The sequence below is a fragment of the Fringilla coelebs genome, assembly GCF_963513975.1.
Source record: "Fringilla coelebs genome assembly, chromosome: 8".
Taxonomy (NCBI): domain Eukaryota; kingdom Metazoa; phylum Chordata; class Aves; order Passeriformes; family Fringillidae; genus Fringilla; species Fringilla coelebs.
In genome coordinates this window covers 2,940,077-3,081,140 of record NC_140066.1, presented here as the reverse complement: position 1 = coordinate 3,081,140, position 141,064 = coordinate 2,940,077, and the positions used below count along the sequence as shown (strand labels likewise).

The 141,064-nt window shown below is 50.3% G+C and overlaps 2 protein-coding genes across 2 annotated transcripts; both read left to right on the top strand.

Annotated features, from left to right (window-relative positions):
• Positions 1-70,771: 70,771 nt before the first annotated feature.
• Positions 70,772-128,015, top strand: UNC5B (unc-5 netrin receptor B; the record flags this gene model as incomplete). The annotated part of the gene is made up of 17 exons (XM_084210468.1): positions 70,772-70,865; positions 112,178-112,399; positions 117,542-117,685; positions 119,117-119,220; positions 119,781-119,961; positions 120,471-120,638; positions 121,301-121,465; positions 122,144-122,176; positions 122,679-122,873; positions 123,195-123,590; positions 124,167-124,254; positions 124,339-124,507; positions 124,696-124,929; positions 125,750-125,899; positions 126,719-126,883; positions 126,967-127,163; positions 127,850-128,015. 17 exons carry the CDS (start codon positions 70,772-70,774, stop codon positions 128,013-128,015), a joined length of 2,871 nt encoding a protein of 956 aa, XP_084066594.1.
• Positions 128,016-132,184: 4,169 nt separating this feature from the next.
• Positions 132,185-140,043, top strand: SLC29A3 (solute carrier family 29 member 3). The gene is made up of 6 exons (XM_084210557.1): positions 132,185-132,222; positions 133,183-133,443; positions 136,179-136,261; positions 136,695-136,921; positions 137,800-137,962; positions 138,848-140,043. Exons 2-6 carry the CDS (start codon positions 133,195-133,197, stop codon positions 139,515-139,517), a joined length of 1,392 nt encoding a protein of 463 aa, XP_084066683.1. The 5' UTR covers positions 132,185-132,222; positions 133,183-133,194; the 3' UTR covers positions 139,518-140,043.
• The last annotated feature ends 1,021 nt before the right edge of the window (positions 140,044-141,064 follow it).

The window sequence follows — 141,064 nt, the reverse complement described above, 5'->3', positions numbered from 1 at the left end:
ACAGGGTGCCCAGAGAAGCTGTGGATCCCTGGAAGTGTCCAAGACCAGGCTGGACAGGGCTTGGCGCCAGCTGGGCTAGTGGAAGGTGTCCCTGCCCATGGGACACCTCCACTCCATGGGACACTCCAGGAGGAGTGGAACTGGGTGACCTTTAAGGTCTTTCCAACCCAAACCACTCCGTGGTGGTTTTATCCCAGGATTCCCTCTGGAGTCTCTCCCGTGTCCCCATCAGGCACTTGGGATGTGCAATCCCTGCCATAACCCCCCCATCCCTGCCAGCTGCTGTGCCCAGCTGTGCTGCAGCTCAGACCTCTGGAGGGGCTGTTGGACAAGGAAGCTCCCCACGTGCTGGAGCCAAGAGATGACATTGCAGGGACAGCCTAGGTCAAAATAAATTGCTTTCTGGCACTCTGAGATTATCTGAACCCTTCTTTCTCCCAGGATGGAAGGGAACAAAGGCTCCTGCCTGCTCAGGAAAGAGCCTGGAATGCCGTTTTCCCTCAGCCACCAGAGCTTATTAGGAGTGAGGGTAAACAAAGAGATTTGGGGTTCATTTACTCAGGATGGGGAGGAGGGAAGCAGAAGCTGCTCGGTTTTGAGGGCTGCCACTCTGGTGCTGCTGGTGTGGCTGTCAGGGGCTGCAGTGCCTTTCCAGGCTATGGGCTGGCAGCCCTGGGTGTTCTCTAATTTGGGGCATTTTTGGGGTCCCTAGACAGAGGAGGAAAGAATGAGTCCGACTCCATGTTTATAGAAGGCTAATTTATTATTCTATTCTATTATAAATTTATTATTTTATCATGTTATACCATATTATATATTTATTATGATATTATATTATGTTATAAATATATTATACTATATTATATTATGTTATAAATGTATTATTCTATTCTATTCTCTTTTCTCTTTTCTCTTTTCTCTTTTCTATTCTATTCTATTCTATTCTATTCTATTCTATTCTATTCTATTCTATTCTATTCTATTCTCTATTCTGTTCTATTCTATTCTATTCTATTCTATTCTATTCTCTTCTCTATTCTGTTCTATTCTATCCTATATTATATTAGAATGTTATGCTAAAACTATACTAAAGAATAGAGAAAGCATACAAGCAGAAGGTTTAACAAGATATTAATGAAAAACTCTTGACTCTCCAGAGTCCTGACACAGCTGGAGTGTGATTGGTCATGAAGTCAAAACAATTTACATGAAACTAACCAAACAACTAGGTGTTGGATAAACAATCTCCAAACCCCGTTCTGAAGCAGCAAAACACAAGAAAAGCAAATGAGATTATGTTGGTTTCCTTTTTCTCAAAGGCTTTTTAGTTTCCCAGAAAGTTTTAAAAATGAATAATTTAATATTAAATAATTTTATTAATTTTTTTAATGAAATAATTTAAAAAAATAAATAATTTAAAATTTTTAAGGGAGTGACTCCTCTGGGACAAGTCTTTTCCAGAGCAGTGTGCTGAGCTTCCAACAGGTGGGGGTTTTCTCTGAGGTTTCATAAAATCCTAATTTTTTTCATGGAGTCACTTAGTTTCCTTTCATTTCATGGAATGGTTTGGGTTGGGAAGGGACCCTAAGGACCATCTCATCCCACGTGCAGGGGTTCATCACTCTGGCTGCTGAAGCCAGGTGACAGAGAAGATTGCCAGGCCTTGGTGTGGCACAGAGAAGTTTGCCCTGCTGGGTTTGGGAACTGGAGGGAGATGTGGAGGAAAAACCAGAATTTAAAAAAAATCCTTAAGGGTTTGGAATGCTGACAATTAGCCATAATGGAAGCCTTTTTTATTTTATTTTTTTTTTTTTTTTCCTGAGTTCACTTCTGCAAGTGCTTTTCCCCTCCTTGGGAATTGAAGGAGGAGGGGCTGGTAGCTCAAAGACAAATCTTTTGGTCCCCACAATTCCTGCTGAAGGGTGTTTGTATCCACTGGAGCAGGGCTGACCTGCCTTTCCCCCTTGGAAGGAAACCTTTGACGTCCAGAGGAAATTTGCTGCAAAATTGAGGGCACTTGGATTTATCTGTGGAAATACCTTGTTTTAGCCAAGAAAAAAACAAACAAACAAAAAACACTCTTTTATTTTCTACCCTCTACCCTCAGTTTGAAAGGATGCCTCAGGGTTTAGGTTTTATATATTTCAGATTCTGTGCTGCTTTAGTGGGTGGGCTTCATATTAGGGGATGGTGAGCTCTCTGCACAGAGCAGGGAGACAAAAAAATTCCTGCTCCAGCTGGGCACCAAGGACAAATGATCCAAATCTCAGCCCAGGAGCACAAACCCCGTGGGCTGGAGAGAGAAAAACAAGGATGGGACTGCAGGGGCTGGAGCTGGAATGGGACAGTGAACTGCAAGATGCAAATGGAGCAGAACTGATCCCAGTGACAGACCCCGTGACTGGGTGTGCATTTTGGGACCATTTTGGTCCATCTTGGGTTCATTTTGTGCCCATTTTGGTTCATCCTGGGTGCAGCCCTGGCTGGATTCTTGTGCTGCCCAAGGTGGATCCACTGAGGAGATCCTTTTAATAAATCCCTGCTTTATTCTTTAACTCTGTCCAGCCTCTGTTCTAGCTCAGCCTTCACAGGGCATCAGTGACAGCCCAGCAGCTTTGCCTGCTGCTCCAGCTTCTCCCAGCCGCCTGTGGGATTCCTGAGGAGCAGAGGCCACCCTTCCCACCTCTTGTGTGGAGCTGGGAACACCTGTGTGTGCTGGTCCAGCCCCAAACATCTGCAGTGCATCCCGTGTGACAGGAGCAGGAGGATGGATGGGCTGCCTGGTCCCTTGCCAGGTGAGTTGGCAGCAACCTGCACATCACTCCTTGAAATCCTCCACGGGCTTTGATGGATGCTCAGGCTCAGAAGGTTTTGGGTCTGTTTAACTGGCAGGTTTTGATGAGAGGCTCTCACCCATCCCCAGGGAATTCCCAGGGCTGGCAGAAGCCGTGGGGGAGCAATCCCTCGGGTTCTTTTGTTTCTGAGTTTTGCATTTGGAGCAAACATTTCTTTGTGGGCTGAATTTTAAAAGGGTCTTTTACCACCTGGTTATGCTCAGGCAATGGTAAAAGTTAAAACTTGGCTTTTCCCACCTCCACCTCGGGGCAGATGAAGCTGTGTTAGAAATGACCCCTAAATTCCATCCCTCAGCGTGTGAAGACAAAAACCTGCTGGGGGACTGAAGCTGAAAGTCACCTTTTTGGGTGGACTCAGAGAGAATCCCAGCTCTCATCCAAAACTAATAGAGAGAAAATTTCCCCAGGAAATAGCGACATGGACCTGAGAGCATTAAACTGGAACTTTACACCAATTAATAGCCAGATAATTACAACCCATCCCCTCCTTCTTGCTGCTGACTTCCCCATGTAATTTTCTTTTAATTTTTGCTTAATAGGCACGCAGGAAAGATGAGTTACTCAGTGTGCTGCTTGCATTTGATATGTGGTAGGCTCAGCAGAAGGGAAGACTGATGCCCTCCATCCATCCTGGACCAACCTCTGAGTGTGTTGGGGGGGGCTGATGGTGCTTCTCAGCTTGTCCCTGGATCCCTGGAAGTGTCCCAGGACAGGCTGGATGGGGCTTGGAGCAGCCTGGGACAGTGGAAGGTGGTGGAGCAGGGTGGTCTTTAAAAGTCCCTTCCCACCCAAAGCATTCTGTTATTCTGTGCTTCCACGAAAGGCAGAGGCACCTCCAGCAGCCAGGCTCTGCCACGCCAATCCCAAGGAGGGGAAGAAGGAAAGGAAGAAAGCAGAATTGCAGACAATTTCACGAGCATTAAATTAAAGCAGTGCACAGGCTCTGTTTTGGTTCCCAGGCACAAACACAAAGTCTCAACTCTCCCCCTGCCTGCTCTCTGATAACAGTGCTACCCAGAGGCTAAGCTCAGCCTGGGGGTGAGATGCAAAAAAGAGGGAAAGAAATAAAAAAGCGCCAGCCTTGTGTAGCCTGGTAAGTGTAATTTCACGTGTCTTGGCCTCTCTGGTTACTCCTGCTCCCTGGCTTCCAGGAAATTGATTCTGCAGAAGGAAAACCCCAAATGCCTGAGTCCATTACCCTGGAAGTGGTGGGAGCTGGGAGCAGGCTCAGCTGTGCTGGACAGCGGCTCCTGCCCAAAGAACAGGGATTTCAGGGAGCCATGGACTGGTCTGGCTGGAATCTTTAGAGCTCATGGTGTTCCACACCTCCTGCCAGGGGCAGGGGCACCTCCCAGGCTGCCCTGTCCAGCCTGGACACTTCCAGGGATGAAGCAGCCACAGCTGCTCTGGACAAGCTGTGCCAGGGCTCCCCACCTCCCAGGGAACAATTCCTTCCCAGTATCCCAGCCAACCCTGCCCTCTGGCAGTGGGAAGCCATTCCCTGTGTCCTATCACTCCACACCCTTGTCCAAAGCCCCTCTCAACATCTCTTGGAGCCCTTCAGGCACTGGAAGGGGCTCTGAGTTCTCCCTGAAGCTCCTCTTCTCCAGGATCCCACTTCTCTCAGCCTTTTCCTATGGGATACGAGTTCCTTCCCTCTAATCACCTTCACGGCTCGCCCCTGGACTCGCTCCAAAATCCTGTCCTGCCCCTGAGCCCAGGGCAGCTCCTGTTCCTGCTGCTCCACGGGCTCTGATGCCTCTCCCTGCTGCACTTGTTAAGGTAATGAGATAACTGCTGCCAAGACACTCGTTCATTTAATCAGTATGCTAATTGGTATTGACCAACCTGTGGCAGGCACTTTGTCACGTGCCAATTAGCAGGGCCTGGGAGCTGCTCCAGAGCCTGGTGGTCACATCTTCAGGTGGTTCCCATTGCAACACCATGAGTCTTCTCCCGTGCTGAATATTCTAATTCTCGCTAACCAATCTAGCACAATGCACAAATCCTATAGCATTTACATACAGCTCATAAGAATCATTACGTTACCTTGCTGTGTTACATTCTGAACCCTAAAAACTCCTCTCTGGGCCCCTCCTGCCAAGCTAGCAGGGTCTGCTCTGCCCCTTGGAGCTGCCTGCAAGCAGAGGGTATTGTTTTATCAAAAGGAGATTACTTTCAGCCAGCCATACCATTATTTTCCAGTTGTTCAGTAACTAAAGTATCTCAAAGCTTGCTTTCATTTCAATCTCACTTACAGTTTCCATATGCTCAAAATCTTTTGCCAGGCCATCATATTTATAAAGCTTTCTTGTTTCACCTTCCCCAACACAGAGCCTGGTGGTGAGACCTCCAGGTGGGAATCCAAGGAAATTGGGGTGGGGTGAGCGCAGGGCACCTGAGATTGCACAGCCCTGGAATCATTCAGGGCTGCCTCGAGGTGGATCCAGGTGATCAGTATCGACCACGGTGTTTTTACTTCTGCCACCAGGGGAGTGGGAGGTGGGATCAAACAGCGGGATGGAGCAGGGCAGGCCAGACAGGATGATGGTTGGGGAGGAGTATAGCTGCAGCTGGGGCGCAGAGCTCATGCTGAGCACAGGAAAGGGACAAACCCTCAGCCACAGCTGCTGTTGTCCCCCTGGGGTGCTCTGTGCTGGCCCATCCTCCTCCTGCAGCCCCATTTCACCCAAAAAAAGTGAGTGCTAGCCCTTCCCCAGAAACGTTCTGCAAAACGTTCTCCTTCCCCTCCCTTCCCCTCTGCCGCGCCGGGACGCTCTCGTTTGTCTGGGGTGGTTAATTTATTGCCACCATTAATTAATTTCCCTTGGCTAGGAAGGACACATCCTCTGGGACTGTCTGTGTGCTGGAGACCATGACTGCATCGGTGTCACTGAAGTCCCTGGCTGCTCCTGGCCCGGCACAATCAATCAAGTGGCGCCGCTCAGCCCCGTGGCTAACGAGGCTGGCCCCGGGATCTCTTCCCAAAAAGGAGCCCAGGCATTGCATGGAAAAGGCCACTCACTTCTCCAGGTGGTGCTCTGGGCTTCCCACCTCCCTCCCACCCCAAAATGGGAGCTCCTGCCTTCAGCTGAAAGGCCAAAGCAGAAGTTTGTGCTGGTCCCTCTTGGCTTGGCCCAAATTCAGCCTTTTTTTTGCAAGAGAACAGCCCTCGCCTTCTCCAGGCTGTGCCTCTGCCTTGGCACACATAGCTGGTCCTGGAGCAGCACAGGAAGCGTGAAGGAGCAGGAGCTGGTTGGCTTTATGAGCTATCAGGAGCCCATTTCTCAGAAATACACTGACCTGATCTCACTCCTATTGATTTTGAGCTATATTTGTGCACACACATGGGGACAGACGAGCGCTGCCGAAAATACAAAATCCTGTACTCCTGGAAGGGCAAAAATTGTTTCCTCCAGCTTTGTTTTCAAGCCTAAGGAAGCAAAGGAGCAGGCAGAGAGCCTGACCCAGTTTCTGGTGGGTCTGTGAGATGAGTCCCCATTCCCAGCCCAGGAGTATGGTCCGGGTTGGATTTTAAGGAGGTGCTCCTTCCCAATCCCCAAGGCATCCAGCTGCCCAACAGCATCACTTCCTGCTGTTACTGCCTCCCTCGCTGGAATATGCAAAGTGGGAAGAGAAAAAGGCCCAGAAAATGAGGCAGAGCAGTTTATCTGACAGGCCAGAGCTCTCCCAGATAAAGGAACAAACAGCGTTTGTCTCCTGGTCAGGGTGACACTTTGCCACAAAAGAGGAGCAGGGAGAAGTTAATTAAACCCTGAAGAAGCCATTTATTAGGAAAGGGAAGTAAGACATGGCTTTTCTTCAGTACTGCAGGAAGGTTCATTACAGAGGAAAGGCATCCTTTAGCAGTTAATAAACTATTTTCTCCCACCTGGCTTTGAGGGATGGCTAACAGAGGGCCCATGGCTCATTTTAATGGGCACTTCTCCAAGGTGTCCATGGCCCATTGGCCAAAAGGGTTTGGAAAACAGCTGTTTCTGAAAGCCAGGGAGCCAGAGAGCTTGGCAGGGCTGTAAACACGGGCAGAGCCTTTCCTGGAGCATTTTCCATTTGCTGTTTCCATTTCCAGTGCTTCCATGCTCTGTTCTGTCACTGGGAAGAAAGGGTTTTCCTCTGCTCATCCCTCCAGTGAGACCACAGGAGCCTTCATCAGGGACAGCCTTTTCCTGCTGAGGCATGGCACTTCAAAGAATCCATTGCCACTGGATAGAGATTTCAAAACAAACAAAAAAACCTCACCCAAACCTGAGATCACCCATTTTCACAGAGCTGCTGGAAAACACTGCAGTTGGAATTCCAGAGGAGAATTTACAAAGAATTTGGAAAGACTACTGGTGTCACTGTCATATTTTCTGAAAAATCCCTTCACCAGGATTTCTTCTCCCAGGAAGCTGAGAAGCCTCAGAGAAAAAGGAAAGCAATAATGATCTGATTTGCTTCTCCTGTGTTTTGCTGCTTTGGAATGTGGTTTGGAGATTGTTTATCCAACAGGTGAGTTGCTTTCACTTAATGACAAATCACTGTCCAGCTGTGTCACAACTCTGGAAGCAGCCACGAGTTTTTAATTAGGATCTTGTTAAGCCTTCTGATGTATCCTTTCTGTATTCCTTAGTAGAGTTCAGTATAGCATTCTTTAATATAATATAATAAAATAAAATAAAATAATAAATTAGCCTTCTGAGAACACAGAGTCAGATTCTCAATTCCTCCTTGGTCCTGGGGACCCTGAAAATAGCACAACAACTTGTTTTAGAGAGTCTTTTTCTCATTTCAGCTGGTGTTAGCTATGCTAAAATTCAGCAACCTTGTTGTCTGTAAAACCACTGTGCCTGGTGGTGGATGTGACTTTGTCACCCGAATCCTCTGCCCTGTGGAGCCTTGAGAAGATGCTTTTGCACTTAGTGACAATTTAATAATAATTTAATATTAATATTTTTCTTGTGCATCGCTCCCCTGAATTTGGGGAGTCCAGGTGAGCCTGGGAGAAAATAAAAATAGAAGTAAGAACACGTGATGGCAATGCTTAGTTAATACCAAAAAGATGAAAACACAGCCAACCTCCAAGAGTGGGAAGAGGACCTTGTGGTATTTAGTGAGCAGATAATAAAACAGCAGATGAAATTCAAGGCTGCTAAATGAAAAACAGTGCACAGGGGGGAAATCACTGGGCTCTGAACTGGCTGTTACTGCTTGGGAAGGAGATCTGAGAGTTATGCTGGAAATATCTGTCAAAATGACACTGCTGGTCCATGGCAGCCCAAAAAAACCAGGGAGGAAAGAGAGGCCAAAATGGGGAATGTTATTGTGCTGCTTAATGAATGTCTGGTACCTCCTGCCTTGAGCAATTTGTGAGCAGCCCACAAAAATGGATGGGAAGAAGCCTAGAAAATTATCCACAGAAGGCAAGGATTGATAAAGGGAAGGCCAGGCATGAAATTGTGTGAGTTGTAAAGCTGAAGAATTAATCAGCAGTGATGGCTCAGCTCAAGAAACACCCGGAATCGGGAGAACCACTGAATCCCAGGATGGTTTGGGATGGAAGGGATCTCAGGAATTATCCAGTTCCAGCCCCCTGCCATGGGCAGAGACACCTTCCACTGTCTCAGGTTGCTCCAAGCCCTGTCCAGCCTGGCCTGGGACACTTCACTTGTTGAAGTCCATGAGGTTCACACAGTGCCAGCTCCCCACCTGTCCCTCTGGGTGCCATCCCTTTTGTTCTGGATACAGGGAAGAGCTCGAGAAGCTTCAAGAAACGAAGGCAAACTCTTCACCTAGTAACCTGTTAAAAAGTAGGACTCATTACCCTAATTTCCTAAAAGGAAATTTTAGGTATTGGAGGCTTTACATAAACTTGGAAAGTGGCTAGATATTTTCACATGGGGACAAAAAATAAAAAGGGGGCGAAGTGGTTGTTTCTCCCCATCCCGTTGCACAGCAGTTGGTGTGAGAAGACAGAGGCTCACTAGGACCTGCCTTGTCTTGGACTCCCTGCCTTTTCCACCTCCATCCAGACCTGCTGAGCTGCTTCCTGGTGATTCTGAGAGGGCAGAAACAGCTTCTGCAACAGCTCTGTTAGCCAAGCATGGAATTCTACTCATTCTTTTTCCTGTGAGTATTTAAACCATGTGCTGAAGGTGCTCGGGGTGTTTTCCCTCTTGCAAATCCATTGGGAACATCCCCTCATCCCGCTTGGCATCCTCTCCCCAGAGGATCTGTGGGACCTGCTTCCCCAGGCAGGGATTTGCAGGCACAGCATCCTGGGAGCCTGGAGGTGATGCTCCATTCCTCAGCAGAGCCTGGCTGCTGGATATCATCTGCCCAATGGTCCCCTTTACGGCCGGGCAGACAGGCTGAAATTCACAGCCAGCACTTACCAAAGAATAATGAAACATTTCCTGAGGTGGCAGTAAATATCCCCTGCCATGACAGCACTCGCCAGAGCCTCTTCGATCCAGGGAAATGCTTTAAAACTCAGCAAAGCAGGATTTTTTTTTTAAATTTTTATTTTAATGCCTCTCTACTTGCTGATTTCCACACGGCCAGCTTGGCTCCTTTGCCCCAGGACACTTTTCCAGCAGAGGGGGTGCTCAGCCTGGCCTCTTGGTTGTTGGGATGATGCAGATTGCAAAGAAAAGCCATTAAAATTTTTTTTTTTTTTTTTTAGAGGACAAAAATCCTATCTGAGGGTCTCTGGGCCCCATCAAATGTGGTCAAGTCCTCTTTAGGCAGCAGCAGGTCTGACTGTACTGGATGCAAACCATTTTGTGCTGGTTTCCCCAGAGGGCTGGGCTTCCCTCACTCCACAAATAAACCAGAATTGTCACAACCAGGAGAGTGCCAGGGACTCATCCTGCCTCTCCTGCCCTGAGGAAAACCAGCCTGGAGCCCAGGCATGGGGGCTGGACCCAATGCAGGGGCTGAATCCAGGAGGAGATGGGGATGAGGCAGCACCAGGAGGAGATGGGGATGAGGCAGCACCAGTCTGGGGGGGCTTGCTGCCTCTGATCTGGGTGAGAGCCTGGGGACAGGCACCCCAGGAAAAAATGCTCCTAGCAGCCCTGGCCACAGAGGGAAGAGGAGGTGTTTGGTGGCAGAAGAAAAGCTGGTGGTGGGGAAGCAATGGATTTTTCAAACCCAGCCCCTGAATCGGCCTCCTGGTTGTGGTGAGTTGAGAATGGATCAGCAGAAATAAATAAAGTGGGTTGAGGTCTGCAGGGGGAACAGGCAGCACGGACGAAGGGGAGGCAGGAGACATCAGATGGCAGCAACCAGCAGAGGAGATTGACTTAATGGGATCAGCCCTCATTTTGTTCTTATTATCAGCACCTTGGGAGTGCAGCTCCTCTTAATTAATTCCTTTGGTCTCTCAGACATGCAGCTGAGGCCTGTGTCCCATCCTGCGGGCCAGGACAGGCAGGGAAACACCGAGGGCCCTGTGCAGTCAGTCAGTGCCAGAATCCCAAAATTTGGGTTTGGGTTGGAAGGGACCTTGCAGCTCACCTCATCCCAACCCCCTGCCATGGCCAGGGACACCTCCCACTGGACCAGGTTGTTCAGAAGAGATCTTCTTAATCCTGGCTGGGAAAGAGGGGCTTTTCCCCACAAGACACTTGTGGAAGATCCCAAAATCAGCATCTGTTTCAAATGCTGATTACAAATTCAGTTGTAATGTAGAATTCTCCGGCTGGCAGCACAACTGGGCTGAAACACAGCCAGACCTGGCTCTCCCTTCTCCTGCCATGGTGTGGCCACCAATTCAGTGGCTGGTGGGGGAAAGTGCTTCCCTCAGTCTCCCTTCAATGGTTCACCAGGTTTTTAATGTGGAGCAGGAAAAAAGAAAGAAAGAAAGAGCTCAATTTATGCTCTTGGTATCACTCAGCATTTTCTACGCCCGTGGTTAAGTTGTGATTGCTATCAAGGCAGTGGAAATCTCCAGAGGCTGAAAATCAAGGTGAAAGCTTGCTTTCATGGATTATTTCCAGTCACTTTTCTTCTGGCTCTGCTAAAAATAACTCAGGAATAGCTTTCTTCGAGCATTCCTATTCCCTCCTGGCTGGAACAGAGAAGGTCAGGAGGATGAAAGTGAGCAGCAGTGGGGGGAAGGCGCCACAGCACATTCCTTGCTTCTATGGGTTTGGATGAGATTTGTTTGCTGGTTTGTTTGGGTTTCTCACTTTGATCTCAACCTGATTAACTTTCTCTCTGCATTTCTTCCCCTCAGCCCATAGCTGGGTGTTTTGGTCCTACTGAAGCAAAAGAACTCGCTGTTTTTACCCATTTCTGTTTAAAAATCCGTGAGAAACATCCCCAAATCTAGATGGGGATGACAATATTTCAAGATCTTTATCCAAGAGCTCGAGATGATGTTGTGCTGTGTCTCTTGTGTCAGGATAGCTTTCCCTTGCAATGGTTATGGATTTTCTTAATTGCTGGTTGGGTCCCTGAATTTGCTGCAGGTTTTTAGCCTGGATTGGTTCATGGGATCCAACAGGAGATAATGGCACCCCAGGAGACAGACAAGGAGTTTTCTTGGGGTGGTATCCTGGATTGTAAGGTGAATGTGCATTCTATTCCCTTCTGTCAGAGCTGGGGCAGTTCTCTGCTGTTCTTGGGGCAGTATTCCTTATCTCTCCCACAGCCCATCCTCCCTCCGGGAGATCTCTGCTGTTCATGGCCATTAATTATTAATTATCTTCTGTCCATGGCCACTGAGTGTCCCTGCATGGCTGATCAAATTCCATCCTGCCACGGGGAGATGCTCCACCCAGGGGAGGAGCCAAGCATTCCTGCCTGGATACAATCTGAGGGTTGGGACACCCCAGCAGCCTTTGCCCACTGCATTCCCGCGGAGCAGCTTTCTCCTGCCCTGCATTCCCAGAGGGAGAGCAGGCCCATCTCCAGCAGCCCTGGAGCTGCAGAGGAAAACTCCCCCCTTGTGCAGGATCCTGCTGCAGCAGAGCCACAGCTGGCACTGCAGGAGGGCTGAGCCCCCGTGGGATGGGGCTGTGCCACCCCCATGGGATGGGGCTGTGCCACCACCATGGGATGGGACTGTGCCACCCCGCTGGGATGGGACTGTGCCACCACCCTGGGATGGGACTGTGCCACCACCCTGGGATGGGACTGTGCCACCCCATGGGATGGGACTGTGCCACCACCCTGGGATGGGACTGTGCCACCCCATGTGATGGGACTGTGCCACCCCCTGGGATGGGACTGTGCCACCACCCTGGGATGGGACTGTGCCACCCCATGGGATGGGAATGTGCCACCCCCTGGGATGGGACTGTGCCACCCCCTGGGATGGGACTGTGCCACCCCCTGGGATGGGACTGTGCCACCACCCTGGGATGGGACTGTGCCACCACCATGGGATGGGACTGTGCCACCCCTGGGATGGGACTATGCCACCACCCTGGGATGGGGCTGTGCCACCCCTGGGACTGTGCCACCACCCTGGGATGGGACTGTGCCCCCACCATGGGATGGGACTGTGCCACACCATGGGATGGGACTGTGCCACCCCTGGGATGGGACTGTGCCACCACCCTGGGATGGGGCTGTGCCACCCCTGGGATGGGACTGTGCCACCACCCTGGGATGGGACTGTGCCACCACCCCGGGATGGGACTGTGCCACCACCCTGGGATGGGACTGTGCCACCACCCTGGGATGGGACTGTGCCACCCCATGGGATGGGACTGTGCCACCATCCTGACACACAGAAAGCAGACAAGCAAGCATTGTGTGAAGCAGGTGTACATGTGCTTTTAGTAATTGGCTAGAACAATTGTCTGTGAGCTTTAGCTATTATTAGCTATTGGCTAGAAAGTTTTTAAAATGCTCTGTAACAAAGAAATCTTTGGCTGCTGCTGGCTGTACATGAGCTTTTGCCATCTTTCTATTGTCTCAGCCATGTAATGAGGGTGATGCTGCAATAAAAGCTCAAGGACTGTACCCCAGCAGTCCTGTCCTGTTTGTGGAAACAAACTCCAAACACAAGTGAGCACTGGGCCAGCAGCAGCCCCTGGATCACCTGGAGTGGTCACTCCAGCTGTTTGTTGTACCTGTTGGAGCCTGTGACTGATCACTGGCATTACCCACTCTGGCTTCTACACTCTGATTAGATTCCTGCAGTTTTGGGAGAAGTGGGATAGTAAACAACAAATAACAGTGAATTACAAGTACCAAGGGGTCCTTCTTTGCATGCCAAAACAAGGAGTTATCTGCTCTTGCTCTCCTCTCTTTTTGTTGGTGTGATGGCTTTGGGGGTGTCGTCCCTCTGGAGATGTTTGGATTTCATTAGCCAGGAGAGCTGGCAGCATTTTGGACAGAGAGGTTGTGGGGGACCCATCCTGGAAATGTTCAAAGATGGAGCCTCCAGCAGTAGAAGGTGGAACAAAATGATCTTTAAAGTCCCTTCCAACCCAAACCATTCCAGGACTCATCCAGCTCAGAATCCACTGCGGAGCCTTCAGGCAAAGGAAAACAATATACAATAAATCCTGGAGGAGGGGAGGAACCTGACCCTAAAACTTTTTGTTCTACCAGTTAAATAAAGAACCAAATATGATCAGCCAGGTAGCAAAATGAAATTAAGATCAGGGTTTGCTGGGGTTTTTTTGGCAGGGCTTTTCTCCCCGTGCACACAGAATGCCACTGCTGACATAGCTCTGGCCGTGTCAGCAAAGGCTGGGAGGGTGCTGGGTTGTTTTTTCCTCTGCCTGCTGCTTTCAGCTGCTGGGATGGAGTCACCTCCTGCGTCACCCCTGCTCTGATGTCCTTTGGAACAGTGTCACCTTTTCAAAAGCGAGTGCAAAGCTGGAACTCTTCTACAGCTTTGCTGAAATGCTGGGGGAAAGGTGCAGGAAGGATATGGGAGATAAATTGTCTTTTCCTGCCCATCAAAAAAAAAAAGGAAAAAAAGAGAAAAAATCTGGTCCCCACGATGCCAGCTGGCTGTGTCAGGGATGTGATGCCACGCTGGAGTTTTGGGGTGGCTGCAACCAGGTTTGCCTTTTCTTTTTAAGGCTGTTCTGCATTTGCAAGGGCAGTGCTGGAGGTACCAGTGATGCTTGTGAGGCAGCCCAAACCCCTCCCAGCCTCTTCCCTACCAGAAAGGAGTTACAAGCCCATGCAAACCCCAGTGTGCCACCGTCACATTTTCTGAAAAATCCTCTTTGCCCAGGATTCTTCTCTCCTGGGAAGCTGAGAAGCCTCAGAGAAAAAGGAAAACAATAATTATCTCATTTGCTTCTCCTGTGTTTTGCTGCTTTGGAATGTGGTTGGACAATGTTTATCCAACCTGTCAATTGTTTTAACTTAATGACCAGTCACTGTCAAGCTGTGTCAGGACTCTGGAAGAGAGAGTCACAAGTTTTTAATTAGTATCTTGTTTAGCCTTCTGTCTGTATCCTTTCTCTATCCTTTAGTATAGTTTAGTACAGCATTCTTTAATATAATTTAGTATCATAAAATAATAAATTAGCCTTCTAAGAGCATGGAGTCAGATTCTCAATTCCTCCTCCATCTGGGGAACCCAGAAAATACCACACCAGTGTCTTGCTCTGTGCATGGTAACAGCATTGCCAGCTCCTTCTCCCTCCTATTTGATTCCTATTTGATTCCTCCCCCCCACTTTCTTATTTTCCCTAAGGACTTCTGAAATATTCTGTTGATTTTTTTTTTTGATCCCCCCTACTTTAGAAAAGGCCACCAGGAAGGTCTTGTCAGCAATTTAATGGGGAGATGAAAGAAGATGGGAAAGGGGGATTGTGAGCAGAGGGAGAGCGCCTGACATCTGGACGGGGCTAATGTGTGATAAGACAGGAGGGCTGGAGGAAATCTGCTCTGCTTGATCTCTGGCCAAGGCAGGGCTTGGACCTGATGGCTTTAAAGCCAGGTCCATGTGGATGGAGCCTGGCTTGCCCAAATCCCTGCCAGTGCCTGGGGATCAGCTAGGTGGAGGCCCGGGGTCCCGCTCGCTGGAGTTAAAAGTCTTTTCTGGCTGACTTCAAAGGGCTGTAAACCCAGATTATCTGCGCTGCCCGCCTTGACTGGGGGAGATAAAGGATGAAATAAATAAAAAGGGAGCTGCTGCTTCCAACCTGAGTGCCCAGAAGATGGAAAATGCTTGTAGGACCAGCCAGGGGCTCCAGAGAGCCCCGTGATCCACCCAAACACAAACATGGAGCAGGAACGAGGAAGAGCAGTTTTAGGTTTTGAGCTTGTTAATGATTTGGCTTGTCTCAGTGTTTTAACATTCCTCCAAGGACTTGGGGCTGGGGCAGCTGGTTTTCAGTAAGAACCAGGCAAGCAAACAGGGATGTGCTTGGATGTTGCTTTGGGGCTTCAGACACCCTTTGGCTCCTGTGGAATTGAGTGCTCCAATTTATGGGGTTTGTAGCAGGTCCCTCACCTCGTCCCCAGCCCAGCACGGATCTGGGGGACAGCTCCAAATCCAGGCTCAGTTTTGTCACTTATGCCCCACTTTGGGTCTCCTGCAAAGTTTTGCTCTGTGCCAGAGAAAACCCCGATGACAAAAGCTCAGCTTTTGGGAAAGGAGTTTTCTCAGGAGTGCAGAAGTTCGTGCGCAAGGAGAGCAAAGAAGTTGTCATCAAATGCACAAAATCCCCCTTTTTTTTGGTCCAAGACAGCATTTTTAAATTTTTTAAATTTTTATTTTAAGGACAAAGAAGGCAATGATTAGGCAGAGGAATAATTTGGGTTGCTGCCTGTGTTGGAGGCAACTCTCCATGAGAGATGCTGGCTCAGATGTTTCTTTCTCTCTATCCACAGGTGAGAATAACTTCAAAACTTAAATCCCACACAGAAAGGCAGAAAGGGAAAGGTTTAATTGTCCCGACTCTGCTGCAGGCTGATAAGCTCCCATTGATTTTCTGTAGCCAAGTCTCCAGAGTGAACGTGGGTGATGTTCCTGCAGGTGAGTGCATGAAAGTTTCTCGCTCCTTGGGGATTCCTAATTCTCTATTTCCTGTTTCTCATGGAGAGAGCTTGATGCTTCCTCCAGTTAATGACCCTTTGCAGCACTAATTTTTTAGGGTTTGGGGTTATTTTTTACACCTCCTTTTCACCTTTTCTATTGGCTTCCTATGAACTTTCCTCAAATGTCCCTTCCCCAAGGTGTATCCCTCAGCCTGCAGCAGCTTCATTTTCACCCTCTCCTTTAAAACCATCTGTTCCAGTGGTCTAAATCCCTGCCTGTTTCTGCCCTGCAAACTCAGACAGAGGGAATAACACAAACAAAGGCAGTACCCAGCCAGGGATTTCCCAATAACTTGAACTATTTCGTCCTGGAGAACACAAAAATATCCAGTTGAACTCTTTATCTATTTATTTTGAGGGTTTCTTGGAAAGAAAAAAATAAATGAACACAGGAAGAAGGGATAGTCCAGCAAGTTTTTGTGCGCTTCAGAAACCTACAAGCTCCAAAAATTTTGGATGTCTGGCTGGAACCTGTCTGCTTATCTCACCTGAGCCTCCAAACCCACTGAGCCTCTTTTTTTTTAAATTTCATCAGTGCTAATGATAAAAGATGAGTTTGTAGTGATGGAGAAATGTCCAAAGGAGCCAAAAAGGAGCCAAGCAGCCATTCAGATGGGGGGGGGGGAATAGGAAGAAGAGAAAGCCCCAACCTCCCTGGAGATGTAATAGGCTTAGTGGTCCTGCTTGACACATGTCGGATAAAATAAAAAAAAAACCCACAACAATGTTTATAAGAAGATTAGCTTGAACATGGTGTAATTTCTCCAGGGACTGGCCATGTTTGAAGCTCAAACCACCAAGCCCCTGAGCCTTATCAGAGCAATGAATTTCCACCACTTTGGGCCATTAAAAACCCTCACAGCAGCCCTTTTCCCCCACCTGGAACATCTCGGATTTGGGGCACATCTGTGGGGCTGGGTGGATTTGTGCTGTCCCCTCTTGCTGGGCAGGAGGGGCAGCCTTGGGAGTTAACTTGCTGGAAATAACTGGATGTGACTGTCTAATTTGTGGCTGCCATCCCTGCAGGGAAAAATCCCTGTCTCTGGGCAGCAGATTATCCTCAGGCTCATTACAGCATTGTTCCCAAACAAATCCCCCAGGCTTCTGCCTGTAATCACTTTTGCATACGTGTGGGCAAATATCCCTCCAGGTGGGGATGGAGAAGGAGCCATGTGAGAAATGGGAGCAGGGATGTGGCCACAACCCCAAATGGAAACCACCAGCGCTGACCACTGGCCAAATTTCAACCAAAACCGGGTTGGAATCAGGTTTGGTTTCCCTGAAAACCGGCGGGCATTGGGCTTGTTGGCCTTTTTCTTGGTTTGCTGAGTTTGGTTTGTTGTTTTGTTTTTTTTAAGAAAAGCTGGTTAGCTTTTTAAAATTCAGCTGAAATTCTCAGCAGGTTACAGGTTAGGCTGTACTTCCTGTGGAGCTGTTGCAGTGGAGCTGCTCCAGTGCTTGGTCCCTGCAAGCTTTGCCTGGGGCTATGTTCCTTCAGCCCACTTTTTCCAGGAGTGGTAAAATCCATCATTCTCGTGGTTTTAACCCATATATTTTGTATTTTGGTGTATCAGAACCAAGAGGAAACAGCCAAGTGGCTTCTTTGATATCTGCTTGTTACCACTGGGGGTGTGCTGGAGGTGGTGCCAACCCCAAGAGCAGGATGGTCACTTGTAGCCAGTCCTTGGAGCCTGTTTGGAGACCTCTTTGGTGACATTTTGGGGACAGCCTCTGGGACAACATATCAGGGGACTGGTGGGGTTGAAGGATTTGGAAGATGCTTAGTGATGGTGGTGATTTTTGTGGGCTTTGGGGTGGAGTGGTCAGTGAGATTGGGGATGTTTGTGGGGTATGGGGGGGCAGGCTCATGGTGCTTGGGGGATTTGGATGGGATTTGTGAAGTTTTGGAAGGTCTGAAGGGGCTTGTGGCATTTTGATCCACACTGGAGCAGCTGGTGGGGGAAGATCCTTGTGCCCATCCCTGGCATGGGACTTTTATGATCCTCCTCCTGTCACTCCTCTGCTCCACACAGCGAGGAAATTATTTATTTAGCAAGGGAGGGGCTGTTCAGAGAGATGGATTATGCATCTGTGGTTTAAACACAGGGAAAAGGGAGAAAACACTCTTCTTCCTTCTTCCCCCTCCTCCTCCATCTCCCTCGGTGGGCTTGGGCCTGCATCCCCTATTTTTCATCCAAATGGAAGGGTTTATTTTTATCTCTCTAGGAAAATAAGCCTTAAGAGTTCCAAGATGGATCACCCACGTGCAGCTCCTCCAGGGCTGCAGGGGAAGGAGGCTGGGGGGAATTCTGTGGCCAAGAGGAACAGGAAGGAATAAGTCAGGAATATGTGTGGAGCTGAAAGGTGCCTGGACCATTCATTCCCATTAGGCAGAGGTGCAGCACCATTAATAATCATTTTACCAGGAGCTGGCCTGAGCCAGCAGGGCCAGGCTGCATTTCTGGAGAGGGAATTTGGGTTTAATAAAAGAAATAACGCCGTGCATGCAAATGAGAAGGGGTGGCAGGGCTCTCTTCTCCTCCCTGATATTTATTATTGCTCCACCTGCCCTGAAACAGGAACATTTATTTGGTTAACAGGCATTCAGGGGGCTGTGCCTGCTCTATTTCATTTCCTACCCCAGGATCCTTGGGCTTGAAGCTCCAGAGATGCTGGATTCTGAGCAGCTGTAACCCTTCAAGGAGGACAGGACCATCTCACCTGGCTGAAAGCACCCAGCCAGCAGAAATCCCATTTTTTCAGGGGGTTTGACACATCTCAGGAGCCTGCACAGTGAGGCTGGAGTTGGCCAAAACTTGTCTTTTTTTTAGAAGCTCCTTTTTTTCTGTTTTTTTTTTTTTTTCTTTCTTCTTTTTATTGCTCTCCTGGCACCTGATTCCCTGGATCTTCTCAAAGACAGACCCCCAGCTCCACCAAGCAGCTTGGATTTGGGTACAGCTTGCCTGGTGCTGCTGGCACTTTGATTCCAAAGGGAATTTAACCAGTTTGTCCTCAGGAGACTGTGGGCTTTTAATTAACACAGAGGAAAAAATAGAAAAAAATGAGAGTGAGAACACAGCATCAGCTGGGCTCCTGCTATGTCTGACACCTTCATCCTCCCCTCCTGGGGAAGCTCTTGTCTGGGGAATGTGTTTGATGTTTCCTTCTCTGGATGGGCAGGGACAAGGGGTGATGAGCACAGGGAACCACCCCTGAGGTGTGGGACAAACCCCCTCTTCCAGGTGAAAACTGGATCCAAGGAGATATCTTCTCATTTAGCTGAGCCACTTCCATCTTCTTTCCAGGAATTCCTCTTCCAATCCTGCCCTCTGGACCTCTTTTTGTTTTGCAGGGACACTCACAGGAGCAGCCCCTCACAGCCTTTGCCCCCAAATTCAGAGGATCAGAACCATGGAATAGTTTGGCTTGGAGGGGACATGGAAAATCATCTTGTTCCACAAGAAATCCTCTTGTTCTACAAGAAATCCTCTTGTTCCATAAGAAATCCTCTTGTTCCAACCCCCTGAAAGGACAGGGACACCCCCAGGTTGCTCAGGGCTCCATCCAGCCTGGCCTCCAGCATTTCCAGGGATGAGGCATCCACACTTTCTCTGCAATTCCTGAGATTTAGGTTTCCTCTCTGGTGATCCACAGCCTGCTGCCTCACCCAGCATCCCCAGCTCTTATCTCTTATCTCTCATCTCATACCTGCTCTTTCCATCTCCCAGAGTTTGGGAATTGGGCTCCATCTGGTTCTTGCTGATGCAGAGATAGTGTATCACGGGCAAGGCAGGCAGGGCTCCCTAATTAATGGTAATTAATCCCTTAATCCCGGGGAGGTGGGAGGGACTGAGCTGCCCACTGAGAGCACAGAGGTGTCAGACCAGAGCAGGGAAACTGCCCACCCAACACAGCACCAGAGAGGTTCTCTCCCCTCTGATTAGCTATATTTCTAATTTCTATTCTTCACTAATTAATTCTTAGCACAAGATTTTTTTTCCCCCACAGCTGATTGTCATAATCTGGCAGAACCACTTTTGCCACTGGAAAAAAAAGGGAATTTTTAATTTTTTAAAATTTTTTTTTTAAAAATTTATTTTTCAGTTTTAAGGGGAATTAGAGGTGAAGTTTGCTAGGACAGCTTTGCTTCCCTTCTGCCTCTCCTCCTGGCATCAACATTCTGATTTAGAGGTGCCAAAAAGCGCCGTCTCACTTGGACAATTTACCACGTTTAATGTGGAACATTCCTCTGTGCTTTCATCCAGTCAATCAAAACTGTTCATCTCTCAGCTTGGCAACATAAAAATACCCCTAAAGTAAAAAAAGTGTGTGTCAGTTCTTCAGCACCACCAACGAGCAAGAGCAGAAAACATCCAGACTGTGTAGTTCCCTTGGAAAACTGCATTTGAATGGAGAAAAATTTCTCCTTAGAATGTTAGTTTTAATTTAAAAATTTAAAGATACGTGTATTTATATTTATATATTTGTCTATATATAAAAATATGTAAATATATATTAATGTATTTGACTTACTGCATATAAATATATAAATATATAAAATATACAATAAATAGATTTAATAGATAAAATATGTATAATATATTTATAGAATTATATTTATATTTTTATATACTTACATAACATATAATGTATTAATATTATTTTTCTATATATAAATATATATAAATTATATAAATACAAAAATATGCATAAAATTATATAATATTATAATATAGAATAAAATATGTATTTATATATTACATGTTTGTATATTTATCTTATTTTATATATGTCTTATATGGATATAATTTTTATATATCTTATTTAGATATATACAAACAAGATATGTATCTTATTTATATTTATTTTTAGATATATATTGTATTATATATTATATATTATACATTATATATTATATATTATATATTATATATTATATATTATATATTATACATTATACATTATACATTATACATTATACATTATATATTATATATTATATATTATACATATTATGCATATTATATTATATTATATTATATTATATTATATTATATTATATTATATTATATTGTATTGTATTGTATTGTATTGTATTGTATTGTATTGTATTGCATTGCATTGCATTGCATTGCATTGTATTATATTGTATTATATATGTTTATGCTTCTGTTTATGTGCATCTTATATATATAAGATAATTATATTTCTCTTACAGATATTAGATATAATTTTAACCATTTGTTTATGTATTTTTATATATGCATAAATTTTATATATATCTATAAAGTGCAAGCCAGGAGGCACAATTGGCCAGTCGGATTAAGGCCACGGTGACACATCCTCCATCCTCTACCTCTCCTCCTTCCCCCTGGCACCCTTGGAGCTCTCAAAGCCGCTCTCAGGCCCAGCAGCAAACAGCAGGGCCCTGTTCTGGTGGCCTGAATTTCTCCTGAGCCCCCTTAGCAGCGCCTTTCTCCTCTTTAATTGGCTCTGGGTTTGTGGAGTTCCCTGTTTCTGTGTGTCTCCCGTCGTCCCTCAGATGTGTGCTGAGCACCGAGGAGTTGGTGGGGTCTGGAACAGGGTGGGGGTGGGATTGTGCCCAGCTGGGATTTAAAAGGCTGGGAGGTTCCTCTGGGAAAAGGTCGAGTCAGGCAGAGCATGGAAAGGAGGGGCATGTTCTGCTAAACTGTGTTACCAACAACAGATTTGGAATTTGTTGAAATTCCTGTTGCCCGTTCCTGCGTCTCCCGTTGTGCCTCAGCCTTGGGTGAGGATTGAGGAGTTTGTTGGGTCTGGCATGGGGATGGGACGGGATGGGATAATGGGATGGGATGGGATGGGATGGGATGGGATGGGATGGGATGGGATGGGATGGGTTGGGATGGGATGGGATCAATGGGATGGGATGGGTGGACGGGGTGGGATGGATGGGATAATGGGGTGGGATGGGATGGGATGGGATGGGATGGGATGAGATGGATGAGGTTGGATGGGATGGGATCAATGGGATGGGATGGGTGGATGGCATGGGATGTATGGGATGGGATGTATGGGATGATGGGATGGGATGGGATCAATGGGATGGGATTAATGGGGTGGGATGGGATGGGATGGGATGGGATGGGATGGGATGGGATGGGATGGGATGGGATGGGTTGGGATGGGATGGGATGGGATGGGATGGGATGGGATGGATGGGATGGGATTGTGCTGACCTGGGATTTAAAAGGCTGGGAGAGCTCTGTGGGATGGGATGGGATGAGGTCAGGCAAGGCAGAGCATGAAAAGGAGGGGGATGTTTTTGCTAAACTTTGTTACCACTGACACAAATTTGTTGAAATTTGTGATGTGATGTGGAGCTCCTGGGAGTGGCTCACAGCCTCTCCAGGGGTTCTTGAGGGACCTTCTCCACCAGGGTGGTCTGTGCCCTGTGCCAGCATTCCCTGCCCCTCCCTGTGCTCCTCAGCCGAGGAGGAGCTCTGCATTCTGTTTCTTTCTTTGTTTTTTTTTTTTTTTTTTTTTTTTGTGTTATTAATTCTTTTTTATGTTACAGTCGCACAAACTGTGAGTTCTGCAGTACTTCGTTTTAATAAGGAGAAAATGAATCTGCATCTCTCTTTTTATAAGGTTTTTTAAGGATAAATAGTCTCATCAAGAAATTATATTTAAGTTATTTTTGTTTTGAACTCAATAACTACTTGTGACTCGCAGTGTGGATTTCATTATTTAATTACACAATATTACTTAAACTCATGAAAAGAAGGTAAAAAAGGAATAGTTTCTATCTTAAAACTTCTAAATACAGGTTTATATATACATTTGTTCTGTAGAATAGTACATTGATAATATATTTGTATAATAGGAATTATGTGTATACATAATATAGATGTATATAATCAAATATGTACATAATATATATATAAAAACAAATATGTACATAATATATGTATATAAACAAATATTATGGGCTTTTTACTAGAATAAAACATTAGTAATATATTTCTGTAATAGAACTAAAAAGGGATGGGATGGGATGGGATGGGATGGGATGGGATGGGATGGGATGGGATGGGATGGGATGGGATGGGGAAGTAGAGCTCATCTTCTCATCAGTTGTTCAGAGAGTTAAAAGCACCAGCTTTTCCTTCTCCGTGGTGCCTGAATTCCCCTATCTCGTGGCACTTGGAGCAGCCTTTGGGTTTTTTGGTTTGTTTGGTTGGTTTTGGGATTTTTTTGTTTTGTTTTGTTTTTTTTTGTTTTTAATTTGGTGAAAGCTGCACGTGAGAATGGCTGGGAAGCCATGAAAAGAGCCTGATGGGAAGCCAGGAACGATGCCTGCTGAAAAGCATCTTGGAACACCAGCAACTCTTGAAATGGGAAGGAAAAAATAGCCCTGGTGCTGTGCTGTGTGTGTGCAATGTGGATGAAACCCCAGCTGTGTTTAGCTTCGGTTTTATGTTGCTTTGGATGGCTGAACCGGAAAAGGAAAGAAATGAAAAAAGAGCTGTACATGCATAAAAAAATAGAGCTGGGTAAGACCTAGGTCATCTCCTCAATACTTTTCCTGCCACCAGATGATTGTTCCTGGACTCAAATCTCTGCTCTGAGTTGTGGCTGGGAATACATTAACCTTTAAAACAACAGTATTAGATTTTTATATATTTTCTTTAACCACAAGGCTGGAAACCTGGTAAATGTGAAGGGCAGGTCACGTTGAGCGAGTGGTCCCCAGGAAATTGGATTTTGGGGGGTTTATTCATGAAGGAGCACTCAGCATGTTGGAATTCCCTTGGAGGTGGTGCTGACCTGGGGCCCAACTGGCCAGGCTGACCTGGGGGACTGGGCTCTGTCCTTCCAGGAGTTTGTGGCCACCAGGGAAGCCCAGGCCAAGCCAGTGGGGTCCCTGTGACAGCAGTGCTGTTCTTGCATGGCTCTGCTGCCTGGTGTGTCCCTGGGAATCCCAGCTGGAGCTGTGGGAGCCCCTCATGGCAGTACAGGGAGTGGAGAAAGTGTTGCCTCGAGGCACCTGGTGGTTCCTTAACTTCTCATGTAGAGTAATTAAAGGGCTCCTGTGGGATTTCCACTCCTGTTTCTGTAGCTGTTTCCTGGGATTGGATGGCAGGGAAATCATGGGATGGTTTGGGTTGGAAGGGACCTGGAAGGGGACTAATTCCACACCCCTGCCATGTTCCCAGCCCCAGTGTCCAGCCTGGCCTTGGGCACTGCCAGGGATCCAGGGGCAGCCCCAGCTGCTCTGGGCACCCTGTGCCAGGGCCTGCCCACCCTGCCAGGGAGGAATTCCTAATTCCCAATATCCCATCCAGCCCTGCCCTCTGGCAGTGGGAGCCATTCCCTGGGTCCTGCCCCTCCATCCCTTATCACCAAGTCCCTCTCCAGCTCTCCTGGAGCCCCTTCAGGCCCTGGAAAGGGCTCCAGGTTCTCCCCCAGATCCTTCTCTTCTCCAGGTGAGCACCCCCAGCTCTCCCAGCCCTTGGACCATCTCCATGGCCTCCTCTGGACTCACTCCAGCAGCTCCAGGTCCTTTCTTCCTGCAGCATGGAATGTGTCTCCCTGAGCTTGTGGCTTTCAAAGTGGTGCCCTTAAATTTCCATCTTTGCATTCCCATTTTTTTTTTGGCCTGTGTTTCACAGACAAGACAAGCAGGACACCAGATCAGAGGAGCTCTGTCTGGTGCCTCATCCTCTGAGCATTTCTTCCCACCCTGAGCCTCTGCTGCCGAATTCTTGTGTGCTGAGGTGGTGCTGCAGCTCTAAGTGGCTGGAAACTTTTTCCAAAGGAAGAGCAGGTCCAGTTTGGAAACAACATCTTTTTTAATCTTCTCCCTTGACTGTTGTCTGCTGCTTTTCTGAGTTATTCAGCAAGTTGCAACACAAAGACACAAAGAGAGATGTACCGTTATTATTGGTGGTTGTTGTTCCTAAGTCTTTATTGATTTTCATGAAAGAAATAATAACAATGTGCATGAGGTATCCAGCTAACAAAAGAAGTCCTGCAGTACTCATCTCGAATTAAGTACAGAGAAGCAGAATCCAACTGGGATATTGACAGGAAAATACAAAGCTTTGTGTTTCAGGGTAGGGCTGGAGTGAAAGCAGGACTCTGCCTCGCTCTTCCCACCTTGACGAGGAGACAGCCAGCATTGTTCTTCCCTGCAGCTGCCCAGCAAACTCCTCCTGAGGCCAGCAAGGAGGATGTGCTCCAGGCAAGGGAGCTGCTCTCCAGGCTGGGCTTTGCCTGGGGGAAACTGGGGTGTCCCCAGGGCAGCAGGAGGGGGGTGTGAGCCCATCCCTGCCAGGCAGGGGGGTCAGAGCGCCGAGCTCCAGCTCACAGATGCCTTTCTGCAGGGTTTTCTGCTTCCTCTGGATTTCTGGTGCATCCAAGGCAGGCTTGGAGAAACCTGGGGGAGCAGGAGGTGATCTTAAAGCTCCTTTCCAACCCAAGCCGTTCCGTGGCTCCCTGATGAGCTCAGGGCCTCCTCCCAGCAAGGAGAAGGTGGTGAGGAGGGAAAGCAAAGAGGAAATCTGTCCCTCGTGGTTGGTCTGACCTCCCTCCTGCTGGATCAGCCAGTTCTGACTCAAGGGCTGGCGCATCCCGGGTAGGGAAGGGTGGGAGGGACCAGCTCTGGCTCTGCTGCTGCTGCTCTGAGCTTTTTATCCAGCCCCAAGAGAGGCCTTGGAAAAGCTCTCCCTCCTCCTCTTCTCTCCTTCCCTTCCTGCTGCATGTCCTCACATGTGTCAGGACATCGCTTACACGAGAGAGGCGGCGTTGGTGCCGTACTCCACCTGAGAACAAGAGCTACCAGGCACCACATAAAAAAGTGTCACCGTCTTTGTGGCTGGGTTCCCCCTCCAAAAATTCTCTGATAAGCTCAACAAGGCTCAGGTAATGTCAGGATTTGTCTCCCCCTTGACTTTACAAGGAATTCCTGAGCACGATATTGAATCACAACCGTACTGAATCACAGCCCTACCTCTGCTCTTAAATCATTTCCTCCAGCAAAACATCACCCCACAGAGGAAGTCCTTTCAGCCAAGACAAAAATGAAAGTGTTTATTGGTTTGAAAAGATCCCTCTGCGTGCCAGAATGGGTGAGAGAGAGGATGGGAGTGTGAGTGCCTCTGGCAATGCCTTCTCAGGGCACTTTGTCATCCAGGCACGAGAAGGAGCTGAGCAAACACAAATATCCAACTAAACTAATATTTTTGGCACCGGGTGAATTTTGATTGTCAGCTTGAGGTGCCTGAGGCAGCAAACAGGAATGAGATGCAGCATCCTTAAGCTTTGTATTCATGGCTGAATTGATGCTCCTTTTCTATTTATTTACAAGTGTGTGGCTCTGGGTATTGCTATTTATCTGTTGTGTGAGGGAGAGATGCTAATGAGGACCTGGCTGTAGTAAAACAGCAAAACAAACGGGGTTTGGTCCTCAGGATACCTAAATCCACCCCAAACTGATGGTGTGGCAGCTTTCTGTGCTCATATTTCCACATTTTCCTTCGTCCTACCGAGATGTGGGGCAAAACAAAAGAAGGAGGGCTGAGGACTGGTAGATCACCAGAAGGTCAAGGCTAATTCTGAGGCATTTGCACAGCTGTGGGATGGAAACCTGTCCCCTTCCTCCAGCTGTGCCCCAAATTGGTGCTGCCAGGCTCGACCTGGAGGAGCTGGGCTGGTGGTTTTTGGTTGGTTTGTGTTTTTTGGTTGGTTTGTGTTTTTTGGTTGGTTTGTGTTTTTATTCTTGGATAGACACTGAGGAAAACAAACAAGGTTGTCAGCCCTGGAAAGGGTCGTGTTCCACATGACTGGAACAGGCTCCACATTTTCCAGGTCTCTGTGCTTCAGGGTCAGAATCCTTCATCCTACCAAGATGAGGGGCCAAAAAAAAAAGGGAAAGCACTGGTAGATCACCAGATGGTCAAGGCTAATTCTGAGGCTTTTGCACAGCTGTGGGATGGAAACCTGTCCCCTTCCTCCAGCTGTGCCCCAAATTGGTGCTGCCAGGCTCGACCAGGAGGAGCTGGGCTGGTGGATTTTGGTTGGTTTGTGTTTTTATTCTTGGCTAGACACTGAAGAAAACAAAGAAGGTTGTCAGCCCATGACCCTTCTGAAAGGACAGGGCCACCTTTGGAGCTCCAAATGGTCCTGCTGCCGGTTGAGAGGCACTCTGTGGGGGCTGCACCAATTACGTGGGATTTTTCAGAGTCTGGGAGCTGTTATTTTCTGGAGTGAGCAAGGAAGAGGCTGAGAGGTGACAGACAGCTTTGCAAGGGAGCTGCAGTTAACCCAGAGTCAAACTGAACTCCCTGGGAGCACCACAGGCTCTGTGTGCCGAGCACTTCCCAGCTCACTGCAGGCGGCTTCACAGGGGGAGCTCGTCCAGCACCAGGTTTGTTCATCTCCCAGGTTGTCCTCATGGGAAAATGCAAGAACCAAGCTCCTTCTTATAAAAAGAAAATTCCCCTCTTGTGCTCCTTACTCACAGCTGGGTAAAAAAAAAGAAAAAAAAGAGCTGAGAGACGGAGAGGAAAAGGACAAGAGGTTGTCTCTCTGTTTCTCTTCTCAGCTATCTTTGAGGGTGATTCACCCTCCCCAAATTCCTGGCAATTTCTCTCGGTGACCAGCAGCTCTATCTTGTGTTTCTGACTCATAAACTGCTGGAAGCTTCTTTGGCTGAGTGCAGACTAGCAAAAAATGTAAGCGCTGGGTTTGATCCTGCATGAAGTTGTCCTGTAGAGGGTGAGGGGCAAACCAAGAGGGGAAAAGCAGAAGATGTAGTGAGCAAGAGGCAAAGATGAAGGAACAAGAGGTAAAACCCGAAACAAGAGGTAAAACCCCAAAAAGGAACCCTGCATGTGGATTTTGAGTGATGGAGGGGAAAAAAAAAAAAATCACCTGTTCCGAGGGCAAAAAAATGAACAAAATGATGAAGGATGCAAAACTCTGAGCTGTGGTTGATTTCCAGTTGTGGCAGTGAAATTAGTGATAAAATCAATACCAATATTAACTGGGCCTAATAACTACACAGATCAGATTGGATTAGATGGATATTACTTCTCCTGATAACCTGCTTTTGTTGCCATCGCACTCCAGGCAGGCAGAGGCGTCTTGTCTTTTAATTAAAGCACTTTGATTCACTTGTAGCCAGAACTGGAAACGGCTGGTCCATGCCCCAGCAGTCCTGAAGGCTCTAATAAATGAAAATAAAGGCAGATTCCATGGAGAATCCTTTGCCTGGCAGCCTCAGAGCTGTGCGTGGCACGTGGAGCAAGGCATGGAGGACCAAGGTAGCTAAAACCAGGCTTGGCCTGGGCTTTGGACCACTAAAACCCTCCCAAAATGGGCTTTGCAATGATTTTTGGAAGTTCTGGCGTCAGCTGCCAGGGGTCCATTTGATGTCAGAGCAGCAAAGCCCTCTGGAGGTTTGTTGGCAAATAAAACCCTCCCAAAATGGGCTTTGCAGTGCATTTTGGAGAGTCTGACTTTTTTCTTTTTCATTATTCTCTTTTTAGCAGTCAGTGAGTATCCTTTCTGTATTCTTTAGCATAGTATAGTATTCTTTAATATAATATAGTAAAATAAAGTAATAAATTTGTCTTCTGAGAACATGGAGCCAGGTGCATCATTCCTGCCTTCACTGGGGCATTCCCTGCAAATACAACAACTGGGATCTCAGGGAAGCACTGGCCAGAGTGGCAGATGGAGGGCACAGCACACCCCAAGCCCAAAGCTCTGGCTGTGCTGGTGCTCTCCTTTCAATTCCAGCTGGGCCATTAACCAGCTCTGCCTTTCCCCTGGCTCCTAATTCCTCTCTCCTCTCCTCACCATCAGGCAGCTTTACCTGCTCCAGAAGGCAGCATGGCACTCCCTCAATCTGTCCCAGTGGCAGCCCTGAGCCAGCAGCCAGACATGCTCACCCTTTCCTTGGGTGACCCAAGATCCACCTCTGGCAGCCAGCATTCCCTGCAGGAGCGTGGCTGTCCCTGAGGGCCTGGAACTGGAGCAGGTTTACAGCAAATTCCTCCATCCCTGCTCAGCAAGGGGATCTCTGCTTCCTCTCCACCTCTTGCCAACCTGCTCTCCGGCCTCCAGTTTTTCTCCAAGCACTCTAGCCCAAATTGTGAAAAATGCCAATCCCTTGTTTTTAAAATGTTAAAAGTGGAATAGTAATAAAATGGTTATAAAAATAGCAATAGAATTAGAGTGATAATAATTTGGACAATTTGGATTAGGACAATATGAGACAATAAAAACAAGGAGTTACAGACAGTCCAGGTACCTTTTCTGGGCAAAATAAGCCCAAAAAAGGCCCCATGTTAACAGAGGATTAACCCTTAAAAGCAGCAGCCTGTTGCACATTGATACAGCTCATCCATGATGCATCAATTCCATTCACACACAGGATTCTGGCTGGGCAGTGTCAGCTTCTTCCTCTGAGTCCTGACTGAGTCTTCAGGGCTGAGTGAGGTGGGAAGGAGTTCATTTCTTCTGATAATGGAGCAATAAATTCTCTTTCTCTGAAAGATTTGGGTGTCCTGTGGCTGCTTGCTCACTGCAAGTCCTTTCTTTAGATAAAAAGTACCTTACGCAGCACAGTTTCTATTTTAACATTTTGTTATAACCTAAAACTATATTTAACACACTACCTAAGAGAATTAACACAGCACAACTTTCTAACACAACCCATATAATATTCATTTGAATATTTGCGAAAAGCCAATCATAAACCACACATTTTTCACACAAATCTTTGCTCACTGCCAGGGCAAAATCTTCCAGAAAACCCAGCTGGACGGGCACTCTTCCCTGCTTGCCTCTGCATGGAAGCATCTCCTCAAACAGCACAGGAACAGGGACTGGAATGACTGAAAACTGACTCCTTTTTTGCTGGGTGCTTGGTTGGCTTTCTCTGGAGCTGGGGGAAATTTTTAATAGCGCTGACTATTGATGATCTGTCGCTGGGAATTTGCTCAGCGCTCCGCGGCCAGGTCCTGCTCCCCAGAGTGCCTGGAAACATCCAGGGAAAGCAAATCTGGGGAAGTGGAGGGATGAGGAGCTCCAAGGGCACAGCCAGCTGGGAAGGCTGCTGGGGACAGGACCAAGCAGGGCTCATGGGGGACTTGGAGGGGAAAAGGGGGAGAAACGTGGGGCTGGGGGAGGCTCACCGGAGGAGCACCACGGTTTGGGGGCCACCACGGGACCTTGAGACACATAATTTGCTTTTCCCTGCTCCCTGAAGATAGGGAGACAGGGCTCTGGGAGATCCATGGGTAGAACCACATAGTTATCAGGAGGAAGGCTACAGGAAGATACAGGAAAGAAGAACCCCAGACAGGAGATGGAGAAGGGCAAGCACAGCTCTGCGACCTGTTTGTATCAGAAGGCAAGGACAGAAATAGCCTTTAAAACAACCTTGCTGCAAACTCAAAGTGCATTTAACTCTGCTTTAGTGTCACTTTTACTCCTGATGACCTCTGATCCAGCAGCCAAGCCTTCATTTTCTCCTCTGGCTGGGCTGGGCTCCCGGGTTTGTTTTCCCCCCTTCCCGTGTTGCTCCCTGATAATGTCACGCTGAGCTGCTGAAGCCAGCTGCAGTTTTGACAGATGATGTACCAGCTCCCTCTGCTTCAGATTTGACATTTCCACGAGCACTGAACACACATGCTTACAAATTTTGAAGGGGAAAAGGAGCCCCACCACCGCTCTCCCCTGGTTTGGTTCGTGTGAGCGTGTCACTTTGGAGCTGTTGAAAAAACGCTGCAAGAACGGATCTGGAAGTTGAAACCCTGGTGGCAGTGCCATCCTTGGCACCTTCATGCCATGGCTTTCCCCCTATCATTACTCCCTGGTGATGGATTTAGCTCTCAAAGCTCTGGATATTCCAGGGCTGTGCTGTGAGACACAGCAGTTCCTTCCTCCTTGTGGAACACAATGGTTTGGGAAAGATGATCCTCTGGAAGATGGGAGGGAGGGCTAACCCCAGAGGGGAGCCTGTGCCTGAAACTTGGTCTCCTGGCAGAGAAAGAGCAGGGCAAAAAGGTGGGAAGAGCTTTAAAACCATCAGCTGGTATTCTCTGAGCTTTCAGCAGAAGAAGCCGAGGGGAATTTTTCCTTCCGTGTGGAGGAAAAGCAGGATCAGGCTATTTATCTTTGATGAAATGCCAAGAAATGGTTGATTGTGTTTAGAAGCAGCAAAAAGATGTAATAAATAGTGCTTCCTGCTCTGAGAAATGAGTGAGGAGCCCAGATCTGATAACTGCCTGCACACATCCTCTCCTTTGGGCAGTGAGTGATGGGGCTCCAGCGCCCACAGGGGCTCTTGGGTGGCAGAACACACCGAGGTCTGACACTTCTGCCACCTCAAGAGCTGACTAAACCTGCCTTGGGATGTCCCAAAAGGGGGGCTGGGAGTTGTAGAGATGTCCCATTTCCACAGGGCAGCTCTGGGCAGTGCAGAGGAGGAGTGAACACCACCTGAACGATTTGCTTTGAAAATTGGAAGCGCCACGCCGATCCAAAACCCCATTATTGGCTTTATTACAGAAAAGAGGAACAAAAATTTGATCTTTGCCCCAGCAGTGGCATTCACCTCCACATCCTGGACTTCTGGCAGCTGGGCATCACCTCCCTGTCTCTTTCCTTGCCTGTGTTCCAACATCAGCCCTGGGGATGCCAGGGAAAGCAGAGGGACAGGGAGGTGCCAGCTGCTCAGGTGACACCTCAATGCACCGTGTGATACAACCACAAAAATCACTGTTATGCTTTCAGGAGGGGAACAGAGGGGAGAAAAACTGCAGGCAGCAGAGATAAACCCAGGCAGAGCTATGGGAAGGCAATATTTAATTTCCAAGGTGTGTTACCCCTGGAGTATCAATCAAGTATTGATCCTTTTTTTGGGGGGTTTGTTTAAAAAAATAAAAAGGCACAAACCCAAGCATCTCCCACCCCCAAAAATTTCTCTCTCTCACACCTGAATGAGTGCATCCCCTCCCTTTTTAGGCTGCCTGGGTCAGTTCTTGTTTGGCAGCCCCTTCCCAATGGCTCTGCCCAGGCTTTGCTGACTCCACTGCTTCCTGGGGCTGTGCTCGGAGCCCAGCAATTGGGAAACTGGGAATTTTTTTCTGGGATGGTTGTGTTTTACCATTCACACCTGAATTTTTTACTGGCACAACTGCAAATCTAGAGAAAGTCATGCAACTGAGGGAGGGTGGGGAGGGGCAGGAGGTCAAGGGCAGTTCTGGAAGGTTCTTGTGGCAACTTCACCTCTAAAAGCTGTAACGGGGCCTTTTGACGCTGCATTAATGCCACAAATAAAAATAATCATCCCTGGGTGGCCCAGCTCTTTTCAGGAGGTATCTGCTTGGATAATTTTTAAATTTGTCTAAGGCAGCTTGGAATTACCTCCAAAGTGCTCCTTATAAAGCCAGATTGTGCTGCATTTAAAACATGTGCTTTTAGCCCTTTCTTCCCTGATTTTTTTTTTTTTTGGACTTTGATTGATGTTTCTGTGGAGGACTTTATTTTTTATTCTCTTTTTAAGTGCCTGTGCTGGCTCACAAGTGACTCAGTACTTGATCAATACTGCTGGTGGCTGTTGGTGCAGCCACTGACAGGAAGCTGGAGGAGAATTTTTCCAGTGAAAGCCTCGGGAAAAATCAGTCAGGGAAAGCTGGTGAATTTGCTTGGCTTAAATCTTCAGTGTTTTTAGAAATGGGGAGGGGAAACAGCCAGCAAACAGCTTTTGGAGAAGGCCAGAGGTACCTAAACACTCAGTGAAGGGAGTTTATAGTGACAAATCACATTACCAGCCACCCCCTAAAAAGCAGATTCCCAGTGCCTGTGCACTTGGCAGCAGGGAAGAGCCTGTCAGGAGACAAGAAAGGCTTTTCTGGTTCAGCTGAAAGGTTTTTCTGGTTCTGTGCTCACCACAAAGGCTGTCCTGACCTCCAACTGTTTTCCTCTCCAGGGAATCCCGGAGTCTGATGTGATTTCTCTGCCTAGTAACACCCAGCAGATTTTTCCTGCCTGCATCCCTCTGTGAGCCCACACAAATCCCTTCTTCCCCAAGATGTGAAATGGGCAGAGCAACGCTGTTGAAATTTGTCTGGGGGAAGGGAGTCAAAACCTCCTCCAAGGGTCAAATTTCCTTGTACAGAATCAGACTGGCTTGGGTTGGAAAGGACCTTAAAGAGTATCTGGCTCCATCCTGCTGGGATATTCACCTTCCACTATCCCAGGTTGCCCCAAGCCCTGTCCAGCCTGGCCTTGGGTGCCACCATGACATTTTCTGAAAAATCCTCTTTGCCCAGGATTTCCTCCTGGGAAGCTGAGAAGCCTCAGAGAGAAATGAAAACCATAATTATCTGATTGCTGCTCCTGTGTTTGCTGCTTTGGAAGGTGGCTTGGACATTGTTTGCCAACAGGTGAACGTTTGATTGGTTTCATGTGAATTGTTTTTAATTAATGGCCAATCAAAGCCAGCTGTGAGTGACTCTCAGCGGAGTCATGGGTTTTTATTATTAATTATTTTCTAGCCTTCTGTCTGTATCCTTTCTCTATTCTTTAGTATAGTTTAGTATAGCATTCTCTAATATATTAGAGTATCATAGAATAATAAATTAGCCTTCTGAGAACATGGAGTCAGATCCATCAATTCCTCCTTTGTCCAGCAAATACCACACTCTCACACTACTGCTGAGCACACTCTAGCAAACCATATCTACAAACAGTGGTTACAGAAAGAGAGATAATAATAATTTGAATTCTTTTCCTCTAAGTTTCCCACAGCGTCACTGTCATCTTTTCTGAAAAATCCCTTTGCCCAGGATTTTTCTCCTGGAAAGCTGAGAAGCCTCAGAGAAAAGGGAAAACAGTTCTTATCTCATTTGCTTCTCCTGTGTTGTGCTCATATGGAATGTGTTTGGAGATTGTTTATCCACAGGTGATTGTTTGATTGGTTTCATGTGAATTGTTTTCACTCTTTGGCCAATCAGTGCCAAGCTGTGTTGGGATACTGGAAAAAGTCAGGAGTTTTCATTATTATCTTTTTAGCCTTCTGTAAGTATCCTTTCTGTATTCTATAGTATAGTATTCTTTAATATAATACATATCATAAAGTAATTAATTAGCCTTCTAAAAACATAAAGTCAGATTCATCATTCCCTCCCTTTGTCCTTGGGACCCTGAAAACGCTACAAGCAGGGGTTCTTTGCTAAATGGAAACTGTTTTAGTGGGAAAACAGCAGCCTGTGCCCCTCAGTGGGCACTTACAGGTGATGTTTGTGCATTGAAGGGGGGAGGAAAAGGTGTGGGGCCGAATTTTGGGGAGGCCCTGGCTGAAGCCTTGCAGGGCACGTGGCTGCAGTGACCTGTGAGGATGTGCCAGCCCTGAGAGAGCTGCCAGCCCAGGTGAAACCAGCCAGAAGTGACTTCTCCCGTCCTCCTCAGAGGGAAGATAAATGTCATCAGTCATCAGCTGTCACAGCTTGTGCAAGGCACATTTTTCTCTCCCTGGTGCTGAGCTGGAAGGGCTCAGCAGGGAGAAGGGGAAGCAGGGGGAGGGTGAAGGGGAGCTGAGAATCCTGAACTCCTCCTGTCCCTTGGGTGGCTCTGTCAGTGCTGGTAGAAAAATGTGAGCAAAGCTGGGGGAAACGAGGCGTGGGACCACCCCAGGCAGCCAAAGCAGGGAGATGAATGGGTGCAAAATAAAATAAAATTTAAAAAAAACTCTCCAAAAGTTATCCCAGCTGCTGCCAAGCAAGGTGGGGAGGAAGGAGAGTGCTGGAAAGGGTCAGGGCAAGGGGAGGGGATGTGGAGCTGCTTCTCAGCCAGCTCCCAGGTGGATTAAAGCTAATGGTGAGGAACAATTCCTGCAAATCAGTTAATTCCAGTCCCCAAAGGCAAGGAAATCATTTCAGTGCCGGGCTGGGCAGGGGCAGGCAGGGATGGGGATGTTCATCCCAAGGGACAGGTGTGTGTCCTGGGAGCCCAATTCTGATTTGAGTGAGCCTCCCTTGCCCTGATGGGAGATAAAATTATGGGTCTCCTCTTCCCTGACACCCTGGTTCTTGCTGCTCTGCGTGCCTTGGCAGGGCGAGGGAAGGTGATTCTCTGCTCAGCTCATTCAGGCATTTCCTTGGGGGTACCTGGCACCAAAACCTTTTCTGTGTATTTAACAGCCTTGCCCACGACCTTGTCCAGTCTCTCCTGGAGTCCAGGCCACCTCTTGGCATCCTGCAGGAAGGGATTTCTCACTCCAGACTCCTCTGTGCCATGGGAAGGGATGGAGTCACCATCCCTGGAAGAATTTAAAAGCTGAATGGATGTGGCTCTCAGAGAGACAGGTCGGTGCTGGATTGGGCAGTGGTGGGGAATGGTTGGACTTGATCTTGGAGGGCTTTTCCAACCTCAGCTACTCTGTGAAGAACCATTTATCCCTTTCCAACAGCATTCCCAAGCCATGATCTCTGCCAAAACACCCCCTGGGCAAGGCCTGTCCTGGTATTTCTGCTCTCCCCTCACCCCAGGGAGCAAAGCACAAATCCTGCTGAATCCAGGAGGGCTTTGGGTCATGCAGGTAAAACTCCACCACCAAACCCTGCTGGGAACACATGATTCCATGCAAATCACTTGCTAAGTGAGCTGAGCTCCCCTCACCTCTGGAAAAGAGCTCCTCAACTTGCTGTGACCCACGATGTCCTGGGGCAAACCAGATTTTGGGAATCCTTCCCTGTCTCAGAGCTCGTTCTGCTCAATAGCTGAACTGTGCAGTGTCAGTCACACTTTCTGGAAAAAATCCCTTCACCCAGGATTCTTTCCTGGGAAGCTAAAAAGCCTCAGAGAAAAAGGAAAACAACAATTACCTGATTTGCTTCTCCTGTGTTTTGCTGCTTTGGAATGTGGTTGGAGATTGTTTACCCACAGGGGGTTGTTTCATTGGTTTCATGAGAATTGTTTTGACTTAATGACCAATTTGTGTCAAGACTCTGGAGAGAGTCACGAGTTTTCATTATTATCTTTTTAGCCTTCTGTAAGTATCTTTTCTGTATTCCTTAGTATAGTTTAGTATAGCATTCTTTAATATACTATAGTATCATAAAATAATAAATCAGCCTTCTGAGAGCATGGAGTCAGATTCATCATTCCTTCCTGCCATGGGGCACACCACAAATACAATATCTGGGCTTGACCAAACCTGGGCATCTTCCACTGTCCCAGGTTGCTCCAAGCCCTGTCCAGCCCAGCCTTGGTCACTTCCAGGGATCCAGGAACAGCCACAGCTTCTCTGGGCAGCCCACCATCATCCCCCTTGTTCATTTTTCCAATGCCTCGAGCAGAGAACAGGATTTCAGTCAGAATTTGTTGGTACAGCTCTGCATGAGCAGTTGGTAACACCCTGCATGAGCAGGGGGGTTTATTTAAGGAAAGAAAACAAGTGCAAAGGTATGAAATTACCTGAGGATTTGGTCTGAGCGTGACGGGATGGGGCTCTGGTGGCACTGAAGAAAACAGATAACAAGAGAAAACTTTGACTCTTCAGAGATTAATCTTTGCAGAGATTAAATTGAAGCCTTCAGCTCCGAGCCATCGATCGCATTTCGCTCCCCTGACAGTTTTGTGGAAGTACAAATTGCAGAGCTTGTGGACAGTACATTTTTTTTTTTTTTTAGCCATCCAGCAATTGGTTCATTTATGGGCGAGGATCTCCCTAGGGCCAGGCAGAAGGCTTGGATCTGTTGGGATGCCAATGGAACTGGAGGTTCCTTAGGGTTCCTTCCATCCCAACCATGTGGTGATCCTATGAATTCCAGGCAAGGGAAAGGCCAGCAGTGGCACCTACCCCACCCTTTCCCCCTCCAGGGGACAGGTTTGGGTGCCTGAGCACTCTTCCTCTCACAGGAGCCTGCTGGTGTTATTCCCATTGTATCAGCAGCAATGATCCTTTTCACCCTTCCCTGGGGGCAGGAGACAATATCAAATGGGATCAACTCAGATTTAATAAACAAACAAACAAAAAAAATTTTTTAACAGCTTAAAGCACCCGTTAGGCACAATCCACCCACTTCTGCCTGTTCCCTGGAGGCCAAAAATTGGTACAGGGCAGTGGGGAAGCATGAGCTGTGCAAGAAGCTCTGTAGCTGGTGGTACCCAAGCTGAAGGAACATTTGGGAGGAGCAGGCTGGAAGGGATGTCTCTCCCTGGCTCAGGCCCAGGGGGAGGGGGTTTCAGAGATCAGCTTTCTTTTTTCATTTCCATCATATTTGTCCAGAAGGGCTGGGCAGGCCGAGGAGATGGACAAGATAAGGGAGCATTCAGTTAATTCCACTTTAAACCCAATTCCATTTCCTTTCTAATTAGGGCAGCAGGCATGTTTTAAAAGCTGATTATCTCTCCTGGGCAGTTGTGTGTATTCTTCTTGGCTACTTTCTCAGTTTTTCCAAGCAAAGCCCTGCTGTGATTGTAATGTAAATAAAAGGGGAGCAAGGCAGAGCACCAGCACTTTGGAGAATGCTCTGCCAAGAATCAGGAGCAAGGTTTCCTTCTTCATTCCTAAGGGTGAAACATGGGAAACCATAGGAAAACATAAACCCTTGGAAGCAGAGAGACCTCAGCAAATTGTTATTACTAAGGACAATCTGTAAAAAAACCCAAACAACCTCTCTGTGACAGACACTCAACCCTCACAGACATTCCAGAATGGCTGGATCTCCAACCTATGCATCCCACAGGGCCCAGAAGAGGCTCTGAGCTCCAGCAGCCCCCACCAGCCTCCTCTGGAGCTGAGAGCAGGACACAGGTGAAGGAATCCCAGCCCTGGTGTGGCTGAAGCCTCTGCAGGTGAATGGAGCATCACAGGATCCTCTGGGAAGACTCTCCTGCTTCCCAGAGTCTCACTACAAGTCATGATTTTTTTTTTCCAAAGCCTTTCATTGTACTATTATTATTATTATTACTACTACTACTATTACTATTACTAATATTACTATTATTATTATTATTAACTTGTTTGGGAAAAAAAACCCCAGTGCAGAGCTGAGTTTCCCTCAGCTCTGGAATCCCCTCCCCATCCTTGGGCTGCCTCCACCACCAGCAATAGGCTGGGAAGCCCCAAAGTCCCTTTTTCCACCCTTCTTCCATGCTGGCAGCCAATTCCCAGATGTGAGACTGAGCTGGTTTTCCCTTTTCCATGACCTCACCCTCGTTTCTCTTGGCACTGCCTCTCCCCCTGCCCAAGGGCACACCCCCAGGGGGTGTATTTTTTAAGGAAAAGGATTTTTGGAAAAAAAATTTAAAAAGGGGGATGTGCCTATGTTGCAGACACTTCACGTTGGCAGGGTGGCACTTAAAATATTCCCATCCTCTTCATCATGTCACAGTCACTTTAAATATTCCCATCCTCTTCTTCATGTTACAGTCACTGATTCCAGGTGAAATTCTGGGATACCCATCCCACAATAAACACCAGGTCACGTGGAGGGAAGAGCAGGAATACCAAAAGCAGTGTAAACGCCAGCACTCCTGACACATTTTTTTTTTTTTATATTTTGACTCCCTGAAGTCCTGGGCTGGTGCTTAAATTTCCTGTGCCCCATAAAAGCTCATTAAACAGTTTCAGGGGTCATCTGGATGGCATTTTCCTGGCTCCAAATGGGATGAGACAGCTCAGAGTTAATAAGTCCGAAAGGACCGCTTATAAAATAAGATGTTGTCACAAGGTGTTGTTAAAATAGCAGGTGAGCTGGCCCGTTTGGAGAGCTTAATGGCCCCAGGTTTTAAAAATATCTGTGCTCCATTTCCCCCGACAGATCATAAGTCTGAGGCAGGTATGGATTTTCCTGCGCCGAGTTCCAGCTCTGACTTTTCCTCCCTGTCTGCTCAAAGGCCTCCCACCGCCCTTTGCTGCTGTGGTTTTGGGGATGGGACTTCAGGGATGGGCTGGAATCATCCCCATCCCCATCTGCTGGAATAAATCAGCCAAGGTTCCATTTTCCTCATGCAGGAATTCTTTATTCACGAGGCTCGTGCTTGTGGGAAATATCAGAAGGCGCTGTGTTAAACCTAACTGGTCAGCAATGCAGTGAGACTCAGTTCATTCATTTTGTCCATGGCCATCAAATTTTCTCTCTCTAGAAATGTTTACATCTTTTTCCTTTTTGAGTTCTCATGGGACAAACTTCATTGGTTACGCAGGTATGTTTGTTTTCCACCCCCACAACAGATTGTTGTGTTAAACGAACTTCTCGTTCTCAGAACAGCTTCACATGGGAACCTGCAAATTGAAGAAATAGAAGAAATGACAGGCCAGCTCGGGCAATTTCAGCAGAGCAAGGCCTGATTTCATAAGGCCTTTCTTTTATAAAATTCTTTTATAAAATTCTTCCTCCTGAAGTGCTGCCCTGCTCCTTTTTTCCAAGCCACTCTTCCTTCCCAAGGCTCAAACTCCTGGTGGGGGGGGGGGGGGATAGCAAAGCTGCTCCCACCCAGGTCAATATCCTATTTCTTTTTACCTCGTGCTATTTGCAAGAACTTCACGCCCAGCGCGGAATTTTCCGACTGCCAAGTGAAATTAAGTCAGCAGAGCTTCCGTTATTCCCAATTTATTCCTCCACCAGAGAGTTGTGCAGGATGAGGGGCTGGAGAAAGGAAAACACGGCCCAGCAGCAGCCAGCAAGCCAAACCCAAGCAGAATTATGATCCACAATTCATCGACCATTACGTGCAGGGTATTTCAAGTGTATTTATTGCGATCTGACTGCGAGCAGCTCAGAAATCAATTTGGTAAATGCGGAGGGAAGGGGTGGAGTGATGGTTTTTGTTATCCTTTCCCTGGTGAATAACCACAAACCCTCAGCTTCTGAAGGGTTTGCCATCAGGGATAGCATCCAGCCCAGGGTGGATAAAACAATGGGATGAACAAGAGGGGAGGGATGCACAGAGGAGGAAGGAAAAGCCTTGGGATGGGCACGGGGACACGAGGGTGGGACTTGTTGAGGTGGGGATGGATGGCTGGGAACGAAGCAGAGAGTATGTGTGGACACAGCCATGAAAGTGGAGGGGTTTGAGTTGAAGGATGTGGCAGAAAGTCTCCATAAATCCCAGCTCCAAACTGATGCCTCACACTGCTGAGCCACCTCAAACCCTCAGGAAGGACCCTGAGGGGCTGGAGCATATCCAGACAAGGGAATTGATTTGGGGAAGGGTCTGGAGCTCCAGGAACAGCTGAGGGGGCTCAACCTGGAGAAAAGGAGGCTCAGGTGGGACCTTCTTGCTCTCCACAACTCCCTGACAGGAGGGTGCAGCCAGGTGAGAAGCTCTGCTCTTTCCCAACCTAAACAATTCCAGAATTCCACGACCCTAAGCGAGTGGATAAAGGAAAATGTGGTGAGCATGGCCCCCAGCACACTGGACCAAATCTGAACTGCTTCAACACCTGAGTGGCTTTAATCCTACCTTAGTCCCTGTCTGGGGCTGACTTGGAAAAAGCTTGGCTTTCTCCAGCCTGCCCAAGAGCAGCTCAGTGCCAGACTGTGGGGGTCCCAGCTGTGGGTTTCTCTGGGTCTGGGCTGAAGGCACTGGAGACAGCAGTTCATGTTCGGACTCAGGTGTTTGTTATTTCTTATCAAACAGTCTCACTGCTGTGAGTTGGGCAGCTTTTCATTAGAAGGCACAAAATGGCCAAAAACCTCTGTTAAAAGGTCTTGTAAAGCTAAACTCTCCAATTAAGAGCTGACACCTGGATTATTTCCCTTTTAACCCAATAACTGATCCCCAAAAGCCCACAGTGGGGACTTTTCCACCCAATTATAAAATGCCACCCAAACCCATGGAGAAGGAAGAAGAAGAAGCAGGATGACACTCTGTGCCCTCCACCTTGCTTTCATCCACAACATCCTAAAAATCCCAAACCCTCAATTTCTCACCAAGGGATACACCCACACTGCTCTCTATAATCTATTGCACACTTTTGTGAGTTCCAGTCTATCTTGAAGTCCAGGAAACTTTCTCCATGGATGAGGGTCAGAGTCAGTGCTCCCCTGGGGCTCAGGGCACCCCAGAGCAGACAGGGAAATATTCCCAGTGCCCTGGGTTTGCACACCAGACTGCTGGGTGGGAAGGGGGAAAATTCCATTTATATCCAGGGAAGGGATGGGTGGAGACATCCTCCCCAGTCCTCACTCCTCACTTCCAGCTTTGGGAGCCCAACTTTGCCAGGAAAGCTCTCCAGGGACACAGGAGAGGTGGTGGCTGCCATGCCTGTGTGGAAAATCAGGGCATCTGCTCCCAAAGGTTGGATGATGCCAGCTTTTCCATTTTGGTGATATGCAACCATCTGGTGCACTTCAAGAGACAGGGTTTCTTCTCCTCCAATTTAAGAAAAAGCAGAGGGGTGTTTTGCATCTCTTTAATAATGACCTTTTTCCATTTTTTTTTCCCTGTTGCAATGGGAAGAAAACTTCTATTTTAAAAGAGAAACTGGGTTTCTCATATGTTCCCATGATTCCTGATGCTGGCACTTTCAATTAATCACTGCAAAGAAGCCACCATGAAAATAGCGATACCAGAACTGAATATCCTCTGGGCAAATGCTGCAAATGCTGCCTGATGAGTTTAAAAAATGATAAATAAAATCCTTCTTTTCCTTGGCACCTCTCCTCTGGCTCATCTTATGCAAATCACCTGAGTGAGGAGAATTTCCCAGGCTGTGGCTGAGGTTGGTCAGTGGGGCAGATCGAAGCAGCAAACTCCCAGGTAATTATTTATGTGTGAACTCAGTACCAGGAGATTAAATCTGAGCCACGTTCTCTGCCTGGGTCCCTTCTCCCACAGAGCCACAAAGTTTAATCTTGGATTTGTTGGGAATGTCCTGATGAAGGCAGGAATGATGAATTTGACTCTGTTTTTTTAGAAGGTTAATTTCTTACTTAATAATACTATATTGTATTAAAAAATACTATACTAAAGAATACAGAAAGGATACTTACTTAATGCTAAAAAGATAAAAATGAAAAACTCTTTCCAGAGCCTCGACACAGCTTGGCCAAAGCGTTCAAACAATTCACACTAGAATCTAATAAAACAGTCACTTGTGAATAAACAATTTTTAAACACATTCTACATGAGCAAAATAAAAGAATTGTGGTGGTTTTCTTCTGAAGCTTCTCAGCTTCCCAGGGAAAAAAAAATCCTGGGCAAAGGGATTTTTTCAGAAAATATGACTGCCACACTGTGGGAAATTTAGAGGAAAATAATTCAAACAATAATTATCTTTCTTTCTGTAACCATTGTTTGTAGATATGGTTTGCTAGAGTGTGCTCAGCAATACTGTGAGAGTGTGGTATTTGCTGGATGAAGGAGGAATTGATGGATCTGACCCCATGTTCTCAGAAGGCTTCTATTCTATTCTATTCTATTCTATTCTATTCTATTCTATTCTATTCTATTCTATTCTATTCTATTCTATTCTATTCTATTCTATTCTATTCTATTGTTATGCTAAAACTATACTAAAGAATAGAGAAAGGATACAGACAGAAGGTTTAACAGGATACTAATTAAAAACTCCTGACTCCTTCCTGACCCTGATTGGCCAACGAGTCAAAACAATTCACCTGAAACCAATCAAACAATCACCTGTGGGTAAACAATCTGCAAACACATTCCAAAGCAGCAAAACACAGGAGAAGCAAATGAGATAATGATTGTTTTCCTTCTTCTCTGTGGCTTCTCAGCTTCCCAGGAGAAGAAATCCTGGGCAAAGGGATTTTTCAGAAAATGTGACGGCGACGCCCAGACGTGGCCCAGCCCGTGGATGCAGCGTTGTGAAAGGAAATCCCATCCTCCAGGAGGCTTCTCTGCCCTCTCCAAGCTGCTCAGCTGCCAGGAGCCCACCTGCAGCAGCTGGGGGTGGCTGATCTGCAGCATTTTGTGGGTTTTTAACTCGTTTCTGGGTATTTTAGTCCCGTGCAATCGGCTCTCAGGCGTCGCTTCCCCTTTCTGACCATTTGCTGTGCTGATTATTTGCCATGAAAATTTGGGCCTGTGCCAGGGAGGGAGGCAGTCTGTGAGCCAGCTGGTACCTGGAGCTGGGCAGAGCCCTGGGCTGATGCACAGATTATTTTGGGATGACTTGTTTTGATCCAGAGCCATGAAGAGGTAAAGGCTGGCCTTTACCAGACTCCCCTTAAAAAAAAAAAAAACCCACAACATCAAATCCACAAACTCCACCAGAAAAACCAAGCTCTGCCACTGACTCAAATGTTTGGCTCCTTCTTCAGGTCCTGTTCATGCTGAAAAAGTAGGGAATAACTGTTCAGGATGAGTTGAGGCTTTATAGTGGATGGTGGGGTCCACGAGGATTTTGGCAGGACATCAGGACAGGAGGAAGCATCACTGACAACTCCTGCTTTCATGACCTGACTGCTGCCAGCTCAGAAAACACTTGTGGTGTCAAAGAAAACTTGCTCTCAGAAAAATTGGGAGGCAAAAAAAAAAAAAAAAAAAAACAAACCAAAAACCAACGGGGATGAAAAAGGGATGATGGGAATGGGGAGCAGCTTTTGGGTCTCAGGGTGCTCCTGCCTCCCCCAGGTGCAGCTCTGGCAGGGGGATGAGCTTCCCCCATGACTCCCAGGTATTTGGGGTGCCCCTCTGGGAACTTGGACAGCTCAGGAGTCTCTGTGTGCAGGACATGGCACAGAGTCAGCCTGAGATCACTGCTGGCTTAGAAAGAAGTAATAATTCATGTCTCTGTTCCTGGGTCACACTTGAAATTAATGAATGGCTTTGCAAAAATTGGCCACTTTTCCTTTGATTAATATGGTTTGGACTCTTTCTTTGCCCACAGGTGTCTGAGCACAATCAGGTCATGCTTTCAAGCTCTCTCCCAGCCTGGAAAAGACAAGGTTTTATTTTGTAATGAGGTGTTCTGCTCATCCCATGGCTTCTGAAGCAGGGGGAGAAAGCAAATGCAGTGAGCAACCTGTGATGAGACTGGTGTGAGTGGGACATGGATCTCTATCTCTAAGAGGCATGAGACTCCCCACCAGCATCCACAGGGGTGTAGTGAAGTCATCCCAAAGCCTTTGCTGCCTGATGCAGGTCTTAAAGGGCCAGGAAGTGGGAGGCTGTCCCAGGGAGGCTGAAGCAAGGCCCTGATGGGGAGGCAGAGAGTGAAACTGGCTCAGAACCCTGAGTTTTGTGTTGCAGGTGGATGAGAGGAGCAGGGGAAGTGGCATTTCTGTGAGACCCCACTGAAGAGGAGTGTTTGGCAGGCACTGGATCAGGGAGGATTTCTTTGTGGGCAGAGGAATGTTAAGGGCAGTTTGGGGCTTTTCCTTCCTTAGGGGACCTTGAGGGATGTAAAAAGGAAAAGCCCCTCAAAAGCTGCTGGGGCTGGAGCATCACAACCTTCTTGCCACCCTTCAGAAACCTCAGGCCACTCTTCCCTCTCCAGCATCACCCAAATCTCAGTTTGGGATAGGTGCCTCTCCCTTGGCTGGAATTCATAGGATCACCAAACAGTTTGGGATGGAAGGAACCCTAAAGATCCTCCAGTTCCATTAGGATTCCAACAGATCCCAGCCTTCTGCCTGGCTCTGAGGAGATCCTTGCCCATAAATGAGCCAATTGCTGAATGGCCAAAAAAAATCTGGGGGGATTTGGATGCTGTGCTGACCCCCCTGCTCCTTCACCCGTGGGGGCTGCATGCCTGGGTGATGGTGACAGCAAAACAAGAGGGGAAAAAAAAAACCCACCTGCACAGGAGGGGAAAATAATCAAGCCAAGGGGAAGGAAAAAAAACGACCCAACTTGTCCTCTTATAGCACCAAAGCCCTCCTCCCCTGGAAAGGAATAAAAGCCAGTCTGAAATGAAGGTAAATGCCAGAGGTTTAAGTACTGAGTGTGTTTTAAAGGTTACCTTTCAGGGGGTTGGAGAGAGAGCAACAGAAGGGGAAGGAGCTGGAGCACTTCCCATTGCGAGGGCCACTCCAGCTCTTAATGGATTTTTATATCCCTGTCTGGTTTTGTGACATTATTAAAATTGCTTATTTTTCTTTTTTTTTTTTTCCCTCCCCTTTCTTCATCTGGGGGAAGGGGTCAGGGAGGGGAGCAGGAGGACAAACTCTGTTGCCATGGCAGTATCCAGCTGCACATCTGCATGGCTGATTTGGAGCAAAACCAAAGTTTTGGGCAGTTTTTGAAGAGGAGAGAGAGTTACTGTGTCTAGGTGTGTGTGCATGCTGGGAACAAAAGGCACAGGGTTTAATTACAGGCGTGGGGAGGTGACATTTCCAGGGCTTACCTGGTGAGGACAGAGAAATGAGGAGCCTGGAGGAAGGTAAACACCTGTGTATAATGGGAATGCTGTATGGCAGAGCCCCTCTTTGAGGCCCACCTGGTAAATATCATCCCATTTCCTACTCAAAAACAAGCCAGAGCTCCTCTGGAAGAGCAATTCCAAGGACAGCAGTGGAGAAAGCAAAGTTCTGCTCTGCTTTCTTGGGAGCAGGATTCCTCCCATCCCAAATCAAGGAAGGGGGAAACCCCATACACTGAAGGAGGCTGCTGTGCTTGGGAATCCTGCTTCCTCCTTCCAGTTCCTCAGCCCTTGGGCTGGGATTGCTGCCTTCAATTCCATTTCCCTGCCAGAAGCCCTGTGCCCAGTGGTGTTGGGAATCCCTGGTGGCCACATGAGCTCCTGATCTCTCAGAAGGAGATCTCTGCCCCTAAAGTCCTGTTTTCCCCTCCTGTGCAGCCCTTGGGGAGAATCCTGTATCAACAAAGCTTTGTTATCTGCCTGGGTGAGCTCCTTCCCTCATCCTCATCATCAGCTGAGATGGGAAAGGGTCTTGGGGTGAGGGAGATGTCCCCATCCACTGCCACCATCCTGGAGCTCATGGAGAGGAGGCAGGAGGCCAGGGCTGATCTGCTGGGGGGGCCTTTGATGTGGCATTCACATTCTCTGAAAAACCCCTTCGCCCAGGATTCTTCTCCTGGGAAGCTGAGAGGCCTCAGAGAAAAAGGAAAACAACTCTTACCTCATTTGCTTCTCCTGTGTTGTGCTCATGTGGAATGTGTTTGGAGATTGTTCACCCACAGTGATTGTTCCATGGGATTCTGCTGTGAGTTGTTTAGATTCATTCTCTGGAAAGAGTCATGAGTTTTCATTATTTTTTTAGCCTTCTGTAAGTATCCTTTCTGTTTTCTTCATTATAGTGTAGTATTCTTTACTGTAATATAGTATAATAAAGTAATAAATTAGCATTCTGAGAGCATGGAGTCAGATGAAACAATCCAATGAAACAATCACCTGTGGGTAAACCATTTCCAAACCCATTCCAAAGCAGCAAAATGCAGGAGAAGCAAATGAGGTAAGCATTATTTTCCTTTTTCTCTGAGGCCTCTCAGCTTCCCAGGAAAAGAATCCTGGGCCAAGGGATTTTTCAGAAAATGTGGATGCCACAGCTCTCCTCAATTTTAGCTGCCCTCACAGCTCCTGCAGTGAGGGGTTTGTGTGAATCACAGCTGCAGACAGAGAGAGGGGAGGGAATCCCTTGTGTGGGGTGCCCAGGCAGAGCTGGGTCCCTCCCAGTGGGACATGGGGGTGCAGAAGCCCCTCTCCCACCTGGCCGCCACTCCCTCCATGGAAAAGGCTTCAGCAGCAACCTCTCAGCTCTAATAAAAATATCTAAATCTTTAATCCAAAGTAGGGGTGTGTTCTGTGGTTTCTGGTTGGTTTCTTTTTTTCTTTTTTTTTTTTTTTTTTTTGGTGGGTTTTTTTGGGTTTTATCTCCAGGGTCTAAGTGATTTTTTAAAATTACTTATTGCCTTGTTTCCTTTGCTCTGTTTTAATCAGAAATCCCACCTTAAAAATACACTGGAAACACCAGGGGAAAGGCAGCAAGACAAGCAGTTCTTGAAAATATATGGGGCTGAAGTCATGGAGCTACTGAGCAGTCACAGGACTGGAAAGGTATCAGTCTTTTTTTTTGGTTTTTTGTTTTCTTTTTTTTTTTTTCCTGTCTTTTTGGGTTTTAGTTTGGTTTTTGGGGTTTTTTTTTTCTTTTGCAAGAGCAGGGTTTGCCATCCTCCTTTAAGGAAAGCACCAGCACCTTTTTGGGGTAGTTCATGGGGTGATGGCAAAGGAGAAAGGATGGGCTCTCAAAAAGGGGAGAAAATCTCTGGTTACCCCCTCCTGAGATGATTTGATGTGTGCCAGAGTATATATTTAGGCTGGGATTAATTTCCCATGCCTCCCAGCAGCCCAGAGAGCCCTGCAGGGTCCCCAGTGACAGCCCAGTGTGGCCAGAGTCCATCAGGAGCCTGCTCACTGCTCTGGGTGACAATGCCACCACAGTGGGAGGGGGGCAAAGCCACAGGAGCAAGGCAGAGATGGAGATTTAATTGGGTAATTCTCACTGAAGCAGCTCCTGGTTAACCAGCCAGAACCCCACCTGCCTCTTCCCTTTATTTTGCATGTTAACAAGGTCTGCATCCCAGGAAGGGGCTGGAGGGTGATTAAACCTGATTAAACCACTTCCACTTGTTCTCCAGGGGACTCAAGGATGGAGCTGGGGGTCACTGCTGCGCCCCTGCAGCCCTTGGGGAGCTGGGCTCTTCCTCAGCATGCTCACACATATTTTTGGAGCAGAATGCAGCTGCTGAGGAGCTCGGTGTTCCTCAGGAGCAGAAAACATCCAGCAGCAGGGAGAGGAATGATGGAACTGCCATCACAGTGAATAAAAGGAGTTTATTTTTCCCTTTTCCCTGCATTTGACCAATGCCAGCACAAAGCAGGGTAGTGGGAGCAGAATCAAAGAATCATTGAGGTTGGAAAAAAGGTCCTTTAAGACCCTCAAGTCCAACCATTCCCCCCAGCACTGCCAAGCCCACCACTAAACCTTGTCCCCAGGTGTGGTAGTGGGTCTCTAGCTGGGTAATAATTAGTATTGAGTCCATGATCTAGAAGGCATGAAAAGACACTTTGTTATTAGAAATCTACAGTTCTTAGAGGAACGGGGGTGGATCTAAGACTTGACTGGTCTCAAAGTAAAAACCTCTGACACACTGTTGGTGTTTATCAATAACACACTCTAGAGAACCCTATCTGTCAACAAGGGTTACAGAAAGAGAGATCATAATTGTTTGAATTCTTTTCTTCTGAGTTTTTCACAGCTTTTACACAGCTTCCCAGGATTTTTTCTGGGAAAGTCTCTGTGGCCAGAGAGCTGCTGCCACACCCAGGTGACTTTCACATCACTGGATGGGCAGTCCAGCTCTCCTCTGGCAGCCTGTGCTGGTACTTGGTGACCCTTTCCATGAAGAATTTTTTCCTGATATCCAATCTAAACCTCCCCTGGCACAGCTTGAGGCCGTTTCCTCTTGTTGTTTTGTACCTGGCAGCAGAGCCTGACCCCCCTGTGGCTGCCCCTTCCCATCAGAGAGTTGTGCAGAGCCCCCTGAGTCTCTTTTTCTCCAGGCTGAGCCCCTTTCCCAGCTCCCTCAACCATTCCTGGTTCTCCAGCCCCTTCCCAGATCTGTTCCCTTCCCTGGACATGCTCCAGCCCCTCCATGTCTGTCTTGAAATGAGGAACAACTGAAAATGTCTGGAGCTGTTGATTTTGCTCTTCTATCCACCCAAACCAGCCTGAATGGATGGGTTTCCTTCTCCCAGGGCCAGGCTGGGCACAGACATCAAGCTGAGTGGGAAAGATTTGCACAAGACAGTCACAGGAACAGGCTTAAAAATCTAAAAATAAAAAAAAATAAAAAAATCAATCACTGGAAATTTCTGGAGCATTTCCCAACCCAGACAACCTGACCTTCAACTGGCTGAACTCCCTCCCTCAGTTTTAGCAGCTGTCAGTGCAAACACACGGTGGCTGTTCCTGGAAACACTGAGCCATCCCCCCAAGCCTTGAGAGAAATTCATGCTGCCCTTGTCTTCATTCCAAGAGCTTGATTTCTCTCAGGAGCATCACAGTGCTCTCTGGGAGCTTGCCCTCTGCTTTCACCCTCAGGAAACACATCCTGAAAGATGTCACTGGGTGGGGGAGCAGGAGTGGGTTTGTCTGGAAAGCTGCAGAATGAAGCTGAGGAACTGAGCCCCAGGAAGGTGCAGGAAGATTCCCCACAGTCCCAAAAGCAGTGGGGAGCCATGGAGAAAGCTGCTGTAGGACCCATTTCTGCCACAGGACCCCTCAAGATGGATATTTTCCACATTGGAGGGGGAAAATCTGAATAAGAAGGGGCTGATGCCCAATTCTCACAATTAGTGTGGGTAGTTAATTAGCAGCAGCGAGTGGAAGGAGGTGACTCAAGGTGACTCAGAGGGAGTCACAGGGAGCATCCCTGTCCTGGAGCCTGGCCACAGCATGGCTTGGAGCAGCCTCTCACAGGTGTCCTTTCACCAGAGGGGACCTCTCTGAATGCCATCAGGTTTGCCCACTTCGGTGCTGAGCCCTGCTCTAAAGATAATTAAAATTAATTAGCCTGGCTCCATCCAGGGTTCAGGTTCCACAGGAGAAGTGGCTGCTCCAGGAGTTGAGGCTGAGAAGGAGCTTTTGGAATCCCAGAGATGCCCAGGGCAGATGCAGGTTTCAGCCAAGGAGCAGGGGTGGTGATGGGCTATCGTATCCACTGGGAATGTCCCGACAAAGGCAGGAATGGTGCATCTGACTCTATGCTCTCAGAAGGTTAATTTATGACTTTATTTTACTATTTTGTATTAAAGAATACTGTACTAAAGAATACAGAAAGGAAACAGACAGAATGCTAAAAAGATAATAATGAAAACTCGTTACTCTTTTCAGAGAATGAGTTAAAACAACTCACAGCAGAATCCCATCAAACAATCACCTGTAGCTGAACAATCTCCAAACGCATTCCACATGAGCACAACACAGGAGAAGCAACTGAGATAATTGTTTTCCTTTTCTCTGAGGCTTCTCAGCTTCCCAGGAGAAGAATCCTGAGCAAAGGGATTTTTTCAGAGGATGTGAATGCCACAATAGGCACTAGAGACCCCTCAGCAACACCCACCTGCCCCACAGTCCCAGCCTCCATTCCAAACCAGGCACCTCCAGCCCCCACAGGGATGTCAGGACCTCCAAAACTCCTCAGTGGCTCGTTTTCATCACCTGATCTGAATTCCAGCAGCTGCCACCCTCCTAGGCTTCTCCCCTGTACCCATCATGGGGCTGTGGGTGCAAACAGAGACCTCGAGCCCCATTTCAGCGTGTGAGGAGGGAAATAAAAGCACTAAAGAGAGCTGGAGAGGCTCTTTGGACAGGGAAATGGCTGGAGAGGCTCTTTGGACAAGGAGAGGGCTGGAGAGGCTCTTTGGACAAAGAAATGGCTGGAGAGGCTCTTTGGACAGGGAAATGGAGGGATAAGATGAGGGGGGATGATTCACATGGACAGAGGGCAGGGTTAGCTGGGGTGTTTGGAGGAAACTCTTCCCTGTGAGGAACTGGAATGGAACTCCCAGAGAATCCCCGTCCTTGGAAGCGCTCAAGGCCAGGCTGAATGGAACTTGGAGCAACCTGGGATGGTGGAAGGTGTCCCTGCCACGGGAACAAGCTCATCTTCAGCAAGTTCATCCTTCCAACCCAAGCCAGGCTGTGATTCCATAGCCAGGAAGAAGACCAGGAAACGCAACTGCAGGCTCACCACGAGCAGGAACGCACTGGGATGTGTGGCTGGAGACCTCCACCTGTGACCTTCCCAAAGCCAGCCTGCCTGCTGGGTCCTCCTGCAGAGCCCTGGGGCTGCTGGCAGGTCAGATGGAGCCAGGCTGTGCCTTGGGGAGCAGCACGTGTCACTCACCAAAGGATGTTCCCAGAGCTGGGCAGTGACACACATTGTTAGCAGGGCCAGGCTGAATCAAGAAAAACAAGTGAGATGACACTCAGAGATCAGTAATTCCTCCCCCTCACTCATAACTCTGTCAGCCCTTTCAGCTGCATTGTCAAAATACGTTTGTCACAGAACAATTCCTACTCTCCTTTTATTTTCTGTGATTATTATTTTTTCCTTTCTTTCTGACGCTGGCTGAACTCATCCTTTTGGAACAAAACCCAATATTCATTTCCTCTCTGGGCAGTTGATTTTATTATTGGCTCACCTGCTCCAGCAGTTGAAAAGCTATAAGACTGGCTGGGTCTTCAAAATTAAATTCTGCTGGCTTTTTTTTTTTCTTTTTTTTTTTCTTTTCCCCAGCCTCACGTATTCCATGACTGCAGGTTACTGGCAGGGAATTGAAGATGAACTTGGCAAAGGTACTTTCTGTCTGGGACAGGGATGAACAAAACAGGAAGCCTGTTTCTCTCTAAATCAGCAATTTTCCAAAGGCTCAGCCTGTACCACACCTTGCTTGTGCCTTGCCCATCTTTTCCTGGGGATGAAGTGGGGCTGTGGGCAGCCACTGATGGTGTTCTGTTGGGAAAATGAAGTTAAAAGAGGAAAATGTGGGATACTCTGAGGGGTTTTTGAGGGGAGGAAAGCTCCAGCTCACCTTCATCTCAGCAGCTGGTGATGCCTCAGGGTTTAGCTTTTATATTTTTATTTTATGTGAATAATATTTATATTTTTCAGATTCTGTGCTGCTTTAGTGGGTGGGCTTCATATTAGGGGATGGTGAGCTCTCTGCACAGAACAGGGAGACAAAACAATTCCTGCTCCAGCTGGGCACCAAGGACAAATGACCCAGATCTCAGGCCCAGGAGCACAAACAACATAGGCTGGAGAGAGAAAAAGAAGGATGGGACTGCATGGGCTGGAGCTGTAATTGGACAGTGAACTGCAAGGTGCAAATGGAGCAGAACTGATAAATGTGAGAGACCCTGTGACTGGGTGTGCATTTTGTGACCATTTTGGTCCATCTTGGGTTCATTTTGTGACCATTTTGGTCCATCTTGGGTTCATTTTGTGACCATTTTGGTTCATCTTGGGTTCATTTTGTGCCCATTTTGGTTCATCTTGGGTGCAGCCCTGGCTCGGCTCTTGTGCTGCCCAAGGTGGATCCATGGAGGAGATCCTTTTAATAAATCCCTGCTTTATTCTTTAACTCTGTCCAGCCTCTGGTCTAGCTCAGCCTTCTCAAGGCATCACTGGGAGCTCTGCCAGGCCAGGAAGGACTTGGGATGATTCTTGGTCTTGGGTTTCTTCCCAGGTTCCCCAATTCCTGCCAGGGCAGGATGAATTTTGCTGCTTCAGGGATGGTGTTGAGGAGGCCAGGAGAAGTTCCACTGCATTCCACTGCCAGCTTTGCTTATTTTAGCAAAGAGAAGAGAAAGATTTTGGGGTAGGGAGGGAGAAATCCACGTGTCCTGTTGCATTGCTAGGACAGGCTCTCCCCAACTGTGGGAAATGGATTTGTAGAAAATTTTAAAAACTTGATAGAAGGTTCACAGAGTATCTATTTGTATGTAAACTTGGAGATAAGAAATGCTGACTTAGAAATGGTATAGAAAAGGACAGACATTGTTGAGGGAGAATTGGAAAAATAGAAATAAGTTTTAAAGGATGGCTTTATAAAAAAGGCTAGATATTTTGGGGAAATAGAGCTATGAAAGATGCATTGTATTAGGACTTAGGAAGAGTAATTTTAGATGATTGGCTTTAAAGTATTTGTAGTATGGTGTGGTAAAAGTTGATAGGTTAAGAAATGTTTCTAGTAGGAAATAGCCGACTTTTGATTGTGATGGTGTGAATTATAACATCTGTATTGTCTCACCCTTCACATGAGACTGAAAATGGAATAAAAGGTTTTAAAATGCCCCCTCCCCCCCACAAAATTATCAAATTAAGCCCTTTTCTACCTCAAAAATAAAACAACTAAAAAACATTTTTAAAACTTTTATTCCATTATCAGTCTCACTTGAAGGCTGAATTTTCTACAAATCCATTTCCCACACCCATTCAGCCCCAAAATGGATTGTCCTCATTTTGGGGTGGGACAGAGAGAACAGTCCCTTTTTGGGGGATTGTCCAAATTTTGGGGAGGGACACAGGGGAACAGTCCCTTTTTTGTGGGATTGTCCCCATTTTGGGGTGGGACAGAGAGAACAGTCCCTTTTTGGGGGATTGTCCCCATTTTGGGGTGGGACAGAGAGAACAGTCCCTTTTTGAGGGAATTATCCCCATTTTGGGATGGCACAGAGAGAACAGTCCCTTTTTGGGGGGACTGTCCCCATTTTGAGGAGGGACACAGAGAGAACAGTCCCTTTTTGAGGGAATTGTCCCCATTTTGGGGTGGGACACAGAGAGAACAGTCCCTTTTTGGGGGGATTGTCCCCATTTTGGGGTGGGACACAGAGAGAACAGTCCCTTTTGGGGGGATTGTCTCCATTTTGGGGTGTTTACCTGCTGACTGCATCTTTCACCTCCCTGGCAGTATTCTCTGCCCCTTTTCCACTCCTGTTTTTTCCCTGGGAGTCCTGGCAGAGACTTTTGCTCCCTGCCTGCAGCTGCTGAACAAGTGGTAGATTAATTTTTTTTCTGACCTAAAGATGGGGCAACTGAAAGGTGTGTTAAAAATTTTTATTCTATTTTTAGTCTTGTGTGAAGGCTGGGACAATACAGATGGTATAATTCCTGCCATCACAATCAGAAGCTAAGAATTTTTAAATTAACTATTAAAATTACCACATAATAAAATAATAAAATAGTGATATTACTATACAATTTAATTATTTTTAATTACAATACATTATAAGTATTTCTTAACTTATTAACTTTTGTTACATTATATTATAAATATTTTTAAACTAATCCTTTAAAATCACTTCTCATAAATCTTGCTGCAATGTATTTTTCATAATCCTATTTCTCTAAAATATCTAATCTTATTTATAAGGTTATTTTTTAAAACTTATTTCTAGTTCTATTCCTCTCTTAACAATACTTATCTCAATCAGTAATATTTCTAAGTCAATATTTCTTATTTTAAAATTTACATACAAATATTTACTTTATGTATACATATGCATGAATGTGTATGTATGTTTACACGTATATATAAACATAAATTAATATATATACATTTTATATAATATATAAAAGATATATGGTATAATATATAATATATAATATATAATATATAATATATAATATATACATAAATTAATATATAGTATATATTGTATATATAATTTTATATCATGATATCTATTTTATATCTAAAATACTATTTATATATATGTTTATATATAAATATATAAACATATATAGATATATAAAATCTATATAAATATACATATAAATATTTGTTTATATATCTATAAAAGTATATAGATAATATACACTTTATATATATAGTGTGTGTGTATATAGATATATATACTTTAGATAGACATACAAATATATACTAAATATAAATTTTCTATGAAATTAAAAATTTCTGTTAAGTTTTTTACAAATCCATTTCCCCACAAACAAGGGGCCAAGAGCTGACCTCATTGTTTCCCAGCAGGAAATGAGTTTTGCCCACAACTGGAATTTTTCAGTGCCCTCCTGCCATGGAATCTGCATCCTGTCCTACCTGGAAGTGCCAGCCACAAAGCAGAGCTGGGGTTTTTACTGGAAGGAATATTTTTAGCCTGGCAAGGTTGAAAAAAAGAAATAAAAAAGAAGTTTATTCCATCAGACAGTCGTGCCTTGGTCTGTCACAGAGAGCACAGGGATGGCACCAGCACCATCCCAGATGGATCCTGACCTGGGTCAAGGCTGGACACGTGTTGGGACAGGAAAATCAATCACAGCTGAAAATGAGAGGAAGGGGAGGTGTGAAAAAACCTGGTGGGTGTCAGATGAGCCCCCTGAACCTACCCTGAGAGATCTCCCAAATTCCAGGGAGGGTGCACCCCTGGAGTGCTGCTCTGGGAAATGCTGAAGGGGGGCAAGCTGGGGGTGCTGGGTGATGCTGCCACTGCTCCCCAGATTCCTCCCTGGGTTGGGGTAGGCTGTAAGAGCCGAAATGAGGGATGTGGGACTCCAGGCAGCTCTGCAAAATGCAGTTTATTCCATCCAACATGTCACAGCAGCCCAGGGTCATGGGTGACAGAGCTGTGCCCACAGCTGTCAGCTCCAGCTGCAGGCAGGCCTGGAGACCCTTTGGTTTTGGTTCCATTGCATTATATACTTTTCTTTGCTGAGCCTCTTAATACAGTAGAACCAATCCATACATTAACTTTTACCTATAGCCCATCATAACTGCTATCATTACCATATTCATGCTGCTATTCTCCAATCACTAACAGTCAGTACATTACAGCTTAAACCAGAAGTTGTTTTTCAGTTTTCTTGCAGTGGAAAATTCTGAGACCTTTTTTATACTTGCCACATTTGCTGCCTTGTTTGCCTGTGCTGTCTTTCTGCTTGGTAAAAACATCTTCTTGTTTAGGGTGGGTTTATCCTTTGCTCTAAGTCATAAAAACCCCTCCTAACTAACACACCTTTTGCCTCCTTGGTTATCCAGTAAGACTGGCTCAGCAATTCTTTTCTTCTATACCAAAACTTGCTTCCATTTCTATTCCTTCTTCAGACTCTACATTCAAAAATCTTTCTGCCAAGCACACATATCTGTGAGACTTTCTTGTCCAACTTTCATCCTTCCCAACAGCAGGCACAGGTAAGGAGAGCCATGCACCCACCCTTCCTCCAGGCTGGCATTTCCCCAGTGACCCTCCTGATAAGCCAGGGGCAGGAGGATGAGGAGCAATATCAGCTGTTATCTGAAAGTCAGCAGACACACAGAGGGAGTGCTGCCTTTGTGCTGCTCTGTTATCAACCCCCCTGCTAAATAAAGACCTCCAGCCTCCCAAAATCAGCACTCCCAGCCTCCCAAAATCATCTCTCCCAGCCTCCCAACCACCCTGCAGAGACCTTGGCTGTGCCACCCAAGGCAGAAGCAGCCAGGACAGGGAGTGGAGATGGGGTGGAGGACGGATCTGGGGCCCAGAGAGCGCCAGAGCAGGTGATTATTTAAATATTTTGGGAGCAGGAGGAAGGAATTGCCGTGTGGCACTGCCTGGCTTTACCTGAAGGGTGATTATTTTATTCTTTTGGAGGAAACAATTGCCATGTGGCACTTCCTGGCTTTACCTGGAGGGTGCTGCTGATGAATAGGAGTGTTTCTCTTGCCTCAGGCTGAGCCACAGAAAGCTCAGGAGAGTTTTTTTTCCTGAGCTGCTCCATTAACACAAACAGACAGCAACGGGAGCCGCTGACACCGGGGTTAATTAAATCCATCTCTCCATCAATTCTTATTCAGCTATTATCGATGGTCATTAGATCAGCGACAAAGTGACAAGCAAACAGTAATAGACTCATCTTAACCCTTGTGCTGCTGGAGGAGGGGAAGTGCTGCAGGTGAGGGGGGAGGTGGCTTCTCTGCTCAGATTCTGTCTGCTCTCCCTTAGAGCATCCCAGCTGTATTTGAGTCCTCTCAGCGGCCAGGTCACCTTCTTCCAGCAAGGAGGAAGAAGGGACACATTCTTCCTGTGTCCCTCTCTGTCCTTCTCCCTCAGCTTCATGGCCCAAGGTCACACAACCCCAGAAGGGTTTGGGTTGGAAGGGACTTTAGGAATCATCTTGTTTTCCATCTCCCTGCCATGGGCAGGGACACCTTCCCCTATTCCAGGCTGCTCCCAGCCTGGCCTTGGACACTTCCAAGGATCCAGGGGCAGCCACGGCTTCTCTGGGGACCCTGTGCCAGGTCCCCACAGGGGCTGCCCTGTTCCTCAGTGGATGTGACGTGGTGACATGAAGGCTGAAAGCAGCAAGGTCCCACTGCCATGGCACAGAGAGAGAGCACCGTGCTCTGGTGCACCTGCACCTTAATGTTGGTTCCCTTGGCTTACAAAATCCCCCTGGTCACAAAGCTGCCCCAAACTGCCAGGAGAAGGAGAAGGAGAAGGAGAAGGAGAAGGAGAAGGAGAAGGAGAAGGAGAAGGAGAAGGAGAAGGAGAAGGAGAAGGAGAAGGAGAAGGAGAAGGAGAAGGAGAAGGAGAAGGAGAAGGAGAAGGGAATATTCAGCTCCCAGAGCTGTTCCTTCTTGCAGAAGGCAGAGCTGCTCCCCCCTGCCCCACACCCATGTCCTGCAGGCCCTTCCAGTGCCACTCACACTTTTGCAGTCAGCCTGGTGGGGAAAAGCTGTGGCTGCTGCTGCTCTGCTCCCTTTCCCCCTCTGATTAACAGCTGAAATGAGAACTGAAGGCTGCCCAAGGGCTGCAATACATTTTCACGCTCCCGCCGCCGCAGCCAACAAGGCAATGTCCAGCTCCCTTCAAGGTCACCCACAACCTTCAAGTGACTTTCCAGTGCTTGTGTCCTGTGGTTTTAGCTCCTGGAGGGAAGAGATGGGAGTGCTGGGGCTTGGTGCTGGGTTGGGAAATGTCAGCAGTAAAATAAACACGTAATTTTGTGCAGGTAAACAACTCAAATAGGTTTGGTGTTTTTGGGTGTTTTTGTCTGCTTGTAAATCACAGAATCACTGAATGGTTTGGATTGGAAGGGACCTTAAAGATCATCTGATTCCCACACCCTCCCATGGGCAGGGACACCTTCCACTATCCCAGGGTACTGCAAGCCCCATCCAACCTTGGACACTTCCAGGTGATGCCTTGTGAAGGCTGAACTAGAACAGAGGCTGGACAGAGTTAAAGAACAAAGCAAGGATTTATTAAAAGGATCTCCTCAGTGGATCCACCTTGGGCAGCACAAGAGCCCAGCCAGGGCTGCACCCAAGATGGACCAAAATGATCCCAAAATGCACACCCAGTCACAGGGTCTGTCACTGTGATCAGTTCTGCTCCATTTGCATATTGGAGTTAATTGTCCAGTTCCAGCTTTAGCCCCTGCAGTCCCACCCTGCTTGTTTTTCTCTCTCCAGCCCACAGTGTTTGTGCTCCTGGGCCTGAGATTTGGATCATTTGTCCTTGGTCCCCAGCTGGAGCAGGAATTGTTTTGTCTCTCTACTCTGTGCAGAGAGCTCACCATCCCCTAATATGAAGCCCACCCACTAAAGCAGCACAGAATCTGAAAAATAGAAAAGCTCAAACCATCACAGGGATGGGTCATCTTCCACTCCTCTGTGCCTGTATTTTATCACCCTCACTGTAAAGATCTTAACTGTGTGTAAGGTGACAGCCTTACCTACAATAAATGCATTTAAAAATACATTTTTTACCACTTTTCTCCCTCTCACAATCCTCCTCGTTCTTATGCTGTTGGAATTGGTGTGGCCGTGGCAGTAGGGATGTGATTTTCTGGAGAAGATGCCTAAAATCCCTCCTTCCAACCTTTGATGCAAGGACAAGGTTTCTGAGTGCTGGCACTGATGCCTTAAGTTTGAGCTTTTATGTATTTCAGATTCTGTGCTGTTTTAGTGTGTGGGTCTGGGCTTCATATTATGGGATGGTCAGCTCTCTGCACAGAGCAGGGAGACAATTCCTTCTCTAGCTGGGGACCAAGGAAAAACAATCCAGATTTCAGGCCCAAGAGCAGAAACAACAGCAGAATGAAGAGAGAAAAACAAGAGGGATGGGACTGCAAAACCTAAAGCTGGAATTGGACAATGAACTCCAATATGCAAATGGAGCAGAACTGATCAAAGTGAGAGACCCGTGAGCATTTTTGTGCCCATTTTGGTCCATCTTGGGTGCAGCCCTGGTTGGGCTCTTGTGCTGCCCAAGGTGGATCCACTGAGGAGATCCTTTTAATAACTCCTTGCTTTATTCTTTAACTCTGTCCAGCCTCTGTTCTAGCTCAGCACAAGTGCCCCACCTGCACTGGCAGGGGAAGTGTGTGCTCCTGCAGGATTTCCTGGGATTCCTGGACACAGTTAATGGTTCAGTGCTGGTTCATGGCTCTTCAGGACATGCTGCTGCATCCTCTCTGTTTTTGCATGGCTCAGAGAGCTCAGCGTGCTCTGCAAATAACTTCCTTTGTGTCAGTCTTCACAGCAACTTTTAACACCTGCAGAAGATGCAATGTGCTCGAGAGCTGGTGCAGGAGCAATTTCTGAGCTGGTGGAGAAATAGTTTCTGAGCTGGTGGAGCCTTCTTTTCCAGAGTGGGCAGGCACAGAGGGAATACCCAGGGGAAAAAGGAGGCAGGCTGTTGCAAGGTGAATGTGTGACACACTTGTCTCCAAACACAGCCCTGCTGCTGAAGGACCTCCTGGATGCCATCCCAGCACACAGCAGGGATGAAGGAATAGGTGATTTTTAATGTCCCTTCCAGTCCAAACCAGCCTGGGATTCAATATGTCTCTAATAGTTGGATTAAGCTTCTTTTCTGACCCAGAGATGGGGCAACTGAGAGGTGTTTTAAAAACTTTTATTCTATTTTAATAGAATTTATTCTATAAAATATCTATTACTTATAATAGATATTTTGATAGATATTTTTAATAGATATTTATAATTTATTCTATTTTTATCTCATGAGAAGGGTGAGACAATACAGATGTTATAATTCATGCTGTTATAATAGAAAGCTATCAATTTCTTCTATCAAACTTTAAGAATTCTCTACAAATTCATTTCCCACATCTAATCATCCCATAGCCAAGGTGGTATGAAGGTGTGAAGGGATACAGGGTGAGCACAGTAGGGAATGTCCTTAATTCCAGAGGCAGGGGGAAAACTGCACAGGGGATGAAAGTTGATTCCAGCTCAAGGGCTGATCTGAAAGGGAGAGTAAAGCCCCCCTCAGCACAGCCCCTGATCCAGGAAAGTGCCTGTGTGCGGTGGGGATCCAGCTGGGAAAGGGAAGATGTGGCTGGCTGTGAGCAGGGGACAAAAACTGAGCAAAGCCAGAGCTTGTCCCTGCTCTGGGAAGGCACCAGGGCTCTGCTCAGCAGCTCAAACCTCACCCACACCCCTCCCTCCCCAAAAGGGGAATAATTGCCATATTCATTTGTGGAGGGAAATAATTACTTCATTCATGACACAAAGTCAATTTTTGTCCTGAACCAGAGGGAGCCCTGAACTGACAGAGGGAATTTGAAAGAGAGCAAGAATCAGCCTGGCATTTGTATCCTCAATTAAAGGCAAGAAGGAGCCAGCAGTGAGCTGGGGGGGACTTTTCCCCTCTCCCTCTGTTTTTTTGCACATCAAATTAGATAACAGCTAAAATGTTCTGGCTTCTCCAGTTCAGGCTGGGGGGAGAGGAAAGGTCTCCTTTGACTTTCTTAGCTGTACTGAAATCAAAAGCTGGCTGAGGCAGGAGCTCTTTCCCTCCCTCATTTTGTGGCAACTGATGAGCGGATGGGGGCAACCTGTTGGTCCTTCAGTGGGGCCAGGAGAGGCAGAGGCAAGTGCTTCACCCAGGTAAAACTGTTTATAGGGATGTAAAGGGAAAAGATTTTTAAAGAAGCACCTGGGGCCAGCGTGCTGTGGGAGATGGTGTCTGGTGTGGGCCCAGGAATGGAGGAAAATGGGAGTTCTGGGTGAGGGGGAAAGGGCAGCTGGCATCCTGCAGTGGGAGCATGGGTGCTCTTGCAGGTAAATTATAAATGGGAGCCTTTGGAATGGCTGATGAGCTCTGGAATATAGCTCCAGATCCTCCATCTGCACCACCACGATTGAAAGGACAATCTGCGACAGAAAATTGTCAAAACGTTGATGAATATTTCAGGAGGAGCCACATACATTGCACAGGGCTTTTCTTCAATCCTTAACCAAATCTTAAATCTTTGAGAGGGCTGTTTAGGAGTTTATTCAGCAGCAGTGGAAGCAGGGACCCCAAGGGGGTCTGGGCTGTGATATCCTTGTGTGAGACTCAGCACTTCCCTTGGGATGGGGCTGTCCAGCTCAGCCAGTACCACAGGGAATGCCATGGAATCCTGGAATGGGTTTGGAATCCTGTGATGGGTTTGGAATCCTATCATGGGTTCATATAATGGCTCAGGAGGGCCCTCACAGACCATCTATTCCAACCCAAATATCCTTAAGGCCCTCCATATGGCAAGCTTTCCCTGCCTCCAAAATCAAGTGCAGAATGTGAAGATCAGCCTGGGCTCCATCTTCCTCCCTGCATCCCTCAGAGCATTCCCAGCCTGTGTTTCTCCTGGGCTCTGGCTAAATGCCCTTCCTGAGCCTCACAGCCCTCTCAGAAGGATGGAGAACAGGTTTGCAAAGCTGTTTTTTCTCCTCCACCTTGACTTTACAGCATCAGCACCTGGCTTCAGCAGGGAGCTTGTCCTTGTTGGAGGGATCTGAACTGGAGGTTTGGGGCCAGGCTGGGAATAGCCAGCCCAATCCATGAGCATTTGCACCACGGGGGAAGCAGGGAGCAGCTCTCAGCCTGATGAGTGGAAAAGTCCTGCTGGCTGGTAGCTATTTTGAGGGAAGGCATTAATTGAGGACCAGGGGGAAAACAATAAAGCCATCCCCGAAATAGAAGCTGTCAAAACGTCGTTGCTAGGAGTGAAGCTGAGCCCAATTTATGGTATTTTCTTCCTGTTGCAGAGCTTCAAAGTAGCTGTAAGGGGGCCCAGGTTTGGGGGTTTCTTTGCTCCCACCAAAGCCAAACTTGCCAAAGATGTCCCCTGTGCCCGGGGCCGGCGCCGGGCAGGCAGCGCCAGCCGGGCACGCGTCAGGGCTGATGCTTTTCCCTGACATTTAGAAGATGCCTTCAGGGCCCTTTGCGTTTGCTGCTCCAAAGATCTGCTTGTTTATTTTGGAAATTAGCAGCCTTCGAGCTTTTTGATTGAGAAAGCCTCTAAGAAAAAGGTTTTTTTTTCAAATGGAGGGAAGATCGCCTGCAGGACGGTTTTGCTTCCAGGATAGGGAGAGAGAAGAGGGATTTTTAAGGAGTAGTTTTGATGTTTCATGTACAAAATGAGTGGGTGTGTGGTTCTGGGAGCAGGACCTCCTGCTGCATCAATCCTGGAAGGCCAGTCTGGGGCTGGGACTTGGGAGGATCAGCATCCCAACAGGACTGACTTCTCCCAGCAGCCCCAAGTGGGAGCAGCGTGGTTTATGCTTCTCCCACCCCACCTTGGGGTGGACCTGGGGAGGATCAGCATCCCAACAGGACTGACTTCTCCCAGCAGACCCAAGTGGGAGCAGCGTGGTTTATGCTTCTCCCACCCCACCTTGCCTCTCCATAAACAGTGTTTCAGCTGAAGGAGAAGGATGAACACCAGTGAGGGGAGGAAGGGAGGAAAAAGCCTGCTCTGCTTCCTGGGCTGGGCACATGTTGTGGTCTGTGAGGACTGTTGGTGTCAGAGCCCTTCCTGCAGAATCCTTTTGGGCTGTCCCCATGCCACAATTTCCAAGGACCCCTCAGGAAAAGCATTCTCCTTCCACCAATATTATCTCACAGCACTTGCCATCTTTTTTTTTCTCCCCCATGCAGAAAGCTGCAAATCGAGACCCCGAGGCGCCCGTGCAGCGCCAAGACAACTCTGGAATCTCTCTTTTAAAGCTATATGTTCCATTTTGCAGTGTTCAAACACCATCTGCTGTTTTGCACGGTGGTGCTTTCACAGGAGGGGAGCGCTTTTAGGTGTAAATTGTTCTTTAAAGTACATATGGACAGTCCTGGAGGCTGGAGAGGCTGGGAAAATCCTACAGAAAGCACCACAGCTCTGGGCTGTAATGGCCACTCTCACTGTGGGGGGACTTCGTGGTTAGATGGGATATTGGGAAGGGATGGTTTTCTGTGAGGTGCCCACAGGAGCTGTGGCTGCCCCTGGCTCCCTGGAAGTGGCCAAGGTTGAGTTGGACAGAGCTTGGAGCAGCCTGGGATAGTGGAAGGTGTCCCTGCCCATGGATAGGGGGGTTGGAATGACTCCTTAAGGTCCCTTGCAACATCAACCTTGTAGGATTCTATGAATCAAGGCCAGCATCGCCCCAAAAAGACCCCTTGGGTTTATCATAACGAACTGACAATGCTGCCTGTGATGTGTAACTTTTGGGGGACCGGGGTTATTCACAGCAACAAGGCTTCGTTTCAGAGGGATGCTCCTGACAAAAACCAGGATAATGAGACCACCCCTCAGCTGCTAATCCTCTGTCTCTCTTTCAAGGCAAGTAAAGCAACAGCAAATAACTGGTGGAGAAACTTAGTCCCTGATCTGTAGCACTTCAACCAAACACAATTCCAATAATTGCAGCAGCCGGGTGGCTGCTCTGCCATCCCCTGCTCCAGTGTCCCTGGGATGGAATGACTGCAGCCCTGCACTATCCCAGCACTAATTGGCTGTCTCAATGCCAGCTATCACCTTATTTATTTTAGGAGCTGTAATTTATGGCGGGCCAAGTGGCCCAATTACACCAAGGTCAGGGAGTGGCTCCTGTGGGAAGCGTGAGAGCCGGAGCCCGACGGTGCAGCAGCCTCTGGCCAGCCTCTCCAGGAGGATGCTCCCAAATCCCTCCTGCATGGCCCAGGCTCAGGCACGCTCCCCAGCCAAGCACAGGGAAGCAAACTTCGATTTTCACACGGGATCTTTATTTTTTTTATTTCATCTTCTCTCTTCTTTTTTTTTTTTTTTTTTTTCCCTCCTGCCGTTCCAGGTTCTTGCTGGCAACAACAGCAGTTGTGTTTTGACGAGTTAATAAACATCTCCCCCAGGAGCGAGGGAGCTCCAGCATGCTCTGCTTCACCCGTGTTTTACGTCTTGACTAACAGAGCTTGCCGAGCAAGAGGTGTTTTTCTAATCTGAGAACTCACGTTTCCCACCTCTCCCCGGAGCTGCTGTGCTTCCCTGCTGCTGCTGTGATGCTTCTGTTATCTCCTGGAGGGCATCCCGTGGCTGCAGCCCCCCCTCTCCTTTCTGCCATCCCCAATCCCATGTTATCACTTGGATCCCGTGCCTCGGAGCCATTTATCAGCCTCGGGAGTTGAGATAGCAGGGTTCGTCTTGCTCTGGGACCTGTGTGTGCTCCCATGGCACTGGATTCCTCTGCTGACAGGCTTGCCTTCATCACCAAAACCTCCATGAGCTGCTGCTGAGTGCCAGGGCTCTGCAGGGCTGGCACATCTTGTCCTGCTCCTCCTAAGCACCTGCATCACTGCTCCACCAACACAGAGCCCCACAGCCTGTGGATTTTGGCAGCCTTGCGGACCAAAATCCAAGATTTCTTCATCATTTTCAGACCTGCATGTGAGGAAGGCCTCAGAAACCTGAAGATGGACACTGCTCCAGAACTGGGATGGCCCTCAGGGCTGCATCCAGCTGGAGGTGGCTGCTGCCTTCGTGCCTTTTGGCACGAGAATCAAGTCCTTGGACGTGGCATGAGGCAGCCCTGGGAAGGTGGAGCTTGGTCCATGGAGCCAAATTGCCAGTTCTGACTTGTAGAACATTATTGCTCCTGAATTATGGATGGTTATTGCACCTCCTGGACAATAAATTATTGATCTGACATGCTGGATGGAGAGCGAGGAGCAGGGGCCCTGTGGTGTCTTCACGGGGAGTGGGGGATGTTTTTTTCCCCTTTCCTTCCTGAGCAAGAGGAAGCTGTCTCTACAGCTTAGCCCTGCTCACCCTGTCTCACCCAGCCAACTGTGAGGGCAGCCCCAGCCAAAAATCCCAGGTGAGGGATCCTGGACATCCCTGTACTGGGACATGGACAGAAACTCCAGGGTCCCCTGTCTGCCTATCCTGCAGCATCATCACGGGCACTTGTGAGCTCAGTATAACCTCTCCTTGCCCTCAGGGGGATGTGGGGCACGGTTTATTTAGCTGATTAGGTGCTATTTATCTCCCAGGCTGTGCTGGTCCAGCAATCCCGGCAAGGTCTGCTGAGCCCTTGTCCGACACGTGCTGCCGGCAGCCTTGGGCTTTAGGGACTCCCTGAGGTGGCTGTTCCATCATGTTTAACAGACCTTGACAGAGCCGTGTGCCCTGTGAGTTTGCCTAAATGCTTTCTGGGGGCCACTTAGGCTGCAGGTCTCCATAGCACCCTGTGGCAATGAGTTCCATAATTTAATCGTGGGTGGCGTGGAAAAAGCGCCGTCTTTTGTTTGTCCTAAATCTGCTGCCTGATAACTCGATTTGGACACTTCTAGTTCCTCTCTTGGAAGAAATGGGGAATTATCACTGCCTCTGCACCTGCTCCACAGCACCGCTGCTTTTATACTGTCCTGCTGCGGCTTTTCTTTCCCTCTCCCTTATTCATCCCTCCTGGCAATTCCCAAGTCTCCTGCCAGCTCTGCTTCACACGGAGGATGGAGATGGGAAGGTCCCTGCTCTGCTTTGTGCCTGTGCTGATCTCCCTCTTCTCTTCCAGATGCTTGGGAGGCACCACTGACCCCAGTCCAGGTGCTGACATCTCCCTCTGGAGCAAACCCTGGTCTCAGTGAACACCCCCAAGGCATGTCCTGGTGGTTTGGGGTGCTCACTCCTTCCCCTTGGTTCCCTGTGGACATGTGGAGCTGTTCCCAGTCACCCTGTTGGTTCCCTGTGTGGACATGTGGAGCTGTTCCCAGCCACCCAGCCCATAGGAAAGGTTCCTAACGTGGATTATGACCTTGGGAATCACCATCTCCTAACCAGCCTTTCCTGGCCCCAGGGGAACAGCTTTTACCTCCACCCTCCTGCGGGACACAGATGCTGTGAAGCACCATCAAGGTGGAGGAGAGAGGTGACACGAGGGTCCAAGAGGACCACAGTGGGGTTGGAGAGGGAGGGTTTGTGTCTGCCCCTCCCCATGCCCAGCAGGATTTCCATCTCATCTCAAGCTGAAGCCAAGGAGACTCCGGAGTAGGGAGAAAGTGAAGCGCTTTCCCTAATCGAATCACACGCCAGCATCACTTGTAAAGCTCTGCAAAGCAGAAAGGACTTGGGAGCCACTGAACCACAAACTCCTGCTCCCTCCCCAGTGCCTCGTGGAGATCCTGCCTCTCTTCTCCATCTCTCTCAGTCTGGGAGGGAGCCAGGACTCAGAGACCCCACCTCGTTATCCACACCAGGTATCCCATGGGCTGGAGGATTTGGGGATATGTAAATGGTGTCTTCATCATCTTGGGGTGTTCTGCCCTCTCTGGTCATATCCCTGACAGGGGATGCATGATGTCCTGCTGATCAAGGGGGTCTCCTCCATCCTCAGCATCCATGAAACTGAGCCTTGCTCAGCTCCCTCAGGAGCCCCCAAGGATGGAATGTGCCTCCCTGCTTAGAGGTGAGGGGCAGGGAAGTCCCTTGCCTTCACCTTCCTGCCCTGAGCTTAACCTGGGGAGCCCCAGCGTGGGGTGGGGGAGCCCATGGAGAGGGGGCAGGAAGGGAGGGTGCTGGCTGTTTCACCCTCAGGGAGCACGGGAGGAATTCAGCAGGGAATCATAGAATCATGGGATGGTTTGGGTTGGAAGGGACTCTAAGGATCACCTTGTTCTAAATGAGCAGGGACACCTTCCACTGGACCAGGTGGCTTCAAGCCCTGTCTAAGTGGGCCTTGGACGCTCCCAGGAATGAGGCACAGCTTCTCTGTGCCACCCTCACAGGGAAGAATTTCTATCTTACATCTCCCCTCTTTCAATTTCAAGCACTGCCTGCCCAGGGAAGCTGGCCCATGGCAAACTGAGGGGACATGCCCAGGTGATCCAGGCATCCCCCAGCAACAACCTACCCGTCAAAATAAACTGCTCCACATGTTTTGCAGGAAAATCTGCTCTGTCCTCCTCCCACCCTTTTTCTGCCCTGTGTAGAGAAGTAAATTCCTTGTCCTTTTCAGGCAGCATCCAGGACTTCTCCGTGGCAGGAACAGCATCCTTGCAGCAGGTCTGTCAGCAGGAATTTCTGCAGCCTCCTCTGGTGCTCCCAGAGCTCTCAGGTGAGGAAATCATCACAAGTAGGGGAAAAAAATGAAATGAACCACGGCTAACTCAGTGTTTACTTCATGCCTGGTAACAACAAGCTCCCTGTTAAAATTCCCTCTTTACAAAAAGCGGAGGGATTTCAGCCTGGCTGCATTACTGGAGGAGGGAAGAGGATTTTTGTGGGGCAAGAGGAGATGTGGCAGGGTGAGCTGGTGGGGAGGCAGTGCCAGAGCATCTGGGCAGCAGCATCCCAGGGAAATCAGAGCTCTCTGCAAGGCTTTTCCATGCTGGGGAAGCCCTTCCCAGTGCCTCGACCCCATGCTATCAGTAGCTTTGCTGTGTATCCTCTCTTTTTTCCCTGTGTCCTGTCTTCAGGCACTCTCTCCTTCCTAATGCCTGATTAGGTTGGCAGGACTGTTTGTCCCGATAGCACAGCTATGGATAATGCCATGCAAATTGCCTCCAAGACCTCTGAACCCCCAAATAAAATAGCACCTCTGGCTACCCCTGGCTGCAGCCTTTCCAGCTGACCACAGCTGCAAATAATGTCTGAGGTCTTGAAAGAACGAGCTTTTTAAAAAAATAAATAAAACTGTCCTTCTTCCCACTGATTGAAATTTTCTTTGTACCGTAAAGATGTCTGGATAAGTTGGTGCCAGCAAGCCCAGCCTTATCCCAGATCACTGAGATATTCAGTGAGGAGCAAGGTCTGAAAGGAATCCACAGAGGATGTTTCAGCCCACCTCAGGTCTGCTCTGCCTCCGAAGGAAGCTTGGGTGGGAAAAGAAACCCACCCCTCCCATGATGGTGCGGTCAGAGCCGAAGGGCGCCGTGACCTTGAATCCCAAACAAGTGAGTCTTTGTCTCACCTCCTGATGAAGCTTTGGGAGTTCCCTCTGTTTATTATTCATCTGATTGCCATCTTTTTTAACGCTTTCATGCACTCCCTTCCTCCCGGCCGTGCCTGAGACCCCAGTGTCCAGCCAGGTGAGCTCCCGTCCCACCAGTGGGATGTGCTGGTCCTGCTGCCCCTCTGAGCTGGGGGCAGTCCCCCCCTTTGCCTGGTGCAGAATGCCAGGAACCCTTTCCCATGTGCCATCCCCTTCCCCTTGGCTGCACTCAGCCCCTCTGGGGCTGATGGCAAGGGCTGGAGCCTGCCCGGTGCAACTCCTCGCACCTCGGGTGGGCTGCTAGGAGCGGTCCTGCCGCGCCGGGAATTTGATTGACACGTTCACGCCTGGCCATTAGAGGGAAAACGAGGGCTAGTACGTAAACACCTGGGAGGAAAAACAGCCCTTTGCCTTAATGATAGTTTGTCATGTCATATTTTTCTCAAATGGCGCAACGGGGGTAAGTGAACCCTTCATTTGCATGGCTTTAATTCGTATTTTGAATACCAGACCGCCTTAAACGCTGCCCGGTTTAACCCACCCGCTCTCGCTCGTTTTCCACACTCTGCTTCCCGAAGCAGGCACTTTGAAATTGCACTCATCTGGCCTGATCCAGCTGGAAAACACCTTTTTGTCCTGTTTTATTTTCCCAGAGCTCCTACCCTGGGTTTGCATCAGGTGCATCCCTTCTCCAGGCTCTTCCCTTACAGCTTCACTCCCTCGACAGCAACTGGAAATGAGATTTTTGATTTTTTTTCCCCTGCTCTTCAGCCTTTTCCGGCACATCCCACTGCTCTGTAAATACTGGCTGAAGTGCAGCCGAGTGTGGGATGCTCGAGGTAGCACTCAAGGCAGCTGCACAACCACTGATGTGCAGGTGGCCTGAGTTCTTCGTGGTTTTTGGGGGTGCCTCTGGCTGAGGGAGAGGGTGGGAGAAGCAGCCTGGGCAGCAGCAGGTCTGATTTTAAAATATACTCTGAAAGGGAATAACATCCTTAACTAGAGATTGATCTTTCCTCGTGTAATCGAATTTGACACAATAGGTCATGTACATAGAGCCAAGGATCTCTAATTCTTGAGGTTCAGAAGGTGCCTTGGGAAGGTGAGGAACCCACTGTTCCCATGCATCCACCAGAATCCAAAGATTATTTGGGGATGATCCCATAAATGTGCCTGGCATAGCTTTTTGAGTATCTTTTGGGGTTGGCCAAACATCCACTGGCACACCAACCAAAACAGGTGGAAAATGGTTTCTCGGGGGTCGTGTTGGACAAACAAACATAAGACATCCAAACCTGAAGCATTAGCTAAAGTCACCCAAACATTCTTTTAGGTTAGCTAACTGGCAAGAGCTCATGACAGCTCCAGAAGGTTCTCCAAGGTGGATTTTCATTCTTTTGGGTGACAACTTGCACGCAACACCCCAACTGAAGAGCCTCTGCATCCTGCCAGGGTTTGCACTGCAAGGTGGATTTTCATTTCTGGTGGGCAGCTTGCACGCAACACCCCGATGGAACAACCTCCGCATCCTGCCAGGGTTTACCCTCGCTCTGAAGGCTCGGAGCAGGCTGAGCCCTGGGAGCAAGCCCGTGGCTGGAGCAGCTCGCCGAGCCCCGAGAGCTGCGGCGCCAAACCCACGGCCCCGGCTGCACCGGGCTGGCAGCGAGGCACAGGCTGTAATTACTGCCAGGGCGCCTTCCCCCCACTGCCCTAGCCCGAGGAGCTGAGCAGCTGCCAGCAATTAAAACTAGTTAGCAGTTCCCAGGGTGTTTTAACCATTTCTAGGCGGCCGTGGCAGCCCCTCCTTCCTCAGCGGAAAAGAGCGGCTCTTCTTGGCACTCTGATGGCGCAGACACTGCAGCAGCGTGTGGCTTTGCTGAGTTTGGGGGTCTCTCTTCCCCCCAAAAAAACATTGCCGAGTCCTTTTGGCCTCCCCCACTTCCTCCACTGAGCCAGGGTGGGGTTTAAACACATTCTGAGGAGGGACTCAGTGGCTGGAAAATCACAGCCCCGCCAAAGCTTGCAAAGCTGTGAAGTTGTTTACAATTCTTTACAAGGACAGAGATATGGGCATATCATGGAACAGTTTGGGTTGGAAGGGACCTTAAAAATCATTTAGTTGCAACCCCCTGCCATGGGCAGGAACAGCTTCCACTATCCCAGGCTGCTCCAAGCCTTGTCCAGCCTGGCCTTGGGCACTTGCAGGGATCCAGGGGCAGCCACAGCTCCTCTGGGCACCCTGTGCCAGGGCATGCCCACTCTCACAGGGAACAATTCCTTCTAACATCTCCTCTAAATCTCTCCTCTTTCAGCTGAACACCATTCCCCCATCCTTGTACTATCAGCCCCAGTAAAAAGTCGCTCTCCATCCTTTTTATTAGCCCCCCTTAAGCCCAAAAGGCCACATATCAAGAAGCAGTTGCAGGATACCTCCCTCAGTGTGTGAATTTTATCTTTTATTACTCATGTGCGTCTGCATCTGTTATTTTTATGCTCCTGCAGGTACATCCTGCAGCCTGGATTTTAACGGCCCTTTTTGGGGGAGGAGGTGAGAGGAGGGGTACAAGAAAGGTGGAGAGGGACTTTTTAAGAGAGGGTGTAGTAATAGGACAAAGGGGAATGGCTTCAAACCGAAACAGGGCAGGGTTAGATGGGGATATTACAAAGGAATTGTTCCATGTGAGGGAGGTGAGGCCCTGGCACAGGTTACCCAGGAAGCTGCGGCTGCCCCATCCCTGGAAGTGTCCAAGGCCAGGTTGGACGGGGCTTGGAGGAAGGAGATGATCTCGCAGTCTCTTCCAACGGAGCCCGTTCCCGGCGCTGTGACAGGAGCGCGGCAGGACGCTGCTTTCTCGCCTTACAGAATTTCCGCGGAGGACTCCGGCGGGGGGGTCCCGGCTCCGCTGGCGTTGCGCGGCTCCCCCTGGTGCCCGCCGGCCCCGCTGCACAGCGGCTCCCATCCATCCACCCATCCATCCATCCTCCCACCTATCCATCCATCCCCCGGGATGCCTGCACTGGCCCCGCGCATCCCGGGCTGGGCCGGGCGGGGCGCGGCTGAGCCCGGGCGCAGCTGCTGGCAGAGCCCGCCCCGGCCCGCCCCGGGCCCGCCCCGGCCCGCCCCGCCCGGCGCCGGGCAGCCCGGCAGTGTGGCGAGGCGGGCGGGCAGCGCTCCGCTCCCGGTGCCGCTGCCGATCCCGCTGCCGCCGCCATGCCGCCGCCCGGCCCCCGCCGCCTCTCCCTCCTCTTCCTCCTCTCCTTCTTCCTCCCCGCGCTGCTGCTCCGCCGGGCGCTGGCCGCCGCAGGTAAGGGGGGAACAACTTTGGGGGGCTGTGGGGTGAGCGTCATCCCCCCAAAAAAGTTCACTGCGGTTGAGGTGCCCCGCCTTGGGACGCCGAGTTGGTGTTTTTATTTCTTTTTTCTTTAATATAAAGGTGGAGGTGTTAGCGGGGGGGCGGAAGCCGGGCGCCCTCCGCGCCGTGGCGAGGGGATGCTCCCCGGGAGGATGATGCTGGCAGCGCCCTCCGGTCCGGGGGGGATGATGTTCTGGGTGGGTGCGGGCTGGCAGCGCTCCCCGCTCCGCGGGGGATGCTCCGCGGGGGATGCTCCGCGGAGATACGGGCTGGCAGCGCTCCCCGCTCCGATGCTCCGCGGGGATACGGGCTGGCAGCGCTCCCCGCTCCGGGGGGGATGCTCCGGGGGATGCGAGCTGCCAGCGCCGCTCCCTGCCCGCCTCGCCGTGCCGCTTCCTTATATTTCTCTCTCTGTGTATGTGTATATATATATTTATTTTTCTTGGCAAAAGCAAAACAAACCCAGCCCTGTTTGTAGTAGCGCCGGCTGTGATTCCCCGGCAGGTCAAATAAGTAACTATTCAGCCTGGATTTTTTAATATATATATTTTATTTTTTTTTACTGATTATTATTAAATCCGCATTTTTATAAGCTGAGCGATTGATGGCCGGGCAGCCGAGTGGTCTTTTCCTATGGCTGTTCAAAGTTTCCTGTACGCAGCCCAATCTTGTGATTGAGATGCACTTAAATCCAGCCCTTCCGTTAGCAATCCCTGCCACAGACAAGAAACAGAGGCACGTCTCTCCTGCTGCCCTCTCTCGTTAGGACTCCTGCGATCAAACTCAGCCTTTCCTCCGTATATTCCCCCCCACACGCACTCCACAACTCCTGGACATCCTCAGCACTTTGTCCTTTGTCATCCTCCGGCGGTGGCAGAGCACGGCCGCCCGCGTTTATTCTCCGCGTGTAAAAAGATGTGCTCGAGTGTAGAGCTCAGAAGGGCAGCCCTGTAAAGTTTGATGGTTTTTCGGAGGCTGGCAGAGACCGTGAGCGTGTTGGGCAAGGTCGTTATCCCGGCGGCAATTCGGGATCTGTCGCTCCCCGCAGCTCCCGGCGAGGGTTTGAGGACGCGTCGCGAAGCACAGATCGCTCTTGTTAAGGAGTTGAAAGCGTCTCCTGACGAGCTGATTTTCTAGGAAAATGAACCAAGCCTTCTTTTCTGAAGCGTAATTAAGGTGACGAGGAATTTTAGGGAGGGAGTCTAATTAGATTAATATTTTTTCCGCCTCCGCCGCACAAAGATCCAGTGTATTTCGGCAAATGGGGAACAGGAATGGCACTATTGACTTACCCAGGGGCCCGGACCTTGCTGCAGCAGCGTCCTCCAGCCAGAAGGAACTCTCTCCCTCGGTGGGAAGGGAGAGGTTTGAGAGCTGGCAACTCCTGCTTGGCTGGGAGCGGTGCCGTGGGGATGGGCAGCGAGGGGCCCGGGGGCTCTGCACAGCGCCGGGGCTTTGGGAAGGCTGGATTAGCCAGGCTGGATTAGCCAGGCTGGATTAGCCAGGCTGCTGTTGGTCAGGGTTTAGCCAAGCTTTCCGTGGATGCTGAGGGGAGTTGGGGGGATACCGCTGTGTTCCTGCCTGGCTCTGTCCTCTTGTTTTTGTGTGAGCCAAGTTCATGCAAGGGTTGAAATAAAACTGGGCGGGAAGGAGGGAGGGAGGGAATGAAGATGAAAAAAAAAACAAGTTAAACCTGACCCACCTGGCTCAGTTTGAGTCTGGGGAGCTCTCTCAAGGCACTGTGCTGCTAATCTGGCATATGTACGTGTGTGTATAATAAAGTTTTTAGCTGGAGAGCTATAATTAGTGTTTCTCCAGGAGAGTTGTGTAGTGGTGGCATGTGATGATGCAGAGGAGGGAGCTGAGATGGGTGCTCAGCCCGGGTGATCATCCACTCCCTTCCCCATCCTTGCCTGGTTTTTAGGGAGAGGCAGAATTGTTTTCACCCAGAATTGTTTTCACCCAGAAAACAATTTTCTCTTTCAATAACAAAGAATGCACATGTTGTTTGTGTCGGGTTTTGCAGTGTGGGGGTAGAAGTGTGGTTTTGGATGGGGGTTCGAAACCCAGAAAGCATCTGCTCCACTCATCCATCCCCAGGAGCACTGCTGGGGGAACTCAGCTTCCAACGTGTCCCTCAGCCTGGGGCTTTATCTGCCAGGCTGCTCCCCAGGCTTCATCCTGCTCCTCTGGGTAGGGAAACAATTTGGGGTGAGGATTTGGAGCTTGCTTGAGGGTCTTTCCCCACGGGGCTGCACAGAGGGTTTAGGAGGGTGACACTGGAGGTGGGACTCAGCTGACAAAGGTGGTTTTGGACAGCTGTCATCCTGCTGAAGGAACATCCTTCCACCCTTCTGCCCTGCCAGCAGCAGGAAAGCACCCAGGGACAGGGGGATGGAGGGGGGCACGGGGACATGGGTGGCAGGAGGCTGCCTGCCTGCTGCTGCCAGCGTCAGCAGATGGCTGGGGAAAAAATGCTCCAGGACCTGTTGCCTATCAAATCCTGCCCTTTGGAGGTGGAGGCTTGAGGACAGGGGTGTGTGGAAGGATCTGCTTGGGGTTTTTTATCTCCTTCAGCTGCTTTGTTGTGGAGCTTCTCTCTCTCTCTCTCTCTCTCTCAGAAGCCGGTGCTCTCTGTGCGTGGTAGCAGCAGAGGGTAATACTGGAACAACAACAAAAAAAGGAGAGAAATGGAAAAAGACTGCTTTAGAGGGGGCAGAATCACTTGGAAATGGTAGTTGTGGGGGGCAGGGAGGAAATCCAGCTTGCATTTACTCTGCTCAGAAAGCAAAAGCTGACCCTGTAAGGAGCTTGGAGGGTTCAGCTGTGTCCTTCATCTCTGTACGGTCCCCTGGGTCCCTTCCCATCCCTGTCCTAGTCCAACAGGAATTATATATATATATATATGAATATATAAAAACCAGATCTGTATTTTGGGTCAGTTAAGTGAGCCAAGATGCTGCAAGGGGCTCTGCTTCCATTTCCAGCAGTGGCACCCCCACGGCTTTCTCCCACCCATTGGGATAATCCTGGCAGCCCTGTGGCATTTTGGGAGAGTCCTGAGCTGGGCTTTGCTGGGCAAAGCCAGGCTGGCAGGCCAGTGCCAGGCCAGGAATGCTGTGAGGAGACGACAGAGGGGCTGTGTGGAGTCTGAGGAGTTCATTACAGCAGATGTTGGTGCCATAAAGCCACAGGTTCCTGCTGTTTCCTATTCATTTATATCTTCCCAGCTTTAGCGATGCTAATGTGAGTGAAAACATTTCCTGGAGGGGCTGGGGGGGGAGATAAATCAACAGCCCATTCCCTCTGCCCCCTTCCTGCCATCCCACCCGTGGGAAGGGGGAATTAACAGGCGTGCAAGGGATGCCTGAGCCGCTCGGTGGCTGCCATCAGCTCCTCTGTGGCAGTTGGAGGCCCACTGGCTCCAATTTTGGTTTTCCATAATCTGCAAAGCTGTAATTTGCTGTAATCAGTTGTATTGTGCAAGCCACCCCTGCCTGTGAGTCAGAGCACGGTGGCACCGAGCTGACACAGCCCTGGCCCTTGGGATGCTGAGCTCTGTGCAGGGGATCTGGGTCTGCTGAAAACACTTCCAGGAGCCTTAACCCTCCTGGAAGTGCTCAGGGCCAGCTTGGATTGGTTTCTGGTCCAGTGCAAGGCGTCCCTGTCTGTGGCAGTGGGGCTGGAACGAGATGAACTCTGACGTCCCTCCAACCCAAACCAGTCTGTGACTCCCTTCTGTTCACCTTGGGCTGAAGGGAGCCAGGGCGATCCTTCCCTGGCTCTGCCAGAGCTTAAGGAAAAATTGTGTGAGCTGTATCTCCAAAAAACAGAGCCTTAGTGGTGAACCAGAATCAGTGAACCAGCAGCTTCTGAGTGATGTCTCCCCTCACAGTAGGCCAGAGCAAATCCTGTGTGACCTGCAGTGAGGCTGGGAATTCACCTTGGGCTGAAGGGAGCCTGGGTGATCCTTCCCTGGCTCTGCCAGAGCTTAAGGAAAAATTATGTGAGCTCTATCTCCAAAAAATGGAGCCTAATTTATGGTGAACCAGCAGCTTCTGAGTGGTCTCACCTCACAGTAGGCCGGAGCAAATCCTGTGTGACCTGCAGTGGGGCTGGGAATTCACCTTGGGCTGAAAGGAACCTGGGCAATCCTTCCCTGGCTCTGCCAGAGCTCAGGACCTGAAGGAAATGTTGTTTGAGCTGTGTCTCCAAAAAGCAGAGCCTTTGTGGTGAACCAGGATCAGTGAACCAGCCGCTTCCCAGTGATGTCTCCCCTCACAGTAGGCCGGAGCAAATCCTGTGTGACCTGCAGTGGAGCTGGGAATTCACCTTGGGGTGAGAGGAACCTGGGCAATCCTTCCCTGGTTCTGCCAGAGCTTAAGGAAAAATTGTGTGAGCTGTATCTCCAAAAATCAGAGCCTTTGTGGTGAACCAGCAGCTCCTGAGGGGGAGTCTCCCCTCATGCTAGGCCGGAGCAAATCCTGTGTGACCTGCAGTGGGGCTGGGAATTCACCTTGGGCTGAAGGGAGCCTGGGTGATCCTTCCCTAGCTCTGCCAGAGCTCAGGACCTTAAGGAAATGTTGTTTGAGCTGTGTCTCCAAAAAGCAGAGCCTTAGTGGTGAACCAGAATCAGTGAACCAGCCGCTTCCCAGTGATGTCTCCCCTCACACGAGGCCGGAGCAAATCCTGTGTGACCTGCAGTGGAGCTGGGAATTCACCTTGGGGTGAAAGGAACCTCTGGCTGTGCCAGAGCTCAGGACCTTAAGGAAATGTTGTTTGAGCTGTATCTCCAAAAAGCAGAGCCTTTGTGGTGAACCAGAATCAGTGAACCAGCAGCTTCTGAGTGATGTCTCACCTCACAGTAGGCCGGAGCAAATCCTATGTGACCTACAGTGGAGCTGGGAATTCACCGTGGGCTGAAAGGAACCTGGGCAATCCTTCCCTGCTTCTGCCAGAGCTTAAGGAAAAATTGTGTGAGCTGCATCTCCAAAAAATGGAGCCTAATTTATGGTGAACCAGCAGCTTCTGAGTGGTCTCACCTCACAGTAGGCCGGAGCAAATCCTGTGTGACCTGCAGTGGGGCTGGGATTTCACTTTGGGCTGAAAGGAGCCTGGCTGATCCTTCCCTGGCTCTGCCAGAGCTCAGGACCTGAAGGAAATGTTGTTTGAGCTGTGTCTCCAAAAATCAGAGCCTTTATGGTGAACCAGAATCAGTGAACCAGCAGCTTCTGAGTGGTCTCACCTCACAGTAGGCCGGAGCAAATCCTGTGTGTGTGACCTGGGGCTGGGAATTGAGCAGCTTTGGCTTGGGAGAGGCAGAGAAAACCCAGAGAAAAATCCGGAAAGCTTCTCTGATGTCTGGTTTCACACCAGACATTCATTAAACAAGCGAGAATTTGGCCATCAATCCCAGCAGAGAGGGGCTGCAACACAAGGAGAGAAGACACCGAGGCCTCCATGGATGCTCCAGGCAGGCAGGCAAGGGAAGGGGCCTGGCACAGCCCATGGGAAGGTGGAAGCAGAGCTCACACACCAGACAAACACATTTTTTGCATCTCAGGCTGTAGGACACCCTGCCTGTGCTGAGCATGGTGGTGAGGTCCCTCCCTGGGACCTGTCTCGGGGGCAGCCCGGAGGCCCCTGGCTGGCTGAGCCCCCTCAGGAACCCTCCATGAATCCTCCCTCTCCATCCCTGGCTGCATTTTCATTCTCAGTAAAAATCTCAGTTCAGGAGCGTGGCCTCGCTGTGTTCTTCTCCCTGCACGAGGGGTGATGCTGCTCCTCAGGGTCCCAGCTGGGGTAAAACATTAAAACATTTCTGCCCTCGGATGGGGCAGCCCGCAGAGAGAGCGAGGCATCCCAAAGGCTGCTGCACCGGGAATTATTTTTGAAGCCTCCTGGTTTTTCGGAGGCCTGACTCACGGCACAGGAATGTGCTGGGCTGGCAGCCCCAGACCTGCTCCTCAGCCAGGGGAAGAGCTGCTGCTGCTGCTGCCGTCTCCTCCTCCTCCTCCTCCTCTGGAGCCTGTTCCCCATCCCAAACCGCTGGGCTGGGCTGGGCTGGTAGCAGCCACGTGTTTGCTGAGCTTGGCTTTTTAGGGGATTTTTTTTTCCATCCCTCTCCTATTTTTTTTTTTTTTAAAGGGGCTTAACCCCTGTTTTTTGGGGTTTTTTTAAAATTTTTATTGGGCTCAGCACCTCTGCTGAGGGAAAGGCAAAGATCAAACGCCAGCCAGGCTGGGAAAAGCTGGGTGAAGCCACGCTGGAAAACGAGGAAAGGGAAGGGAAGCAGGAATTATTTAGCACGGGGCTTGCTCCAGCGTGTCCTGTACTCTGCCTTTAATCTCCTGCGAGTCCCTCCCTGCCTCAGCCTGGGTCTCCTCTGCTCCTTCCTGCCTGGGGTGGCTTCTCCCACTCTTAGGGAGGCTGATCCCAGTTCCAGAGGGCTCCCCCAGACCCACACAGGTGTGGTGTAGCTGGGTCAGGCTTGTAGGGAAACACCTGGGCAGGTGGGGAATACCTGGGCTTCCTCCCTGACTGGTGTAACTGGGGGTGTTGGGGCTGAAAGCTTTAAAACCCAACTCCTGATGCCTGGGGGCTGTGTCCTGGTCAAGGGACAGTGGTGACAAGTGTGTGTTTCTGCAGGTAGCCCACTCTTCCTCTGTGGGGAAAGGGAGGAAGCATGGAAGCAAAGCAAGCCTCATGTCACCACCCTGCTCAGCACAGGCAGGGTGTCCTACAGCCTGAGATGCATAAAATGTGTTCGGTCTGTGAGCTCTGCTTCCCACCTTTCCATGGGCTGTGCCAGGTCCCTTCCCTTGCCTGCCTGGCTGGAGCATTTGTGGAGGCCTCATGTCTTCTCTCCTTGTGTTTCAGCCCCTTTCTGCTGGGGATTGATGGCCAAATTCTCATTTGTTTAGTGAAACATCCCCCTTTCAGCTAATTCCTTGCTGCAACGAGGAGGAATTACCAGGTCTTGGGAATGGCTGTGAAGCCACATGAGGTACAAGCATGGGGACAGCAGTGGCACTAGAGGCCCAAAACTGGCCTGTGACCGTGGCACTTGGGTTTATCCACGCGAAATATAAATCAGGAGCTGCATCCCACTGCTTGATCTGGGTGGATGTGGCTGACAGAGTCCCCCAGCATTTAAAAATCAAACGGTTTTGAGCTATTTTTTTTCCCTTTGGCTTTGGTTGCTGTGTAAGTTCGAGGCAGTGCTGGTGTGTTGTGTTGTTTGTTGTCGTTTTTTACACCCTGGGAGGTGAAGGGTGTGAGTTGAGGCACTCACTACTTATATTATTACTGAAGTGTATTAGGAGTAATAGTGTAAGTGTAATAGGAGTGAACAGAGCTTTTCTGTCCTGGAATTCAAGGTCTGGGCTGTCCCTTTCTCCAGAGAAGCAAGTCCTTCAGGAAATCAAGACCTTATGGATTTGGGGAGCGTTTTGTGTAATACCTGCGTACACACACTCACACACAGCACAGCTGCCCTCTCTTCTCTCCCCAGTTTATTCCCACATCTTTTGGGAATAACAAAGGAGGAGGAAAAGGGCTGGTTTGTACCACGAGTGATCCCTTCCCAGCTGGAATCCCCAGGGCTGTGAGCACAGGCTGTCAGCCCGGTTGTGGTAGAGCCAGACACAAAAGTCACATCCCAGCATCTCTCCTGCTTCCGGGGGGTCCTGCCAGTGTGGCTTCCTTCAAGACCCCATGAATAACCTTTGCTCCCCTCCTTCACAAGCCTGCACCCAGTGTGAGAGCTGAGGGATTGTTTCCCTTTGAAAGAGCGTGGAAAATCTCATTTTGAGACGTTTAATGCCTATTAGATCCATCTGCCTCCCTCTCGAGTGGGGGGAGAGCCCGGGACATCCAAGATGGGTGGGCTTGGGGGCTCTGTGGGAATGATGCTGGGGGCATCAGCCGAGGATCCCTGCAGGTACAGGATGGTACAGAATGCTAGGAAGAGGTGTGGGGAGCGGAAAAAAGCTTCTGTGGAGGTGGGGAAACGCTCTTGGAGGTGATGTTGCTGCATGTGACATCATTTTTGGGTGCTTTGTCTTGTGCTAGGGATGAGGTGCAGCACACCTTGGTGTGTTGAGCCAAAGGCTGTGCAGGTAAGACGTGGGTGAGAGGGATTGAGTGCAGGGTGGGAGATGGGGAGTGCTCCTCCCCACCAGGCATCCCTCCCTGTTGGAGCTGTATGGAGACACACATGGTGGCTGTTCAGTGATGGGAGGTGAGGCCACACCTGAGGTGAGAGCAAGGCTCTCTGTACCCAGACTTTGTCCTGCTGTTGCTTTGTGAGTCTTTCCTTTCGTGGGGCTCCTCTCCTCCCCGGGAGCTGCCACTGGCATGGAAGGGACCCCTGTTTGCCCCCTTTGCCACATCAACAGCATTTAAACACCTCTACAGGTCCCATTTTGCCACTAAAACGGGGCATTTTGGGCTGGGTGTACTCCTGGGTGTACCTGCCCCTCCTGGGGCAGTGGCAGGATGGAGGGATGGGACATTTCCAGCCAAATCCAGGCTTCCCTGCCGGGTGGCTTGCAGGGGCAGGAGGCTGTTAAAAGTGTTGTGTTGCACTGTGCAGCGTGGGAGTTCTCCTTAGGCAGGAGGTTGCAGAGCCCAGGAATTCCTCAGGACAGATTCCTGGGAGGAGGGACACGCCTGGGATGCAGCGGTGCTGTCAGCAGTGTCCTCAGAGCTTTCCAGGCTGTGAGGTTTGGGATGCACATGAGGGCATCCACAGCAGTGGCTGAAGGCATGAGGTGCCACTGACCCTCCAGTGGACTCCCATAGTGTCTGGGAAGCTGTAATTCCTCCTGACTGCTCGCTGGAGGGCTGGAGCAATTGGGATAGAGAACAATCCCACGGCTGACAAGGTGGTGTTCAGTCAAAGGTTGGACTCGGTATTCCTGGAGGTGGTTTTTAACTTCCATGATTCCTACCAGGGCTTTTGAGGGTTTCATGGAGATGGATGGAGCGCAGTTCTTCCACTGGGTTGATGGGCTGTGCCTCCCTGCCATCTTCAGGGGGTCTGGTGGCCCCTCTTGGGGTCTGTGAGCAGGGGCTGCTCTCCCCCATGGGCCGTCACCATCCCACGCCGTCACCCGGCTGTGTTATTGGCTCCATCTGTTTGGGTTGGCTTGGAGAACAGAAGGGAGGGTGTTTTCCAGCAGCCAGAACGTGGTTGCTATTTAAAACAACCAAAAAAAAAAAAAAGAGAAAAGAAAAAAAATGCGGTCTGCTGCCTGCTTTTCGTCCATGGAGCAGAACAAGCATCCCCACCCTCACCTGGAGGGGCATCTCTGAGGGCTTTGCAGGGCCCTGCAAGCCAGGGCAGTAATTAGTGCTGGTCGTCAGGGAGGATCCTGCAATGTGGCCGTGCTGTCTGCCCTGGGGCCGCTGCTGCCTTTGGGATGGCCGCTGCCCAGGTGTGGGATCCCAGCACCTCCCTCCACCCCTGTTTATCCCAAACAAGGGGTGCAGCCTCTGCCTCCCCGCTGCCTCGGCTGGTTTGGCAGTTGCTGGAGGGTGCTAAGGTGTTCCTGCACTGGGATATTACTTCTGAAGGTTTTTCTTTACCCCCTTTGACAGATGTGAAATGTAGAGACAGGCTTAAAATGAAAGCATGGCTCCCAGAGTCCAATTACACAGCAATTAAAAGTAATCAGTGGTCTGGGTCGCTGAGCTGGAGAAGGGGTTCACAGAAGGGTTTTCTCTGCCAGCTTATCTTGGAAAAGCTTAAATGTCCTGTCTCTTCTGCTGTCTGGGCCCTGGCTGGGGGGCATCTTCACAGAGTGGGTCGAGCATTGCTGGAAATCTGAATTAGGCTGGGATTAAGCTGTTCCTAGAGCTCCCAGCTCCTTGCTGGGGCTGTGGTATCCCTACCTTGCTCCGTGGGCTCTCCCCTGAGTCCCATCAGTCTGTGTTTTGGGGTATTTGTGACGTGGTGTCACTGCTGGGTGCACATTGTCATTCTGGGCTGGAAAGAGGAAGAGGAGCTGGCACTTGGGGCTCCCCTGCCAGCTCCATCCAAGCACGTCCCCCAGGCCTGCAGTTCCTGCCATCCTCCCCAGTCTTTGGGAGGAGATGCTGACTCAGTTGGGGAAGCAGGTTTTCCTGCAGGATGTCTGATTCCCCTGCACATCATTTTGGCTGCTTTTCTGCAGCCAGAACCTTGCAAGCGCCTCCTTCCGCGCTCCGGCGTCGGCGCTAACGGGATTTGTTACAGGAGAGGGGATTTGGCTGGGGAGCTGCTTGGGTGACTGGGATCCTGAGTGTGATGAAGTGGGGTGTGGGCTGCCAAGGGCTATAAAACTGTTTTCCTCCCCCTTTTCATTCCCTCTTTTCTTTTTTTTTATTTTTTTTTCCATGTGTGTCTCTGCTTAATGGTTTGCTACTGGTGAATGACTCGGTTTGGATTTAAGGACTTAGAGCCTCGTGGCTAATCCCTATCCTGGCTTGTGGATCCTTTGGATACCTCGATATACATAAAATACATATGATATATATGTGTGTGTATATATAAAACAAGGCATCAAGGCACTTACTTCTAAAATTTATACACCAAGATAAAAAATGCTGGCTGTGCCCAAAGCTGGAAAAGCAAGATCCAAAAGCCGGGAAGAGGGTTGGGTTTTGCTCGGGCTGAGCAGTGACTAACCAGAGCTGAGCTTTTAAAACAAATGCTTGGGATAAACTGGTTATGCAAACTGGGGCAAATTGGGCAGGTTCCTTTGTAGTTTATAGCAAAACCCCGGGAGTCTGGGGCGTGTTGGGGCCGGTCCTGCCGGGGATGGAAAAACCCACACGCCGGCTTTGCAGATGGGGTCGCAGCCGATGGGGAGGGATCCTCAGGCACAAGGAGCAGGGGAAGCCACAGGTTCAGCTCTGCTCAGCTAAAACCTTGAGTAACACCGATCCTAAACACAGAGCAGGTCAAAAATAGATGACTTTTCTTCCTTTTTGAAGTGTGGTTTCTAATACCTGCTCAGAGGAATCCGTGCTGTGCTCGGCTCCAAGGAGCTGCCGGCCTTGCTGGTCCTGTGCTGCTGAAATTCACCAATTGAGAGGATTTGGGGTTGTTTTGCCTCGGACACACAGGCGTGCCAGCAATGCTCTGCATGCCTTGGGAAGGCTGTCAGGCTCACAGACCACAAGGCTTCTGGTTTCCATCACAGCCACCGCTGTTTTGGCCAGGGGCATCCATCCATCCATCCGTCCGTCCGTCCCACAGCCCTCCCAGGGCTCCTCTCCAGCGCGGTGCTTTGAGGACACTGGGAGCAAGAAGGGGCTCTGAGGGCCCTTTGGGTGGATTTTTAACTCCACCCAGCCCTGTGGGATGGGAGAAGGTGATGCCTGGCTTTTTGGAGAGGCAGGGTAATGCTCCGTAAGAATCCCACTTGCTGCTTCCTGCTGGATCAGGCTTCTGGCTCAGAAAAGACCAACTTAGGCTGTCGTAGTCATTTTCAGGGAGAAAAGCCTGGCTGCTGGATGGAGCAGAAAATTAGATGAAAACTGCCTAACAGGACAATAAAAGAGGATTTTTGCACGCAGGGAGGGGAAAAGAAGAGGTGACGTTGCATCCTCTGAGCACTGCTGGACCCATTCACCATTCCTGCACCCTAAAGGATGCTTCTTTCTGGCTTGTGCAGAGGGATGAGGTTGGATGTAGGGCCCTGTCAGAAATGGATTTGTAAAGAATTTTTTAAATTTGATAGAAAGCTTACACAGTCTTGTACAGTTGTATGTAAGCATTGAGATATAGTGTGTTGACTTAGGAATGTTATGGAATAGAGATGATATTGTTGAACAAGAGATTGAATTGGAAAGAAGTTTTAAGAAGTTTTAAAATATAGCTTTGTAAAAATATTAAGCTAAATACTAAATACTAAGCTAAAATATTAAACTGAATACTAAACCAGGACAATTAGATATTTTAGAGAATTAAAACTGTGAAAACTGTGTTGAAATAGGATGATGTGGGGTAAAAATATAGGTGATTGGTGTTAGAAGTAATAGTAGTGTGGCAAACTAAAATCTTCAATAAAATCTTTTAAAACACCTCTCAGTCGCCCCATCTCTGTAAAAGTTGGGAAAACCAACAGGACCTCAGTGGTCCTGGGCTGGCTGGGGAAGGAAATTCTTCCCTTGTAGAGCAAGTTCTTACTATGCTGCTCCCCCCTGCCTTTCCATCTCCACTGGCTGCATTTTCCTCAGTATTTATGGCCTGGCTGGGAGGAAGGGGACGCTCCAGCCGGGTCGTTAATGACCCCTGCACGGAACAGCAAAGCCCACTTAGCAGCCTCTCTCCTTCCCTCGGAGAGGGATGCATGGGAAGGGCTGCCCGCACCGTTCCCTGCTCACAGAGAACAAGGGCTGGGGCTTGTGTGCCACGGGGAGGCGGGGGAAGGAGCCTGTGGAAAGTTTAAGGGGGAGAATTCAAACCATATGTTCCGCCCAGGGTCGAGTTGCAGAGCTAAAACCAGCAGGGAAGCCAAAGGAGCCGGAATCCTGCAGCTTGGCTGGGCTTTGCATCCCTGTAGGTGTGGGGGCAGGATCCAGCGTGGCCTGCTCAAGGACGGTTTTATAAAATAAACCCTCCCTAAAAGATGATTGGGGTCCTGTGCCTAAACCCTCCCTAAAAGATGATTGGGGTCCTGTGCCTAAACCCTCCCTAAAAGGTGATTTGGGTCCTGTGCCTAAACCCTCCCTAAAAGATGATTGGGGTCCTGTGCCTAAACCCTCCCTAAAAGATGATTGGGGTCCTGTGCCTAAACCCTCCTTAAAAGATGATTGGGGTCCTGTGCCTAAACCCTCCCTAAAAGATGATTGGGGTCCTGTGCCTAAACCCTTCCTAAAAGGTGATTGGGGTCCTTTGCCTAAACCCTCCCTTAAAGATGATTTGGGTCCTGTGTGTTTAGAACTGGGGTCTCCAGGGCTGTTTCCAAGCCTTGGTGTTCCTCTTAATAATGCTGGGAAGAAGCTTGTCTGGGTTGTCCTGAGTTCATGGTGGTGCAAGTTTGGTGGGAGGTTGAAAGAAGAAATTTCTGCCAGAAAGGGAGTGCCTGCAGCTCGCTGGAAAAGTAGGGGTGATGTGCCCTGCACCAAGGCTGTCCTTGTGGTCTCTTTCCAGCTACAGAGAGTAGAGTCAAAGTGGAAAAAGTTATGTGCAGACAGCTTGTGTAGTCGTACAGGCAGCAGACCTGAGCAATCTGAGTGCTTTGAAAAGGAAAACCCAAAAGCAGGAGAAGCACTGAGGTCTCCCAGTAAACTTTTTGAGCTGGGAGATCTCTTTTGTTCCCCAGACTAAAGGCATGGAGACACTATCTGATTCCCCAGCTGGCTCCACGGAGCTGTTTGCAACCTGTCAGCTTGGAAACCATCTGCTCACAGCCTGTGGGGACTGTGCTGTATGTGGGACACAGGGGGAGGGAGGCTCTGCCGTGACCCCCGTGGGATCCAGCCCCTCTGCACCACCTTGTCGCCTGCCCCAAGAGGAGCTCCTGTGCCTAAAACACCAAAAATCCCCATGGATTTATCTTTGGGCTTGCTGGATTATTTTTTGTTGCTTGTTTGTTTGGGAAAGGGGGGGAGGGTTTCTTTTTTTAGCTTCATTTCCTAAAAAAAAAAAAATCCAGACTTTTTTTTTTTCCTTAGCTGCCGTGCTGTTTGTACGTCTGCATCCCTCTCCCTCTGACTCAGAAGAAGATGTCTCGTAATTAAGCGCCTGTCTGATTAGGAAATTAGCAATAAAGTTTTTATCTAGGTTGGTCGGCCAGTGAGAGTGATCTATTAATATCCCACTTAAAAAAACCCAAAAAAACCAAAAAACAAAACAACCCCAAAACATCAACAGCATAACACTTGCCACCTACTATTGGGGAACACAAATGCCACGTGGGAGGGAATATTTGGTGCAGCAGATCCATGGGAAAACAGGCTTTGCTCTGACCATGGTGTATGAGCAGAGATGGGGCACCTGGAAATTAATGAAGGAGTGAGGAAAATGCTGGGAAAACCTTAGGCAAGGTGAGGGAAGGGCTGAAGGCCACTCTCAGGGCACGGCAAAAGGAACTTGTTGGCAGGTGACCTTAATTTGAAGGAAATGATCCTTTGCTAATGATGTTTGAGATGGAAGGGGAAGCAGGAGAGGAGCGTCCCACGCCTGGGTCAGCAGGGAGAGGTGGGGAGGCTTCCTTCCAGCTCTGCAAGAAATCAGTTGGCACTTTGGATGTGGGGCACTGATGGCAACCACGGGGCCCAAAGGTTGGAGGAGTTTGGGTTGTCAGAGACTTCTGGGCCAGGATTATCCTGCCCCTTTGGCTTCCCATGGTTTTGGGGAGCAGCACTTCCTGGCCCCTCCAAAAATGGAGCAGCAGGGGGAAGGATGGTGGGGGGAGGAGCATCCTCCACTGAGATGGTTTCAGCTGCTTCTGCAGGTCCTCAGGATGTCCCCAGGGTTTGATCTGGCTGCTGTTTGTCCCTTGGGCAGTGCCACAATAAACCTGGCTCTTGCCTCACTGGGTTTGGGACACTCCAGCTGCTCAGGAGGTGCTGTAATCCAAGAGGAGCTGAACCTGAGGGAGGATTGGGTGATGAAAGGAGTCCTTGTCCTATTGCAGGCAATATTGCAGAGTCCCCTGGGTTTTAAAGCATGTTCTCTGCAGAGACAGGCTCTTAATGCAGTGCAGGAGAAGGCTTGGAAAACCAGGAGGAGGTTCTTAAGGAGCTGGTGGAAATGAGAACCTGGAGCTACTAAAGCTGAAGTGTGCTTTCTTCCAGCACCAGGATGTTTATTGCAGATAATTCAGAGAGATGGCATCTCTTTTGATTTAAAAAAAAAAAAAGAAAAACAACCTCTATTTTGAGACTGCTGAGAAAGTGACTGCCCCTTGTGATTTTTCACAGCTGAGATCATTTCTGGCTGAGTGAATCCACTCTGGAGGTTTTAGGCTCGATGTGTGTTCTGGGTGAGCTCAGAATCTGAATTTTTATGGGGTGTGGGGTGGGGGTAAATCTCAGTCACTTTGGACCAAAAGATGCATCAGTGAAGAGGAGACTTTCATCCACTTTTGGGGTGAACTGTGATCTGGAGCTGCTGTGCTCTGAGGGAAAACAAGAAACGAGTGCTTGCTGAGGGCACATTAGCAAAAGCTGGAAGGAATTACTCCCCTTTTCAGAAATAGGTAATGCACATCATTTTGGGAGACAATGAATTTCACAAGTGCTTATTCAGGCCCAGATTCAGTCTGTTCCCTGGACTGCAGACTTTGGGAGAAGAAATTAAGTCCGAGGCAAAGCAGGCTGCCTGTGGGAGGGACTGAGGCTCAGAGCAGGGCTTTAATTTCAGCGGTGCAGCAGTGTAATAGTGTTGTTTATAAGCTTCTCTTGCCACATGAAAGCAACGTGGCATTATCCTGGTTGGCCCTAAAAGCAGGGAAGCAGCCAGAAGAGGCCTGATTACAGAGCAGCAGTTCTTTCTTCCCATCACTACAAAAGAATAGACAATAGAAACCAGGATCCAGTTTTAGCTGCAGTAATGCAATGCCCTCCTTCTGGTGGTCATGTCACATGGTGCCTGAGTAACTCCCATCCTTGTTTTGCCTGGAAAACCAGCCTTGGAGGGAGGGAGGGAGGGAGGGAGGGAGGGAGGGAGGGAGGGAGGGAAGGAGGGAGGAAGCAATGGCTTGGGCTGGGTGATGGTAGGATCAAGTGCCCAGCTGTGGGTGGACCTTGTCTCTGGCCACCTTTGGGACCTTCAACATCCGTGGAGACAGCAGTGGAGCTGGTGGGCTGTTGGTTTTTGGATCACCAGCTCTAGGAATGAGGGGTGGTTTGGCTGGAGCCTGAGGCACTGGAATAGGAACCCACAAAATCAGCTTTGTGCTTGTTCCTTGCTCTTGCCATGAGCTTCCCATCCATGGATGAGGGGGGATAAGGCATCAAAAAACATTGATTTAATTTTTTTTTCCCTCAAGGATAACTAACTTGATGGTTTTAAGGCAGTTTGGAAGCAGGATGGGGGATGTTCCCAGCTTATTTTGTGTTGCTTGGCTTCCCCAGGTTGGGTGATTTGTGTGGGATTTAAGAGGTGAGTGGGTGGTTGCTAAGGAGAAAGAGGAGCCCTCTGAGGCCCTCTTGTCATCCCCGTCATTGCAGAAGGTGCGGAGAAAATTCCAGTGGAGCTAATTTTTTTAAAGTAGCCACAGGTCACAGCTGCCTTGCTTTGTGCTCTGGCATTCCCAAAAAAGCTGGATGGGAAAGCAGTGCAGGGAAAAACCCACAGCAGAAACCTGACAGCTCTTTGTGCCCGGGACAAAGGGCTGGTTTGGAGTTACAGGGAAGAAAAGGAGCTGTGTTTGTGGAGGGAAAGGTGTTGTAAGATGGGTATTGAGACTTCGAGGAGCCAGATGAGGCCAGGATGAGAAAATACATTGTTGAGGATGATTGAGGATGCTGGCCCTGGGGAAATCTTTCACCAGCCTCCTGGTGCTGTGGATGCTGATTTTCCCACTTCTCTGCAGCTTCAAGCATGCAGGAGACAAACTGTGCCTGGACACCGGAGTGGCAGGAGGGGGGTGCCCACTGTCAGCTTCACAAGTGTGTGCTGGGGATGCCACCAAGCCCCAGAGCTGGGGCTGCTCCCAGACTTTGGGGGGTTTTTACCCCATTTCCCCCTCCTCACTCAGTCTGCAGTAAGGGGCACCTTTGATTACACCTTTTTTATGCCCAAGACTAATGGTTCAGGCTGAATATGTTATCAGAGCAGTGTCTGATCAGTTTTCTGCCTCGAAGCCCTGGGGAAGTGCTTGTTCAGGGCCACTGCAATAGATTTTCCTCCTCTTTCCCAGCTGCATAAAAACGGTGTGATTTTTTTAACTTACTCCTTAGCTGAGCATTATTACTTTAATCAGTGGGAAGAAAGATGCAGGGCCCAGCCAGTGTTGTCCACAAAAGCTTGCAATGCCTCTTTGTGCTTTCATAAACCCAGAAATGGTTGGCAGGACGTGCTGATAGGAAAGAATGAATCCCTGATTGCTCAGATGGGCTCGGACCATGGCAGGGAGGTGACAAGGGTGAAGCTGGTGGCTCGATCTTGGCTGTGGAGGTGATTGAGGGTGGTGGTGAAGAGGGTTTGATGTGGATGTGGAGCAGTGGGGGCACCAGGACACGTTGGAGGGGGATGCAGAGGCCCCAGGTGAAGTGTGGAAGACAGGAGGAGGTCCCACATGGAGTGGGATGCTGAGCATCCATGGAAGCAGCCTCATGTGCATTAATCCAGGAGCTGCCTGCAGCTCCCCTTTCAAGCTGTAATAGCCAGAGCTGGGAGAGTCAATCCATATCTATTTAAAGCACTTCAATAAATAAAGATACTAAATAAAATCACAGTGGCCCTGCACTCTCTCTGTGCTTCTAGGATTTCCCTTTCCCCTCCCCACGTTTGCTTCTGGATGCATCTGGAGGTGAGGGAAAGGAAGGGATGGGAAATGTCGGGAGTCTTGGCTTGTGTGGGTGACCTGCACCTCTCAGCTGTGGGTCTGGAGCCAGACACCAGCCTGGACAAATCAGGGAGATTGTGCCACCCAAATGAGGGACCATCACCCCAAATCAGGACCCAAATGAGGACAGGAGAGGTGGCACGTACATTTCCTCAGGGATGTTTGATTAAAGGCAGTTTTCCGTGTCCCGGTGGTCGCTGTTTTCTGTGGCAGGGAGGTGACAAGTGGGGAGCTGTCTTTGCAAGTCCTCTGTAATGGTAATGGAAGCGCAGGTTGGGTTTTTGTTGTTGTTGTTTGGGGTTTTTTTATTTCTCCCCCCCCACCTCCCGCTCCTCCCTTGCCGAGGACTAACCAGGGAACACTTGTTGGAGGATAAAATTAAAAAGCCCGTGGTGGTTTATTTTGAGGGCAGTGTGTTTGCTTTCACTTCATGCTGGAGGGAATTGCTCTGCTGCTGTCAGCAAATAAATAAAATAAGAGCTTTGTTTTAAATTAGACTTTCTTCTGGTAGCTAATTAGGCGAGCTGATACCTGCAGTTGCATTACCTAGGCACCGACTGTACCCAGCATATTTGAGGCATATGGCTGCTGTCGGCAGCTTCTAAACTTCATTAGCCCCTCATTATGATTTTTTAAAATATCCCCTTAATTAGCTGCGAATTCCCTGGGGCTCTGATGGCATCAGGAGTCCTTACAGGGATGAAGCTGGGGGGATGCTGTCCGGCACGGGGTACACGCTGCGATGCTTCCCAGCCACCGAGGGCAAACCTCTGGGTCCCTAATTGTGAAAACGAGCGCTGCGAGCTCTTTTTGGGTGTTTTAAGAGAATGCAGCCCTCATGCCGGGGGGGGAGCTGCGGGAGCGCCAGGCTGGAGCCGCGGCTCCTGTCCCACCTGGAGGGAGCTTGGCTGTGTCTCGCCTCCTCTCCTCGCCGCTGCTGTGGGCTGGCTGGAAGTTCCTGTCGGTCCTGTTGGTGATGGGGATGAGCCCCGGGCAGCTCCAGAGCCGGGGGCTGAGCAGAGCTCGCCGCCCTCCTCCTCCTCCTCTCCAGGGATGAAGGCTCTGAGGTCCCGTCCTACCGGAGGGACTGCGGGGGTCCCCAGGCTGAGCCCGGAGGGTTTGGGCTGGTTTGGGGACGGCTCACAGCTCTCACCCGGCACCTTTTGGGGCGAGTCCTTCCCTGAGAGGCTGCCCTGGCAGGGATGGAGCTGGGGGATGCTGTCCGTGCAACCACGGTGCGATGTTTCCCAGCCACCGAGGGCAAACTTCGGGGTCCCTCATTGTGAGAACGAGCGCTGCGAGCTCTTTTCGGCTGGAAGAGGACGGGGCTGTCCTTGCCCCGGCTCACGCCTGGGGCATTCCTAGCCGGGCTTTGCCTCTCTGGGGGAAATGAAGCAGAGTCATTACCCCCGGGGATAATTACCGGCCCTTACAGAGCCCTCCGAGCCCCGCGCACCCCTCGGGCTCCCCCCGGCCCTCCCCAGCTCCTGCTCGCTGTCGGCAGGGGCCAGGGGAGGGGGGTTCTTCCTCCCCCTCCTCCTCCTCCTGCCCCCATGCCGCATTCCTGCTCGGGAGGAGATAAGGATCCAGTCTGGCGCCGGGGTTTCAATGCGCTCCCTGATTATCGGCAGGCGCCGGGCAGAGCCCCCGGCAGCGATAAGTGGGGAAGGGGAGCTGGGAGGGGGCTGCCCTGCTCTGGGCACTCAAGCCCACTTAAAAGGTTTTCCCTTTATTTTCCTTTTTTTCCTTTCTTTTCTTTTTTACCTGTGCACCCAGGGCTGCTGGGGCCTCACAGGCTGGGCTTGTGTGAGGATGGAGGGGGATGAGGGAAAGCTGTCCCAAGCTCGGCAGCTGGGTTCACAGAATCACTGAAGGGTTTGGGTCAGAAGGGAACTTAAAGCTTAAAGACCATGAGCAGGGACACCTTCCCCTATCACAGCTGGCTCCAAGCCCCATCCAACCTGCTCTTGGGCACTTCCAGGGATCCAGGGGGAGCCACAGCTTCTCTGGGCACCCTGCCCACCCTACAGGGAAGCATTTCTCCCTAATACCCAATCTAACCCAGCTCTCTGGCAGTGGGAAGACACTTCCCGTTGTCCTGTTCCTCCAGACCCTTGTCCAAAATCTCTCTCCAGCTCTCCTGGAGCCCCTTTAGACGCTGGAAGAGACTCTGAGCTCTCCTGGAGCCCCTTTAGACACTGGAAGGAGCTCTGAGCACTCCCAAAGCCCCTTTAGACACTGGAAGGGGCTCTGAGCTCTCCTGGAGCCCCTTTAGACACTGGAAGGAGCTCTGAGCTCTCCCTGGAACCCCTTTAGACACTGGAAGGAGCTCTGAGCACTCCCAAAGCCCCTTTAGACACTGGAAGGAGCTCTGAGCACTCCCAAAGCCCCTTTAGACACTGGAAGGGGCTCTGAGCTCTCCTGGAGCCCCTTTAGACACTGGCAGAGGCTCTGAGCTCTCCCTGGAGCCTTCTCCTCTCCAGGTGACCCCCCAGCTCTCCCAGCCTGGCTCCTTGCAGAGGCTCTCCAGCCCTTGGAGCACCTCCTTGGCCTCCTCTGGACCGGCTCCAGCAGCTCCAGATCCTCCTTGTGCTGGAGGCTCCAGAGCTGGACACAGCTCTGCAGCTTGGGAAAGCCATCAGAGGTGATGGAGCCCCAGCATTTGGGCACAGAGATGTCACCACCAAGCACATGGGGGTGCTTCTTTCCTCCCTGGGAGGGGGGACATGCATGTCCAAAGTCACCTGCAGCAGGCACTGTGTCCATGGGACGCTGTCCCTTCCCCTTCCAGATGTTGCATTGCACATCTGGGCCTCCCACCTTCCCCACCAGACCCTTGCAGCTCTTCAGCCAAGGTCCCTTCTGGGTTTTAGGGGCTCAGGGCAGGGTCTTTATCAGCTGGGTGAGCCCAGGGACACAAGCTCTTATCATGTGGGTGTCAGGGCTGTGGCATCTCTGTCTGTGTGCAATTAAACCCCATGTGTCTCCTCTCTGCCAAGGAATCTGGAGGCAAGGAAGAGCCTTATCTTCCTGCTGGTGGCTGGAATGCTCTTGCAGCCCAAAGGCATTTCTCTGCTGTGCTAATGCTGGGGATAAAAAAAAAAAAAACAAAACACCAAAAACCCCCCACAAACCCAGGGAGTTTTGCCCTCTCTGTTCACTCTTCAGCTTATAAATAACAGTGCAGCATCCCGGGGAAGGGTGGTGGGGTTTGGGTTTTTTTTTTTCCTAAAGTTTTTTTTTTCCTTAAGTTTTTTTCCTCCTCTAAGTGTAACTCTGGGCTGATATCCCAGGAATGTGATCCCTGGTGCTTGTAAAAACCCAGCTTCTGGCCTCCTCCTTCCTTCCCAGGCATTAAAGAGCCAGGCCTTGGGGGGATGAACTGGTGGGATCTCACATCCACTGGGATACTCCACAACACATGGGGCCTCTGGTTTCCGGTGTGAGCTCTCTGAACCTTCCTGCATTAATATTTGATGCTTTTCCTCGGGGTGAACATTAACAAGAAGTGAGCACCACTGAAAAAAAAAGTGCCTTTTTTTTTGTTTTAGTGGAGGGGAGAGAGAAAGAAGGAGGGGAGAAAAAGCTGAAATGCAATCGTTTTTTATGGCTTTCCGGAAGGGCTTGGATGTGGCTTGGACAGCATCGGGTCAGGAGCAGAAGGAGCAGATAGGCCCAGATCCTCCCTGCCTACTTGCATCTTTCCCTTTCAGGTCGTAAATATAAAACCACTACTTGAAAAACAAAAAGCTCGTTAAGCTGTCAGCGGGCTCCCTCTTGGAGGGTCGTAAATGTGTCTCTGAGCAGTGGCTTTTGTTCCTGTCATGGCTGGGCTCAGGGGCTGGGGCTGCTGGTGGTGACTCTGACCCCACAACATCCCACTGCCACGGATTTGGGGCTCCCCATCCTTTCTTGGTCTTCCTTGTGGACCTCGAGGTATGTAGGTGCTCCAGTGGAGCAGGATTGTGTGAAAAACGCCAATCACTTGTTTTTAGAATTTTAAAAGTTTAACAGTAATAAAATGGTTATAAAAATAGGAATGGAATTAGAGTGATAATAATTTGGACAATTTGGATTAAGACAATATGAGACAACAAAAACAAAGAGTTACAGACAGTCCAGGTGCCTCTTTCTGGGCAAAATAAGCCCAAAAAAGACCCCAGGTTAACAGAGGATTAACCCTTAAAAGCAGCAGCCTGTTGCACATTCCTACAGCTCATCCATGATGCATCAATTCCATTCACACACAGGATTCTGTCTGGGCAGTGTCAGCTTCTTCCTCTGAATCCTGGCAGCATCTTCAGGGCTGAGTGAGGCAGGAAGAACTCAATAATGGAGCAATAAATTCTCTTTCTCTGAAAGATTTGGGTGTCCTGTGGCTGCTATCACGCTGTTAGTCCTTTCTTTAAAAAAAATATCTTCCATAGCAGTTTCCATTTTAACATTATGTTATAACCTAAAACTATTTAGCACACTACCTAAGAGAATTAACACAGCATAACTTTCTAATACAACACATATAATATTCCTTTGAATATTTGCAAAAAGCCAATCATAAAATACACATTTTTCACAATTGGAAAGATGGGTGCTGATGTCTCTCCAAACACCTCGATGGGTGAGGGTCTTTAGGAGAAATGGGTGCTGATGTCTGCAAAATGGGGTTTATGTTTGTGCCTTACAGAACTCAGTTTGAACTCCTGAACTGTAGGGTGATAGGCAAATGGGTCTGCAAAGGCTCTTGCAGAAGGCAGACAGCCTGAACTTCAGAACTTTGGGGGAAAATGACATGTTGGAGGGGGAAAACGTGTGGTGGGACCTTCCTTGTACCTCAGCCAGCAGGGAAAGGAAGATGCAGCATGGGGCTGGGAGAAATCTCTGAGCACTGTTGGGTGGTGGAGTCCCCATCCCTGCCGGTGTCCAAGGACACGGCTGCTCTGGGTGACACGGTGAGGACATGTCACAGGTCAGACTCAATGGTTTTGGAGGTCTTTTCTGGCTGAAATGATTCTGTGAGTCTGCTCAGGGTTGTGCTGGCAGTGACAGCTGTCCCCTGGCAGGGGCAGGGGCTTGGAATTCTGCCTCTGTGTCACCTCAGTGATTTCAGCACAGACAGCTCAGCTCAGGCCACAAACAGCAGGAGGAGGTGATGGGGAGAGCATCCCGTTGCCTTCCCTGGGAGGTGCTCTGCAAAGGGGACTTGGTTGCTATTAGGACTGAACTAAACTCAGGTTATTTTGCTGTCTGCTGTGCTGGTGGGGTTTTCCCTTTGTCCCTGGATAGGCAAAACAACTTTGGGGATCCTTGCCATGCACTGGATGTGGGGACAGAGAGGGAGGAGATGCAGAGCTGGCACCGATGTGACCCACGAGTGCCAGGAGGCTGCCGGTGGGTGCAGGAGCCATCCATACATCCATCCATACTGTGAAAAGGATACCAGCATTCTGGGGCCTGTTGTGCTTCCAGAGGGAGGTTTTCCATGCTGAGAATAAGGACCCTCAGCCCTGTGATCTGGTTGTCATTTAGGGCCCCGATGTTTCTCCTACATTAACATCTAATTAGCAGCAGCTAAAAAACCCCCGCGCCTGAACTGCCTGAACCGGGAGGAGAAAAAAAAGGGTGAGGAATTAAAGATGCAAAAGACCTGTTAGATCATCTGGTCCTTCCTTTGGGATTGTTCCGGCGGTGTTTTGTCCAGTCTTGTTCAAAAAGTCTCCAGGGCCATTAGTGCTTCCCTCGGAGGGCTGTTTCATTGTGTACCGAGAGAAACCTTCATAAATGTAAAAGCTTTATACAATTGAGGTAAAAGAAACAGATTGAGTCATTGTATTGTTCTTTGTAATCAGCTTTGCTGTTCATTAATTTCCTCCCCAAAGCCTTATTTAGGCTGGGAATCTGAGAGAAAAAGCACGTGTGAGGGATGGTGGGAACAGGCTGCCTGGCTCCGGTGGGTTCCTGTGCACATCACCCTGCTCTCCCTGACAGCCTGGATGTGTTCAGACACTTCCAGGAGCCCTAGCTGCCCCTGGGCTGGGCCAAATTCAGCTGCAAAGATGGGGATAGCTTCATCCTGCAGTGGGGTCTGGCTCTTCTGGGCAGCTCCTGATGCTGGAGCTTTCTCGTGTAGCTGGTTTGCAGTGACAGCACAAAAAAAAAAAATAGGTTACAGGTGGGCATCAGCTGGTGCAGAAACGAGCAGAAAAGAGGAGGCACAACGCTCACCCTTGTGCTGCAGTGGCTCAGGGGTTTGGGAGCTGTGCCCTTGGCTGCAGGCTGTGCAGTGACACGGGATGGGACACGCAGCATGCCTCTCTGTCCCTGACACATCAGATGCTTTTTGCTGGTGGCGTGTTCTGGGTGAGGCTTCTTTAATTAGGTCTCCCTATCCTTCCGTGTCCCAGTGTGTGTGTTTGCTTTTTTAACCTTGCCAGCCTGCTGGATAATTTTTTCCTTTAATGTGCCTTGCTTGTTTCCCTTTCCAAACAGTGTCCTTCCTCCTCTGGTATTCCAGTGGAAGGTGTCCCTGCCCTTGGCAGGGGGGTGGAATGAGGTGATCTTTAAGGTCCCTTCCAAGCCAAACTGTTCTGTGATTATTTTCTTTCCTCCCTGTTTTTCTCCCATCCTCATCCCTAACGCTTCCCCAAATCCCCTGCATCGTGTCTGGGCTCTTCCAAGGGGAGATGCTCCACGCTCAGGCCAGCTGCCAGTGTGGCCCAAACAACGTGTCCTTGTCCTTCCTGTCCTTGTGGGACACCTCAGCAGTCCCACGTGCAATAAATGAGCAGCAGTGCCAGATGTTGTGCAGCCAGCTGCTGCTCCCTCTCCAGCGTGGTCCAGCCTTGGACCAGCTTTAATCCTCCCCACTGGAATACCCCAAGTGCTAATCCTGTGTTCTGCCAGAGGGAATGTTCTAGGGAGAGCTGAGGGTGCTTTGGGGTTCTCTGGTGAGCTGGTGGGATCCCAGCCTGTCTGAGGAGCTGAGGGATGCTGGAGTTTGGTGCAGCAGGGAAGGATCAGTGGCATTGCTCCAGGTGTCTGAGTGTGGCTGTTTGCATTTCCTGGCTGGAAATGCAGCTGGAATTGCACGGGGGAGACAGAAGTGATTCCTGCTGTCATCCACACCGCTCCTGAGCATCACTTGTCTTTCCATTACACCTTCCCTTGCTGCCTGAGGGCTCTGTGGGGTCTCTTGCAGCCCCCTTTCCGTGCTCCCAGAGCACCCTGCTGGCCGTGGGCGGGTGCAGAGGGAAGCTGTGGGGAATTCCCAGTGAGGAGTGCCGGGGGTTATCCTGCCAAGCCAGCTCTCCTCCCTCACAGCCCTGCAGGAGCCTTCCCAAGCATCAGGCCCTGCAACCTCCCCAGGCTCCCCAGCTCTGTGCATGGGGCAGTGCTGGGAGGCTCTTCCACAGGGCTTTTGGAGGGGGAAGAGCAGGAGATGAGAACCAGGAGGAAGAAAATACCTCCAGCCTCTCTGACTGCTCGGCAGCACCTCCTCTGTCCTGGGGAGGAGGATGTGGGGCATCTCCAGGGCTGGGAAAAGAGTGCCCTGGTGCCTGCTGGCCAGTCTGCCTTCCTCCTGCAGTGCTCAGAGCCCTGGAATAGAGTCCTAAAATTCTCAGGGCATCCTTTATTGCCCAGAACCTTTCTCAGGGCTGACCCGTGGTGCTCAGAGCCCTGGACCAGGGTGTCCTGCACTGCTCAGGGCACCCTTTATGCTCAAAGCCCTATTCAAGCCCTATTGAAATACCATTTCTGACTCCTTTTTTAACCTGATTCAAGTACAAACACATTTATTTCAAATGTTTTCACTTTCTTTTTTCTTTCTCAGGTGGCCTACACAGCTGTTTCACTCTCTGCATTTGCTTAGCCCTTAACCCTATTCAGGGGATGTTCTGCAATGCTGAGAGGGTGTCCTGAGATGCTCAGAGCCCTTTTTTGGGAGGGAGCCCTGCAATATTCAGAGCCCTAGATCAGGGATCAATATTGATCAGCCCTGGATCAATATTCCTGGCACTGTTTAGGGCATCTTTAATGCTCAGAGCCTTTCTCAGAGGTTCCTGTGGTGTTCAGGGCATGCTCAGAGCCCTGGACCAGAGAGTCCTGAAATCCTCAGGGCACCCTTTATGCTCAAAGCCCAATTCAGGGCATGTTCTGCAATGCTGAGAGGGTGTCCTGAGATGCTCAGAGCCCTTTTTTGGGAGGGAGCCCTGCAATATTCAGAGCCCTAGATCAGGGATCAATATTAATCAGCCCTGGGTCAATATTCCTTGCACTGTTTAGGGCATCCTTAATGCTCCTGTGGTATTCAGGGCATGCTCAGAGCCCTGGACCAGAGAGTCCTGAAATCCTCAGGGCACCCTTTATGCTCAAAGCCCTATTCAGGGCATGTTCTGCAATGCTGAGAGGGTGTCCTGAGATGCTCAGAGCCCTTTTTGGGAGCGAGCCCTGCAATATTCAGAGCCCTAGATCAGGGATCAATATTGATCAGCCCTGGATCAATATTCCTGGCACTGTTTAGGGCATCCTTAATGCTCCTGTGGTGCTCAGGGCATGCTCAGAGCCCTGGACCAGAGAGTCCTGAAATCCTCAGGGCATCCTTTATTGCCCAGAACCTTTCTCAGGTCTGACCTGTGATGCTCAGAGCCCTGGACCAGAGAGTCCTGAAATCCTCAGGGCACCCTTTATGCTCAAAGGCTTTTTCAGGGGATGTTCTACAATGCTGAGAGGGTGTCCTGAGATGCTCAGAGCCATTTTTAGGAGGGAGCCCTGCAATATTCAGAGCTCTGGATCATCTTGCGCTGTTCAGGGCACCCTTAATGCTCCGAGCTGTTCTCAGAGGTTCCTGTGGTGCTCAGGGGACACCCAGAGCCCTGTGCCAGGGTGTCCTGTGCTGCTTGGGGTGTCCATTTTCCCCTTTTGGAGCAGAGGTTGTGGGGCCCTGCCCTGGCTGGGAGCTGTGGGAGCAGGTACCCGGAGCTGTGCCGGCGGCCAGGCTCGCGGCGCAGCCGGGGCCAGATGTTTCCCAGATGTTACTCACTTCCTGTCTGGCCTCTCCACATTTAGCTTTTTATGTACTTGTTTGTTTTGGACTACAAACAAAATAAAAAGGGTTTTTATAACCCTGTTCCCGTGGGGCTGTGAGTTCAGGATATAATCTGGAGTCTATTCACTATTGTCTCGGTCCCCCCTTGCCCTCGGTGCCGTCCCTGGGCTCACACAGCCTCACGCTCTGCTTTTGTTAAAATCCTTTTTTTCCCACATGACAGCTTCCCTCCACAGACCATTTTTCTTTATTTTTTAATTTATTTTTTTAAATTTGTTTCCTTTTTTTTTTTTTTTTTAAATTTTTTTCCTTTCTTTTTTTCCCATTCCCCTTCCAGCTCCCAGGGGAGCTCTGGGAATATCGTTGGGCAGTTTGGCACGGAGGCTGGAGGAGGGAACACCACTTTTCTCAGCCCCTGTCACTGTGTTGTTAGGAGGGCTCTGTAGAATACCTGTGATGACACCCAGCATCCTGCTGGATTGCCTTTGTGAGGAATTTTAACCACTTTGCCTGGCTGAGGATGTTTGGAGAGTGAAACAGCCGTGTAGACCACCTGAAAAAGGAAAAAAGAAAGTGAAAACACATGAAATAAATGGGTTTATACTTGAATCAGGTTAAAAAAGGAGTCAGGAATGGTATTACAAAAGGGAATGCTGTCAGCTATGGGGTAGGGGAGGATGAAAAAATTATCTAAAAGTATTGTTTTGGCATGCCAGGAAGTTCTGGTAATCACTATAACGAAGCCATGGAGTTTTTCTCTCTGGAAAAGATGCGGATCAGAATCTGTCCTGCTCTGTGGGGTTGTTTGGTGGATGCTCCTCTCCTTGTCCCCCTGGATCTGGGGGCATCCACTGTAACACCAGCCTGACTCAAACAAAATGAACCTGGCAGCTTCCCTTCAAAATGTGTCTGTTCAGCTCTTTTTGCTCTCCTCACACTTCATTTATATTTTTTTTCTGCCTGTTGGGGTTAAGGCCCCTTTTCCTCTTTTCTTTCTCCTTCGCTCTTAATTGCCTGTTAAATAATTTAAATATTTAGGACTAAAGGGCTTCAATTATCCATTAATTTACATTAGTAATTTATATATCAGGCTGAATGGACACACTGTTAGTGTAATGGGTCCCTGTGGACTGGCAGGATGGGGGCTGCAGTGCATTTTCCTGGAAGCATGGATGTTTCCTTACACCTCCCAGCCTGGACATCAAGAGTGTGAGAGGGACCTCTGCTGTGGGGTCTGGGGTCCCATCTCCTTGGGATGGAGGTGTTTGAGTTTCAAAGGAGCATTTTTGGGTTTTTTCTTTCAGTTTTAACTGTGCCTGCAGGGGGTTGGATGGGAAGCAGATCCAGGCATGGGCTTAGCCTTGGAGCCCAGTGTCCCTGGCCAGTGACAGCTGGCTCTTCCCCCAGGACTGGGATGGGGCAGCACCTTTTTTTCTGAATTCAGAAAATGTCTGGGGCAGGATTTGGGGGTTTCCAAGTGCTTGTACACGTTTGGTTTGAACCCAAGCCAGCCAAGGGCTAGCTGGCAGTCCTGCTGACAAGTCGTTGCCAGTGGCATTGCCAGTCTGAGCAGGAATCCTGAGGATCCATCCCTGCGGGGGCTCAGGAATCAGGGGCAGTGTGAGAAACACCAATCACTCGTTTTTAAAAATTTAAAAGTTTGATAGTAATAAAATGGTTATAAAAATAGCAATATAATTAGGGTGATAATAATTTGGACAATTTGGATTAGGACAATATGAGACAACAAAAACAAAGAGTTACAGACAGTCCAGGTGCCTTTTCTGGGCAAAATAAGCCCAAAAAAGGACCCAGGTTAATAGAGGAATAATCCTTAAAAACAACAGCCTGTTGCACATTCATACAGCTCATCCATGATGCATCAATTCCATTCACACACAGGATTCTGGCTGGGCAGTGTCAGCTTCTTCCTCTGAACCCTGACGGCATCTTCAGGGCTGAGCAAGGCAGGAAGAACTCGATAATGGAGCAATAAATTCTCTTTCTCTGAAAGATTTGGGTGTCCTGTGGCTGCTATCTTGGTGCAAGTCCTTTCATTTAAGAAAAATACCTTCCATAGCATAGTTTCTATTTTAACATTATGTTATAACCTAAAACTATATTTAACACACTACTTAAGAAAATGAATGCAGCACAACTTTCTAACATAACACATACAACATTCCTTTGAATATTTGCGAAAAGCCAATCAGCAAACACGCGTTTTTCACAGGCTGCAGGGCAGGGCAGTGAGGCCATTCACGGATGGGGCTCCGGGGAGGAGGCAATGGGAGCCGAGCTGCCTGCCCGGGTCTGCCGGGCTGCGGCCCCGCCCGGGGCTCCCGGGCTCGCCCGGAGCAGAGGTCGCTCCATGACTCCCATTACCCGTGGTTACAGCAATTAGTGCCAATCGTTTATGGAAATGCAGCCGCTGCGGGACAGCCAGGGGGAAAGTACCAGGCTGGTGGGCACCGGGATTTTCCCTGTTTTTTCCATGACGTTCAGTGTGGGTGACCCTTTGCCCTTGCTCCCTTGAGAGCTTGTGGATCACCTGGAAGCCCTGGATGCTGCAGAGGGATGCCCAGGATGCTGGGGTGGGATGCCCAGGATTCTGTGGTGGGATGCTCAGGATTCTATGGTGGGATGCCCAGGATTCTGTGGAGGGATGCCCAGGATGCTGTGAGGGATGCCCAGGATGCTGCAGAGGGATGCTCAGGATGCTGCAGAGGGATGCCCAGGATGCTGTGGTGGGATGCTCAGGATGCTGTAGTGGGATGCCCAGGATGCTGCACAGGGATGGCCAGGATGCTGCAGAGGGATGCTCAGGATGCTGTAGTGGGATGCCCAGGATGCTGTACAGGGATGCCCAGGATTCTATGGTGGGATGCCCAGGATGCTGTGGTGGGATGCCCAGTGTCTCTGCCCTCAGAGGTGCCTCTGAGCCCTGCAGGAGCCATTCCACTGCTGTGCCAGGAGTGTCCTGCACCCACCAGAGCAATGCTCACCTTTTGGAGATGCTCAGCGTGTTTGTCACTGAATTCAACGTGCCAAACTTCATTTTACTTGTCAGCATTGTGTATTTTGAAGGTCGATTTTTATCAATCCCTCGGGGTCTTGTAGCAGCAGCAGAGGGAGAGGATGGTGTGGGAGGAAGTGTTGGCTTGTTGCAGCATCAGCATGGATGCTTCCAGGTGGAGTTCCACCTATACAGGGAGGCACAGACCCCCAAAATTGGGGCATTTCCAGCCTGGGCACCTCCAGCAGCAAGGGGTACCCATGCTGAGACAAAAAAGGTGCTTGTGGGAGTTTGGGCCACCTAGGAGTTTAGTTTGGTGCTGCACACCAGCAGGGGTGTGTGTGCCAGAGGACAAAAGGAGGAAAGAGAAGCTTGGTGGTGTGGGAGCACGGGCTCTGTCCAGAGAAGAAAAGGTGGAAATTCCCACTGGTGAGAAAGGAAGAAACCTGTGGTGACACAGGGTGCAGTGGGATTGAAATGCCAGAGAGGGGAGGAGGGTGCCAAACAACACTAGGAAGCTCCTGAAGGCTCCCCACCTCCCTGGAGTGGAGCCTGAGGGGAAAAGGCTTTGTTTTTTGGGGGGGTTTCCTTCCGTGCTCCCCAGAAAAACCCCCAAAGCTCATGGTTTTTGTCAAACCACGGCTTTTTTTCTCTGTGGTAAAGCAGGTGTGAGGTGCTGGGAGCCCAGCTGGCTGCAGGGTTTAGAGGGAAAGGAATCAAACTAATCAAAGTAATTGCTAAAATCCTTTTGCCACTGGCTGGGCACCTCTCTTTGTGCCAGGCTTGAGGTACCTGCCCCCATCCCACCTGCTCCTGGCTTCAGGGATCAAATCCTAGCCCAGAAAAGGGGATGGGGAAGCCTTGTCATCTAAGCTAGTCTCACTGGTGCTTTGGGGGCTTATTCTTTAATAAGGATATTGCTGAAAGAGGGGGGAGAGAGAGAAAAATCTTAATATTTGACATTCAGCATCAGCAGGGATTAATTTTTTTTTTCCTTAAATCTTTTTCTATCCCTGTTTCTCCCCCTCCCCCCATTTTTTTCCTTCTGTTTTCCTCCGCAGTAAAACGAGAAGGGAAGAAAAGGGCAGAGAAAGGACAACAAAAAGCAAAATATTTCCAGCCTCCATTTGTGGTGGCTATTGTGTTGTTGTTGGGTTGTTTTTTTTTTTATCATAGCAACAAATCTGAAAGATTAAGGGCAACTTTAAAGACTGTTTAATAAAGGGACCTTAATCAGCCTCTCCTGTGATGTTCCTCCCCCAGCTGAATTAATGGGGAATGTGAGGCACGGAGTGGACCTTTTCTCTGGTTGTTCTTTTTTAATGATTAAATAATAATAATAATAACAATAACAACAACAGGATGATTAAAGTGATTTCAAAGCAGGGCAGCGTTGCTGGCAGCGCCTCCCTGGGCTGAGCTGGAGGGCGGGAGGTGATGCTGGGGTGGCGCCGGTGGCACAGGGAGCCTCGGGAGCTGCGGGAGAGGGATGCTGCTCCCAGCCCACGCCTGCCACCGAGCGAGCTGCGGGAGAAGAGTGGGAAAAGCGTCGGGAAAAGTAGGGCAGCAGCTGGCGAGGGGCTGCGGAGAGAGAGAGAGGCTGGCTGGAGGCGGCGGGGAGCGTCCTTCCAGCCAGCCTTGGCTTCCCGGGAGGAGAGAGTGGGTGAGAGAAAGACAAAAAGGACGGGTGGAAAAAAAAAAAAACCCTCCCAAAACCAAACACAACCCTCCCCCCCAACTTTCTGTTCCTTTTGTACTGCTGTTCCCTTCTTTGCTGCCTCAACTTTTTTGCTTTACCTTGCCAGCACCTCAGCTTCCTTGGGGCGGGACGTGCTCAGCCGCCTCCTCTGGATTTTGGGATTGAAGCGCCACCACCCAGGGGTACCAAACCTTGTGAGCCACTTTTAGAAGGCCTGGCTGGGCTGTCCCTGGCTGGGCTGTCCCTGGCTGGGCTGTCCCCACCTCGATGGGGTGCTCAGAGGGTGAAAGCTGCTCCTTCCAGCCCGTGGTCCTGTAGGATGTGCATGCCCAAGGAGGGATGCCCGGTAGGCAGCAGAGCATCCCTCTCTTCCCGAGGAGCACGGGGAGGTTCACAGCCCTCACAGCTCACTGCTGCTGCTGCTTTAAAGTCACTTTTCGTGCCCAAAGTCGCCTCCAGCTTTGCACGTTCAGGGGAAAAAAGCGAACCCACCCATTGCAAAACAGCCTCCTGAAAGTTGCACTCTCAAGGGGAAGGCTGGGGAATTTACATTTTGAAATATGTATGTAATTTGGGTGAAGGGGAAATCTCTCTCTGTCTGCAAAACCCTGGACTTTCTTTCTCCCAGAGTTAGCATTTTCCAAACTGCAGCGTTCAGTTGAACAGGAGACCCTTTTAAATTTTATTTTATTTTATTTATTTTATTTGTGTTTTCCAAGGAGAGCTCGCAGCTTCCAGCTGGAGTTTGCTGCAGTTTGAAGGATAATTAATAATTCTTTGGACTTTCTGGCGTTAACCAGGGCAACAAGTCCCTGTTTGTTCCTTGTTTTCTTCTCCCTTCTCTCTTTTCTTGTTGAAATGATTATTCTTTTCACAACAGGAGCCCAGCACACGCCGTACATGTGAATAAACAGTGCGTTACCGCCTTCTCCGCTGCTGGGGCTTTCCTTTCATGGGCCAAAGCAAATAAATAAAAAGTTCATATAATTATTATATCCATTAAAAGCGACGTTGTAGCTCAGTAAACAGAACAAACTCGACAAGAGGACCGTGACAATGGAATTAAAATAGCACAAAGGGAAGTGTCTGTGCCCGTAACAAGAACCAGCGCTAGATGGAATTTGGAGATAGTTTTCCAACAAAACTGCTTCCCTGAAGGGAATGTATAAAACAGCACAAAAGAAGCCAGCACAATAGAGTGGAACAGGGATTTGCTGCATAATTCCTCCTCCTTTTTTTTCCTCCTTTCTTTCTTTCTTTTTTTTTTTTTTTTGATTTGAATTCACTCTGTTTTCCGTGGGTATTTACGGGGATCCGCGCAGCTCGCGGCGCCGCTAAAAGCAGAAATCAGGAACAATTTACTCCAATCTGCCTGTGTCGTGTTGTAAATCCATTTAATGAAAAATGAAGAGATTTTTACCATAAGGGATCTCAGCTGTTTACACTTCTCAGGAGGCTTCGCCTTTGATTATCATAATCATAAAGATAAACAAAAGAGTAGTGGCTCCATAAATACTCCAGTGTAATGCATAACCAACAAGATAAATCTCTCTCTTTCCTGCTCCCACGATGGGAGGTGCTGCCAGAGCCTGAGTGTTTCTCCCCTGGGGGCTGGGGATGCTTGGAATTTGGGTTGGACTCTTAGCTGAGGCTGGCAGGGGCACAGGGATGCAGTGGTGGGATGTGTAGGGATGCTGTGGTGGGATGCCCAGGATGCTGCAGTGGGATGTGTAGGGATGCAGTGGTGGGATGTGTAGGGATGCAGTGGTGGGATGTGTAGGGATGCAGTAGTGGGATGTGTAGGGATGCAGTAGTGGGATGTGTAGGGATGCTGTGGTGGGATGCCCAGGATGCTGCAGTGGGATGTGTAGGGATGCAGTGGTGGGATGTGTAGGGATGCAGTAGTGGGATGTGTAGGAATGCAGTGGTGGGATGTGTAGGGATGCTGTGGTGGGATGTGTAGGGATGCAGTGGTGGGATGCCCAGGATGCTGCAGTGGGATGTGTAGGGATGCAGTGGTGGGATGTGTAGGGATGCAGTGGTGGGATGCCCAGGATGCTGCAGTGGGATGTGTAGGGATGCAGTGGTGGGATGTGTAGGGATTCAGTGGTGGGATGTGTAGGGATGCTGCAGTGGGATGTGTAGGGATGCTGCAGTGGGATGTGTAGGGATGCAGTGGTGGGATGTGTAGGGATGCTGTGGTGGGATGTGTAGGGATGCAGTGGTGGGATGTGTAGGGATGCTGCAGTGGGATGTGTAGGGATGCAGTGGTGGGATGTGTAGGGATGCTGCGGTGGGATGTGTAGGGATGCAGTGGTGGGATGTGTAGGGATGCAGTGGTGGGATGCCCAGGATGCTGCAGTGGGATGTGTAGGGATGCAGTGGTGGGATGTGTAGGGATGCAGTGGTGGGATGTGTAGGGATGCTGCGGTGGGATGTGTAGGGATGCAGTGGTGGGATGTGTAGGGATGCAGTGGTGGGATGTGTAGGGATGCAGTGGTGGGATGTGTAGGGATGCTGCGGTGGGATGTGTAGGGATGCAGTGGTGGGATGTGTAGGGATGCTGTGGTGGGATGTGTAGGGATGCAGTGGTGGGATGTGTAGGGATGCTGTGGTGGGATGTGTAGGGATGCTGCAGTGGGATGTGTAGGGATGCAGTGGTGGGATGTGTAGGGATGCTGCAGTGGGATGTGTAGGCATGCAGTGGTGGGATGTGTAGGCATGCAGTGGTGGGATGTGTAGGGATGCAGTGGTGGGATGCCCAGGATGCTGAGGTTGGATGCCCAGGATGCTGAGATTGGATCCCCAGGATGCTGCAGTGGGATGTGTAGGGATGCTGAGGTTGGATGCCCAGGATGCTGCAGTGGGATGTGTAGGGATGCTGCAGTAGGATGCCCAGGATGCTGAGGTTGGATGCCCCATGTGAGGTCATCCTGCCTTAGTTTACCTCTCAGGCTGCTTTGCAAAAACCTGACCTGAGGATTTAGCTAAAAAGCCGATTTGTTTCTATATTTATTGATATAAGTGAGGTGGGTTTTGATCAACGAGGCTGTTGCATGCAGAAATATCTGTGGGGCTGCCCAGCTCCTCCTTCCCACCCTTTTCTCAGCACAGACTTTGCTTTCTTTATTCCTTTCCCTGTCCCCATCCAGTCCTGGTTTAATAAAGGTATGCAGCCAGGGAGGCCAGCTGCAGGCTCTTCCTTTAGCTGGGAGAGGAGGAATCTGCTTTTTTTTTTATTTTTTTCCCTCCAAGGGTGTAATTAGGGCTGGCTGGGTGCACCCCCTCATTACCCAGGCTGGGGAGGAATGCTCTCTAATTATAAAGTTTGCCTGTCGCCGGGCAGGAGGGACAGGAGGGACTTGTAACCCGCTGGGAAATGCCTGTCTGTCCTGGGAAATGCCTGTCTGTCCCTCCCTTTCAGGCTGGGTGGGCTCTGGGAGGAGCTGGAGGCCCTGGGATGGAGGGATGGGGCTGGATGGTGCCAGGTTTGGCAGGAAGGGACTGTGAAGCTGCTGGAAGAGGGCAGCCAGTGTAGGAAAAGGAGCAAATTGTCAGGCAGAGATGCTTGGGGGAAAGGTTAAGTGGTTCTTTCCAGGTTTAATAAGAGTTAAACATTAATAACAGTGGTGAGAATGGAGAGGCCAGACAGCAGATTCCAGCTGCTTTTCCTGGCTGGTGGGAGCAGGAGGGGGTGGGCTCCAGTTTTTGGGGGGGGCAGAGAGGTAGAACAACACCTTCTGCACACCCCTGGACACAGCAGCACCCTGGGGGCTGGGATTCTGTGCAGCCTGGGGGTGGTCACCCCACAAGCACAGCATCTCCCCATGGGTTTTTCAGCTCAAAATCCAGGCTGGAGGTGGGGTAGGCTCATGGAATGTGTTGGGTGTGAAGGGACCTTGAGAGATTGTGTGCTTCCAACCCCCACAGTGGGCAGGGACACCTTCCACCAGAGCAGGGGGCTCCAAGCTCCATCCAGCCTGGCCTGGCACTTCCAGGGATGGGGCAGCCACGGCTTCTGCAGGCAGCCTCACCTCCCTCACAAGGAAGAACAACTTCCAGAAATTTCCCCTCTCCCTTTGAACCCGAATGAACCCGGCTGCTGGGTACCACTGGTTTTCCTGAAGGTTCCACCCTCAGCTTTGTGGCTTCTGCTGGCAGCTTGGGGCTGTCCCCTCCCGGGAGGGAGAGGTTAATGAGCCACACTGAGTTAATGAGGCTGGGGGTTACATCAGCCAGCTGCAGCCCTGGGGACCTGTTCCATTCCCTGCATCTCACACTCCCAGTCAGCGCTTCCCAGCCTGTGTCTGAGCAATCCCAGGCTGCTGGAGGCACAGGGGTTCCTGGGCTCTGTGTCAAGAGGCAGCAGGGCTGGATGTGGGTGCCTTCAGATCTCCCAAACCCATGCTCAGTTCCAGCCTGCATCTTGGGTTGTCCTCTCTCAGAACTCAGGACATCCCTCTGGCTGTCCTGGACTGCCAGGGGGCTCAGAGACCCTGGCACAGAGCCCACAATGTCTGTGGTTTTGATTTTGACCCATGGAGCAAGTCACCAACCTTAGATGGAGATCTGCAAGGCACAACAGTTTAAGTAGAATGATGGCAAAATTATCACGGGGTGAAAAATAGATTTTGGGGGTTTTTAGAATGGGGGTTCAGATGGAGGGATCTGGGTGTGTCCAGCCTTTCTCCTTCTTCTTCTTGGCCTCCACCTTCTGCTGTGATGTTGGCACTTTTAGAGCAGAAGCTCACTGTCTAACATAGGTGATGGTATGGGGAAGTAATTGTAAATAATGTACACGTCGTTTTTAGTATAAAAATTAACACCACCCTGGGGGCAGGCAGAGTGCCTCTCACTGTCTTGCTGAGCAGACCTCAGCAGGCCAGAGAAAGAATTTTATAGATAAGATACAATAAACAACCTTGAGAATGAGAACTGAAGGGCTCTGACTCCTCTTTCGAGTGCTGGGCTGGGAAAAAGAGACTTTCTAAAATATCTCGGGGTCACTCTGATGCTCAGGGTGCTTTTAGGAGGGGAAGTTTGGGGGTGTGTTCCCACTGGACACAAAGTTGTCCCAATGGCAGCCTGGGATGGGAAGCCCATGGGAATAGGACAGGACTGGACTGGTGATGGCAGTTCCCCCTGAGCTCAGGGATGGGCTGGAATGGGCTGGAATGTGTCCCTGCAGGGCTGGCAGCAGGGATGCCCTCAGCCAGGCAGGGATTCTGGAATGGCAGGGAGCCATGCCATGGCTCCAGTGTCAAAATTTGCTGGAGTTGTAATGGCAACAGCACTAATCTCTAAATGAGCCTGTTCACACATTCTCCCTGGAGGCGAGGGAGGGGGGATCTGGGAAGGGGGGACAGCCCCAGCCCAGCCTTCCAGACACCTCCTGGAGCCCAGCTGGTAGCTGGAGCATCCCCTCCATCTCTGTCTCTGGAGCCAGAGCCATTCCCATTCCCATCCCTGCTGGAGGATTGGGAAGGAAGGCACATGACTCCTCCTGTGGTGCTGCAGATAAGCTGTCATGTATTTTTTCATTTCTCCAGGAGGATTTTAACCCACCTGGCAGGTTTAACTCTTCCCTGCCAGGCCTTCCCAGGAGCCAGCACCTGCCCTGAGGCAGGCAGGGACGTGGGGAGGTGGAGGCAGAAGGGGTTAAGTGTCCACAGCCACCGAGATTTAGCCGGAGAAACCCAGGCATCCCAGCCTAATCCCTGCATCCTTCCATCCCATCCCTGCCTGCCTGGGACCGGCAGCGGGGAGGGCTGGATGTGGGTGATGGGCAGCCACTAATGCTCCTGTAATCTTCCAAATATTTGGAGGGATAACAATTGCAGGAGAGAGGATTTTAACGCTTGCCTGAGGAGGTTTGCTTGGCCATTGCTGCAGGGGGAGTTGCTTCCCGGGCTTGCCATCCTCAGTGCAGCGTGTGTGGGGTGATGGAGGGGGGTTAAGGCTGGATCCCACCCCGGTGCTGCTCCATTTGGGGGGTCCGGTGGGTTTGGGGTCGTGGGTCTTGACGGGCCAACATCTGTAAATCACCCCGCAGGGAACAGATGCTGCAGATAATCCAGCTCAGACCCAGCAGATTAAAATGTGTGATGAGGGATGGGGAGAGGAAAAGAAGTGCCTGTTCCCCTCCTCCCTTTTCCTCTCGTTGCTCCTGCTACACTCATCCCCGAGGCTTCAGGATTTGGTCCCGTGGGTTGAAGCTGGGAGCTGCCCCCTCTTTTTTTTTTGTCTCTCCCTGCCCACAAAGAGCTCCAGACACCCCGGAACACCGTGCCCCAAGTCGTGTGAGATTGTGGGATGGTGACAGCCTGGGATTTCCAAAAAAAAAACCCAAAACAAACCCCAGAAGAGATCTGGGAAGCAGGCACCCACCTCCAGCAGGAAGGAGGGAAGCCAGCAGATGGGAACCCCCTGCAGACGTCTGCCGGGGAGATGATTACAGGCAGCGCAGCGCGCTCTCAAATATTTATTAGTTTGTCACTGCTGGGAGTTTCATTGCTGCTGTGATGGCAGGACTGGAAATCCCGGCTGTGCAGGGCTCCTTTCCTGCTTTCCCATGCTAAAGCATCTCCCCTGCCTGCTGCTCCTGTGGGTCACTGGGCCACAGTGTCACCTGCGGTGGCACCGCAGCCGCGGTGGCCTCTGCGGAGTCACACCCCTGGGAATTAGAATTGCCTTTTTTGGGGGGCTGTTCTGCAGTTGTGCACTCAGGGCAACAGCACAAGCAGCGTGTTCCTCCCCCCAGTGGCTGCGTGTGGATTTTTTTGGGGGGCCCCCCGTGAGTGTCGGCAGAGCGAGAGGTTTCCCATGCGGCGGGTGGCAGCGGGGATGAAAGGCTGGCTTGATGGCTTGTGATAAATGTGCCCAGCGTGGTTCTCCTCCCTTTTCTCATCCAAAGTCCCCCTTGTTCCTGTGCCTTAATTCCTCCCCAGTGTGTTTAAATAGCAGTGAGGGTTTCATGCTGGAGGAAAACGCCCTGCCCAGCTGCAAATGCTTTTTTTCCCAGCTAATTTCTGAATGGAAAAATTACCCTCCCCCTTGAATTGCTCTCATCCATGAGTCTGGGGAATCTGTGGGGTTGGGGCTCCGTGGCATGGCCCCAGTTGTTAGTCTGCCATGTAGAACCCATCATCCTTTTCCCCTGTCTCCTGTTAGAGCTGCTTTTTTGGCCCCAGATCTTTCTTGGAGAGAAACAAAAATCTCTCAGCTGTCGTGAGTTTGCAGGATTTTAACCTTCCCAACATGCTCCTGGCTTAAAAGTTTCAGGTGTTTTGGGTTCAGACCTTAAACCCAGTGGCTTTTGTAGCCACCAAAAGCAGATGTTGGATCTGGCTGGTGACACCATCCTATTCCCCTGCCTTCATCCCCAAAGTCACTGTGCCCATGTGGAGAAGAACCTTGAATTCTTATTTGGGCAGAGCCCTTCTTGCAGCAGGGTCTGGATGGGATTTTGGGTGCCACCAGGGGTGTCTCAGCCCCAAACATTGTCCTGGGGGCCCAAGTGGCTGCGCTGCAGCCTTCACCCTTCCCGTGCAGATGATGCTGGTGAGTCACAAATCCGGATTTTCATCCCCATCCGGCCGTGACTCATCCCCTCCCAGCTCCTCTTGGATGACCTAAAGTCTTGTTCAGCATCACCAAAGTGGTGATGAGGTGGGAGAAAACATATCCTCGGTTTTGGCTCTTGGAGAAGGATCTCTCCTTCTTGCCTGTGGTTTTGGAGCAGGACCACGAGCACTTTGGGGTGTCAACTCCACAGGGGAAGATCCTTCCAAAAACTGGCTCTGGGGGATACCTGTGCCCATTCCCAGCTGCCAAGCCCAGGTCTGACTTTGCCACGGGGAGCATCATATCAGGGAGGTTTGCACACAAGCCCATGAGTGAAGTTTTGTTGGCTGCCTCTGCTGCCAGTTCGATTATCTCCTGCCAGCCCCCTTTGCCAGGGAATTTAGAGCCGTGGTTTTTGAAATTAACAAAAAAAACCAGCAGAAAACCGACAGAACGACAACCCAGTGGATGAAAAATTGATTAGCAGGTTAAAAAAAGGGATATTTGCTGCTGTGACAGGTGAAAGGCTGCTCAGCAGGAGAGGGGAGCAGGAGCAGCAGCCTGAGGTGGTCACAGGGAGCAGTGTGGGATTTTGTTTCCTAAATCTTGGAAACAAAAAGGGTGGGGGTCACACACCTTGGCATTCCCTGTCTCCCTGCCTGCTACGAGGCCTGGGAAAATTGCAGGTCTGCAAATGAGGTGGGGAAGGAAATAAGCAGCAGCAGAGAGGTGGGGAAGAGCCAACCAGAGAGAAAGAGAGAAATTAGCCCAGAGTTTAATTCATTGTTTCCAAAAGAGCAGTTAATGGATTATGACAAATGTCCTACTGCTCTCCCTTAGTGCTGTGTTAAATGGAAATGGAAAGTCAATTTTCCTAAATGGATTTTAAACGACTGACCTCGTGCTTTTTTTTTTTTTTTTTTTTTTTTTTCCCTCACTGATTTTTGCTCAGGAGGAAGCCTGGTCATCTTGTTTTCTTGGTGCATCTGATTATATTTTTTTTTTCCTCTTCTTCCTCCTCCTCACAGCTTGGGATTCTGATTCTTTCCCTGCAGTGCTGCTCCTTGCCAAGGGTGATGAGGGGAGTGGGCTCTGGAGATGTTATCGTGGGGCTGGGGATATTTACTTGTTTTTTTTACTGGTATTTCCTGCACGCTGCAGTGCCTGGAGTTGAGAATCACAGCTCTGGCTGGGAGAAGAGAGGAGGAGGAAAAGCTCATAACTCCTTTGAGTGTAAAGAAAAGCCTGGAGATGTGACCTGACTGCTAGTGAGATTCCCAGGAACAACAGGTTAAGCAGCAGCATCCCTGTGCACCTGTGTGGGGGTTTTTATTACTCCTGTGATATTTGGGGTTGATTTTAATGGGATGGAAACGGGTGTCCTGCAGATGATGCTCAGCTTCAGTCAGAGCATCTTCCCAAGCTGCTGCTGGGAGTGAGGCATCCTAGGGCTCCCATTCCTAAGGGAGCACTGACCTGCTCATCCCTTTCCAAGATTTTTCTTGGCCTGGCCTGAACAGACACGACCTCCAGTTGGTTTTGCATTTAGATGGCTTTTGAAAGCAAACAAGCAGGAATATGGAGCTCCCCAGGGCAAAGCCCCCTGTTTCCTGGGATAGTGGGAATCCTGGTGGCACCTTTGGGTGATGTTCTCTGGAGGTGCCTGGGCTGGAAGCCATTGCTCACCTGTGGCATGATGCTGAAATCCAAGTGCTGGCGGGGGGTCAGATCCCAAATGCAGCTCCACTGAAGGTGTGGATGGCTGAGATTTGTCCCAGGAATATGGTCAGCATTCCCAGGACAAGCCCTGCCAGCATTTTGCTCGGAGCATGCCCATGCATTCCTCAGAGGAGGAGGTGTGGGGTGGGGGACACCACCCCCTCTGCAGCCTCTCTGTGTCCCCATCACTACCCATAGACCTGGATTTGTTTTCCTTTCCCTTGCAGTCTCCTCTGGTGGGATCACCTAGGCTTTGGGCTTGGGCTATAGGGGGACCTATAGTTGGGGACCTAGCAATCAGGTGACACAGGATTGATCCCACAGCTCTGTAGGATCAATTGCACAGAATCAAAGGGTTGGGTTGGAGGAGACCTCCAAGACCATCGAGTCCAACCCAGCCCCAACACCTCAACTCAACCTTGGCACCGAGCGCCACATCCAGGCTTTGTTAAACACACCCAGGGATGGTGACTCCACCACCTCCCTGGGCAGAACATTCCAGAACTTTATCACCCTTTCTGTAAAAAACTTATTCCTAATATCCAACCTATATTTCCTGAGATTGTGTCCTCTGGTTCTGTCAGAGCTGCTTTGCTGTTTTGCCTTTCCCACCCACCCTCACCTGCCGCTGCCGCCCGTGTGTGCAGGGCAGGGAGGGAGCAGCGGGCAGGGGGCCATGGGGCAGCTGCTGAGGCTCTGTTTGTGTGCCAGCAGGGCTGGAGTACAGCGACGTGCTGCCCGAGTCGTTCCCGTCGGCGCCGGCCGAGACGCTGCCGCACTTCCTGCGCGAGCCGCAGGACGCCTACATCGTCAAGAACAAGCCCGTGGAGCTGGTGTGCCGCGCCAACCCCGCCACGCAGATCTACTTCAAGTGCAACGGGGAGTGGGTCAACCAGAACGACCACGTCACCAAGGAGAGCCTGGACGAGGTCACTGGTGAGCAAAGCCCTCCTTGTCTCGCTGCTCTCCAAGCCCTTTGCCCTCTTGCCGCGTCTGCGCTTGTTGGGTTTGCCGGCAAGAGAAGGAATGAGGGAATCTGACTCCCATGTTCTCAGAAGGCTAATTTACTATTTTGAAATATTATAATATAGAAAAGAATACCATGCTAAAGAATGCAGAAAGGATACAGACAGAAGGCTACAAAGATAATAATGAAAACTCGTGACTCTCTCTTCCAGAGTCCCGACTCAGCTGGCTTTGTTTGGTCATTAACTAAAAACAATTCGCATGAAACCAATCAAACAACCACCTGTTGGTAAACAATCTCCAAACCACATTCCAAAGCAGCAAAACACAGGAGAAGCAAATCAGATAATTATTGTTTTCATTCTTCTCTGAGGCTTCTCAGCTTCCCAGGAGGAGAAATCCTGGTGAAGGGACTTTTCCAGAAAATATGACAGTGCCACACACTGTTGGTGGTTCTCCTCCAGGCAGCCATTGTGGCAGCAGGGAGCAGGCACAGACTTTCCCAGAAAAATCCTGGGAAGCTGGGTAGAAGCTGAGGGAAACTTAGAAGAAGAGAATTCAAACAATTATTATTTCTCTTTCTGTAACCATTGTTTGCTAGAGTGTGCTCCTGATAGCTCACCAACAGTGTGAGAGTGTGGTATTTGCAGGTAACCCCAATGAGAGGAGGAATTGATGAATCTGATTCTCAGAAGGCTAATTTATTATTTTATGATACTATATTATATAAAAGAATACTGTACTAAAACTCTGCTAAAGAATAGAGAAAGGATACAGGCAGAAGGTTTAACAAGATGCTAATTAAAAACTCGTGACCCTTCCAGAGTCCTGACACAGCTGGCCGTGATTTGTCATTAAGTAAAAACAATTCCCATGTTGGATAAACAATCTCCAAGCCACATTCCAAAGCAGCAAAGCACAGGAGAAGCAAATGACATAATATTATTTTCATTTTTCTCTGAGGCTGCTCAGTGTCCCAGGAGAAGAAATCCTGGCAAAGGGATTTTTCAGAAAATACAGCTGTGACATGAGAGGTTTTGACTTTAGGACCAATCAGGTCTTAGATCCACCACTGTTCCTATAAGAACTGTAGATTTCTAATAATAAGGTGTCTTTTCATCCCCTCTGGATAATAAAGTCAGTACGAATCATGACCAGACTGGGAACTTCCTACACACACCATGTTGGTGCTGTGGTCACCACTCCCCCCCCAGAAGCTTGGGGAAGTCACCCTGCCTGATTTCACTCCTACCCTTGTGCAGGACTTGGGGTTCTTACAAGGGATTTTGAAGGCAGCATGTTTAAATCTGATTAAAAAGAAAAAAAAAAAAGAAAAGGGGCTGCTTTTCTACAAAAATGCTTAATCAACATGTAGGAGTCATTGCCAGGAGGGGTGGCAAAGGCTGGCAGCTTATGCAGAGGGATTAAGTGTTTAATGGGTAATGAGAGCAATTGCAGGTAGGATTTGAAATGCCTGTTGATGGCAAATGAGCTCTTTTCTGCCTCAGAGGATAAATCAGCCTCTGGCTGCCTGGAACGGGGTGAGAAGGTGGGTTAGGTATTTTAGGGGGGGGTTACTCCGTGAGATTGGGCTCTGCAGAGCTGCTCAGTCCATGCCTTGAAACATCCTGGCGTGACAACAAGATTTGTGGGGTTGGATGTATCATGTAAAGAAGAATATTTGCTAAAATTGGGAGGCTTTAGCTCGGCACCCACCTTTTCTGCACTGGTTTTGGTACCTGGGGCTGATCAGGAGTGGAGGAAAAAAGTCACATTTCCCCTGTAACATCTGTCCTCTGCTAATCCCTGCAAGTGTGGCGTCCTGAGGGATTTAAATCAAGGCAGCCTTTTGAACTGCAGTGGTGCTGGCCTTGGAAGGCAGGCTGGGCTTAGAGGAGAGACTTCACCAGCCTGGAGGAGCCACCAGTATTTTGACAGAATCTCCTCTTGTCCCTGTGATTTTTCCCACCCTTGCCCTTCCCTGGTGTCTCCTGCTCTCCACCCTGTAGTAGCCATGAGCCAGTCTGTGCTCAGGTGCATCCCTGAGCCTGCTCTGGAAAGGGAAGATCCTTTCTTTCCTCTGCAGCTTTTTGAGCCTTTCCTCCTAAAGCTGCTTTAGCCATTCATGGGGTGTTTTTCCTCTAGAGGAAAAATAGAGATGCCCAGGCAGGCTGTCCCTTTGCTTTTTTGGAGGCTGACAGGAGCAGGGGGCACTCTGTTTTTCTCTCTTTCAGGGTGCATCTCCACCTCCCAGCTCTTGCAGAGGCCAGATCTGAAACCCTCCCCACTGTGGGGCAGAGTCAGTGCTGGTCAGTGACCCAGCAGCCTCTGCCAAGGGGTTTTTAGTTTATTTATAACATCTGGCCACGCTGGGCTGAGCCAAAGGTCTGTGTGCCCCACTCGTGGCACTGGAGGATGCTTGGGGGAAGATCATGGAACCAGGACAAGGAGGGAGCAATGGAGCTGCCCTGTCACCCTCCCAGCTTTCCACCACTCCCCACCTGGCACTGCCAGCTCTGGTGGCAACATCTGAGCAGCGTGGTCCCGCCCTGGGTGGAATTCCCCCCCCCCCACCTTGTTAATTTGTCTAATTGCTGTTAGGACTCACTTCTCTGGAGCATCCTGCGGGATGCCTTAGTGATGTGCAGTGTGGGAAGAAACACTTTATTTCATAGACTCATGGTATGGTTTAGGTTGCAAGAGACCTTAAAGATGATTAGTCCAACCCCCTGCCATGGGCAAGGACACTCTCCACTAGCCCAGGTCATTCCAAGCCCTTTCCAGCCTGCCCTGGAGCACTCCCAGGGATGAGGCATCCATCTGTTGCTGTGGGAACTCGCTTGCTTTGGTCCAGCATCTCCCTCTCAGATTCCAGCCCTGCTGTGTGCCTGCAGTTTGGGGAGGAAGCAGCACACACCTCCTTCATCCAGGCTTCAAAGATGGCATTGCTGCTGTCAGGGAATGAACCAACAGTGCCTGCAGGTGATGTGGTGCATACTAAAAGCTGCTGGTGTGGGCATCTTTGCCTGGCAGCCTCCCCAAGGAAAAGGGAGCTGGAACCAAAGTGGTAAAAAAAATCTGCATTTGCAGCTCCTGGTGTTGTTGGGGAAAGCTGCAGGAAAGGGCACATGGGAGAGCTGGGCACAAAGGCATGGGTTAACATGGTTAGTTTTTAAGTGTCCTTGCTTAAAAGCTTGGAAAAAGGGACCTTTAGGAAGAAGAAGGGGAAAAAAAAAATGAAAAGGAACTTTTAAGATGACGTGTCTTGAATGAGCCTGGCTCAGTAATGCTCTGACTGCGTCTGATCCCAAACATTTCATGCGGAAGAAAGCAAAAATAGGCCAAGTCAGAGAGGATAATTCAGCTGGCTGAGGAGAGCTGGGCGGGCAGGGCGGCTCTGTTTGGGTGCCTGAAAGCCCTTAGGAAGTGACTCCTGTGTGCCACGAGCTCTGTCTTCAGTTCTGGGGACAGAGGTTGGGCATTTGCAGGGTGCTTCCCACCTTTCCAGGGTGCTCATCCCACCAGAGCGTCCCAAGACGGATTGGAGCCATATCTGCATTCTGACTCCTTCTAAACTCCCAAAAGTGCTTGATACCTTTGCTTTTGGAGTTTTCTTGTTGTGGCTCTTTCTTTTTTTTGTTCCCCCCTGAATAGTGACAAAATAAATTGTATTTCCTTGTCAGCTCTTCTGCAGGAAGGTGGCAGGGAGACAGTAATTGCTCCTCACAGCACTGGGAGTGAGCTGTAACAAAATTACAGCTGGGGAGCGTGTGGCTCTCAATCACTGTGAAATTGAGGCCTTTTTAAAATAGAAACTGAAAAAAAAAAGTAAAAAATGGGCAGGTATTGCTTAAAATAAGGAAAAGTAAGGCCCAAGTCCCTCCTGCCCTTGGTGGGGATCATTGGTGCTCCTGCAGTCCAGGGACCGTGTCCTGGTCGTGGTGGTGTCACCTTTGTCATTGCCCCCCCTGCCATGGCCAGGCTGATTTCTTTAAGGTTTTATTTGTCTTGTTATAGTTGTATTTGGCACAGATAGGGGTGGTTTCTCCCCACAACAAAGCATCCTTCCTGGTGGGTGGGAAGGGCTGCTTGGATGTAGGGATATTGGGAAGATGAGGGCGAGAGCTGGTGGAGGAGGGCGCTGCCTTGAGAAATGCTGAAGAGATTCTGCTCCTGCACAGCTGGGCTGGGGGGAAAAAAGAGGCACTTCCACATGATCCATAGCCCTGGCTTCACCCCCAAACCAGAGGGAGCAGTCTCCCTGATTCTGCCAAGCCCAGAGGAGAAGCCTCCAAGCCTCCGTCCTCCAGCTTTGCCCGTGATGGAGACGCGATGCGCCACTGGATCCTAGAGAAAATGTGTGAATCCAGCAACCAGTACATTTAATTTTGGGTCAATCAACAGTGGGTGTTAGGCACACACTTCAGAAATTAAAAGGGCCTGATGTAAAAAACAGAGGAAAATTAGTAGGTGAGGCATGGAGAGTATATAGCAATAGAGAGGAAGCATATAAGCAGGATATGAAGAAATTTATGGCAGTAGAAAGGAGGAGGAAGGAAAAGTTGGTGAAGCCAGGGAGGTCCATCCTGGCTGGGCAAAGATCAATGTGCATGGTGTAGAGAGTTTGGGCACTGGAAAAATGAATGTCTCAAAGGGAGGAGGGACAAGGGAAGAAGGATGGTTGCTGGTGTCAAAGGGGATTGAAGGGGACTGGGAGATCCTACCCCAGAGAATCCCCTGGTTATAACAGTGAGGCTGGGGGAAGAAGGAGAGAGGGTAAAACTTTTAGTTGATACAGGATCAACATTCTCAGTACTGAATAAAACCCCGGTGCCCGTGGGAAAAGGATTATATTATGGTACAGGGAGCAACTGGCCAATCTGAAAAGGCTTCTTTTTGTAAACCCCTAAGGTACAAATTAGGGAAACAACGGGGCACTCACACATTTTTTCACCTGCCCAGTTCTCCACCAGCTCTCTCGGGAAGAGATTTATTAGAACAATTACAAGTGACGATTATCTTTAAGGACAGAGAGGTCGCTCTGGGGTGCTGCCTCAGTTTCCCCACTCCTGGCTGCTCACCCATGGATGCTGTGCCTCTGTCCCCCTGCAGGGCTGCTGGTGAGGGAGGTGCAGATCGAGGTGTCCCGGCAGCAGGTGGAGGAGCTCTTTGGCCTGGAGGATTACTGGTGCCAGTGCGTGGCCTGGAGCTCGGCGGGCACCACCAAGAGCCGCCGCGCCTACGTCCGCATCGCCTGTGAGTGCTGGGCTGTGTCTGCTCCAGGGTCTGGGCTGCTGCAGTGCCTGCCTCTGGGCTTCACATCAAGGGATGCTGAGCTCTCTGCACAGAGCAGGGGGACAGAACAGTTCCTGCTCCGGCTGGGGACCAGGGACAAATGATCCAAATCTCAGCCCGAGAGCGTAAACGAGGTGGGCTGGAGAGAGAAAAACAAGGATGGGACTTGATAACCAAAGGCTGTAATTGGGCAATTAATTGCAATGTGGTAATAATGGGCCAAAACTTGTAAAAGTGACCCCATGACCGGTTTTCCATTTTTTGCCCATTTTGGTTCATCTTGGGTGCAGCCCTGGCTGGGCTCTTGTGCTGCTCGAGGTGGATCCACTGAGGAGATCCTTCTAATACATCCCTGTTTATTCTGTAACTCCATCCAGTCTCTGTCCTAGGCCAGCCTTACAAGGCATCACTCCCATCTCCAAATGTCCTTCTCCACTTTGTGATGGGTTTGGGATGACCCATCCCTGCTGGATGACCCTGGTGTTCTCTCCCCACCCCAGCTGTAGCTTTGTTTCTGAGGGGTGGTGGCACTAGCAGGGTTAAGGCCACAGTGCCCAGCAGCGTGCTCAGCGCTTCCCAGGGTTTTATTATCCTTAATAACCCAACATTTATTATCCTTAATAACCCAACGGATGGCACCTTGCACGCTCAGCGACTCTGCATCCTCCCAGTCCCTGCTGTCACATGTCACTGCCCTGAGCTGCCCTTGGGGGTGTCAGCCTGATCAAAGGAGAGTTAGTCAGGCTGGGCACGCCTGAATTTGCTCAATTAGCAGAGCTACAGGGGGACAGCCAGGCTTGCCCAGTCCCAAATGGATTTGGCTGTTAGAGGGGTAATAATCCAACATGTTATCCAAAACAGAGTGGTGAATCAGCTGTGCTGCTGAAGGGGGATGCTGGGAGAACCAAAGACTCAGAGAACCACAGAAAGTTTGGGGTTGGAAGGGACCTTAAAACTGACCTCATTCCAGCCCCATGCCATGGGGAGTGACGCCCTCCTCTAGACCAGCTTGCTCCAAACCCCCTCGAGCCTGGCCTTGAGCACTTCCGTGGTGTTTTTTTGGTGCAGAGGGTTCAGGAGCCACATGGAGAGGCCTGGGAGCTGTAGCAGAGGATTGCAGCACCATCTAGTGATGCTCCTGCTCCTTTCCCAGGCTCTGGAGCAGGACACTGCTGTGTCCCCCACATCCTGAGGGGCTCTGCTGGGAGGGATGAAGAAACAATAGATAAGCTGAGTTTAGCCCTTCCTCCCAGGGCACATTTTGTCCTGGCTGTCTATGCCAGAGGGACTTCCTGACCTGAGGGTGCTTGGTGCTGGTGTGCTCACCAGTTTTGGAGGCTGCCCTGTTCCTGCTGCAGGCTGCTAACCCCTGGCTTCTCCTTCCCCTCCCAGATCTACGGAAGAACTTTGATCAGGAGCCACTGGGCAAGGAGGTCCCACTGGAGCAGGAGGTGCTGCTGCAGTGCCGCCCGCCCGAGGGGGTCCCACAGGCTGAGGTGAGTGCCTCCTGAAGGGATGCATGGTGGGTGTGCCATCCCATCCCATCCATCCCATCCATCCCATCCATCCCATCCATCCCATCCCATCCCATCCCATCCCGTCCATCCCATCCCATCTCCCATCCCATCCCATCCCATCCCAGTCTCCTGTCAGCTCTTATTCAGCAGAATGGTTTATTTTGGGCAGCACCCTCTCAGCACACTTCTCCCACACTTCCTGAGGTGCCTCAGAGGGAGGATCTGACAAGGAGGCACCCAGGGGGTTGTCTGGATGGGAGCAGTCACCGGAGGGCTGGGAAGTTCATTTTGGGTTGGTTTTCCTACCGTGGTATTGGAGCTTTCCTTGCCCCCAGCTCTGTCAGCTGCTGGGAGCTGTGTGATGGAGGGAGCCACAGTGTCTCATCCTCGGCCAAAACACCAGTAACATGCCCCAGTCAGGCCTGCTTTGGCCCAGTTTCCAGGAGAAATAAATCCAGTCAGAAGCAAGCTTGTCAAAGCGCCGAGGACATCTTTGGTCTCGGTGACGGCTCAACCCCCATCCCTTCCTTTCCTGCCAGGTGGAGTGGCTGAGGAACGAGGACGTCATCGATCCCAGCCAGGACACCAATTTCCTGATCACCATTGATCACAACCTCATCATCAAGCAGGCCCGGCTGCTGGACACTGCCAACTACACCTGCATGGCCAAGAACATCGTGGCCAAGCGCCGCAGCACCACGGCCGCCGTCATCGTCTACGGTACCGGCCCACGCAGGGCACCTTTGGTGCTGCCTGTGCCCCCCAACCAAGGGGGGGATCATGGGCACTCCCTGGGAGTGGTAGGAGTCAGTTAGTGCCTGGTGTCAGGTGATAACCAGTATCTGCAGAGCAGGAGCCTCTGATGGCTTCCACAGGCAGTAAGGAGTTTGAGGTGGGGGGTGGAGGTGTTTTCTCGGCTGGGTAGGAGGGTGGATGGAGATGGTCCAGATGCTCTGACTCTCAAAGCAGCTGGAAAGCTGTGTTTGGCTGAACTTTGCTATGAAATCAAAGATCTCCCCGGGGCCAGACACAAAAATTTTTTTCCAAGTAGAAAAAGGACCAAAGCAGGCTTGAGCATCTCAGGCACGGGGTGGTGACACGAGAGGGAGTTTTGTGGTTTGCTGCTCATGAGGCTGAGCTGCAACAGGGGGTCACAGAAGGGGTAAGAACCCGAGGCTTAGCTCCAGCCCAAGGCTTAGCTGATGGATTTGGCTCCATCTCCTCTGCAGTGAATGGTGGCTGGTCCACCTGGTCCGAGTGGTCTCCGTGCAACAACCGCTGTGGCCGGGGCTGGCAGAAGCGCACCCGGACCTGCACCAACCCCGCGCCCCTCAACGGCGGCTCCTTCTGCGACGGGCAGCCCTTCCAGAAAATCACCTGCACCACCCTCTGCCCAGGTAAGGAGGGCTCAGAAACTGCCATGCCCACGCTGCCCATACCCCAGGCTGTGGTTGGGATTGCTGGGATTGTTCAGCCTGGAGCAGAGAAGGCTCTGAGGTGTCCCAATTGCAGCACCTCAAGGGAGCCTACAAGGAACATGGGGAGAGATTATTTACAAGGGCCTGGAGTGGCAGCAGAACAGAGACAGACAGCATTCAGAATGGCTTCACAGGGCAGGATTAGATGGGATATTCGGAAGAAATTGTTCCCTGTGAGGGTGGGCAGGCCCTGGCATGGGTTGCCCAGAGAAGCTGTGGCTGCCTCTGGATCCCTGGCAGTGCCCAAGGCCAGGTGGAATGGGGCTTGGAGCTGGGATAGTAGAAGGTGTCCCTGCCCATGGCAGGGGGTTGGAACAAGCTGGTCTCTAGGAGCACTGGGATAACCTTCCCCAAAGTGGGAAGGTTTTGCTGACCCTGCCGTGTCTGTGCCTGCAGTGGACGGTGCGTGGACAGAGTGGAGCAAGTGGTCAGGGGTTGAACGGGGCTTGGAGTACCATGGGATAGTGGAAGGTGTCCCTGCCCAAGGCAGGGGGCTGGAACAAGCTGCTCTTTAGGAGCACTGGGATAACCTTCCCCAAAGTGGGAAGGTTTTTCTGATCCTGCCATGTCCGTGCCCACAGTGGACGGCGCCTGGACGGAGTGGAGCAAGTGGTCAGCGTGCAGCACCGAGTGCACCCACTGGCGCAGCCGCGAGTGCGCGGCCCCCGCGCCCCGCAACGGCGGCAAGGACTGCAGCGGGGTGCTGCTGGACTCCAAGAACTGCACTGATGGCCTCTGCCTGCACAGTGAGTACCCAGCAGGGTGGCCACGGGCATGGGGACGGGCCACAGGAGATGCCACTCCGGCTGTGGCGCTCCAGAATTTGGCCATGCGTTGTTGACTCTGCCTCCAAGCTGATGGAGCGGCCGCTGCCGCCCGGGTTTTAAGTGGTGTCTTTAAAAAGGTGTTCTCGAGCAGATTCGCCCCTTCCAGAGTTATTTCTTACCTGGAGGAAGAGCTGTTGGGGATTTTGGGGGATCTGAATGTGCTGCTGGCACTGAGGCCCCTGTCCCGCCCCTGTAGGTTTGGGGTCTCTGCTGGAATAAAGCTGGCTGTGGGTAGGCAGGGCAGCAGGAGGGGTTTCTCAGCCACACCGTGAAAACACCTCTCCTGAGTCCTGGAAGGTGTTTTTTGGGGGAAATAAGTCCATAATGATGGTAGTAGTGATGCTACCTGTGAGTGGGCATGCTGAAGGCAGCCAATGCTGCCACCTGCTGCTGTGTGACACCACTGTCCCCTTTACTGCCTGGGCACGGGGATGTCCTTGCCACCATGCTTTTACCTGGGTTTTGGAAATGCCCCAGGGAATGATGTTGATCTCCCACATCCCCCACCCTGGGCTGGCTTACCTCCCACTTTCTGTTTCATCTCATCCCCATCATCACCTTCACCTTTTTCTTTTCTAACTTTGTTTTTCCTAACAGATAAAAGAATTCTAAACGAGCCCAAAAGCCACCGTAAGTGCTCATTTCATGGCCATTTGTTTTTTTTGTTTTGTTTGTTCCTGTGGTTCTGTTCTGTTGAATCCATGGCAGGGATCCTGGCAGCTGGGCGAGGAAAGGGTGGGAAGATAAAACAACTAAAGACCACTCCAAAAGTCCTGTGGGCTCCTCAGGGTTGCCTCTGTTAGGATCTGAGGGTTGCTCACAGCTTCATGAACCTGAGCTGCACAAACCTAATGTTTCTGGGACCCTTGGTGCTCAGGTGAAGTTTGCACAAGCTGTGGCCAGGTGTCCTCCAAAGATCTGAGGGCTTCACGTCCATCTCACTCTCTGGCATTGCTCTTGACTTCCTACTCTTGAAAAACACTTTCCATCCTCTTGCCAGCCTTTCCAGCAGGCCCAGGGCACGTCCTTCCACCCATGCCTGAGTCAGTGGTGGGACTGGGGAGCGATGGTGGGTCTTGATGTGCTTTTCTGCTGCCCCTTTTTTCACCTCCCTCTCTTTGATCCCTCTCAGTGCTGGAGGCCACGGGCGATGTGGCCCTGTACGCCGGGCTGGTGGTGGCCATTTTTGTCTTCATTGTGATCCTCATGGCCGTGGGGGTGGTGGTGTACCGGAGGAGACGCCGGGATTTCGACACGGACATCACGGACTCCTCGGCCGCTCTGACCGGAGGCTTCCACCCCGTCAACTTCAAGACATCCCGGCATGGTAAGAGCCATGGAGGTCCTCACCAGCCTCAGGGCCAGCAGCAACAAAGTCACAGGACAGGGTGGATCCTCATTGGGCTCCCAGTCCCATTTTCCCAAGGGAATATACTGATTTTTGAAGGCTGAAGTGGAAGTGGTCAGGTGTTGATGGCGGGAATCAGGACGGCAGCTTGGTCTGGTGCCCCATGGCAGGGGTTTGGAATGAGATGAGAAGGTCCCATCCAACCCAAACCATTCTGGGATGTCTCCCACTCAAGCAGTGTATTTCCATGCCTTTCTTTCCACTGCTGTCCTCATCCCACCCATGTTTGCTCTCCTGCAGACAACCCCCAGCTGCTGCACCCGTCCATGCAGCCGGACCTGACGGCCAGCGCGGGCGTGTACCGCGGCCCCATGTACGCCCTGCAGGACTCCTCTGACAAGATCCCCATGACCAACTCCCCCCTGCTGGACCCCCTGCCCAGCCTCAAGATCAAGGTCTACAACTCCTCCACCGCCTCCTCCTCCTCGCCGGGGCTGCACGATGGCACAGACCTGCTGGGGGGTGTCCCCGCCGCCGGCACCTACCCGGGGGACACGGCCAGGGACGGCCACTTTGCCAGCGTGAGGAGCAAAGGCCTGGGCTCCCAGCACCTCCTCAGCCTGCCCCGGGAGCATGGCTACAGTGCCAGTGGCACATTTGGCTACCTGGGGGGAAGGCTCACCGTGCCAGGCACAGGTAAGCTGCTGGCTGGGGTCGTGTGGCTGCTGGAGCATCGTCTTGTCCTGCCTGAGCTGCTCTTTGCTGTCCCAAACGTGGCTCAGGGAAGGAAGGCAGAAAGCCATTCCCAAGTGAGACATCTCAGGGTGGAGGTTACAGCCTCCTTGGGCTTGGCTTGGTCTTTCCCTGCCATTGATCCAGGGCCAGCACTTTGCAAAAAAACCCCAAAGATTAGGATTTCCCTTCCTAAGGAAGAAAAAGCATTGGCCTGGCTCATCCTGGCAAGCAGTGCAGCCATGGGACAGCCTGGAGAAGCTGTGGCTGCCCCTGGATCCCCAGAAGTGGGAAAGGCCAAGATGGACAAGGCTTGGAACAGCCTGGCATAGTGGAAGGTGTCCATGCCCAAGGCAGGGAGGCTGGAGCTGGGAGATCTTTAAGTTCCCTTCCAACCCAAAGCATTCCACGTTTCTGCGACCTGTGGGTGTTCCTCTCCGTGCTGCCCTGGCTCCCTGCTCTCCCTGTGCTCTCTGGCTGGGCTGGAGGGTGGTTTTTCCTTCATTCCCTGTGACTGACCCCGTGACTGTGCCATTCCAGGGGTGAGCCTGCTGGTGCCCCACGGGGCCATCCCCCAGGGGAAGTTCTACGAGATGTACCTGGTGCTCAACAAGGCTGAGACCGCCCTGTAAGTCACCCCGCTGGCCACCCACCCTCCTCGCTGGCCACCAGGGAGTTCCCTGTCCAACCTGTGTCCCCTGTCCCTCCCCAGGCTGCCCTCTGAGGGCACACAGACAGTGCTGAGCCCTGCAGTCAGCTGTGGGCCCACGGGCCTGCTGTTGTGCCGCCCTGTGGTCCTGACCATTCCCCACTGCGCCGACGTCGGCTCCTCCGACTGGATCTACCAGCTGAAAACACAGTCCCACCAGGGAAACTGGGAGGTAAGGGGGCAAGGCAGGCCCTGCAGCCAGCAGAGACCCTGGGGGGCAGGCACAGCCCCTTGGATGATGGGCTGACATCTCTCAGCATCTCTCACAGAGACCCTGGGGGGCAGGCACAGCCCCTTGGATGATGGGCTGACATCTCTCAACATCTCTCAACATCTCTCGATCTCGATGTCTCTCTGTAGGAGGTTGTCACCCTGGATGAGGAGACCCTCAACACTCCCTGCTACTGCCAGCTGGAAGCCAAGTCCTGCCACATTTTGCTGGACCAGCTTGGCACCTATGTCTTTGTGGGGGAGTCCTACTCCAGGTCTGCCATCAAGAGGCTCCAGCTGGCCATCTTTGCTCCCACTGTCTGCACCTCCCTGGAGTACAGCCTCAAGGTCTACTGCTTGGAGGACACGCCAGATGCTCTGAAGGTAAATATCCCCTTCCCAAAGCTGTTTGTGCTGGCAGCAGGATGCTGCCTGGTGCCTCTCAGGGTGGCCTGGCCCTGGGGAGCAGAACAGCCTGATGCAACTGCCTGCAAAGTGACCACAGTGAAATAATGAGGTGTTTACTGCTTTGCCTGTCCTTCCTTGTCCTCTGCCAAGGAAACAGGGAGGGTGATGTGTAGCTCCTCTGCTGGGGTTCCTCCTGCAGGTGTTACATGAGAGGTTTGGCTGCTGATGGGGCAGTTTTTTTATGGATCCTGCATGGATCCATGTCTGTCCCTGCCCTGGAAGGGTTTTGTGGCATAGATAACATCGAGTGCATCACGGGAAGCTGGAGTTTGGATGCTCTGGCTGCCTGGACCCACAGTGCTGTGGCTCTTTGGTTCCCTGTGACTTGTGCAGTGCATCCTGTTGGGATTGATGTGGTGCCTCTAGGTGGGGATGTAGGCAGGGCTCTGGCTCCTGTCTTTTTCTCCTAAAAGCTGCTGGTGTGGTGAAGTGATGGTGTTAAAAGCAGATGGAGTGGCAGGAGTCAGGTCAGGAGTGCCTGACCCTTGCGTTGGATCTTTGTGTTCTCCAAGGAGTTCAGAGGCATTTATGGATGCTCACATTAGGAAATGCAAGTTTTAGGTGGGGCTGGTGTGTCAGATGAGCTGGCAAGTTCTGTGACAAAAGCTGTTCCCCATGCTGGCTCTTCTTGGCAACCCCTCTCCCGCCTCCATCCTGGCTTTGGGCGTGGAGCTGGGCAGAGGAGCAGCCCCTGCCCTTCTCCTGGGTCTCACCCTGCCTGTCCTGCTGCCCACAGGAGGTGCTGGAGCTGGAGAGGACGCTGGGAGGGTACCTGCTGGAGGAGCCCAAGCCCCTGCCCTTCAAGGACAGCTACCACAACCTGCGCCTCTCCATCCATGACATCCCCCACGCGCTGTGGAGGAGCAAACTGCTGGCCAAGTACCAGGTGAGGGGCTGGCCTGGGGCAGCTGGCTTTCCAGACTGGGAGCTCCATCTCAGCCAGGCACCACAGGGCCGTGGGGCTGAGCTGTCTCCCAAAAGGACAGAGGAGGAAGGGGATCAGTTTTCTGGTATTTTGGTGGGATGCTCTCTGTGGGGTCTGTCGCTGGCTGGGGTCTCTGTACAAATCACCAACAGGACAGGACTGCTGGGAACGTGCCTTGAGCTGTTTGATTTTCCAGCATCATTCTCATTCCATGGTTATGGCAATGGGAAGATGCCAGCAGCTCACATCCCAAGCAGCAGACAAAGAACTTAATGTTACAACTTTCTTTATAAGTTTTTTGACCAATCACACAAAGCAGAAGCACACTGACAGTAATTCCATCCAACCACTATAAGCACACGTACCTTTGGTTAAAACAATTCTTGCTTATTTCAGATACAAGACCTGCTTGTGAGCCTTATACCACAATGCACAACAGAGCTCCATTATTAAGCTTAGAACTTCCTAATATCTCTCTAGATAAACTTTTCTGCAGCTTAGGCAGTTATTCTAGCCAAGCACTAATACACAGACCATTGTTCTATTTGTCCTTGCTTTTCTACTTCTTACATAATTTTTCTGCTGACCCATCTCATGGCTACTGCTCAGCTCCAATCACAGTTCTTCTGTCTGAGACCTGCCTTTTGCAGCTTCCCCAAACCCCTCTGCTTTTATGGGTTCCCACAAAGTCCTGCTGTCCCACCTCATCCCACATGGGGTGGCTGGAGGAGGTGGGAGCTGCTGGAGCCTTGGCTGAGCCCGTGTTTTGTTGGCCCACAGGAAATCCCCTTCTACCACATCTGGAGTGGCAGCCAGCGAGCTCTGCACTGCACCTTCACCCTGGAGAGGTACAGCCAGGCCTCCACCGAGCTCACCTGCAAGATCTGCGTCCGCCAGGTGGAAGGGGAAGGGCAGATCTTCCAGCTCCACGTCACGCTGGGAGAGGTGAGCAGAGGGGAGCTGGGGGGGACAGCTGGGGACACGCTGGGACGTTTCATCAAGGTCTCACCCTGTCCTTCCTCTTCCAGCACGGCAGCTCCTCCGACACCCTCCGCTCCCACCACAGCGGTGCCACCACCACCTCCACCACCTCCACCACCCAGGTGGGACCCTACGCCTTCAAAATCCCCCTCTCCATCCGGCAGAAGATCTGCAACAGCCTGGATGCTCCCAACTCCAGGGGGAACGACTGGAGACTTCTCGCCCAGAAGCTTTCCATGGACCGGTGGGTCTCCCCAGGCTTTGCTTTCTCTTCCTGTGCCCCCTGCCAGCTGTAGACATCCAGTGGGGTTCTGTCCAGCTGTATGGGTCCATCCATAAATGGGGACACAGCTCTGCAAAGTTATATCCATCTCTATCCTTGGATATTATTTTAAATTTTAAAAGAGGAGGGGTTTGGACGAGATATTGGGAAGAAATTCTTCCCCTGGGGGTGGTGAGGCCCTGGCACAGGGTGCCCAGGGAAGCTGTGGCTGCCCTACCCCTGGAAGTGTTCAAATCCAGGTTGAACAGGGCTTGGAGAACCCTGGGATAATGGAAGGTGTCCCTGCCCATGGCAGGGGGTTTGGAACTAGATGATCTTGAAGGTGTTTTCCAACCCAAACAATTCTGGCATCCATGTGTGCCACAGTCCTGCGTCTCCTGTCACTATGAATGGCCCTTGCTTACCTGGGACCATGGCTGTGCCATTCCCACCTGGTTTCACCCCAGGAGCAAAGGGAGAAAGGGTCATTTTGGCAAAGCAAAGCTTACATTGCTTTTGCATGGATACCCGCTCTGTCTAAAATCTGCCCACGGTCTCTCGGGGGCTTCGGCATCCGAGTTCACGTTCCAAACAGGTCCAGCATCCTCCCCCCTGCCATCTCCAAAGGGCCCCACAGCCCAACCCTCTCCTCTGCTTCTCCCTTTCAGGTACCTGAACTACTTTGCCACCAAAGCCAGCCCCACCGGGGTGCTCCTGGACTTGTGGGAAGCCGAGCACCAGGACGACGGCGACCTCAACACCCTGGCCAGTGCCTTAGAGGAGATGGGCAAGAGCGAGATGCTGGTGGTCATGGCCACAGAGGGGGACTGCTGATGGTGCTCCCCACGCCTGGGGGGCCAGGAGGACCAAACAGGGGGTGAGGAAGGGTCCTCCCCCCGTGGCAGGGGGAGGCACATCCGTCCTGAGCGGGCAGGGCGCTCCTCCCGCACCGCTGTCAGCCTTAGAGACCCATCCTCGGCGTTTACAAGCAATCCAAGTGTTACACAGCATTCCTCCTCCTCCTCCTCCTCCTCGTGGCACGGGGAGGAATTAGGGCTTCTCGAGTCGGGATGGGGGCTTTCCTTTTCCTTCCTCTTTTTGGGTTCCCTTCCTCCTCCTTTAAGAGCATTTCTGCGTTGAAGAGATGAATACAACCCGGGCTTAACTTCTGTCAAAGGCTTCAGGCAGCTTCAAGAGGCAAATAGGAAAGAAAAAAAAAGGAAAAAAAAAAGAAAAAAAAAAAGTTTCTTAGGAAACGCAAATAATTTATTATCCAGATCTTTGGATGTGTCCTTTTTAAAAAAAAAAAAATAGGAAGAAAAAAAAAGACAGATTTATAAATTTTTTTTTTTTTTTTTTTTGGTGTGTGAGAGCAAGAGCGTCGCTGTGGTCAGGGTGGCAGAGAGAGAGATTTCAATGGACACACTTTAGTAGGGAAAAGGGTGTGATCCAAGTTGAGGAAAACATGTTTACATGTCCTGGGACCCCCAGGGAGTCCAGAGGTTGAAGTGCCTCCCCATCCTTCTGCTTCAGGGCCAGCTCAGACCCTTCCCAAGGCTTTTGTCCTTGCAAACTCCCTTTTCCCTGGCAGTGGGAATGACAGGTGCCACTCCACCTGCAAGGAGGGATGCTGCCCTGGATTTAGTGTCCAGGCTGGGGAGAGTGCATCCAGATCTGGGTATTTTTAATGAACTCTTCCCTGGCGTGGTTTGGGGGAGCTTTTTAGGATGACTACGCCTTCATTTACACACAACTTCAGCACAAACCAAAGATTTCAGTCCTGCACCAACCTCCAGGCTCAAGGCTAAAGGAGGGGATGTTGTAAAGCCAGCAGGATTTTGCAGTGAGCACCCCAAACCTGGCTGTGGAGGGGTCAGGGGAGAGCAGGGGCTGGGATGTGGCCACTTCAAACTGCCTCCACTTCAGCTCCCTGCGCTCCTGCCTGGATTTTGATGCAGTATTTCAGCACAGATTCAGGGAGGGATGCTCTGGTGTTCCCAGGCTGAGTGTTTTCACAGGAGGGACAGCATCGTGAGCAGTGCTCAGGTTTCCTTCCCTCACTGCAGCTCCTGTTTTTTTCCCTGGAACAGCCTTTTTATAATGCTGGAGAAGCTGTGGGGTGAGTGGAAAATAACCAAGTGGTAGGCAAGGAATGAAGTTCCTCACACAAACATGGTGTCTTGATGAAGGTAAAAAATTTAGGTTGCCTGCAGGTAGAAATAGTTACTCACTGAGTGCTGTGTCTTAGAAATGTATCTGTTTAAAAAAATGAAAATAAAAATAGGAAGGGGGTGGTAAGCTCAGGATTAGGCATCAGTGGAAGTATTAGGAGCATGCCTGTGCCATCCCACAAAGTGCTGGGCACAGGAGCACACCCAGGGAGCCTGGAGAGCATCACCTGCACAGGGCAGCTCGGGAGGAGCTTTCAGGATCGCTGGGACACAGCAGGATTCCTGTGGATTCCAGGATTCCAGCAGCTCCTGAGGCACTGCTGGAAAGCACTCAGCTGCTCCCTGCTTCTCTGGGGGTCCCTGGGCTTCACTTCTTGCTGGGTTTTCAATCTTTTCCCCTTGTGCTGGATGGGAAAGCTGCTCCTGTGTGGCGTGGGAAGGGATTTATCCGTCCTTCGGGTTGCGTTTGACCATTTCTGAGACCCTCTGAGCTGAGGAAGGAGAAAGCAGATTTGGAGAGCAATAAACACTGGGTGGATCAGTCCAGCTGCCCGTGGGCTCGAGGGCTCCTTTCTCAGCTCCACGGGGCTCTCTCTGAGGGGTGAGAAGCTCTTTCAGGTCGCCTCGGAATCTCTCTCGCTCCCATCCTCTGCTTTATGGATCACTGTGCTGGGATGTCTGTCTGTCTGTCCGTCCATCCTGCCTCTCTCCATCTCTGTTCCCCTTCCTTTGGGCAGGCAGCAGCCGCCTGGCTTGGCTGAAGTGCATCTTTTGGGGAAATTCTCCCCGTTTTTCTGACCAGGGTGCCTGCAGCAGGAGCAGGGCAGGGCAGGGGGAGAGGCAGGGTTTGCCTCCATCTCCCAGGAGCCCTCCACACCTCCCAGGTGTGGCATTTTGGCCAAGGCAGCGTCCATCTCCTGCCCCAAAATGTGTTTCCATATTTATATGTTCAGGGGACGGGCCTGGTCGCATCCTCTAAACCCTCGTCTGTTTATTCTGTAAACTAAAGAAGTGTAAATAAAGTTTAGCATTCCTATTGTAACAAATTAATTTTTATGCAATAAATTATATTTCCTAGTCTAATAAAAAAAAAGGAAAAAAAAAGGAAACAATCTGTTCAATCTGCTTGCCACTCTGCTGTTCATCACTCACCTCTGTTTGGCCTCTGCAGGGATTGGGGATCCCTGTGAGATCCCTCTCTTGTCTTTCCAGGGTTCCCAGGTGAAGGAAGGAATGATGAATCTGACTCCATGCTCTCAGAAGGCCAAATTATTATTTTATGATCTATATTATATTAAAGAATGCCATCCTAAACTATACTAAAGGATAGAGAAAGGATACAGACAGAAAGTTTAATAAGAATGACAACGAAAACTCGTGACTCCTTTTCAGAGTCTGACACAGCTGGAGCATGGTTGGTCATGAAGTCACAACAATTCACATCTTTGGATAAACGATCTCCAACCACATTCCAGAATAGCAAACTCAGGAGAAGCTGAGGCTTCTCAGCTTCCCAGGAGAAAATCCTGGGCAAGAGGATTCTTCCAGAAAATATAACAGTGACAGGGACATAGCTGGTCAAAACCTTGCCTGTTGGAGGTTGCAAGAAGTAAAAATTAGTCCATGATATGTTCACAGATTGCATATTTCACATTAATGGAACAAAAAACAAAGCCAGAAGGGTTTGCAGGGAGGTTTCAGGAGCCCACTGTCCCTGCCTGGGCCACTCACCTCATCCGGCTCACCGGGACCAGCTGCCACCAGGAGATGGCAACATTGCCCGTGCTCCGGGCAGGAGTGGGAATTCTGCAAGCAGGGAGGAACAATGGGGATAAAATTGCTGCCCTGGCAGCGCAGTGAGCCACGGGGACATGCCCAACCTTCCCAGCTGGGCTGGACAGGATGCTGAGGCAGGTGTCTGTAACTCCACCTCCCACGCTGCTTTCTCTGGGCACTTTTTGCACCAAACCATCTTTCCAAGGGCCCACATCCATGGAAAACTTTCACCAGCTGGTGCCCAATGCCACCTTCTGTTCTCCTGTTGAAACTCCCAGTTTGCTAACTCCCAATTCAACCACCCCAAAGCCCTGCAGTGGCACATTGAAATCGGGCCACTGTGAAAAATGTGTATTTTCTGATTGGCTTTTGGCAAATATTCAAATGAATATTATATGTGTTGTGTTAGAAAGTGATGCTGTATTCATTCTTTAAGTAGTGTGTTAAATATAGTTTTAGGTTATAACAAAATGTTAAAATGGAAACTATGCAATGGAAGATAGTTTATTTAAAGAAAGCAGTGAGATAGTAGCCACAGGACACCCAAATCTTTCAGAGAAAGAGAATTTATTGCTCCATTATCGAGTTCTTCCCGCCTTGCTCAGCCCTGAAGATGCTGTCAGGATTCAGAGGAAGAAGCTGGCACTGCCCAGCCAGAATCCTGTGTGTGAATGGAATTGATGCATCATGGATGAGCTGTATGAATGTGCAACAGGCTGCTGCTCTTAAGGGTTAATCCTCTGTTAACGTGGGGCCTTTTTTGGGCTTATTTTACCCAGAAAAGGTACACGGGCTATCTGTAACTCTTTGTTTCTATTGTCTCATATTGTCCTAAACCAAATTGTCCAAATTATTATCACTCTAATTATATCAGTATTTTTATAACCATTTAATTACTGGTATTTGGGACGGAGGGGCGTGGCCGAAGGGGGCGTGGCCAGCCCGAGCCTCCCGCCTTTTCCTCGCGGGGCGTGGCTAACCCGGGCGGGGGGCGTGGCGATGCTCTATGTGGGCGTGGCCTTCCCTTCATAGGCGGGGCGGGGCGGGGCCAGAGCCCTGAGGCGACGGTGGCGGCCGGGCCGGGCAGGACCCCCGTGAGTGCCGCGGTGTTGGGGCGAGCGGGGCCGGGCTGGAGCGGGGACGCGTGGGTACAGCGGGAGGCTGCTGGGAGGGAGGGAAGAGAAGGAAGGAGCGGCGCTCCCCGCTGCCGAAATTCCCCGTTTGTTGGCAAAATCCGCCGGTTCCGGCATTTCCGCCTCCCCCGCGCTCCGCCCGGCCCAGGGTGGGCTGTGAGGCGCCCGGATGGGTGCCGGAGTCCCGGGCGGGCTCCCGCGGCGTTTTCGGGTGGTTTTCCTGCGCCTGGTGATGATGCCGTGTCTCTGCGAGTCATTTGTCACTGCCGGCTGACGTTGTGCTGGGCTGGGAGCCGCCGAGCCCGCCTGGTGCTGGAGTAGTTTACGAGTGGTTTCCGAAAGCCCGGCGGTGTTACTACGAGTTTGCGCCTTGCTCTGCAGGGCCCGACGGCGCTGCGGGTTTGGCGGCTGCTGTTGGGTGTTTTCTGGAGCGTGGCATGAGCTAAGCGAGATTTCTTACTCCTGCAAGTCCAAGGGGGTGGGTTAATTATTAAATATAGGCGGAAATACGGGTGGGATCTGCTGAGGCTGGGTTTCTTTACCCATGCCTTCCCATCCCTGGCTCACTCCTCCAGTGTTTGGCTGCTGAGGCCCTGGCACAGGGTGCCCACAGAAGCTGTGGCTGCCCCTGGCTCCCTGGAAGTGCCCAAGGTTGGGTTGGACAGGGCTTGGAGCAGCCTGGGACAGTGGAAGGTGTCCCTGTCTGTGGACATGGGGGTTGGAATGACTCCTTAAGTGTCCCTGGAAAGGACTTTGAGCCACCCAGGCTATTCACCCTGCCCATGGCAGGGGGGCTGCAGTGAGATGTCCCTTCCAGCCCAAGCCCCACTCCGTGGTTGCACGATTTACTGGGGTCAGCGGGGGATGGAGGCACAGCTGTGAGAAGCCCTGGTGTGACAGTGTCCTTGTTGTTTTTCCCAGCGGGCCAGCACGATGCTCCCGGCAGCCGGCAGCTCTCCCCCGGACCAGGAGCCCCTGCTGGAGGATGGCGTGGGGAGCGGGTACGGCCTGCAGAAGCCCAGGGACCGCTGGCACGGGGCCTACCTGATATTTTTCCTCCTGGGCATCGGGTCCCTCCTGCCCTGGAATTTCTTCATCACGGCCAAACACTACTGGAGGTACAAGCTGCAGAACTGCTCGGATGAGCCCGGCCCCGCGGGGCAGGCAGCCTCAGACCTGAGGGTGAGTGCTGCTTTGGAGGCAGAAATAAATCACCTGTTCTCCTTCCTAATGTGCTCGTTTTCCCCCTCTGCTTCCCCAGCAGGTAGGTGAACGTCCTCTAGGGTCTCCCCTGCTGCAAACCAGAGGGGAAAGTTTATTTGGTATTTATTTACAAATAGCTGTGGGGAAGATGTTTCAAATAATTTTCTGGTCTGCCTTTTACCTGTATTTGGACTGCTGAGTGTTAAGGTGAACCTAAAAAAAGTAGGGCTTAACCTTTCACAGGGTGACTTCTACAGTGCAAGGTGTCTTTGTCCTTCATGATCTGGCAGGTGTGCCATGTCTCCTTGCAGTGATCAACATCTGGCTTTGGCATATGGAGCAAGGAGCTTGTCATGGGCTGATGGATGAGGCAGCCTTGGGGGTGGCAGGTTAATGGCCTCTTTCTGTCCCCAGAAAGGCTGCTTTCTCTTGCTTCTCCTGCCACAGCAGCATTATTTCCCTGTGCCTCCCTGACTAAGCTGTGGGTTTGTTTCTTTGTGGCTTTGTGGAAAAAGTGTTGGAGCAATGAGACTGCGTCACATCCTCCTCTCGTGGCAGAGCTTGTTCAGGTGGTTTGGGCACTTTTTGTTTTTATATAAACACAGGGCCACGTGTGATGCCCGAGTTTCACCTCCAGTTTCTCACTCCCATACACCTACAGCTCTTTTAATTTTCATAGCTGTTAAGTGTCAGCTGCTTTTTAGACGGGGAGGAAGGGAAGTGCTTGTACCAGGATGCTTCAGCTGTGCTGCTGTAAAGCAAGAAACTGAATTAAACTGAGGTGCCCAAGCTCCTGCACTGCCTGAAGACCAAAACTATCTGTGTCTGTGCCTGTGAGGGCCCTCAGAGAGGGGTGAAAGGTACTTTGCCACCACATGGCACGGTGTTCTCTCATATTCCCCGCATCCCACATGTTCCTCACTGCCTCTACATCATGCTGATCCTCTTGAGAAAAACTGGGTTTAAGTAAAGTGTGTTAAAGTAGGTGTTTGCTTGCACAGCTGTTCTCCTGGCTGGACCAGCCATTTCTCTGCTGAAAAGGTGTTTCTGCTCTTCCTGTGTGGCTGTGGAGTGATGCCTTTCCTCTCTCCAGGGAAAAGTTGTTCTGTGGCAGTCGAGTGTGATCAGCATCAAACCAGCCAGCCCAGTTTGTGCCCTGCTGCTGCAGCAGGAGGGGTTACCTGCACACAGAGCTGGACTCTGGAAGGATGCACCTCTGACTGACAGCCACCTCCTGGCTCCAGCCTTTCCACTGCTCCTAATTTCATGCCCTGTGCTCAGTAACACTCCAGCACCTTCACAGACCGGGATTCCTTTTCCAGCCTGGCAGGAGCAGAATGGAAACTCCTTTGCAAAAGCATCTTGAGTTGAGTTTGCCACCATGATGGGTTTGGGGCTTTCTAAGGCATCCTGGCAGTGTGTTTGAAGTTCATGTGGGGCTAAACACTTCCACAATGACACTTTTCCCCAGCAGACCTGGATGTGGGAGGAAGATGTCAGGTTTGCTTTGGGGTTTATTTTAAGGGCTCAGCAGAAAGGGAGAAGAGCTAGGTATGTCCTGCAGTGCCAGAAATGAAAGCATATCTCTGAAGGGTGGGAAAACCCAAGGAAGTTTTCAATCCATTGGAGATGGATTGAAACCTAGCAAGCAGGAGAGAGGAGTATGGAACCTGATCTTTTCCACTGGTCCAGGCATGGATTAAATTTGCCACCCACCATTCTGCTGCTGCAGTAAAAATGTGGTGCAGGGGCTCTTAAGTACTTGCCCAAGTCTCTCCTCACTGCTGGTGTGAGCCCATTTGCTGGGAATAAATGAATATTTCCCTGGGATGTACTTTGAGTACACTTCTGCTTGGTGCAAAGCATTAGAAAGTCATTTTTCCTCCCCAGAAGCAGAAGCAAATTAACTTTTTAAGCAAGTTTACTGAGTATCCCCAGGATGGTTTGGAGGTTTGTTTTAAGCAGGTGGGTAAATAAGCTGCAGTTTCAGCAGCCAGCTTTGTGTTTTGCTTTGTCTTTTCTCCTGCTTCATCATGTGGCCACAGAGCTTTGAGCCTCCTGCTTGGCTGAGCTGATGCCATAAGCACAGACATTTAAGTCTCTGCCTATCTGAACCCTCTAGGAGTGATTATTAGATTTCCTGTTGCTTCCAGTGAAGTTCCTGATAGGGAAGAGGAGATGAATGTGCTTGTAAACTGATTAAAAATGATGCAAAGCTGTAAAAAATAATGAACTGTGCAGAGGAAACCTGCCAAGTGCCTTCTCCTGGCAGGATGTGATGAGACCCATTTCTGTAGCTGGAGAAGTGCAGAAAATGAAATAGGGGTGGACATGTAGGTCATCCTCCTCTTTGTGTGCATCAGCCTACCTGCTGGCTGAGATCCCTGCAGCAAAAAAAATGGGATTAAGCCCCTTGAGGGGAGGGGAGAGGGAGCAGCCACACTTTGATGGTGCACAGCACATTTCTTTCACTGTTTATTTTTTTTCCTTCTGTATTTATGTCCCTGATTTCCTGAAACAGCCCAGAACTATGGGAGGGCAAATCCCAGAATTCCCACTGCCCTGAGCATTTTGCAATGTGGGCTACAACACAACAAGGTGGACACCTACACCGCAACTCCCTGTTGTGTCATATTCAAGACCTGAAATTCGTGTGTTGTTCCCCCCCTGCAATGTTTTTTACTTTATTTGGGTTTGTTTTTTCCCCCTGGCAGGACTATTTTGAGAGTTACATCTCCATTGCTTCCACCATACCCTCAGTGCTGTGCCTGATTGGAAACTTCTTGCTTGTCAACAAGTAAGTGGTGCTCTGTTCCCAAGTGCCAGAGCCACATTTCTCCCTGGCTTTGCTCCTGTCTTCCTTCCAGCTTCCCAGCTCAGGGGGAGACCACGGGGCATCCTGAGCTCAGCCTCCCTGTGCAGCCAAAATTCCCCTCCTTGCCTCTGCCTGATTTGCAGCCAACTGAGCTGAAGTGGGAGAAGCACCTTGCTCCACAAGTGCCTGCAGTTGGCTTGAGTAAATAAACTCCTAATGAATTCCTTAGTTAATTGCTTGGAAACAGTCTTGCCTTTTAAAAATACCTTTATTGTCATCAGGGGGCCGGTTGACAAAAGCTGGAACCTCTCTTTATTTTCTTTACCCTTTCTGCCAGCACAGGAGCTGCCCTCCCGTGTCAAACCTTCACGTTGTGGTTTGAAGCACAGCAGTGACTTCTTCCCCTTGTGCCCAGGGTTGCTGCCAGCGTGAGGATCCTGTCGTCCCTCTTTGTCATGCTGGCTGTGTTCCTGGTGATCACGGTGCTAGTGAAGGTGGACACCTCCACCTGGACCACACCTTTCTTCACCCTCACTGTGGGCTGCGTGGCCGTGGTCAGCAGTGCCTCCACCGTCTTCTGCAGCAGCATCTTTGGCCTCAGCAGCTGCTTCCCCATGAGGAACCTGCAGGCTCTGCTCTCAGGTTTGGCTGATCCCACTGGGATCGTGCTCTTGGACTTTCCCTGCTCGGCTCTGTGGTTTTCTCTCTGGGGGTTTTGTCATGTGGGGTTTGTTTTAGAAGTTTAACTTTGCCCTGATGATAAAGGGAAGTTGCTGAAGGAGAAACTTGCTCGGTCACATGTGCTTTGGTTTCTGTAAACAGCCATAAACTGACCCTGGAGCGTTGCTGGGTGCAGGGAGGAAGGAGGGAAGGAGATGACATCCCCCTGCCCTGCCATTTCCAGCAGCAGGATCTGCAGCTTTGCCTTGTCTGCTCCTTTCTGATCAGCGTTTCCATGAGTGATGAGGGGCAGCTTGGGAGCCATGAGTGATGAGCTCCCTGGAGCCTTGATAACATTATAAATGTGCTGTGCAATGCTTGACAAACCAAGAGGAGAAAGGGGGGGAAATCAGGATGCTGAAATTTTTCCTGGGGCCAAGACAGGAGTGTTTTTAATGAGTTTATCTCAGAAAAGGAAAGCACCACATCCCTGAGATGGCATTCCTGCCGCTGGTGCCTCGAATCCCCATCTGGGGGAGTGCAGAAGGGAGGTTGATTATATGTGTGCTGGTAGAAAGCCAGGTTTAGGCTTTGGGAAGGGTTTGGCCTTTTTCTGAAGGACTGGGGACCTGCAAGCCCTGACTCTTGCGTGTGCTGTGTTGGAAGGGGGTGCAGGACGGCACCTGGGCTGTGCTGCAGCCCCACAAGGACCTGAGCTGTGGAGATGGAGAGGAGGCTGTTTGTGCAGCCGGGTGTGGGGCAGCGTTCCCTGGGGACCTGTGCGTGTCAGAAGAGGAGCTTCTGGGTTGCCCCTCTTGTTTTGTGTCCCTCACTGTGCCCACCTCTGTTGTCACACTCAGGCCAGGCCATGGGTGGCACCATCAGCGCCGTGGCCTCTGTGATAGACCTGGCAGCGGCGGCCGACGTCACCGACAGCGCCCTGGCCTATTTCCTCACCGCCGACATCTTCATCGTGCTCTGCATCGTGGTGTACCTGCTCCTGCCCAGGCTGGAGTACTCCAGGTGTGTGCCAGCCTGCCAGGGGCATCCCTCAGAGGGCTCATAGTGGGATTGCTCGGGGATCCATGGGACACCGGGCCTGCTGGTCCCTGCCCTGTCCCTGCCGCCAGCCGTGCTTCCCCTTTCACCGAAACCACAGGCTGAAACTGAGTTTCAGCCAAGTGCTGAGTTTCTGCCAAGCTTTCCCAGGTCCCCCAGTGCTGGCTCTCCTGAAATGTGTGGAGTCAGCAGAGAGCCCTAACCCGGAGGCAGCCAGCCAGGAGCGTCCCCATATCCTGTCTGCCACTTGGATGTGTGACCCATTGCTCTGGTTAGTGCCCCAAGGGCCTGCATGCAGTAGGGTCCCCCCTGTGAACACTGAGGGTGCAGAGAGATGGGGAGAAGGGATGGTGGGTGTGCAAGGGTCACCTCTCTGTACGAGCTGGGAGCTGCAGGTGTGGTGAGTGTGGTGTTTGTGAGGCTCCCCAGGATGAGGTGAGAGATGAGCAATTGGGCTCCATGTTCTCAGAAGGCTGATTTATTATTTTATGTACTTATATTATATTAAAGAATACTACACTAAAACTATATTACAGAAAAAGATACAGACAGAAGGAAAAACTTGTGACTGGCTCCTGGGAGTCCAACACAGCTGATGGTGATTGGTCATTAAGTAAAAACAAATCACATGTTTGGATAAGCAATCTCCAGACCACACTCCAGAGCAGCAAACACAGGAGAAGCTGAGGTTTCTTATCTTCCCAGGAGAAGAAATACTGGTGAAGGGATTTTTCAGAAAATATGACAGTGATAGTGGAGTTGCTTGGTCCAGCAGGCATACCTGTGTCTCCAGCTTCTCTCCAAACATCAGTTGCATTCCCCCATGCTTCCCTCTGTCTCTCTCTCCAGGTATTACCTGAGCAGCCAGAAGGAGAGCCCCTCTCTGGTCACCGTGCCCCCTGACAGGTCCGTGGAGGACGAGGCAGAGCCAGGAGGCACTGTGAGCTCCTCCTTCCTCACCAGAAGTGCTGGCATCCCCCCACTCCGCCCCATCCTGCAGAAGACCGCCCTCCTCGGCTTCTGCCTCTTCTACGTCTTCTTCATCTCCATCATCATCTTCCCTTCCCTCTCCTCCAACATCGAGTCCGTCAGCAAATCCTCGGGAAGCCCGTGGAGCACCAAGTACTTCACACCACTCACCTGTTTCCTCCTGTACAACTTTGCTGACTGGTGTGGGAGGCAGGTCACTGCCTGGATCCAGGTGCCAGGCCCCAAGAGCAAACTGCTGCCTGTCCTTGTCCTCCTCAGAACCATCTTCCTCCCTCTCTTCATCTTCAGCAACTACCAGCCCCGGGCTCACATCCACACCGTGCTGTTCAACAGGGACATCTACCCCGTGGTGTTCACAGCCCTGCTGGGGCTCAGCAATGGCTACCTGGGCACGCTGGTCATGGTCTACGGCCCCAAAATCGTGCCCAAAGAGCTGGCTGAGGCAGCAGGGGTGGTGATGTCCTTCTACCTCGGGCTGGGGCTGGCTCTGGGCTCTGCCTGTGCTGTTTTCGTGGTGCACCTCGTCTAGAGGGGGCAGCTGAGGAGGAGGAGGATGGACTCGGTTTGTTTTAGGGTTTGGGGTTTTTTTTCCCCAAAAAAGTCAGGTAGCCTGTGGTTTTGAGGCAGCCTTGCCTGCCTGTCTTGGCAGGGGGTAGCTGCATCCAGGGGGGATGCAGAGTGGAAGTCTCCCTTCTGGGAAGGGGCATCTCCTGTGCTTGGGAAGGTTCTGTCAGATGTTGTTGCTCCCCAGTTTAATGGAGCAGGGACCAAAGCAGCCTCATCCTCCCCAGGGAGCTCAGGGAAGCACCAGGGACATGGGGACACCATCCCTTACCTGTGTGCCAGTGGTTTTAAACTGAGCCCAGGGCTTTTGGGGGCACCCTGGGTTTTGCTGCTGCACTGTTCAGCCCTTCAGGGCTTGGGTGGTCTTAGGGGCGGGTTCACCCCTCACTGAGCTGTGATAGTGGTGTTGAACTAAAAGGGATTTGAGCCCTGGAGCACCTTCTCACAAGTTAGGGAACAAGTAGCAGCTGCCCCTGGGATTGGGGCACAGTTTTGCACAGATTTCATACAATCATTGCACAAAACAAAATAAATTTTTATATATATAAGGGAAAATGCTCCACTTGGGATTTTGCTTACTTTAATATTTTTTCCATGTGAAATTGAACTGAGGGATCATCTACCTCCTAGCATGGTGCCATTAGTGTTGGGGACTATTCCCTGACCAAGCTGAGAGGAGCATTTTTAAACTTTTCCTGCTGTGGCTGTGGTGTGACCCCCAAGGAAAGTGAAATGCTGAGTGAGCCTGACCTGAGGTTTTTAGGGTGTCTTTAGTCTGTGTTCAGAGATATCTCTGTGAAAGCCAGGGAGAGGTATGAGAGAGACCCTGGTGTGAGGTTCACAGCAGAAATCTGGTTAATTCATGTAGACAGGCACCATATGGCCTCCAGATGTTTTCAGAGGGGTGAGCTACTGTGACACCCAAAAATATGGCCCACCCAAAGACAACTGGCTTTTAAAGTCATTTAAACTCCCATATGCCAGCACAGTCTGGACTCAATCCAATTATTGTATTTATTTTCTCAAACTGGCTGGATTTATGCTCTAGAAGAGGTGAAGTGATAGTGAGGGTATAAAGGCAGAGCTTGGCAGTGCAGTGATGCCTCAGAGATGTCATCTGTGGAAATGGATTCCTTTAAAGCCGGGTTAGGAGCAGATGCTCCATTCCTGGATGCTCTCTCAGCATCTCCTGCTTCCCCACGGAGGGGTGGAGCTGCTGGATGTGGGAGAGCAGCAGGATCCATGCTGGTTACTGCCCCGGGGTGCCACATGGTGTGCTGGACACTGGGTTTTTACCTCAATCCTTCCCTAAAGCAGGGTTTACTTTGGGCCCCTTGGCAGTGCACACACAGAGAGTTTTGCTCGATGGCTGATTTTTATTTCAACCTGAAATCCACACACAAATGGAAAATGTGTGGGGTGTGCAGTAGTGAGGAGCAGCTTTGTGGAATGTGTGGCTGCTGGGGGCCCCTCCTGGGGGCCAGTGCTCCCATCCCCTCCCTGGTGCTGGAA

What these genes read in the sequence shown, in the direction of transcription:
- SLC29A3 (XM_084210557.1), top strand. Translation starts at nt 133,195, where the DNA reads ATGCTCCCGGCAGCCGGCAGCTCTCCCCCGGACCAGGAGCCCCTGCTG. An exon ending in AGGCAGCCTCAGACCTGAGG is followed by an intron (nt 133,444 to 136,178) that starts GTGAGTGCTGCT and finishes TCCCCCTGGCAG; the next exon opens with GACTATTTTGAGAGTTACAT. An exon ending in CCTGCAGGCTCTGCTCTCAG is followed by an intron (nt 136,922 to 137,799) that starts GTTTGGCTGATC and finishes TGTCACACTCAG; the next exon opens with GCCAGGCCATGGGTGGCACC.